This window comes from Podarcis vaucheri (assembly GCF_965113315.1).
Source record: "Podarcis vaucheri genome assembly, chromosome: 2".
NCBI classification, from domain to species: Eukaryota; Metazoa; Chordata; class Lepidosauria; order Squamata; family Lacertidae; genus Podarcis; species Podarcis vaucheri.
This window is the reverse complement of record NC_138760.1, coordinates 122,315,456-122,440,147: the sequence shown is the minus strand read 5'-3', so window position 1 is coordinate 122,440,147 and position 124,692 is coordinate 122,315,456. Positions and strand designations below refer to the sequence as shown.

Sequence of the window (124,692 nt, the reverse complement as noted above, 5' to 3'; positions counted from 1 at the left end):
CAGGACCAGTGAGGGGTGTGGCCTCGGAGAAGGGGTGTGGCCTTAGTGGCATTCCAAGGGTCATACAGGGAGACCTGGCTGGAAGGCCAAAGTTTGTCCCTGGCTCTGGGGTTCCACATCCCTGGCCACTGATCCTGCTAGCTAGGGATGATGGCAGTTGTAGCCCCAAAACAGCTGGAGACTCTAGTTGGGGAAACCCTGATTTAGATTCTCTGCTATCAGTGTACCCTCAAAATTTCACTGGGCTTCTTTCAATCTCAATCTCGTGTGTGTGTCTCCATCTTGATAGTTCTATTGTCCTCCAATTGCCCTTTCCTTCTTTCTAATCTTCTCCTATTTAGTACGCTCCAGAAGTTCTCAGACTACAACTCCCAGCATCCCTGATTACTGGCCATGCTGGCTGGGGATGATGGGAGTTGGAGACTAAACATAGGCTGTTTCCAAATCCACTACAGTGGTACCTCGGGTTAAGTACTTAATTCGTTCCGAAGGTCCGTTCTTAACCTGAAACTGTTCTTAACCTGAAGCACCACTTTAGCTAATGGGGCCTCCTGCTGCCGCCGTGCCACCAGAGCACGATTTCTGTTCTCATCCTGAAGCAAAGTTCTTAACCTGAGGTACTATTCCTGGGTTAGCGGAGTCTGTAACCTGAAGCGTATGTAACCTGAAGCATTTTTAACCCAAGGTACCAATGTATCGCTTTCTTAGCAACGTTGCTCTCTCCTGATTTCTCAAGGCTTGAAATATCATAGCACACCACTCCGGCGCCAATTGTTCTCCTGTTTACACTTCAGCTCATATTTGGGGCCTGCAGATGCATGGAATGTGCTAGAACACGAAATGCCTCTCCAGGGCAGCTGCCAGCTCTCGATTAATAATCAACAGAATATATTGCTAAAGTTTACCTATTTCCGTCTACCCAGACCACCTTTCAGGTCTAGGTCCCAGCAGGCAACTGAACAAACCAAATGTTAAAAATAATAATACTTAAGTTACCACTTTGCCATAACAGCCTTGCAAGAGGCGTTGACCATGAGACTAGCTCCCTCTCCCCCTGCCAACTCTGGCCAGGGATGAGTGAGGTAGCCGTGCACCAGAACCAGCGTGGCCCAGTGGTTAGTGCAGTGGTTCTCAAAAGGGTGTGGCACACCACACTGGTGTGGCAGGAAAGGGTGGCAAGTGTGGTGGGAATATTCAAGGGCAGTCAAAGAAACATTTAAACTTTTCATGGTAGTATAAAATATAAAGAACAGACTATAAAGAACACACAATGCTGTTTTTAATTGAGCAGAAAGGTGTTTTGAGTGACCAGTTTTGACATATTTTTATTCTGAAAGTGGGGGTTAGTCACTGAAAAGTTTGAGAACCACTGGATTAGAGTGTTTGACTCCAACTCCCATCACTCCCAGCCAGCAGAGCCCAATGGTTAGGGATGGCAGCTGTAGTATAGCAACATCTGGGCATAGGTGTCTACAGGGCGGCGATAATTTTATTTATTTATTGTGTCTATCTTGCCCAGAGGCTCAAGGAGGTGGTGTGCAGAGTTCTCCGCCTCCTCTAATCCCCACAATGACCCTGTGAGGTAGGCATGGTGGCTGCTCCTCCTTTACCACCACCTGAGGCAACTGACAGTGGCCCAGGGAAGCTCTGGCATGCTGAAGGTAAAAAGGTAAAGGGACCCCTGACCATTACCGTATTTTTCGCACCATAGGACGCACCGGACGATAGGACGCACTTTGTTTTAGAGGGGGGAGAACAAGAAAAAAAATTCTCCCCCTCTGCCCAGCGCCCCTTCAGTGAAGCGGCAGGAGGCGCTGCACAGAGAGGGGGAGAACTTTCCCCCTCTTGTTTTCCCGCTCTAAAACAAGGTGTCGTTTAAGGTGTGTTCAGGCGGCTACCTGGGAAGCCTGGAGAGTGGGGGGGGGTCGGTGTGCACTGACCCCTCTCGCTCTCCAGGCTTCAGGTTCCTTTCGACCTGCTCTTTGGGGCTGGCGGGGGGGGGAGCCCACCACCAGCCCCAAAGAGCAGGTCAGGGAGCAGCGGAAAGGCGCAGCGGAGAGGCTTCTGCCATAGCCACGCGTCACCTCTCCAGCCAGGAGAGGGTCACGGGGTGCTTCTTTAGCCCCGCGCGCGCTCTCCCGGCTGGAGAGGTGACATGGGGCTGTAGAGGCTCCTGCCATAGCCGCGCTTCAGCTCCCCAGCCGGGAGAGCGCGCGCGGGGCTAAAGCAGCCTCCCGCGACCCTCTCCCAGCTGGAGAGGTGACACGCAGCTGCGGAAGAAGCCTCTATAGCAGCGCGTCACCTCCCCAGCCAGGAGAGGGTCGCGGGGTGCTTCTTTAGCCCCGCGCGCGCTCTCCCGGCTGGAGAGGTGACATGGGGCTGTAGAGGCTCCTGCCATAGCCGCGCTTCAGCTCCCCAGCCGGGAGAGCGCGCGGGGGGCTAAAGCAGCCTCCCGCGACCCTCTCCCAGCCAGGAGAGGTGACACGCAGCTACGGAAGGAGCCTCTATAGCAGCGCGTCACCTCCCCAGCCGGGAGAGCGCGCGCGGGGCTAAAGCAGCCTCCCGCGACCCTCTCCCAGCTGGAGAGGTGACACGCAGCTATGGAAGGAGCCTCTATAGCAGTGCGTCACCTCCCCAGCCGGGAGAGCGCGCGCGGGGCTAAAGCAGCCTCCCGCGACCCTCTCCCAGCTGGAGAGGTGACACGCAGCTATGGAAGGAGCCTCTATAGCAGCGCGTCACCTCCCCAGCCGGGAGAGCGCGCGCGGGGCTAAAGCAGCCTCCCGCGACCCTCTCCCAGCTGGAGAGGTGACACGCAGCTACGGAAGGAGCCTCTATAGCAGCGCGTCACCTCCCCAGCCAGGAGAGGGTCGCGGGGTGCTTCTTTAGCCCCGCGCGCGCTCTCCCGGCTGGAGAGGTGACGTGGGGCTGTAGAGGCTCCTGCCATAGCCGCGCTTCAGCTCCCCAGCCGGGAGAGCGCGCGGGGGGCTAAAGCAGCCTCCCGCGACCCTCTCCCAGCTGGAGAGGTGACACGCAGCTACGGAAGGAGCCTCTATAGCAGCGCGTCACCTCCCCAGCCAGGAGAGGGTCGCGGGGTGCTTCTTTAGCCCCGCGCGCGCTCTCCCGGCTGGAGAGGTGACGTGGGGCTGTAGAGGCTCCTGCCATAGCCGCGCTTCAGCTCCCCAGCCGGGAGAGCGCGCGGGGGGCTAAAGCAGCCTCCCGCGACCCTCTCCCAGCTGGAGAGGTGACACGCAGCTACGGAAGGAGCCTCTATAGCAGCGCGTCACCTCCCCAGCCAGGAGAGGGTCGCGGGGTGCTTCTTTAGCCCCGCGCGCGCTCTCCCGGCTGGAGAGGTGACGTGGGGCTGTAGAGGCTCCTGCCATAGCTGCGCTTCAGCTCCCCAGCCGGGAGAGCGCGCGGGGGGCTAAAGCAGCCTCCCGCGACCCTCTCCCAGCTGGAGAGGTGACACGCAGCTACGGAAGAAGCCTCTATAGCAGCGCGTCACCTCCCCAGCCGGGAGAGAGCGCGCGGGGCTAAAGCAGCCTCCCGCGACCCTCTCCCAGCTGGAGAGGTGACACGCAGCTACGGAAGAAGCCTCTATAGCAGCGCGTCACCTCCCCAGCCGGGAGAGCGCGCGCGGGGCTAAAGCAGCCTCCCGCGACCCTCTCCCAGCTGGAGAGGTGACACGCAGCTACGGAAGAAGCCTCTATAGCAGCGCGTCACCTCCCCAGCCAGGAGAGGGTCGCGGGGTGCTTCTTTAGCCCCGCGTGCGCTCTCCCGGCTGGAGAGGTGACGTGGGGCTGTAGAGGCTCCTGCCATAGCCGCGCTTCACCTCTCCAGCCAGGAGAGGGTCGTGGGGCTACGTTGTCTTCGCTCCATAGGACGCACACACATTTCCCCTTCATTTTTGAAGGGGAAAAAGTGCGTCCTATAGAGCGAAAAATACGGTAGGTCCAGTCGTGGCCGACTCTGGGTTTGCGGCGCTCTGGGAGATGGTTCAAATCACCACTCGGCCATGAAGCTCTCTGGGTGACCGTGGGTCAGTCACTTCATCTCAGCCTAGCCCAGTGGTTTTCAACCAGTGTGCCGTGGCGCCCTGGAGTGCCTTGAATGATGCTCAGAGGTGCTGTGGGCAACACTGCCTCTGTCTCTCTTTCTTTCCCTCCTTCCTTGGATGCCCTCTGGAGTCTCTGCCTCCCAAAGGCTTGCACAGCTGTTTGTTGCAGCAGCCTGGCTACAAGCTCCCCAGGCGAATAGTGCCTCGGGCTGGTCAGGGGGTGCTTCCCAGGCCCCTGTAGGGCACTGTGAGAAGCCACCTCTCTTTAGGGGCAGGGCGGGCGCAGCTCAAAGACAAAAGGTGGCAGCTGTAGCTGCCCAGAGGACTCCCAAGGAGAGGGGAGAAGAGAGGAGGCTGAGGCAACACTCCACAAGGGAGGATTCAAAAAGGGGTGAGAGGCTGTCAGCTCTACAGGCAAGAGGTGACACAAATGGACTCCTGAGCCCCACAGGGGTGCCGCAGAAATATGTAATTGGTCAAGGGAGCCATGGACCCAAAAAGGTTGAAAACCTCTGGCTCCATGGTCAGACTGCCTCTGTGGCTGGGTGAGGCAGTCACCTCAGGTGACAGGCTGGGGGGCAGCTGGGAAAGGTGGCAGTCCAGCCCCACAAGTGTGCTGCTTGCTGCCTCCTATGTTTGTTGCCCTCTTTCTCCATCACCCCTTGTTCCTCTCCAACCTCTTTTTTTTCTCCCTTGCTCCCTTCAGCATAGGGACGTGGGTAGCGCTGTGGGTTAAACCACGGCACCTAGGACTCGCTGATCAGAAGCAGAAGGTCAGCGGTTTGAATCCCTGCGACGGGGTGAGCTCCCGTTGCTCAGTCCCTGCTCCTGCCAACCTAGCAGTTCGAAAGCACATCAAAGTGCAAGTAGATAAATAGGTACCGCTCCGGCAGGAAGGTAAACGGTGTTTCTGTGCGCTGCTCTGGTTCGCCAGAAGCGGCTTAGGCTGGCCACATGACCCGGAAGCTGTACACCGGCTCCCTTGGCCAATAAAGCGAGATGAGCGCCGCAACCCCAGAGTCGGCCACGACTGGACCTAATGGTCAGGGGTCCCTTTACCTTTTTACCTTCAGCATGCCAGGGCTTCCCTGGGCCACTGTCAGTTGCCTCAGGTGGTGGTAAAGGAGGAGCAGCCACCATGCCTACCTCACAGGGTCATTGTGGGGATTAGAGGAGGCGGAGAACTCTGCACACCACCTCCTCGAGCCTCTGGGCAAGATAGACACAATCAATAAATAAAATTATCGCCGCCCTGTAGACACCTATGCCCAGATGTTGCTGTACTACAGCTGCCATCCCTAACCATTGGGCTCTGCTGGCTGGGAGTGATGGGAGTTGGGAGTCCCAACGACACTTACAGGATACAACATGGGCTATCTCCGATCTAGGATATCCCCGTGTTTGCGTTTGCAGAACGATTTCTCTACAATATACCTGTTCCGGATCAGTCTCTTGTATTCCAGGTGTGATCAAAGTGAGCTTTAAAACAAGAAAAAGAAATATTGGAAAGGTTTCAGTAAACATGCTGGTGAAAAACCTGCAATGCTGTTGGACTCCAACTCCTGTGATTCCATAAGGACACTTCTGGGTCAGTGCAATGGCATCCTGGTCTCAGAGGCCAACCAGGGGCCTGTGGGAAACCTAAAGGCGGGACTAAGCCCCAAAGCCCTCTCTCTTGCTGTGGCTTCCAGCAACTGGTATTCAGAATCATTGCTACCTCTGACCATGGAGGCAGATCACAGCCAGTCCTGGCATGTAGCTGTCCTTCCTGTAATCTGTCCTGAATCTGTAAAGTGAGAATCACAGAATTCTAGAGTTGGAAGGGAGCCTGGGGGTCATTTAGTCCAACCCGCTGCAATGCAGGATTATACAGCTGTCCCATATGAGGATCAAACCTGCAAACTTGGTATTATCAGCACCAAAGTAACCAACTGAGCTATCCAGGACCAAGTTTTTCTTTGTTCACTTTCTTTCTTTTGTATATTATTTCATAGAATTTATATATTGTAGGGAGTGGGGTGGACACCTCATACCGCTTTACATTAAAAATAAAAATATCACTTAATTTATTTTTTTACAACCATAATGTAATACATACAGAAAAGTTAAAGCCACAATAGAATAAAGCACATTAACACTCATGCAAGCTTCCTATACATCAGTCTTATTTCCTGTCCATGGTCAGGATGAGAGCTGTAATCCAACACTCTCTCTCGATGGCCCTTGTGGTCTCTTCCAACTCTATGATTCTATGATTCTATGTTTCCCTGATCTAAGAAAATCCCACCCGCGTTTGATCGCTTTTGCATCCATTTCATGTATATAGGGGCCGGGCTGCCTTGTTCCTTTCCTGCTTTTATGCCATGAGGCACCCGGACTCTTAGGGGTTAAACTGATAGAGAGAGGCGTTTCCTAGACGGGCACTCTCCCCCACCCCCAAGGTGTGCTCAATTCTTTTTCCTGTTTCTCCTTGGCCAGGTGGGAGAGGCTCTTCTCTCTCCGTTCCGCTTACTTTTTCTCTCTTTTTTTTTGCCTTCTCAAATTTTTGGCCATTTTGGATTGCAACATCCGAGGGGCTGCAAGGGATCCTGCAAGTGGAACAATAGTAATAAAAAAAGGTGAGCGAAGAGGGGATTGTTTTGGGGAGAAAAGTTGTGAATTGGGAAGGAAAAGGCAGAGAAGTGTCTCCTGCAGGAAAGTCTAAGCAAAAGACGGTTGCTTAATGCGGAGCCGTGTGGTTCAGTGGTTAAGGGACTGAGCTACAACTGGGGCAGGCGGGGGACCTGGGTTCAAATCGTCACCCAGCCACGACGCTGCCTTGGTGAACTTGGGACACTATCTCAACCTACCCTTGACCGAAGAACGGTACACTCCTATCTGGGATGGTCGTCCTCTTCCACCGAGCGCGCAGCTTCGGGAGGGACGCACATGGAGCGGTGAGGGAGGAAGGGGACACCCGCCTAGCCAGCCAGATCAGCCGAATCAACCCTGGCGATCAATGGGGTGACAGATGTCGCAGCCAGATCGCCCTCATTCTTTTTAACTTGCCCCTATTCTTTTTAACTTCTATATAAACTCCTTAGTCGGAAAGATGGAGGAAGCAAGTATTCATTCCCCAAATCTAAATAATACACCAATCCCGGTCCTTTTGTACGCGGATGATGCGGCACTTATTTCCTTCTCTTGTGTGGGTTTAAGAAAACTTTTACGAGCTCTTACAGAGTATTGTGAAGTTGAACACCTAATAATAAATTACACCAAATCAAAAATTATGGTGTTCTCCAAGAGAAAACTCCGACATAAATGGAAAATTAATAACCAACCTATTGAGCAAGTAACATCCTTTAGATATCTTGGAATAATTTTTGATGAGAAGGGATCTTGGTGCCACCAGATTAAGAATTCCATTGTAAATGCGCAAAGATCCTCCAGAGCTATTATAAGATTCTTTTATAGAAAAGGAGGTCAATATGTCCCTGCTGCCTCCCAGGTCTTTGTTGCAAAAATACTTCCACAATTGACCTATGGCACCCAGATATTTAACTGTCAAAAACTCAAGTCCCTGGAATTTGTACAAACTAAATTTTATCGTTCCCTACTAGGGTTACCTACCTGTGTCCCTAACACTGTCGTTAGGCTGGAGGTTGGCCAACTCCCTATTAATGCCAGGATATGGATCTTGAAGATTCACTTCTGGCTAAAACTCATATTTTTCCCAGTGGGAGTGGCTCCATTGACTCTACTAGACCCGTTCCAGTCTAAATGGAGATTGTCGCTTTATGAAAAACTGAGGGGCCTGGGGCTTTCCTCACAAGAACTTATAGCCTCAGGCTTTGAAAAAGCTAAAATGATGGTGAGCCAGCGAATAGGAGATGTAGAGCTTCAGGACCATATGAGCAAGATAGATAAATATCCAGCTATCCAAGATTACGGAAAAGGGTTTAACCTAACCCCATATTTGATGGACCTACAAATCGCAAAATATAGGCGGGCGTTTACCCTTACTAGATTTGATGTATTGCCATCTGCCTTACTAAAGGGCAGATACGAAGGCACACCCTATGCTGAACGAGTTTGCCCATGTGGTCTGAAGGAGGTGGAAACGGCTTCACATGTGTTGTTACACTGCGACCTTTACGGGGATATCAGGTTACTGTTTATCTCCCCTATCGTTCAGAAATTTCCAGGTCGATCTGAATCTCAGCGGCTGAAAATCCTACTAGGAGACAAAAACCCAGAAGTAACATTGAAAGTGGCCAAGTTTTCTGCAGCCGCGATCAAGCGGAGGGCATTAGCTGTAAAAGAAGTAAAAGATATGACCCCTGGATAACCCCCCCTTTTTCTTTTTAAGCCCATACATATACTGTAGTGCATATACGAGTATGTATATGTGTGTGGGTGTGTGTGTATATGTGCATTGTTTTCATGTATAATTTTACAACTTTTAACTGACACCATTATTCCCTTCTAAATTATTTGCTGCTTTTTTTTTTCTTTTTTCTTTTTCCTTTCTTCTGGTCTGCGACCGTAATAAATTATTCATTCATTCACTATCTCAACCTAACCTTCCTTGTTAGCTTTTTTATTAAAAAATATGGATGTGGAAGTGATTGGTCGTATGCTGATTTGAACTTCCTGGATGAAATGTGAGATAACTGTAGAATAAGAATCCCAATCTCCTGCAAGTGTGTGCCACATAATTTTCGTTCTGCACATTAGATTCATAGAACTGTTGGAAGGGACTCCAAGGGCCATCTAGTCCAACCCCTTTGCAACGCAGCATTCAAACCTAAATAACCCCTGAAAAATGGCCATCCAACCTCTACAACAGTTACAAAAATGTACATCAGGCAAAACTTTAAAGCCTGCAGGAAAAAAAGAAAAGAAAGGAATTTTTCCAGGGTGGTCAGGGAAATAAACACTCCAAATAAGTACATCCGCAACTCGCATCAAGGACCAGGTGGCTGAGAAACCCATCTCAGCCTCCCAAGTGTGGAGGCGGAGCAATAGGCATCCTGGCTAGTAGCCCTTGAGAGCCTTTTCCTCCTTGAATCTGTCCACTCCTCTTTTAAAGCTGTCCAAGCTGGTGGGCATTACTGCCTCCTGTAGCAGTGAGTTCCATAGTTTATGCAATGGCAACGAATTGATCCTTTCATGCATGAGAAGTTAATCTCCGGAACTCCCTGCCTATTAATATCAGGCAGGTTCCTTCACTGAACTGTTTTAAGTGCCTTATAAATACCTACCGTATTTTTCGTTCTATAGGACGCACTTTTTCCTCTCCAAAAATTAAGGGGAAATGTGTCTGCATCTTATGGAGCGAATGCAGGCTCCTTGGCTACAGCGATAGCAACGCGAAGCCTCCGAAGCGCAGAGGGAGCGCTCTGCAGGCTTCAGGTTCCTTTCGCTGAAGCCAAGAGAGCAAGACTCTCCTGGCTTCAGCACAGAGGGAGAGCTGTGCAGCGCCCCTTCAGCCAAGCGGGAGGAGAAATGGAAGGGGCTCCGTTTCTCCTGCCACTTCGCTGAAGGGGTGCTGAGCAGAGAGGAAGAGAATTTTTTTTCCTTGTTCTCCCCCTCTAAAACAAGGTGCGTCCTATAGTCCAGTGCGTCCTATAGAGTGAAAAATACGGCAAGTCCACTCAGGCGTGTAAACCATATTGCATACACCGTATATACAGTGGTACCTCAGGTTAAGAACTTAATTCGTTCTGGAGGTCCGTTCTTAACCTGAAACTGTTCTTAACCTGAAGCACCACTTTAGCTAGTGGTGTCTCCCGCCGCCGCCGCACGATGTCTGTTCTCATCCTGAAGCAAAGTTCTTAACCCAAGGTACTATTTCTGGGTTAGTGGAGTCTGTAACCTGAAGTGTTTGTAACCTGAAGCCTCTGTAACCCAAGGTACCACTGTATGTTTGAAAACATATATATATGAAAACAAACATATCCCGTGCTCCGATTTATGGGAAGGGATCTTCTGGGCCAATATCTGACTTTCAACATGATCACATTCTATTGAATCAGACCTTTGGTCCATCTGGTCAACCCCAGGGATGGGGCGCCTGCAGGCGTCCCCAGATGCTGCTGGATTCTAAATCCCATCCTCTGTGATCGCTGCCCAGACCAGCTGGGCATTGGAGTCCCAACAACTTCTGGGAGCTCACAGCTCCTCCACTCGCGATCACAATGATTTTTGGCTGTTCTTGGAGTCAGCTTCGCTCTTATTAGTTCAGCAAATTTCTCACTTGCCTTGTTTACTCCTCTCCCGCTCTGCTTTGCTCCCTCCATGTTTTTGCTTTCTGGGATGGTTCATTGAACTCTGAGAATGCTTCTTGCTTGCCTGCAGGGAGGATAGAGAAGGGTGGGTGTGTGTAAATTTATCTTGCTGTACAAAGGTAAAGATTTTGCTCATTGCTTTGCTCATGTTTGCCTCTGGTCCCACCCACCTCTGACATGTGGCCCAGTAGGGAATGCAGCCTTCAGAATCCCCACCCCTGCGCTGATTTCCTGGTTCGGAAGGAGCATGTCCCAATGACTGCAGTAATGGGTGAGGGTGGGGGGGGGGGCTGTTGTCCTGCCTCTTGGGTCATCTAATCCAACTGCATGCAAAGCGTTTTCCTGAACTACTGAGCTGTGGTCTTTCCCCGCAGATGTGCAATGCTTGTGCACAGTTCATGCCTCTTCCCTTGAGGCCACAGGTGGGGGAACCAGTGCCCCTCCAGACATTGTTGGATTATTTCTATTTACCTAACAAAATTGACATGCCTTTTGACTGAAAAAACACCTCTAAGCCATTTACAAAAATATACTGTATGTCTGTAGAATGTATATCATTGGTCACCCTGGCTGAGGCTGTGGAACATGGACAGGGTTTTTTAATTTTTTTGTATTTTTTAACTGCAAGTTTTAAAACCATAAAGGCTGGTAATAACAACAACAACAATAATAATCCCCGCGACGGGGTGAGCTCCCGTTGCTCGGTCCCTGCTCCTGCCAACCTAGCAGTTTGAAAGCACGTCAAAGTGCAAGTAGATAAATAGGTACTGCTCTGGTGGGGAAGGTAAACGGCGTTTCCGTGCGCTGCTCTGGTTCGCCAGAAGCGGCTTAGTCCTGCTGGCCACAGGACCCAGAAGCTGTATGCTGGCTCCCTCGGCCAGTAATGCGAGATGAGTGCTGCAACCCCAGAGTCGTCCGCAACTGGACCTAATGGTCAGGGGTCCCTTTACCTTTACCTTCATACATACATACATACATACATACATACAACAGGAGGGCTACAAGCTCCCCCCATCTCTGATGTAACCAAACAAAGGAATTTCCTCTGTTCACAAGTATTGATGGTTGTTTGCTTTCCATTCTCCATTCTGCAGCCAGAATAACAATGGAAGACCAGAACTTGACAGGATCCTTCCAAAAGAAGAGATTGGAGGCAGGAGAGGAAGACCCCCAGGTTACCCCCATTGGGGCCTTGAGAGAGTTTCAGGCAGGGGCGACCCTGCGACAAATTAAGCCAGAGCCGGAGGAGCAGTGCTGGGATGCCCAATGGCAGCAGTTCCTGAAGACGATGAAGAGCCCTCAGTCAGGCTGGAGAACTCCGCAGATATCCAAGTTCACACCAGAGGAGGATTTGAAGGACTCCCAGGCCTCGGGGAAGGCCGTCGCCATGGGCAACCAGTGGCCTACAAGGGAGTGTGTGGCCCAAGCCCTGCCAGGCCTCCCGGGAGAAGTCCAGGAGGCCCATCAAACTCTGGACCTTTCCGTGAAAGTGAAGGAAGAGATTCTGGAGAAGCAAGCTCTCAGCTTGGAGATGCGCTGCCTACGCTTCCGCCATTTTGGCTACCGGGAGGCCGAAAGGCCCTGGGAGGTCTTGAGGCAGCTCTGGGAGCTCTGCTGCCAGTGGCTGACACCTGAGAGGCACACCAAGGAGCAGATCCTGGAGCTGGTGACCCTGGAGCAGTTCCTGACCATCCTGCCCCTGGAGATGCAGTGCTGGGTCCGGGAACGCAACCCGGAGACTTGTGCCCAGGCTTTGGCCCTGGCGGACGAGTTCTTGCTGAGGCTGCAAGAGGCGGAGCAAGTGGGGAGAAAGGTCTGAGATATTTTTGTAATTTCATAAACTATGAGGAGTGTATGCAGCTAAGTTGTACTCCAGGTCATGAACCTAAGTCGGTCGTGTCCATTGATGTCAATGGGTCTACTCTGAGTAAGGCTGACATTGGCTGCCACCCAAGGTTTCTCTTTGAGCCTGCTGACACCTCCGTCTTCTGTGTGGATGGTGCCATTTAACTTGCATAAGCGATTTCATCTCACCGGCTGCGTCTCTCTTCCTGTTTCAGCTCCCGGAGCCTTTTCATATAGTGACTGTTAAGTCCCCCAAATCAGAGGAGGATCCCTCAGATGCTGTGGAGCTGCTTTTCCCTGCGGAGGTGGCCCGGGAGAATGAGGAGCTTGCCAGGTTGCTGGGTGAGGATCCCCGTGTCCAAATCTCACTGTTGGATGGCCTCTGTGGGGATGATTCCTGCACTGGCACTGCAACTGCCTTTGCCGTCCTGGTGCCCTCCACATGTGGGACTACAGCTCCCATGGTGTGCAGGCCAGGATAATAATAATAATAATAATAATAATAATAATAATAATAATAATAATTTATTATTATTTATACCCCGCCCATCTGGCTGGGCCTCCGCAGCCACTCTGGGTGGCTTCCCACAAAATATTAAAATACATCAAACGTTAAAAGCTTCCCTAAACAGGGCTTCCTTCAAATTAGGGGGGAGTAGTGCTCCAGCAGACGAGGAAACCTGCGACCCTCCGCATGTTGCTGGGTGCCAAGGGTGCTGCCAGGGAATGTACCCAGCAGAGAGTTAGTTCTTTATTGTCCAAGCTGACACTTATAGTAGTTTCCATGGCTCCAAAAAAAAACCACACACACCAGCCTAGTGTCTAGACAGCTATTCCCAGACCTGTGCTTTATGGAGCAGACCACAATACCTCCACCAGTTTTTGTACCATTCCCCGACAGGCTTCACACATGCACCTGGAGACTTCCCCAGTTAGCAGAGCCAGTGATCAGGCATGATGGGAGTTGTAGTCTGGCCATGTCTTGAGGCCCGCACATTCCCCAGCGCTGCCACAGAGTAAGATGTGTGGTCTCCCAAAGATCTGTCTTTGACCCTGTGCTTTTAAACTAGATTATAAACAACCTGAAGTTTGCAAGGAGCCTTGACGTTTGGCCAGGTTTGCCAGTGGTACCAAATTATGGAGGGTGGTAAATATGGAAAAGTTGTGATGAGCCCCAAAAGGATCTCTCCAAAGTGGGCGAACGGCCAATGAAATGGCAAGTGCTGTTTGGTGTAAGTATGAAAGTGATGCATGTCGGGGCAAGAAATCCTAGCTTCACGTATGTGCTGTGTTAAGTTGTGGGTGAACATATCAGACAACAAAGCGATTCTTCAAACAGCTCTTCTTTATTCAGAGGCCAGAACTGAACTGAACTGAAGGGCTCAGTCAACCTGCTTATATAGAGCTCCAGTACCTCGTTACTGTAACAACTTTCTAAAACTATCCAGTCACTGAACGTCACTTTCGATCCCTTATTTGCATAACTATCTACAGTATCCCCCTGCTGGCCCAGGGTGAGTACATAACATGCTGAGTGGTCTGAGATTGTAGATACAGTGGTACCTTGGGTTACATACGCTTCAGGTTACATACGCTTCAGGTTACAGACTCCTCTAACCCAGAAATAGTACCTCGGGTTAAGAACTTTGCTTCAGGATGAGAACAGAAATCGTGCTCCAGCAGCGCAGCAGCAGCAGGAGGCCCCATTAGCTAAAGTGGTGCTTCAGGTTAAGAACAGTTTCAGGTTAAGTACAGACCTCCGGAACGAATTAAGTACTTAACCCGAGGTACCACAGTACTGAACAGGAGAAGGATCTTAGGTTCATTTTGTGGATAGATTGATGAAGATGTCCATCCAGTTTGCAGCAGCTTTGAAAAAAGGCAAATCCCATGTTGGGCAATCATTGGAAAGTTAGCAAATGTAAAACTGCCAGACTTATTAGAAACCTATAGCGCAACCATACTTTGAATACTGTGTATAGTTCTGATTGTCCTGTCTCAGAAAATAAATTGTAGAACTGGAAATGATCATTATTCTTCAATTTATTACCTGGCCTTCATCAGCAGGTCCCAGGGCTAGTTACCACTATTTAAACTTCAAAAGGAATAAAAGTTAAAGATTACCATCACAGGAATAGGGTCGGCTCTGAAAGCACATGTCTCGGGGTGTGAGAGGGCAGGGTAAAAATTCAACATTCTCCCCACAGATTCCTCAGATCGTTCTTTACCCCACAGGCAATGCAGAAACAAAGGCGAAGGAGGGAAATCTTCCATTGCAAAGATCGAAGCAAGCAGAATTCAACTCAATACCTTTGGGAAAAGCCAGAGAGGACGACTTGCTCCGTCATGACAATCGAGGCTGGCTTTTGACTCAACAGGGACTAGAAACATTCCAGCAATCAGTGCCTTGTGATGAAGTGGACACCATCGTATGTGACAGCCCTGTGAAACAGGGACTCGCTGAGGGCGAAAGAAGAAATCTGTGCGTGGACTGTGAAAATCTGTGCCATAGCTTCAACTTTCCCAAGAGTCAGAGGATGCAAATGGGAGAGGACCCCGACCACTGCAGTCTGTGCGGGAAAGCCTTGAGGAGCGGCCCCTCCCTCGCTGCGCGCAAGGGGGCTTTCCCCGGAGAGAAACCGTACCGGTGCTCTGAGTGCGGGAAGAGCTTTGGCTGGAAATCGTCGCTCACTTCACACAAAAGGATCCACACGGGGGAGAAGCCATACAGGTGCTCCGAGTGTGGGAAGAGCTTTGGGATTAGCTCCCAGCTGGTGAGGCACAAGAGAATCCACACAGGTGAGAGAAACTTTTCCATTGCCCCGGCTGCGCTAAGAGCTTCAGACAGGTAGCCTCTCTCTCCTGACACACGGGAGAACCGCCACCGGGGGGGGGGGAGAATGATCTGAAATATCATAGCTTGAATTGGTTTTATTCTGGATTGTTTTATTTGATGTGTTGTAAAGCACTTTGAGGCTTTTTCTTTGAAATATAAAGTGGTATAGAAATGAAATGAATAATAAGGATAATTTCATTGCCAAAAGTAAAAAATGGCACCTCGGCATTCCATTGTGGCGACCGTAGCCTAGGTTTAAGGAGACATTTGGCGATTAACTTACATATCTGAGTTTTTAATCCTGCCATGGAAGGATGCCATCAGCAGGGCTTCCTCTCCCACTAATAAGGCTGAAAGGGGCTGAAGCACAAGATGGCGGTTGTGGAGCCTTGGTTTCCGGTATTTTCTCTTGATTCTAATTATATTATCACTCCCCTCACTCTGGAAGAAATCCAGTTAACCGCTCCACCTGTTTCTTTGTTGTTAGATCATTTGGTTGCAATGCCGTCGCACAAGAAGAGGAAGATCGATTTGGAGTGCCGCATTTTCAATAAGAAATGGACACACGACTATTTCTTTGTGGAGCTGAAAGGCATGCCCGTGTGCCTCATTTGTGGTGAGGCCCTCTCCATCCTGAAGAAGGCCAACCTGCAGAGGCACTACAGGACGAAGCACATCCAGTACGAGGAGTTCCAAGGACAGCTGCGCGAGGAGAAGGTCAAGGCGCTGAAAATGGACCTGCACGCCCAGCAAGGCATCGCCCCGGAACCAAGGAAGGAAATGGACAGCGTGGAGCAAGCCAGCTTCGTGGTGAGCGAGCTGGTCTCCAAAAAGCTTCGCCCGCTCTCCAGAGGCGAGCTGGTGAAGGAGTGCATTGTGGCCACCGCCGCTCTCTTGGCCCCAGAGAAGCTGAAGCTCTTTGAGAGCGTGAGCTTCTCTCGCAGGAGGGGCCCAGCTCACAGCAAGAACTCGGCTCGGGGAATGGAGTGGTCTCTTGTAAGGGACCCCCGGGACCCCCGATTACCAGAGGTGAACTTGGACAGCCAGCTGCTAGCGGCCACATTGTTGATGCCGCCAGGCAAAAGTGAGCTTGAAAAAGAAACACAGCCACAAGTGTCACACTGAAAAGCTGCGGAGTTGAATGTTTATCATTATTTTATATATATTCACGTCTTTATTTTTTTCTTAAGTTTTTCATCATCATCTAACTGCGTTGCCCTACTACTCTGGGTGGCTTCCAACAAAATATTAGAAACACAAGAGCCCTCAAAGAGTAAAATCTTCAGCTGTGAAGTTATATAATTTTTACATTTTTTTATCTTGCAGATTATAGAAGATGAGTCCCCACTGCTTCTGTTTGGACCCCACTCCCCACAAAATAGATTTTTCCAATGGGTCACTGGCCTTTCATTTAACAAATAACGAAAGGTTCCCCACAGCAGAGTGTTTTAAGTGTAGGCTGGTGCCAAAGGTAGAGGCAAATGGTTGCAATGTATTAACCTATATTGCTTGGTTATATTCATTTTTTTCTTCTGTGACAGACCTTTAAGAAATCGACCTGGTGGTGAGGCAGAGATTGGGTGATCTTTCCTCTTTGAGGTACAGTTTGTTCCTTTGTACGTTCAAACATGAAAAATAAAAGCGAGCCAGCACGACAAAATGGTTACAGAATATTTACCTGGCGAAAGGCTGGCATCCTGTGGCCCCTTCAGATGTTGTTAGATTTCAACTCACGTCTTCCCTGGCCATTGGCCATCCTGGCTGGGACTCATGGGAGCTGGAGTCCAATGATCTCTGAAGGACCACAGGTTTCCTTGCGTCTAGGTCCACAAATGCCGGGGACAATTCAAATCCCTCCCCAGTCGTGAAGCTGATTGGGTGACTTAAAGCTGGTCACCATCTTTATGTGAAACCTCCCTCGCAGGGTTGCTGTGTGCGTGAAAGCAATATATCTTGCGGCGGCCTTGATGAGGGAAGTGTGGAACAGAATTGTACTTCCTAGGTAAAAAGACAGGAAATAGTTCTGAATCTGATTGGGAAAAAAGCATTCCTTGTCCCCATATAGCATATAGCAGGGCTGGGGCCCATGTGTTGTTGAACTCCAGTTGAAGTCCCAGCATCTGGTTCCTCAGCCCTCTGCACTCTCTCTCTGGAAACCTCCAGCTGCCAGGTGACAGGAACCAGCCAATGCCTTATAGTTCAGAAACAGACTGCCAGGAACTGGGATTGCAAGTTCCCAATCTGGGAAATTTAGGCAAGCATCAACATATTCGGTTTCCATGCTTATGAATGTTGATTTGGATCAGATCGTCTGAGGTGTGGAAATATTAGGGGAAATATCTGCTTGACACCACCTTGGGATAGTTTTGACAGCAATTAGGGGAACTGGGAATATTTCTAGGTCCATCAGGGTTGATGGACTAGCAAATAGCTAGAGAGGATTAAGGTGTGTGTTGGTGGGGTGGGGGTGGAATTAGGCCTTGTTTCTTGTGTGGCAGATAAGAGATTCCATAGTTCTTAAGGGTGAAAGTTTGCTGCCTGTCAAAATGATGCTTGAGCCCTTTTTTTTTCCTTTCAAAAAACCAAAACAAAACAGCCCAAACATGGCAGCTGGTCTAGTCAAGCAGGAAAATATAAGGTTCATTTGTGAAGTTACCTGTTTAGCTCCGAGCTTTGTTTACATCTGTCCTTTTTAGCAAACAAATCTACATAATTGTTGGTGGCTGTCAATGTTCTTGTCAAATAGAACTAATTAAAAGTTTTTACTGTTAAAAAAAGTTGTGAAAAATACTTACAGCTGAAGTTGCAAACACACTGATCCTGATCCCTGTACAGTCGTACCTTGGTTCTCGAATTTAATCCGTTCTGGGAGTCCGTTCGATTCCTGGAACCGTATGAGAACCAAGGCGCGGCTTCTGATTGACTGCAGGAGCTTCCTGCACTCAATCAGAAGCTGTGTCGGACATACGGCTTCTGAAACATTTGAGTTGCAAGGCGTTTGGCATTCAAGGTATGGCTGTATTACATATGCACTACAGTTGGGTTGAAACAGTTCTCTTTACACTTACCTGATTTGCACTTAATAATTTATCATAATAATTTATTATTTATACCCCACCCATCTGGCTGGGTTTCCCCAGCCACTCTGGGCAGCTTCCAACAAAATATTAAAATACAATAGTCTGTTAAACATTAAAGGCATCCTAAACAGGGCTGCCTTCAGATGTCTTCTAAAAGTCTGTTAGTTGTTTTTCTCTTTGACATCTGGTGGGAGGGTGTTCCACAGGGCGGGTGCCACTACCGAGAAGGCCCTCTGCCCGGTTTCCTGTAACTTGGCTTCTCACAGGGAGGGAATCACCAGAATGCCCTCAGCGTGGACCTCAGTGTTTGGGCAGAACAATGGGGGTGGAGATGCTCCTTCAGGTATACTGGACCAAGGCCGTTTAAGGCTTTCTAAAGGTCAGCACCAACACTTTGAATTGTGCTCAGAAACGTACTGGGAGCCAATGTAGATGTTTCAAGACTGGTGTTATGTGGTGCCAAGGGTGGAGAAATTCATACCTGGGGGGGCCAATTGCACATGTGGTCTGTGGTCCTCAGAATCCACCCCACCCCCTTCCATGGCTCTGCTTCGCACCTTAGCCAGCCGGGATGTGCCTTTAAACTCCTGACAATGCCTCCTCCTCGCCTGGATGGAGGGGAGAGAGTTGTGTGTGCATTTGTATCTCAGATATATCCTTCCCATACAAAGGCAAAACTGTTCAAACTATGGCACTACATCTTTTTTTGCTTTAAAAAGAAAGCATTGAAAGAAGGGTTGTTTTTAAGTTTTATTGCTTTATTTTTCACAACTTAATGCAAAGAAAAGAAGAAGAAGAAGAAGAAGAAGAAGAAGAAGAAGAGTAGTTTGGATTTGATATCCCGCCTTTCACTCTCTTTAAGGAGTCTCAAAGCGGCTAACATTTTCCTTTCCCTTCCTCCCCCACAACAAACACTCTGTGAGGTGAGTGAGGCTGAGAGACTTCAGAGAAGTGTGACTAGCCCAAGGTCACCCAGCAGCTGCATGTGGAGGAGCGGAGACACGAACCCGGTTCCCCAGATTACATGACTACCGCTCTTAACCACTACACCACACTGGCTCTCACTGAAGGGTTGTTTTTAAATTTTATTGCTTTATTTTTCACAACTTAATGCAAATAAAAGAACTTCCCCTTTTTCCAGCCAGTGTGGTGTAGTGGTTAAGAGTGGTAGTCTCGTAATCTGGGGAACCGGGTTCGCGTCTCTGCTCCTCCACATGCAGCTGCTGGGTGACCTTGGGCTAGTCACACTTTTCTGAAGTCTCTCAGCCTCACTCAACTCACAGAGTACAGTGGTACATACGCTTCAGGTTACAGACTCCGCTAACCCAGAAATAGTACCTCGGGTTAAGAACTTTGCTTCAGGATGAGAACAGAAATCGTGTGGCGGCGGCACAGTAGCAGCGGGAGGCCCCATTAGCCAAAGTGGTGCTTCAGGTTAAGAACAGTTTCAGGTTAAGAACGGACCTCTGGAACAAATTAAGTGCGTAACCAGAGGTACCACTGTATTTAACAACAAGTACTTGAAAGACCAAACCGCGATGCAGCCGTGCTCTTTTCCATCCCTTTCAAAGAATTGCAACAATCTGTTCCTCCAATTGGTTCTCCCTTCACTGCAGTCAACTGAAGGCAACCAGCTATGCCCTGGGGGCCCGATCTTTCTCACTGCCAATGAAAATGAATGAATAGAAGGAGAACCTATGCATGTGTCACCGACACAAAAACTTTGGATATGCACTCTGTAAATTGATGAAAGTTTACTCCCCCCCTCTAACCCCACTTCTCAACTCCCCAACCTTATACTGTATGCAACATTATAGTCTGTCTGTGTGTGAATTTTTATGATATCCAAAGTAGCAGAGTAGCTTAGAGCTAAGAAGCAAAATAGCTGTTCTAGGTGATAGTTCCTTTTTACAGACTACAATGTCCAGACTCTTGGTATTCAAAAGAACCTTACTTTCATAAACATATAACTGAGAAAAATATATTTACAATCTCATGCTTATTCAAACACGGGCATGTTCTCACTTGAATTGTCTTACAGTTTCTTACAAAAGGTTTTTACTTTCACCTCAGCAGTAATTCTGTTTTTGAACTTTTGAGCAGTAATTTTGATCAGCATTTAGTGATCTTCCCCTGTTTCACTTCAGACAGATCACACTGACACACAATAGTATCCTGAGACATCTCTCTCAGCAGCACTTCTCCCTCATGCACAGAGAGAGAAAAGAACAGAAAAGCAGTTAGAAACAACAGTTACTGGAATAACAGTCTCAACAGAATGGAATGCCTCCCTCATGTGACTAACACACATGAGGGCTACTGTCAAAGGAAACTCCATCTTAAAACATTCTCATTTATGGAAATTAAACCATCATCCTTAGCACTTTCCCCAGACTTAGAGAAACCAGCGAGCCTTAAAACTAGGAGAGCAAAAAGCTCAAAGACAGAGGGCACTTAGCGGCACCCATAGAGGAGATGATTATGATGATAGCTCCATTGATGTCAGTGGGCTTATTCTGAATAAAACAACCCATTGCTTTGTAGACCTCAGATCTCCAGAGGAGGAAATAAGGGGATTTGTGTCAGGGAACAGCTTCCAAACCCTGCTGCCAATGCATTCTCCTCCTAGCTACACTTGCTATTCGCAGTTCATTGTCTTCTGGATCAGTGCCTTAATCTTTTGTAGATTCTGTATATCAGAGCATAGCCATTGAGGTGTCCCCAGATGTTGGTGTCCAGTTCCCATCAGCTTCAGCCAGCAGGGATGACAGTCAAGGATGATGGAAGCTGTAATCTGGACCTCACCACCTGGACTCTGCTGCCGTATATCCTTCCCATTGAAACAACCGTGGAAATAAATTTTGGACGCCATAGATTTATCCTGGTCTGGTGCATGCAATGTCTTTTGTTTTGCAGCTGCGTGATTTGTGCTTGTATAGTGGTGGCCATTGGCTATAAACAATAAAATTTATAGATACAGTAGATTGAACTGCAAAAAATAAGTAATAAAATAATAAAACGATTATTTTAATATTTTTTTGGTCCTCACTCCCAAATGGTGTGTGTGCTTTTGGTTATATTGTGCTTTTGGTTATATTGGGGGTGGGGGGTGGAGAAGTATGAAGGCCAAAACCGCTCCCCTCCTCTGCTAAATGGATGCAGGAGACCAGAGGCAACGAATGAAAAAGCAGGGAAAGACAAACCCTCCAAGTGCCACTATTTTCCAGGGATGTCCCTGATTTAGAGAAGCCGTCCTGGTTTCTGATTTGATCCCAGAATGTCTCGCTTTTCCTTAGGGTCTCCCTATTTTCATTGAAGAAATGCTGGAGGGAATGGAGTTATCCAACCCACGGGCCCTCTGAAGGCAATCCTGTATAGGAAAGTTTTTTAGGAAGGAAGTCTAAACAGAGTTAAATTTGAGAAAATTAGGATAAGATTGTATATTCGTGTTGAAAAATTAATAAAAATTGTTTTTTTAAAAAAGGAAAGTTTTTTAATGTTTAATGTTTTATTATGTTTTTATACATGTTGGAAACTTCCCAGAGTGGCTGGGGCAACGTAATAAGATGTGTGGTGTATAAATAGGAAAATTATATTTATGGAATGGGATGTTCCTATTTTCATCAGAGAAATGTTGGAGGGTTTGGAAAGATCGGTTGCTGGAGCTAAGTGATTGCATGATCCCAACCAGCAGAGCTGGGAACTGGACTGCCTCCATTCGGGCTGCAGGCATAGCTGTCAACCCTCCCTTTTTTGCCGTAATTTCCCTTATTCCAGTGCCATTTTCCGCTGCTATCCCGGATTGTTAGGTATCCTGTAGACTGTCCCCGGGGCAGGTGAGGCTGCTGATCCCTTATTTTCAAATCTGAAAATTGACAGCTATGGCTGCAGGGTGGCATCGTCCCAGCTTTCTGAAAAGATTTGCTGATAAGGAAACCAGTGACTGCACATCGGATCACAAGGAGACTTATTTGTGCAACATTCTGGCTAGCATATAAGATGCCAGGTAGATTCCAATGATACAATAAATTTTGAGGGACACCGCAAGGGGGCGCATCCAGCCTCGCAGCCTCCCAGGGCCCAACCCACAGCCAGCGAGCTCCGATGCCCAGAGAGGCAGGAAACGGGGCCAGCCAGGGGGACTCGAGAGCGGCTGCACTTTCCTGTCCCCCGCCGGGGAGAGCGGAGGAGCAGCGGCCCGTGGCCTGGCGAGTTTCCCCGGAGAGGAGCCGGATTCCGGAGCAGGGACGGAGCGAGGAGTCCGAGGTGCAGGAGGCGGGGGGGGCAGGAGGGGGAGGAGGAGGAGAGCACGTGGGCCTGGCAGGATCAGGCCCCGAGTGGAGTCAGAGGCTGCAGGGCGCCCCCCCCCCAAGCGGGCAGGAAGGGGAAGGGGCGCAGCTGAGGGGCAGGGCATCTGCAGGAGGGCGCAGGGGCAAACATCTCTGGCTCAGGCTGGCACGGACCCTGCCGGAGACCCTGGGGAGCTGCTCCCTTCAGTCCTGGGCTCAAGGGGCAGAATGAGGGGTCCAAGGCAGCTGCTGCTCCGCGATGGACGATGCATATAGTCGCTCACGGATCAGCGGCCTACCTGGGGCTTTTGCCTCCCCTCTCCCTGTCCCTCAGCAGGGAGCCCCGTCCTCTTCCACGGTCCTCCCCACGGGGGAGAGGGAAGGGGAGGCGGGGGGGGGGAGGAAGAGCAGTGCAGCGGGGGGAGCTCTTACTGTGACACCCTTTGCAGACCACTACTCCTGCCCCCCTTCCTCTGCCAGTGCCATTGATAAACATATCGCCCTCCTTCGTGAATTGGTCAGATCGCCTTTGAAAGCTCTCTTTTCTCTTGTAGTAATGATGTCCATCAGATTCATTTAGCAAGGAAATGGCTTCTTTTGTCTTCCCCAAATCAAGGTACACTGTGCCTACACATGGAGGCTCTGTTGATCTGTCACGGCTAATAAAACAGCTAATAGATCTATTTCCCGGAGAAGGCACCTGATCTTTTCCTTTTTTTAAAAAAAAAAAATTATTAGAGTTTCAGATAATACAAAAACAAAAAAGAGTAAAAAGAAAAAAAAGAAAAAATTCAACCTTTACCATCCAGATTTTCTATAACCTTTTTCCAGAACTTCCCCTCGCCTCCCCTTCTTGTATTCCATGCCCAAATATTTGTTCAACAAGTTCTTATCCCTAAATTTTTACCTTACTTTGTTATTATATTTAATTCAATTTACATAACAACTTTAACTTATATACCTCAATCATTTATGCTTAAAAAACTTTTTCTAAGGTCGACCCAATTCCCCTTCCACGAATTCCCCATTTTTATACTAATAACAACACAAAAATAAAAAAAGAAAGTAAAAAAGTCCAACGCCCTTTGGATTTCCAGACCCCATCCTCCCTTCCCCGGATTCGATCCCCAGATCTTAGTCCATTAATATCTACTGTCAGCCTGGCAACCTCACGCCTGAGGCCCTTAAATCTCTCTCAGTCCCTCTCTGCCGGTTTCTTTGAAAGTCCTTTATATTTAACACCAAGTCTCGGAGGGGCACTATCCCTATAATGCCCATGTTCCTTCCAGCCAGGCCTCCATATTTAAAGGTGGAGCTCAAATCCTGTTTCTTAATCTTTTTAAGTCCAGATAGTCCAAAAGCTCCAACTTTCACCTTGATCAAATTAGTGGTCCATAAATCTTCAGATCCCCACAAAAGGAGATCTTTCCGTTCCTCATTTTTAAGTTCATACCAAATTTTCCTCATCCAGTCCTTATCTTCTTTTATATCCATCTTGACCGGCCTCCGACTCTCCTTTGCTTTCTGCAACATTGCAGCCCCTCCTTCCTGCTCCTCCTGTTCAGCAGATATCTCTTTCTCCACTTCCTCAATTTTCTCAAATTTCTTTTCTTGTTCAGCTGCCTGGGTTTTGTACCTCCAGTCCTTTTCCAGCTCCATAGATACATTTGCTGTTGACTTCAAAGTTATAGCGGCTGTAGACAAAACATGACCTTGCTCATGCAACTTTCGCAGCTTTCCCAAGAGAAAGGCAACCTCATCCAGGTCAGCTAGTATTTTCCGACCTATTTCCATTCTTGTAATGTCCCTGAACCCCCTCTAGAGGGATTCTGGTTGTTCAGTATTCCTTTCACTTTCAACCCAAAAGTCCAGTTAATTTATTTCAGATCTTCTTTGTTTTCAACAACTTGTAACTATATTGTATCTAATGTAACCGGCAAGAACATCAGAAACAAAGTTCTCTATTTTTTCCGACTTTGACAGCTGGTTTGACAGCTGTCTAAATCTTCTGTGTCTCCTCAGCAGGCTCCTCTCGTGGATCACTCCCGGTCCTGGGAGGGATGGCATTTTAACTCAAAAAAATAGCTCCTATCCTCCAGCACAATTACTTATAGAATCAATCTGTGGAATTAATAACTTTCATCCAATAAGGAAAAGGCTCTTCTCTCGACCTTAGTTGTCAAATCCTTGCTTTAAATCGTTTACAATGGGGGGGAGACGGACTTCCTCTTTGCACCTCCCCCGCTCGTGTCTAATCCAAAAAAAAATTTTAGTCCAATTTCCTAATTTACTCACGGGTTGTTGCTTTTAGTTTTAGTCCAAATTTTCAGAAGAAGAAGTCAGCGCTCTCCGACGAATGGCATGCGGCTTCACTCGGCAGGGGAAGCAGAAGACTCACAGCACCGCGCCGCTCCCCGTCCCCTGCTCCGCAGCCTTTAAAAAGGCTCCTTCGCGGGTCGGGGGGCGCAAACGGTGCCCGCCGAGTCACCAGGTTCACGGGCTTCTGCGCCCGTGGTTTTTGAGGGTCCCCGCATCGCCGGTGCGGCAGGACCTTACCCCCGCTGAGCAGATTCCCTCCGGAACTTGGAGAGAATCCGCCATTCGGCGATGGCGCCAACCCGGAAGTCCGGCACTGTGGGTAAACATGCCTACACATGGAGGCTCTGTTGATCTGTCACGGCTAATAAAACAGCTAATAGATCTATTTCCCGGAGAAGGCACCTGATCTTTTCCGAAGCTGTCAAAGCTAGTGACCTCTTGTGTCTGCGTGTAAATCAGTGAGACAGGCTTAAGCCTGTTTCATTAATTGTTTTATTTCCACCTTCCTCAGTAAGGCTGCAGAGTTTTCAGATGAAGGCTGAGGGCTGAAGTGGGTGACAGTTTGGAGAATGCAGAAGAAAGGAGGATTCTTAAGATGTGTGGCATATGGAAATGAATTAATGATAATAAAAACGTTGAAGACAGTATTGTTAAAGACTGAGGAAGGCGAAATTGAAATTAGCTATTCATGTTCAGATTATTACTCATTTCATTTCTATACTGCTTCATATTTCTAAATTTTTTAATAATAAATTTTATTAAAATTTTCACAATATCTCCAATCATACAATTTTCCAAATCACATATTTTGACTTTTTGAACCTCCCTCAGCTCCTCTGACAATCATCCGTAATTAAATTTCTACCTTCACATTCCTTAATTATAGTATCGCCTTCAAGTAAAATCTTTCTATCCTCGTTTACATTCTTGCAATATTCCTTATTTTTTTCACAAAGCTTCTTTTAAACACACTAGCGTTGTTTGTTCCTCACATACACTCTTCAAATATTCTCTGAATTTTCCGCAGTCCTCTAGGAACTTGTGGTCTCTTTGAAGTCTGATTTTTCCAGTTAATTTATCTAGTTCTGCGTAATCTGTTAGTTTTTTTCTCCATTCTTCCAAAATCGGTAATTCTTCTTGTTTCCATTTTTGGGCCATCAATGTTCTCGCTGCTATTATTGCGTACTGAAAGAGTTTACAGTCCCTCTTATTTATTTCATTTCTAGTTATTCCCAGTAGCAAGGTTTCTGGTTTCTTTACAAAGCTATATTTCAGCATTTTCTTTAACTCATTATATATCATTTCCCAGAACCCCTTCACTTTCTTACACTCCCACCACATATGAATAAAAGTACCCTCTTTCTCTTTACATTTCCAACATTTGTTACAGGTTTTATACATTTTTGCCAATTTAACTGGTGTTATATACCATCTGTATACCATTTTCATAACATTTTCTTTTAACATAGTACATGCTGTAAACTTCAGATTTTCATTCCATATTTTTTGCCAGTCTTCCATATCAATACTATACCCTAAATCTCTGGCCCAGTGAATCATTACAGATTTAACTTCCTCATCCATCGTGTGCCATTCCAATAATATTTTATACATTTTTGAGATTATCTTACAATCATTGTTAACAATTTCCGTTAAAATTTCGAATCTTTTTCTTTATACCCTTTTTCTTTCACATCCTTTTTAAACATATCATTTATCTGGTAGTAGTGCAGCCAATCAAATACATGTTCTTTTACTTGCTCGTATGGCTTCAATCTCCATTTCTCTCCTTCTTTTACCACTAAATCTCCGTAAGTAATCCAATTACTCCTCATATTAATTTTCTTGACTCCCATAACCTCTAATGGGGATAACCAATGTGGAACCCCCATTTCTAATAGATTTTTATATCTGTCCCATACTTCAATTAACGATTTCCAGAAGATATGGTTTTCAAACGATTTATAACCTTTTTTCTTCTCTTGCCATAGATACGCATGCCACCCAAATCTGTTATCTGCTTCATATTTTTAAGAAAGAAGAAGAAGAAGAGTTTGGATTTGATATCCCGCTTTATCACTACCTGAAGGAGTCTCAAAGCGGCTAACATTCTCCTTTCCCTTCCTCCCCCACAACAAACACTCTGTGAGGTGAGTGGGGCTGAAAGACTTCAAAGAAGTGTGACTGGCCCAAGGTCACCCAGCAGCTGCAGGTGGAGGAGCAGGGAATTGAACCCGGTTCCCCAGATTACGAGTCTACCACTCTTAACCACTACACCACACTGGCTCTAATTAGTAATTAGTAATTAGTAATTAGTAATTAGAGAGAAATCTCATTGCAGTTTGTGTCCATAGGATGTTGAGAACATTAACTCTGTAGATCCAGGAGTTCTCTCCTCCTGATAGTCTTAGATTTGATTGTTCTTTCCGATAGAACAGGAGGAACGAAACATTTATGGGCTTAAAGCTGCATTGATTCTGGAGGCCACATTCCAGTGAGCTTTGTGGCCAATGTATGCACATGCATGCACACACAGAAAAGATACGCAGACCATAAAGTCACATGCACACACTCACCAGAGGTGCTGCACACACTCACCAGACATGCCATCTAGCATACATACAAGTCTTGCAAACACAATCAGCATGTTTAGACATTCCAACCCCAGTCCTGGGGGGAGGAGAAATAAGAGCACCAGAAGACCCTTCTGAATTAGCAAGGAGATCTGTGGGGAAAAGACCCTTCTGATCGTTCTTTAGAAATCCTCTTTAAAGAGCAGCCAGAGGGATCATGTATTTTCCTTTTGCCCCATTTCAGCACTGTGCTGGTTTGTGGTGAAATTGGAGTTGAAAAGATCTCTCTAAGGGCCCCTTAGGCATCTTTCTCTCCAGGACAGACAGAGATCTTCATCCTATGATCAGATCAGGAGATGGAAACGGCAGGGACTAGCAGGACACACCCTGAGGCTTGGGAAGCCATATGCAGCCAATGCACTGCAAGTTAGAGTGTCTTCAGTCAAGAGAGTTTGTGACCATCAAATTTAAAATATTTTGGAGTGGGTTGTTTGATTTTGTTGGCCAATGTTCCTTTTGTCTGTTTGTTTGTTTCTTAGACTGTTCAGATACCATACATTTAAAGCATGTGGCTTCCCCCAGAGAACCACAGGACCTGTAGTTTATTGCTAGAGTTCTCAACACCCCTAACAAACTGCAGCTGGCAGGATTTCTTGGTTGAAGTCATGTACTTTAAGTGTTAGGTGGGTCTGTCGCAGCCTTAATCATATACAAAGATCTGTTGCTGCCTTTCCAACATGCTAGAAGTTGCAGCCAGGATCAGCATTCCCTGTCCACTGAACATGCTCAGTCCTCTCAATGGGTTGTTTTTGGATTTCCCTCCCTCTGCCTTGGTCCCCCCCCCAAATATTATTTGTACTTCCATAAACCTTGATGTTTCCCCCAGTCTTTGGATAACTTCCCCTTCTCCCTGGGAGGAGCCGTTTGGGTGACATAATGATTGTCATTCACAGCCTGAACATTAGAAATAGAAAGAGTAATAATATATTTCAAAAACTGGCAAATGGTTAAAAAATGTGCTTTTGTTTTTATTCTTGGGTTTTATTTTACTTTGTGTTTATTTCTTTTCCAGGAGGGTGACGTAAAAATGGAAGAGCAGGGACCCAGGAGACCCATTCAAAGGGAGAGACTGGAGTGCAAAGGAAAGAAACCTCCTGCCGGCCAAGTTGGGACCATCAGGGATCTTCTGCCTCGGGCAGATTTATGTCAGATTAAGCAGGAGGCAGAGGAGGGGCAGCCGCAGCAGCACTGGGAGGCCCAGAAGCAGGATTTCCTGAAGACGATGCAGCCCCCTCGTTCAGGGTGGGAAACCCCACAGGCTCCCAGTTCTCCCCACTCTGGGGATGGTGTCCTCTCCTTCAGGGGAGCTGCAGATGCCAGTTGGTGGCCCAGTGGGAGAGCAGGGGGGACAGACCAGACCCTGCTCCCAGACACTGAGGGGCTTCTGGGAAAGGTAAGTGCCCTCCTTCTTGTAAAGAAGCTGGTAAAGTGCGGTCTTGACTATGCTACCACTCAGTGGATTTGTAACTGGCTGACTGACCGAACCCAAAGGGTGCTCATCAATGGTTCCTCTTCATCCTGGAGAAGAGTGACTAGTGGGGTGCCACAGGGTTCTGTCTTGGGCCCGGTCTTATTCAACATCTTTATCAACGACTTGGAGGTTGGACTCAAGGGCATCCTGATCAAATTTGCAGATGACACCAAACTGGGAGGGGTGGCTAACACCCCAGAGGACAGGATCACACTTCAAAACGACCTTGACAGATTAGAGAACTGGGCCAAAACAAACAAGATGAATTTTAACAGGGAGAAATGTAAAGTATTGCACTTGGGCAAAAAAAATGAGAGGCACAAATACAAGATGGGTGACACCTGGCTTGAGAGCCGTACATGTGAAAAGGATCTAGGAGTCTTGGTTGACCACAAACTTGACATGAGCCAACAGTGTGACGCGGCAGCTAAAAAAGCCAATGCAATTCTGGGATGCATCAATTGGAGTATAGCATCTAGATCAAGGGAAGTAATAGTGCCACTGTATTCTGCTCTGGTCAGACCTCACCTGGAGTACTGTGTCCAGTTCTGGGCACCACAGTTCAAGAAGGACACGGACAAACTGGAACGTGTCCAGAGGAGGGCAACCAAAATGGTCAAAGGCCTGGAAACGATGCCTTATGAGGAACGGCTAAGGGAGCTGGGCATGTTTAGCCTGGAGAAGAGGAGGTTAAGGGGTGATATGATAGCCATGTTCAAATATATAAAAGGATGTCACCTAGAGGAGGGAGAAAGGTTGTTTTCTGCTGCTCCAGAGAAGCGGACACGGAGCAATGGATCCAAACTGCAGGAAAGAAGATTCCACCTAAACATTAGGAAGAACTTCCTGACAGTAAGAGCTGTTCGACAGTGGAATTTGCTGCCAAGGAGTGTGGTGGAGTCTCCTACTTTGGAGGTCTTTAAGCAGAGGCTTGACAACCATATGTCAGGAGTGCTCTGATGGTGTTTCCTGCTTGGCAGGGGGTTGGACTCGATGGCCCTTGTGGTCTCTTCCAACTCTATGATTCTATGATCCCTCTCACCTGGGTTTCCAGCACCTGGAGGTCACAGGTCCACTGCCTCTAGACATGGAGGTTCTGTTTAGCTACGGTGGTGGATATTCCTCCTCCCCTTCACTTTCTCTCTAATCCACTTTAAAAAGGTTTGCTAGACCAAACCTTCCATGGCAGGTTTGCGATCATATCTCCTGCTATTCTTACTTTACCTAAACAGCTGCAGGTGACTCCTTGAGTTTTATCAGAACAGAAGCTGTGTCAGAAGAGGTGACCTTCCACCAACCCCCGTTTTCCTCCTCTAAATTGCCTCCATTTCCAAAATGCTCTTTTCTCCCCACTGAGGTAAAAATCTTGGCACGTCTTGCAGCCTCAGCAATCCCATGTGTAGTCGCATTAAATAAGACTGGCCTACCTTGCAAGGTTGTTGCAAGATGTATTAAGATAATGGCCAGGTTCAGATGACTGAATCACAGCCTGAAAAGCTGGGTTAAAAATAGGAACAGTTTTTAATGCATTGCTGCAGCAGTTACGCTAAAACCTAAGTTGACCCAAGTTTAAAACAAAAAAATATAGCCGCCACCGCATTCTCCTGGCCCCCACAACCAGAATGCATCACTCCAGGAAGGACTCTCACCCAACCTTTAGTGAGAGAGGGGAAAAGAGAAGGACTCTAAATGGGTAGTTGCACAAATTTACCAGCTGTGTTCCTGCACTGACAGCAAGGCTAACAAACAGGGGAGCTGGGAATGTGCTGGTCCCATATCTCCCTGCATCTGCCTCCTGACCTAATTCTCCCAGCCTACCTCATGATTTGGCCGGCCCTGAGGGTGAACTGTGATGAAACCAGGCAATTTCTTATGAGCCATAACAAACAAACTTTCCATTTTGCCCAAACCAGGAAACTGCAGCTGCCAGCTTTGGAACAAGCTGGGATATTAAGCTAACTTCAAACTGTGCTTGGTGAAAACAGGAAACTCTGGCTGATCAGTGGCTTCGTGGTTTGACTGATCCCACTGATAGCAGTAAAAATAGGAAGCCCTGTTGCGTTCAAAAGGGTTGTTTGGACAGAGTCTCTGATCAGCATGCGTAGCACGACAGGCTTAAAAAGCTAAAGGACCCCTGACCATTAGGTCCAGTCATCACCGACTCTGGGGTTGTGGTATTCATCTCGCTTTATTGGCCGAGGGAGCCGGCATACACCTTCCGAGTCATGTGGCCAGCATGACTAAGCCACTTCTGGCAAACCATAGCAGCGCACGGGAACGCCGTTTACCTTCCTGCCGGAGTGGTACCTATTTATCAACTTGCAATTTGACGTGCTTTTGAACTGCTAGGTTGGCAGGAGCAGGGACCGAGCAACAGGAGCTCACCTCACCCGGTCGTGGGGAATCGAACCGCCAATCTTCTTATTGGCAAGTCCTAGGCTGTGTGGTTTAACCCACAGCGCCACCCGCGTCCCAGGACAGGCTTAGGAAGCTATTATTATTATTATTATTATTATTATTATTATTATTATTATTATTTGCATCCTGCCTATCTGACTGGGTTGCCTCAGCCCATCTGGGTAGCTTCCAACAAAATAAAAACCGTCAAAAATTTCCTTGTAAAAGGCTGCCTTCGGAAGTCTTCCATTTTGTAGAAATGGCCTTCGGTTTTAAATAATTGCTCTCTTTTGGAATCATGTGGTGTAAACATGTATGTTGTCCTCTAGGTCCAAACACACAGAGACTCACACATAGTAGGAACAAGCAGTGCTTTAAAGTGCTTATCTTGCAAACTTGCCATCTAGGTTGTTTACTCCTGACCAAAGTTCCTGTTTCCCAAAAGGACAGGAGGGGGAGCAGAGGAGGAAACGGATGGGTTTGAAGGCTCTTTCCACCAGCCGCCTCTCTCCCCTGAGGAACAAGAGCAAAGGGTGTTTGCAGGGCAGAAGAACAGAGGAGTCAGGGAGGACAGAGGGAGCAGTGGGCGGATCCACCGCCTCTCCCAGGGGGTCCAGATGTAAGCAAGGGGCTTCCTTCATCTCCATGCAAGGGCCACTCATGTATTCAGAGCAGTCCTTTGCAGATTAACTCTTAACTTCCAAGGGATCTACTCTCAGGCCACTAATGTACATACCATGCCAGCCTTAGGAAGGAAGGTGGGACAGGCAGGTGAAAGGAATTGCCAAAGGTGTTTGAAAATGGGTGGGGGCTCTTGGGAAGGGGGTGCCCAATTGGGGCTTCTTCAGGGGCAGCGGAATGTCTTGGGCAGGAGAATCCCTGCAGGGGCTCTCAGACTCCCTTGGCTTCTTCTTCTTCCCTCCCTCCCAGGAAGCTGCAACCTGCTCTGGATTCTGCACTCCTCAGGAAGCTGAAGCTGCAAAACTAGCTGAGACTGAACCTGCAACCCTGGCCAGGATGGAAGGAGGAAGATGGACGGTTGACCTGGTCAGGCTGTCTCCCGCATCCCTCCCCACAACATCTGAGCATTCCCTCCCAGGACCCTTGGAGAAATCTGGTGAGTTCCAGGGGAGAGGAGATGGGGACAGGGATAGATGGATGGTGGAGGGAGAAAGCGGAAAAGATGGAGAGGAGACAAATGGAAGGAGGTTCCTGACAGGAAGAAGGAAGGGGTGAGACCTTCTCCGGAGCAGCTCTGTTTCTTGAATCCTTTTCATAAAGTAGTGGGGGCAGATTTTCTTCCTCCAGGCTTTGAAATCTTAGGTGTTATTTCCATGGCAGGAATAATTGATGATAATGATGTTGCACACCAATCCTGAACAATGGGTGAAGGGGAATGGAAAGGTTTCCCATAATTATTTATAATTAATGTATTTAAATGGTTTCTGTTACCTTTATTTTTTATAGACAGAGTCAGAATGATACATTCCACCAGCATCAAAACACAATAAATGCATGCACCTCCCCAGTTTGGTGGGCTTAAGGGACAAAGGACCAGTTATCATGATACACGATTCCTGTGGCTGGAGGCTCTACACTTAGGATTGGGCATATAAAGTCCAATAGTGTCTGGTATTATAAGCAAATTGTGTAAACTTGCCAATCTTACAGACTGGGGTTGTTTGTGAGAGTGAGTGAGTGGGATAATAATTTTAGCGCCCCTTGGTTCTCCCGCACAGAGGCGAGACAACTCCAGTAGTAATTATCTCAGGTTTATTCCTCAAACTCACAAATCACTGTGGAGCTCAGTCTTTGGCCTGTTCATCCCAGCTTGCAGTTGCCGAGTCCTCCAGCAAAGAAGCCCCCACTTTCACTTTCTTTTCCCCTCTTCTTGCAGATTCTCTCGAGCCTACGATTTTTTGGACAGGCGATTCCTGGGGTCTCTGTGTCAGAGCTCAAACTGGAGCTAACAGTCTGTGCCCCACCCCACCCCGTCACCCCCTCTTCCTGCTCTTTGTTCTTTGCTCCTGCTGCAGCTTGGCTGCTCCTCCCCTGCTTCACATTCCAACTGAATCACATCTCTTGCGTTCTCAGGCTCTGTCAGCGGAGGCACGAGAGGCTTGAGATTCACGGAGCTGACACCCTGTAATTTTGTCCGTCCCTAAGCTTCCATGGAGATACTGTGGTACAACCTTGGTGCAAATTTGAAAATAAGTACACAAAGCCAACAAAGAGACTCAGAGGTTTATAGTGGCACCAGCTTTCCTGGTCAAGAGTCCACTTTGTCAGACTGCAGCCCACAAAAGCGTAGGCCATAATACATTTATCTGTCTTTAAGGGCTGCAAAAGATGAAAGCGTAGGCCATAATACATTTATCTGTCTTTAAGGGCTGCAAAAGATGAATAAACAGAAGCGTAGTTCATCTATGGAATCTATCCTACAGGAGACAGTGACGGCCTGCAACATGGATAGCTTGAAAAAAAGGAAAAGACTGACATCTCTGCTCTGCCCTCGCGGTCCTAGGCAATAACGCTTCTTGATACTAGTTTCTGGAAAGCACGGGAAGGCAGAGAAGACTCTTGTGCTCCAGTCCTGCTTGCCGGTTTCCCACAAGCATCTGGTTGGCCTCTGTGAGAAGAGGATGCTGGACTAGGTGGGCCTTTGCCTGATGCAGAAGGCTCTTCTTAGGTTCCAATATAGTGCAATATTTCTACAGTTACATGTAGCACTTAAGTTTTATTTATTTCACAAAGGAGATACTGTTACTTTAGTCTGTGATCATTCACTTGAGAAAGAGAAATAGAGATGTGTCTAATAAACCAGTTCCAGCATAGATCTGTATTATAAAATGAAGATGCCTTAGTAAGTGTGAATGGAGTGATCATGTATTGTTCTTGCCATTATCTTGCCATTATTAGCTTTCGTAAAATTTGGAACCTCGAGAGGATAGTGGAGAATGAAGGTGTTACAATGAGAGAAGGTGCAGACTGGGATTGACAGTTGTTCAGTTCCATTTTTGTCTTTCTTGAAAGTCTAACAGGATTCTCTTTCCTCCCAGACTCCCAAACAGGTGAGGAAGATGAAAGTCAGAATTCTATGGAGCCACCTGTGAATTTATGCGAAAGAACAAAGAAATTGAGGATACAACAACAAACTCACAAAGGAGAGAAACGATTTGAATGTACGGAATGTGGAAAGAGCTTCAGTCGAAGTGGAAAACTTAGAATACACCAACAAACTCACACAGGGGAGAAACCATTTAAATGTATTGAATGTGGAAAGAGCTTCAGTAGAAATGATGCACTAAGAATACACCAACGAACTCACACGGGGAAGAAACCTTTTAAATGTATTGAATGTGGGAAGAGTTTCAGCAAAAGTGGAACACTTAGAATACATCAACGAACTCATACGGGGGAGAAACCATTTAAATGTATTGAATGTGGAAAGTGCTTCAGTCAAAGTGGAGATCTTAGAATACATCAACGAACTCACGCAGGAGAAAAACCATTTAAATGTATTGAATGTGGAAAGAGCTTCAGTCATAACGGAGCACTTAAAGTACATGAACAAATTCACACGGGGGAGAAACCATTTAAATGTATTGAATGTGGAAAGAGCTTCAGTGAAAGTGGAGCATTTAGAATACATCAACGAACTCACACGGGGGAGAAACCATTTAAATGTGTGGACTGTGGAAAGAGCTTCAGTCAAAGTGGAGATCTTAGAATACATCAACGAACTCACACAGGAGAAAAACCATTTAAATGTATTGAATGTGGAAAGAGCTTCAGTCGTAGTGGAACACTTAGAAGACATCAACGAACTCACACGGGAGAGAAACGATTTAAATGTATTGAATGTGGAAAGAGCTTCATTGAAAATGGACACCTTAGAATACATCAACGAACTCACACAGGAGAAAAACCATTTAAATGTATGCAGTGTGGAAAGAGCTTCAGTCATAACGGATCACTTAAAGTACATGAACAAATTCACACGGGGGAGAAACCATTTAAATGTATTGAATGTGGAAAGAGCTTCGGTGAAAGTGGGAAACTTAGAAGACATCAACGAACTCACATGGAAGAGAAACCATTTAAATGTATTGAATGTGGAAAGAGCTTCAGTCAAAGTGGAGATCTTAGAATACATCAACGAACCCACACAGGAGAAAAACCATTTAAATGTATTGAATGTGGAAAGAGCTTCAGTCGTAGTGAAACACTTAGAAGACATCAACGAACTCACACGGGGGAGAAACCATTTAAATGTATTGAATGTGGAAATAGCTTCAGTCGTAGTGAAACACTTAGAATACATCAACAAACTCACATGGGAGAGAAACCATTTAAATGTATGCAGTGTGGAAAGAGCTTCAGTCATAACGGAGCACTTAAAGTACATGAACAAATTCACACGGGGAAGACACCATTTAAATGTATTGAATGTGGAAAGTGCTTCAGTCGATATGAAATCCTTAGAATACATCAAAGAACTCACACTGGGGAGAAACCATTTAAATGTATTGAACGTGGAAATAGCTTCAGTGAAAGTGGAGCATTTAGAATACATCAACGAACTCACACGGGGGAGAAACCATTTAAATGTGTGGACTGTGGAAAGAGCTTCGGTGAAAGTGGGAAACTTAGAAGACATCAGCGAAGTCATACAGGAGAGAAACCATTTAAATGTATTGAATGTGGAAAGAGCTTCAGTCAAAGTGGAGATCTTAGAATACATCAACGAACTCACACGGGGGAGAAACCATTTAAATGTGTGGACTGTGGAAAGAGCTTCAGTCAAAGTGGCACACTTAAAAGTCATCAGCGAAGTCATACAGGAGAGAAACCATTTAAATGTATGGAGTGCGGTAAGAGCTTCAGTCGTAGTGGAACACTTAGAAGACATCAACGAACTCACACGGGAGAGAAACGATTTAAATGTATTGAATGTGGAAAGAGCTTCATTGAAAATGGACACCTTAGAATACATCAACGAACTCACACAGGAGAAAAACCATTTAAATGTATGCAGTGTGGAAAGAGCTTCAGTCATAACGGAGCACTTAAAGTACATGAACAAATTCACACGGGGGAGAAACCATTTAAATGTATTGAATGTGGAAAGAGCTTCGGTGAAAGTGGGAAACTTAGAAGACATCAACGAACTCACATGGAAGAGAAACCATTTAAATGTATTGAATGTGGAAAGAGCTTCAGTCAAAGTGGAGATCTTAGAATACATCAACGAACTCACACAGGAGAAAAACCATTTAAATGTATTGAATGTGGAAAGAGCTTCATTCGTAGTGAAACAGTTAGAAGACATCAACGAACTCACACGGGGGAGAAACCATTTAAATGTATTGAATGTGGAAATAGCTTCAGTCGTAGTGAAACACTTAGAATACATCAACGAACTCACACGGGAGAGAAACCATTTCATAGAATCATAGAATCATAGAGTTGGAAGAGACCACAAGGGCCATCGAGTCCAACCCCCTGCCAAGCAGGAAACACCATCAGAGCACTCCTGACATATGGTTGTCAAGCCTCTGCTTAAAGACCTCCAAAGTAGGAGACTCCACCACACTCCTTGGCAGCAAATTCCACTGTCGAACAGCTCTTACTGTCAGGAAGTTCTTCCTAATGTTTAGGTGGAATCTTCTTTCTTGTAGTTTGGATCCATTGCTCCGTGTCCGCTTCTCTGGAGCAGCAGAAAACAACCTTTCTCCCTCCTCTATGTGACATCCTTTTATATATTTGAACATGGCTATCATATCACCCCTTAACCTCCTCTTCTCCAGGCTAAACATGCCCAGCTCCCTTAGCCGTTCCTCATAAGGCATCGTTTCCAGGCCTTTGACCATTTTGGTTGCCCTCCTCTGGACACGTTCCAGTTTGTCAGTGTCCTTCTTGAATTGTGGTGCCCAGAACTGGACACAGTACTCCAGGTGAGGTCTGACCAGAGCAGAATACAGTGGCACTATTACTTCCCTTGATCTAGATGCTATACGCCTATTGATGCAGCCCAGAATTGCATTGGCTTTTTTAGCTGCCGCGTCACACTGTTGGCTCATGTCAAGATTGTGGTCAACCAAGACTCCTAGATCCTTTTCACATGTACTGCTCTCAAGCCAGGTTTCCCCCATCTTGTATTTGTGCCTCTCATTTTTTTTTGCCCAAGTGCAATACTTTACATTTTTCCCTGTTAAAATTCATCTTGTTTGTTTTTGCCCAGTTCTCTAATTTGTCAAGGTCGTTTTGAAGTGTGATCCTGTCCTCTGGGGTGTTAGCCACCCCTCCCAGTTTGGTGTCATCTGCAAATTTGATCAGGATGCCCTTGAGTCCATCATCCAAGTCGTTGATAAAGATGTTGAATAAGACCGGGCCCAAGACAGAACCCTGTGGCACCCCACTAGTCACTCTTCTCCAGGATGAAGAGGAACCATTGATGAGCACCCTTTGGGTTCGGTCAGTCAGCCAGTTACAAATCCACTGAGTGGTAGCAGAGTCAAGACCGCATCTTACCAGCTTCTTTACAAGAATATCATGGGGCACCTTGTCAAATGCCTTGCTGAAATCAAGGTAGGCTACATCCACTGCATTCCCTTCATCTACCAGGCTTGTAATTCTGTCAAAAAACGAGATCAGGTTAGTCTGACATGACTTATTTTTCAGAAATCCATGCTGACTATTGGTAATCACAGCATTCCTTTCTAGGTGCTCACAGACTGTTTGCTTAATGATCTGCTCCAGAATCTTCCCTGGTATTGATGTCAGACTGACTGGGCGGTAATTATTTGGGTCCTCTCTTTTCCCCTTTTTGAAAATAGGGACCACATTTGCCCTCCTCCAGTCTGCCGGGACTTTGCCTGTTCTCCAGGAATTCTCAAAGATGACTGCCAGTGGTTCTGAGATCACATCTGCCAGTTCTTTTAATACTCTTGGATGCAGTTCACCTGGCCCTGGAGACTTGAATACATCTAAACTAGCCAAGTATTCTTGTACTATCTCCTTAGTTATTCTGGGCTGTGTTTCCTCTGCTGAATCATTTGTTCCAAATTCTTCAGGTCGGGCATTGTTTTCTTTATCGGAGAAGACTGAGGCAAAGAAGGCATTGAGGAGTTCAGCCCTTTCTGTGTCCCCTGTTTGCATTTCACCATCTTCTCCTCTGAGTGACCCCAGTGTTTCTTTGTTTTTCCTTTTGCTACGAACATACCCATAAAAGCCTTTTTTGTTGCTTTTAACCTCTCTAGCAAGCCTGAGTTCATTCTGTGCTTTAGCTTTTCTGACTTTGTGTCTACACGTGCTGGCTACTTGTTTGAATTCCTCTTTGGTGGTTTCCCCCCTTTTCCATTTTTTGTACACATCCTTTTTTAATCTTAACTCAGTTAAAAGTTCTTTAGATAGCCACCCTGGCTTCTTTAAGCACCTTCCATGTTTCCATCTCATTGGTATTGCCTGACGTTGTGCTTTTACTATCTCCCTCTTAACAAACTCCCAGCCATCATGAACTCCCCTTCCTTTTAGTATTACTGTCCATGGGATCTCACCCAGCACTTCCCTAAGTTTTATGAAGTCGGCTTTCTTAAAGTCAAGAAATTGAGTCCTAGAATGCTTGGCTGCTCCTTTCCGCTGTATAGTAAACTTCAGAAGAGCATGATCGCTCGCGCCTAATGATCCTTCCACTTCTACCCCACTAACCAGGTCATCAACATTGGTTAGGACCAGATCTAAAATGGATGTTCCTCTTGTTGCTTCTCCCACTTTCTGGACAATGAAGTTGTCTGCAAGGCCAGTGAGGAATCTGTTTGACCTTAAGCTCTTGGCTGAGTTTGACATCCAACAAATATCCGGGTAATTGAAGTCCCCCATTACTACTATCTCCTTTCCTTTTGCATGCTTGGCCATCTGTTCCAGGAAGGCATCATCTATGTCCTCCGTTTGGCTTGGGGATCTATAGTAAACTCCCACAATGAGATCTTTGTTATTCTTCTCTCCCTTAATTTTGACCCAAATGCTCTCACTTTGGCTTTGAGGTTCTAAATCTTGGATCTCTTCACAGGTATACACATCCCTGACATATAACGCCACTCCTCCTCCTTTCTTGTCTGGTCTGTTTCTCTGAAATAGATTGTATCCCCCCATTATTACATTCCAATCGTGGGACTTATCCCACCAGGTTTCATTGATGCCTATTATGTCATATTTAGTTTGCTGTACCAAGAGCTCAAGCTCATCTTGTTTATTTCCCATGCTTTGTGCATTAGTGTACAGACATTGAAGTCCATTAATCATTCCCCCGTGTCTCTTATTTAAGGATTTTTTCCTCCCACCACTAGGTCTGCGTGCTGTTTGCTCCATTTGGTCTATGACATTTGGAGAGAAACCATTTAAATGTATGGAGTGCGGTAAGAGCTTCAGTCAAAGTGGACACCTTAGAAGACATCAGCTAACTCTCACACAATGAAAACTACAGGTGTATTGAATGTGGAAAGGACTTCAGAGGGAGTGGAGACCTTAATATTCATTAGCAAATTCACACTAGGGAAATGATAGAAATGCATTGAGTTTTCCACTCAGGGTTCACTACTTACACCAAGAAACTCATAAAGGGGGAAATCAGATGTAAATGCATGGAATGATGTTTTAGTTTTTGTACTTAAATTTGTATACACATATGTATGTATTAAAGTAATGAAGGTCATATATACTAAATGTACAAAATAAGTGGCAACTTTTTGCTAGATAAACAGGGAGGGAGTGTGAATCTGGAATGCTCAAGGTGTGTGTTGAATCTGTTGAGTTTTCAGGTCTGCCTTTCACTGCCAAAATGATGGGCTGCCCTTGTCTTGTAGATCAGTATTCCAGGCGCTCATTACTTGAACTTTGCATAACCCATTGAAGACCTTTTTACTGATAGCATTTTCCAGCTGAATGAAAGGTCCCTGTGTTAAATGTTCATTTGGTATTGCTTTTGAAACTCATCTCCTTTTTTCTGTGCTCTTGTGTACCTGTTTATAGCTGTTTTTATTAAATATTTTCTGCATTGGCTTTTGACCTCTGGAAGGTGACCAGTGAGGGTGTTTTTTGTGTTCCTTAGTTCACAGAAATGTTTTAAAGGAATGTGGAAGAATTAGTGCTAGGGGAGGTTAGTGAAAGGGACTGAGGAGTGGGAGACTGATTTGTTGTGAATGTGGGAGGTGGAGAGGGAGAGAAGAGAGAGCTCCGTTATTTGGTCAGGGCTGTGGCTAAAGGCCTTGGTCCAGCTTTTCTGGGAATTGTAGTCTCAGGGTGTCCAATTGTAGTTGGCTGAGGAGGCTCAGAAACTTCTGAGAGGTTCCTCCCAGAACTACAGTTCTCCGAGTTCCTAGGAAGTGAAGATGGCTGTGAAGTCTCTGGACAGGGGTCAGCAACCTAAGGGCCACGGGCTGGTTCCGGCCCGAATGGGTTCTGGATCCGGCCCACGGAAGGTCCAGAAATCGCATCATGCTTCTGATTCATATAGTTTGGGCTGCACCATTCTTCTCTCTCTTTTTCTCTTCCTGATGGCGACGCTTCCTCCCTCCCTTCTGGCTTCTCCCTGCCCTGCGGAGGAAGGGGGCTAGCCTTTGATTGGTGCCAGCAGCATTGTTTCCCTCTGATTGGTTGCAGAGTTCTTTCCTCCTCCCTCCCTCCCTCCCTCCTAGAGCCGAGAGGAAAGGGCCTGGGCTTTGTTTGTGCCAGCATGGTTGCTCGACAGCCGCCATTTAAGGCAGCCCCTCTCCGGCCCTCAACTGGCTCACTGCTCCTGCCGCTGCAGCGAGTGGTTCCGTTCTGAGACACCCTCCCCGGGTTGTGGGGTGTATGAAGCCTTGTTTACCTGTTTTTAACTCTGCTACCGAAAGCGTCTCCCCCTCCAGGACAGGAGAGCGGAGAACACGCGTCTTGCAGAAGGAACCGCTCGCTGCATTCAGTAGCAGAGTTAAAAACAGGGAATCAAGGCTTCATACACCCCAGAACCCTGGGAGGGTCTCTCAGAACGGAACAGATATGCTGCGGTGCAGAACTGGGACCTTCAGAACTTTATTATTTTTTTGTTTAATCTTTGGATCGTGTAGTAACGAAAGAATGCGCACGCATACTCCGTCCCGCGGCGAGGTTTGAGGACAGTGATCTGGCCCTCGACTTTAAAAGGTTGCTGAGCCCTCTCTCTGGGGGTGCAAAAAAGAATTTGGAAGTGTTTGTTTTCATTCTTGGGGGCCATGCTATTTGGCAACCCTCTCTTTTTCAAGAGCTAACTTCAGGGCTATGAGAGCCTAAGGAAAAGCCTTTTGTTTGTTTTTAATAAAAAAAACCTTCAAAATGTGACAAATGTTTGTGGGGGCTCCACCTGTTGTTGCTGCTGCTGCTGAGGGGGCCCTGGATCTCACCCCCAAATGTCTGCCATGATGGTAGCAGGATGGGAGAAGTCAAGTGCCCAGAATCAAAAAGGAAAAGCATTTTCTGCATCTTTCTTGAACGAAATGGGTATGTCTGAAACCTCAGACAAAGCTCATGTTGACAGCATAGAAGCTGTTGTTCAGTAACCAATTAATGTCATATTTATCACTGCTGATAAATATGTCCTAAATAAACAACCATATATATTTGCCTTCTGGAAGGTGGGGCACGATGCTGAGGGAATCTGTATTATATCTGGAGGAGAGAAGGCGGAAGGGGGGGGAGCCCAGTGCACCCAGAAGACGCCAGTTGTTGGTTATAGTTGCATCTATACAAAGTGCATAGCCTTTGCCCCCTCCATAAAGAAATGGGGAGCAGACAAGAGCTGGAATAGCTGACCAGAAGGAAATGTAACCTGGGAACTTCATGTTGCTCCCCAGCTCCCTGACCCCAAGAAAAGACTACTCCTCCAGGGAGGCAGGTGAGCATCACAGCTAAACCCCACATTATGCTCTCCAGCAGCTAATCGCTCAGAACAGGGCTTTTTTCATTCAGTTCTTTGTGTTTGTGTGGGGGGGGGGCGTGGTTTTACCTTCCCTTCTTCCCTTGCAGTCATGACAGAAATGAAACCTCCACGCCAATGCTTTCAGCCCCAGAAGAGGAGCTCCCCTTGGTGTCAAGGAAGAGGTCCAAGGGAGCATCTGAAGCCCTGCCATTCCTTCTGTCCCTGGCCCCTTCCCCTCCTCTCTCTGCCATCCCAGGGCCACTCTTGACTCCACAGCAGGAGACTGGATCTGTCTGTGATGGTGAGATGTCCTGGCTGGTTGAAGGACCACTTCCTGTTTCCTGCAGCTCCATCCTGCCTTCTCATGCAAGGTGGAGTCATGAAGCAGGTGAAGGCTGAGGACACCTAAGGGTGACCCAAGGGGGGGGGGGGATTCTGCTTAACCTTTCCCCGTCTGCTCCTTCTCTGGATCAAAATCCCCACACAAAAAGGGCAGTGTGAGGGCACAATCAGTGTTATGGAGCTGCCCTGGAAATCATTGCTTTGTGACCGTAAGAGGCCCTTCTCAAAGAAACAAGCATCAAGAGAATTTAAGCTACAGAATTTAAAACAAACAGATAATTACAAAAAAAGAAAGCAGTCTGGCGCCACATTGCATAGGAGTTAGTTTAACACACTCTACCTGGGGCTGCCTTTGAAAAGAGCTCAGAAAGTTCAACTGGCTGAAAGAGCTGCAGACACACTGCTGACCAGGCCTGGCTATAGGCAGCACAGGACTCCCTTATTAGAACAGCTCCGTCTGCCTAATTGTCTGTTTCTGGACACAATGTGCTGGTTATCACCTATAAAGTCCTGCTTTGCCTAATTCAAAAATGCCATGTCCTGTATTGATAGTTATGTCCAGTATTTCAGATCTATCTCTCCCCCCCCCCCCGCCAAATTAGAGTCCTGCATTTAAACTCTGGGTAGCCAAGCACAGACAGACTGACAGATTCATGAGTATCTGGGTGCGTGCATGCATGTGTGACAAATTCCAGGGGGGGGCCATCCTGTGAGGCTGCGGGAGATTGGAATGGATTGTTTTGAAGTCACTTCAGTACTAGGTGGAAAAAGAAAACCAACTGTCCACCAACCCCCCTCCCTGCCCTGCCCTGGATTCACCACCCTGTTCCTTGTTTTACTGCCCTGTATTTTGCCTCACGCTTACTAAGCTAAATTTTGGCTTAGTTTTGGTTTAGCAAACCTGACTAACATGCCACTTTCAAACCTGAAAGCTTTTTTCCTCCTGTTTTGGTTTGGAAGTTGGAGGAAAGTCAGATTCATGATCTGCGACTGCTCATTTATTTGGACTTTTCAGCACTGTGGCCGCTGTCGCCCTTAAGCTCACGTCAGCAATGTCGAGGCAGCACGATGACCATGTATATACGCAATGGACAATCTTTACAGCATTCCTTCAAACCATAACAAGTACAAAATGAAATCTTTAGTCTCAAAGTCTCTGGAAATCTTTCAATGAAGTGAGGTACCAGACTTTGTAGGATGAAAGACAAGCTGTGAAGCTTTGTGTATTCAGCAAATATGATGTCCAACACTGAACAGTGATTCCGGATATTGACTACTGTTTTGTAGAATTCTTTGTCAGCGTGGTGGGAGGATATAGAATTGCTTCATAAACTGAAAATAAAGTTTTGCAGACGATGAGCTGCATGACATACCACTTTACAAAAATTATAAACTAGAATACAAACAGTAATGAAAAAGAGTACATACCCCATCTTATTTCGAAGGAATGTATGTAAATGAAAATACCAAATGCTATGGAACAGTGCACATGTAATACTGTTGTCACTGCTACTAACAATATTTTTTTGAAAAACATATAAAGCCAACTCCAGGTGGTGCTAATAACAAGGAGGTTGAGTTTAAAGGTACAGTGCAAAGTAACAATACTAATACAAGGAGGTTGGGATTAAAGGAGCAGTGTAAAGTTACAGACAAAATACTTTTTGAATGTTGTCTAGATTTCTACAATTGATTTAGGGTATTTTTGCACTGCTGAATCAGGAAATGGCATCCGTTTTTCTCCATCAGGTCAGGTTTACTGTAAACAATGGTGGGCATTGATAAAGGTAAGTTCACGTAAATTGCATGTTGCTTCACCATTTTTCAAACTTCAGGGCTTGAACTTCCGTTTCTTGGAACTCCAGGAATGCTCAGCGGCAGGGAGGTCTCTCTTCAGAGTCCAACAGTAGTCAGCCATCATGACTGCGTCCCAGCGACCCTGATACCTGGTCTCCATCTCTTTCATGTCCTGATGGAGTCTCTCCCCCTGCTCGTCACTCATTGAACCCAGGTTCTCAGGAAACCGGTCCATATGTGAAAATAGGTAGTGCATCTTGACGTTCATGTTGCAGCCCAGGTTTCTGAAAGCAGTCAGCATGTTGTTGACAAGTTCTGCGTAGTTTCTGGCCTTATTGTTGCCAAAAAAAGTTCATCACTACCAGAACAAATGCCTTCCACGCTTCCAGTTCCACTTTGTTCATTGAGTTTCCGAACTCTGGATCTCGGATGAGCTGATGGATCTGAGGACCGTCAAAGATGTCAGCTTTCAACTTCTCCATGGTCAATCCTGGAAAAGCCTGGCACAAGTAAGTGAAGCAGTCACCATCCTTGTCCAGAGCCTTGGTGAACTGCTTGATTAAGCCGAGCTTGATGTGCAGCGTTGGGAAGAGTATTCTGTCTCTGTCCACCAGAGGGTCATTGATGACGTTCCTTTCTTTGCAAGGCACCAATTCCTCCCGCACAGGCCGTGTAATGCTGAGCACGGTCCCTACTATCCCACATGCACAGAAAACATGGGTATTTGGTGAAGCCAGACTGTTGTCCCAACAAAAAGTTCACCATCTTCAGGTCAACACAAATAAACCACTTATGCTGATCATAACCAATTTTCTCCAGCACATACTTCACCGCTTCATAGTTCTCCTTCAGTGTATTCAAGTGAGCCAGGGGTATAGAGGCAAACTGGTTGCCATTGTGTAGCAGAACACATTTCAGTGATCGCTTGCTGCTGTCAATGAACAGTCTCCAATCTTTGGGTTCGTACTGTGGCACTCCAAGCTTGAGCAGAAGCTGTGCAATATCTGCACAGTACACCAAATCTTTCTCTTCCGAGAAAAAACTGAGGTACTCTTGATGCCTGTTGCGGAAGAAGCTGATGCGAGCACTGTCAGAGAGGAGGTTTTTTCCCTTCAATCTGGATGCCAACAGTTCAGCAGAGTCTTTTGACAAGCTGAAGTCGCGAACTAGATAATTCAGCTCCTTTTGGGAAAATAGATGTGGAGCATCATCTTCAATAACCACTTCTTCTTCATGTCCTTCAACACTGGAGGCATCTTCGTCACTAATGTCAGGAAGTTCTCCGAAGATAGGCACTGGAATTTCATCACAATGAGCTACAGGACGACGTGCGGATTGAAGATCAAGATACTTTGTGGGGCGGCTGCCCCATTAACTTAGTTTTGATCCCCCAACTTTATGCTTTGCCGCACCAATTTATGAAAGATTTTGAGGTTTTATGACTTCCAACTGATCCCTTTTCGACATAATCACCCAGAACTATCGGACCTGAATACTTCTTGTCATTAAAACAATCATTTCCAATCAAAACAATTATTCGACATGGCATTTTACCCCCACCAATTTTTTCTAAAATGCTCCACACAAGCATACATGTGAACAAAAACGTAAAAAAACGACATGTGGCCATAGCTCAAAAACCTGACCTGATTGAGCAAAACCAATGTGATTTTTGGATTCAGCGCATCAGATTTGTCCTAAATCAACTGAAAAAAACACAGACAACAAAACTGCTGTTGACCAGTGAAATGAAATTTGAAACAATTGAAGTCTAACTCAGAGTTGAGACCCCCTGGATAAATGGTTTGAAACATGAAAAGAAACCGTGTTTCTTGCTGCCGTAACTGTCGCTCATAATCTTTTCTGATGCTAATTGCCTTCTGATTCACCCATAAAACTGTAAATAATAGATCTGTATCTGAATGATTATGAGAAACAAAATGTTCTACCAGAGGTGCCTCCAAATTAGCATTATTAATACGTGATCGGTGTTCACCAATCCGAACCCCCACAGCTCGAGTGGTAGAGCCTATATACAATAAATTGCCAGCTGCTGCCTTTGCTGCCTTCGTGTGTTGTGATGGCAGCGGCAGAGGCAGCAACCCTCTCATTCCACTAACGAAAGGAACCTCTGAAGCCTGGTGCTGGCCTCCCTCCACCATCCCTCCACTTGGATACCCACTCACACACACAGAGAGAGACGCATGCACCCTCTTGCCTTCCCTCACGTTGCGCACTGCCCCCAAGCTCAACTTGCCCTCTTGATCAGGCTGCCGAGAGGGAGGGGAGGGTGGGCTTCTGCTGGGCCAGAGCCACTTCTCTTCTGGGCGACACTGCCCTCCACACCCTAATCCCTTTTCTGTTCCGAGCGGCTGTGTTGCAGGGCCCCCGGGTAACATATAAATACCCTCTATTTAAAACTTTTTCTTATCAGGCGATCATCGAAATTTTTATTTATAGACATATTACTGACATATTTTTTAGCTGCTTTTGGGGGGCCCTCCTCACCTATCCCCTAGTGGGGGCTTTCCTCGCTGTCCCCTAACTATGGCCCTGACCCCAATCACTGCAGCCTGTGTGGGAAAGCCTTGAGGAGCTCACTGTGTGCAAAAGGCCTTTCCCAGGAGAGAAGCTGTACTGGTGCTCCGAGGGCAGGAAGAGCTTTGGCTGGAAATCGTTGCTCACTTCACACAAAAGGATCCACATGGGGAAGAAGCCATGCAGGTGCTCTGAGTGCAGGAAGAGCTTGGGGGTCAGAACCCACACAGGTGAGAGAAACCTTCCCATTGCCCTGACTGCAGTTAGAGCTTCAGCCAGGTAGCCCCTCCTCTCCTGACACACGGGAGAACCCACACGAGAAGAGGGGGAGAAGAAGGACCTGAAATATTTTCCTTGAAGCTTGAATTGGTTTTTATTTTTTTATTTGTTTTATTTGATGTGTTGTGAAGCGCTTTGAGGCTTTTTCTTTAAAATATAAAGCGGTATAGAAATGAAATGAATAATAAGGATAATTTCATTGCCAAAAGTAAAAAATGGCACCTCGGCATTCCATTGTGGCGACCGTAGCCTAGGTTTAAGGTGCCATTTGACGATTAATTTACATATCTGAGTTTTTAATTCTGCCATGGAAGGATGCCATCAGCAGGGCTTCCTCTCCCACTAATAAGGCTGAAAGGGGCTGAAGCACAAGATGGCGGTTGTGGAGCCTTGGTTTCCAGTATTTTCTCTTGATTATAATTATATTATCACTCCCCTCACCCTGGAAGAAATCCAGTTAACCGCTCCACCTGTTTCTTTGTTGTTAGATCATTTGGTTGCAATGCCGTCGCACAAGAAGAGGAAGATAGATTTGGAGTGCCGCATTTTCAATAAGAAATGGACACACGACTATTTCTTTGTGGAGCTGAAAGGCATGCCCGTGTGTCTCATTTGTGGTGAGGCCCTCTCCGTCCTGAAGAAGGCCAACCTGCAGAGAGACTACAGGACGAAGCACATCCAGTACGAGGAGTTCCAAGGGCAGCTACGCGAGGAGAAGGTCAAGGCGCTGAAAATGGACCTGCACGCCCAGCAAGGCATCGCCCCGGAACCAAGGAAGGAAATGGACAGCGTGGAGCAAGCCAGCTTCGTGGTGAGCGAGCTGGTCTCCAAAAAGCTTTGCCCGCTCTCCAGAAGCGAGCTGGTGAAGGAGTGCATTGTGGCCACCGCCGCTCTCTTGGCCCCAGAGAAGCTGAAGCTCTTTGAGAGCGTGAGCTTCTCTCGCAGGAGGGGCCCAGCTCACAGCAAGAACTCGGCTCGGGGAATGGAGGCGTCTCTTGCAAGGGACCCCCGGGACCCCCGATTACCAGAGGTGAACTTGGACAGCCAGCTGCTAGCGGCTACATTGTTGATGCCGCCAGGCAAAAGTGAGCTTGAAAAAGAAACACAGCCACAAGTGTCACACTGAAAAGTTGCTGAGTTGAATGTTTATCATTATTTTATATATATTCACGTCTTTATTTTTTTCTTAAGTTCTTCATCATCAGAATTTTATCATTCGTACGCCACCCATCTAACTGCGTTGCCCTACTACTCTGGGTGGCTTCCAACAAAATATTAGAAACACAAGAGCCCTCAAAGAGTAAAATCTTCAGCTGTGAAGTTATATAATTTTTACATTTTTTTATTTTGCAGATTATAGAAGATGAGTCCCCACTGCTTCTGTTTGGACCCCACTCCCCACAAAATAGATTTTTCCAATGGGTCACTGGCCTTTCATTTAACAAATAACGAAAGGTTCCCCACAGCAGAGTGTTTTAAGTGTAGGCTGGTGCCAAAGGTAGAGGCAAATGGTTGCAATGTATTAACCTATATTGCTTGGTTATATTCATTTTTTTCTTCTGTAATGGACCTTTAAGAAATCGACCTGGTGGTGAGGCAGGGATTGGGTGATCTTTCCTCTTTGAGGCACAGTTTGTTCCTTTGTACGTTCAAACATGAAAAATAAAAGTGAGCCAGCACGACAAAATGGTTACAGAATATTTACCTGGCGAAAGGCTGGCATCCTGTGGCCCCTTCAGATGTTGTTAGATTTCAACTCACGTCTTCCCTGGCCATTGGCCATCCTGGCTGGGACTCATGGGAGCTGGAGTCCAATGATCTCTGAAGGACCACAGGTTTCCTTGCGTCTAGGTCCACAAATGCCGGGGACAATTCAAATCCCTCCCCAGTCGTGAAGCTGATTGGGTGACTTAAAGCTGGTCACCATCTTTATGCGAAACCTCCCTTGCAGGGTTGCTGTGTGCGTTAAAGCAATATATCTTGTGGTGGGCTTGATGAGGGGAGTGTGGAACAGAATTGTACTTCCTAGGTAAAAAGACAGGAAATAGTTCTGAATCTGATTGGGAAAAAAGCATTCCTTGTCTCCATATAGCATATAGCAGGGCAACAACCATGTGTTGTTGAACTCCAGTTGAAGTCCCAGCATCTGGTTCCTCAGCACTCTGCACTCTCTCTCTGGAAACCTCCAGCTGCCAGGTGACAGGAACCAGCCAATGCCTCCCAGTTCAGAAACAGACTGCCAGGAACTGGGATTGCAAGTTGCCAATCTGGGAAACTTAGGCAAGCATCAACATATTCGGTTTCCATGCTTATGAATGTTGATTTGGATCAGATCGTCTGAAGTGAGGAAATATTAGGGGAAATATCTGCTTGACACCACCTTGGGATAGTTTTGACAGCAATTAGGGGAACTTGGAATATTTCTGGGTCCATCAGGGTTGATGGACCAGCAAATAGCTAGCAAATAGTTTTTTTCCTTTCAAAAAACCAAAACAAAACAACCCAAACATGGCAGCTGGTCTAGTCAAGCAGGAAAATATAAGGTTCATTTGTGAAGTTACCTATTTAGCTCCAAGCTTTGTTTACATCGGTCCTTTTTAGCAAACAAATCCACATAATTGTTGGTGGCTGTCAGTGTTCTTGTCAAATAGAACTGATTAAAAGTTTTTACTGTTAAAAAAAGTTGTGAAAAATACTTTCAGCTGAAGTTGCAAACACACTGATCCTGATCCCTGTACAGTCGTACCTTGGTTCTTGAATTTAATCCATTCTGGGAGTCCGTTCGATTCCTGGAACCGTATGAGAACCAAGGCGCGGCTTCCGATTGACTGCAGGAGCTTCCTGCACTCAATCAGAAGCTGTGTCGGACATACGGCTTCTGAAACATTTGAGGAGCAAGGCGTTTGGCATTCAAGGTATGGCTGTATTACATATGCACTACAGTTGGGTTGAAACAGTTCTCTTTACACTTACCTGATTTGCACTTAATAATTTATAATAATAATTTATTATTTATACCCCGCCCATCTGGCTGGGTTTCCCCAGCCACTCTGGGCAGCTTCCAACAAAATATTAAAATACAATAGCCTGTTAAACATTAAAAGCATCCTAAACAGGGCTGCCTTCAGATGTCTTCTAAAAGTCTGTTAGTTGTTTTTCTCTTTGACATCTGGTGGGAGGGCGTTCCACAGGGCAGGTGCCACTACCGAGAAGGCCCTCTGCCTGGTTCCCTGTAACTTGGCTTCTCACAGGGAGGGAATCGCCAGAATGCCCTCAGCGTGGACCTCAGTGTTTGGGCAGAACAATGGGGGTGGAGATGCTCCTTCAGGTATACTGGACCGAGGCCTTTCTAAAGGTCAGCGCCAACACATTGAATTGTGCTCGGAAACGTACTGGGAGCCAATTGCACATGTGGTCTGTGGTCCTCAGAATCCACCCCACCCCCTTCCATGGCTCTGCTTCGCACCTTAGCCAGCCAGGATGTGCCTTTAAACTCCTGACAATGCCTCCTCCTCGCCTGGATGGAGGGGAGAGCATTGTGTGTGCATTTGTATCTCAGATATATCCTTCCCATACAAGGCAAAACTGTTCAAACTATGGCACTACATCTTTTTTTGCTTTAAAAAGAAAGCATTGAAAGAAGAATTTTTTTTTAATTTATTGCTTTATTTTTCACAACTTAATGCAAAGAAAAGAACTTCCCCTTTTTCCAGCCAGTGTGGTGTAGTGGTTAAGAGTGGTAGTCTCGTAATCTGGGGAACCGGGTTCGCGTCTCTGCTCCTCCACATGCAGCTGCTGGGTGACCTTGGGCTAGTCACACTTCTCTGGAGTCTCTCAGCCTCACTCAACTCACAGAGTACAGTGGTACATACGCTTCAGATTACAGACTCCGCTAACCCAGAAATAGTACCTCGGGTTAAGAACTTTGCTTCAGGATGAGAACAGAAATCATGTGGCGGCGGCACAGTAGCAGCGGGAGGCCCCATTAGCCAAAGTGGTGCTTCAGGTTAAGAACAGTTTCAGGTTAAGAACAGACCTCTGGAACAAATTAAGTACGTAACCAGAGGTACCACTGTATTTAACAACAAGTACTTGAAAGACCAAACCGCGATGTAGCCGTGCTCTTTTCCATCCCTTTCCAAGAATTGCAACAATCAGTTTCTCCAATTGGTTCTCCCTTCACTGCAGTCAACTGAAGGCAGCCAACTATGCCCTGGGGGCCCGATCTTTCTCACTGCCAATGAAAATGAATGAATAGAAGAAGAACCTATGCATGTCTCACCGACAGAAAAACTTTGGATATGCACTCTGTAAAATAATGAAAGTTTACTTCCCCTTCCCCCCCTCTATCCCCACTTCTCAACTCCCCAACCTTATACTGTATGCAACATTATAGTCTGTCTGTGTGTGAATTTTGATGATCTCCAAAGTAACAGAGTAGCTTATAGCTAAGAAGCAAAATAGCTGTTCTAGGTGATAGTTCCTTTTTACAGACTCTTGGTATTCAAAAGAACCTTACTTTCATAAACATATAACTGAGAAAAATATATTTACAATCTCATGCTTATTCAAACACGGGCATGTTCTCACTTGAATTGTCTTACAGTTTCTTACAAAAGGTTTTTACTTTCACCTCAGCAGTAATTCTGTTTTTGAACTTTTGAGCAGTAATTTTGATCAGCATTTCGTGCTCTTCCACTGTTTCACTTCAGACAGATCACACTGACACACAATAGTATCCTGAGACATCTCTCTCAGCAGCACTTCTCCCTCATGCACAGAGAGAGAAAAGAACAGAAAAGCAGTTAAAAACAACAGTTACTGGAATAACAGTCTCAACAGAATGGAATGCCTCCCTCATGTGACTAACACACATGAGGGCTACTGTCAAAGGAAACTCCATCTTAAAACATTCTCATTTATGGAAATTAAACCACCATCCTTAGCACTTTCCCCAGACTTAGAGAAACCAGCGAGCCTTAAAACTAGGAGAGCAAAAAGCTCAAAGATAGAGGGCACTTAGCAGCACCCATAGAGGAGATGATTATGATGTCAGTGACCTTATTCTGAATAAAACAACCCATTGCTTTGTAGACCTCAGATCTCCAGAGGAGGAAATAAGGGGATTTGTGTCAGGGAACAGCTTCCAAACCCTGCTGCCAATGCATTCTCCTCCTAGCTACACTTGCTATTCGCAGTTCATTGTCTTCTGGATCAGTGCCTTAATCTTTTGTAGATTCTGTATATCAGAGCATAGCCATTGAGGTGTCCCCAGATGTTGTTGTCCAGTTCCCATCAGCTTCAGCCAGCAGGGCAGACAGTCAAGGATGATGGAAGCTGTAATCTGGACCTCACCACCTGGACTCTGCTGCCCTATATCCTTCCCATTGAAACAACCGTGGAAATAAATTTTGGACGCTATAGATTTATCCTGGTCTGGTGCATGCAATGTCTTTTGTTTTGCAGCTGTGTGATTTGTGCTTGTATAGTGGTGGCCATTGGCTATAAACAATAAAATTTATAGATACAGTAGATTGAACTGCAAAAAAATAAGTAATAAAATAATAAAACTATTATTATTTTTTTGGTCCTCACTCCCAAATGGTGTGTGTGTTTTTTGGTTATATTGTGCTTTTGGTTATATTGGGGCTGGGGGGTGGAGAAGTATGAAGGCCAAAACCGCTCCCCTCCTCTGCTAAATGGATGCAGGAGACCAGAGGCAGCGAAAGAAAAAGCAGGGAAAGACAAACCCTCCAAGTGCCACTATTTTTCAGGGATGTCCCTGATTTAGAGAAGCCGTCCTGGTTTCTGATTTGATCCCAGAATGTCTCTCTTTTCCTTAGGGTCTCCCTATTTTCATTGAAGAAATGCTGGAGGGAATGGAGTTATCCAACCCACGGGCCCTCTGACAAGGCAATCCTGTATAGGAAAGTTTTTTAGGAAGGAAGTCTAAACAGAGCTAAATTTGAGAAAATTAGGATAAGATTGTATATTCATGTTGAAAAATTAATAAAAATTATTTTTTTAAAAGGAAAGTTTTTAAATGTTTAATGTTTTATTATGTTTTTATACATGTTGGAAACTTCCCAGAGTGGCTGGGGCAACGTAATAAGATGTGTGGTGTATAAATAGTAAAATTATAGTTATGGAATGGGATGTCCCTATTTTCATCAGATTGGGTCGGTTGCTGGAGCTAAGTGATTGCAGGATCCCAACCAGCAGAGCTGGGAACTGGACTGCCTCCTCCAGCTACGCATTCGGGCTGCAGGCATAGCTGTCAACCTTCCCTTTTTTTGCCGGAAATTCCCTTATTCCAGTGCAATTTCCCGCTGCTATCCCGGATTGTTAGGTATCCTGTAGACTGTCCCCGGGACAGGTGAGGCTGCGGATCCCTTATTCTCAAATCTGAATATTGACAGCTGTGGCTGCAGGGTGGCATCGTCCCAGCTTTCTGGAAATGTTTGCTGATGAGGAAACCAGTGACTGCACATCGGATCACAAGGAGACTTATTTGTGCGACATTCTGGATGGCATATAAGATGCCAGGTAGATTCCAATGATACAATAAATTTTGAGGGACAGCGCAAGGGGGCGCATCCAGCCTCGCAGCCTCCCAGGGCCCCACCCACAGCCAGCGAGCTCCGATGCTCAGAGAGGCAGGAAACGGGGCCAGCCAGGGGGACTCGAGAGCGGCTGCACTTTCCTGTCCCCCGCCGAGGAGAGCGGAGGAGCAGCGGCCCGTGGCCTGGCGAGTTTCCCCGGAGAGGAGCCGGATTCCGCAGCAGGGACGGAGCGAGGAGTCCGAGGTGCAGGAGGCGGGGGGGGGGGGCAGGAGGGGGAGGAGAGCAGGTGCGCCTGGCAGGATCAGGCCCCGAGTGGAGTCAGAGGCTGCAGGGCGCCCCCCCCCCCACCCGGGCAGGAAGGGGAAGGGGCGCAGCTGAGGGGCAGGGCATCTGCAGGAGGGCACAGGGGCAAACATCTCTGGCTCAGGCTGGCACGGACCCTGCCGGAGACCCTGGGGAGCTGCTCCCTTCAGTCCTGAGCTCAAGGGGCAGAATGAGGGGTCCAAGGCAGCTGCTGCTTCGCGATGGACGATGCATATAGTCGTCCGATGATCAGCTGCGTACCTGGGGCTTTTGCCGCCCCTCTCCCTGTCCCTCAGCAGGGAGCCCCGTCCTCTTCCACGGTCCTCCCCACGGCGGAGAGGGAAGGGGAGGCAGGGGGGAAAGTGCAGCAGGGGGGCCCCTCTCACTCTGCAGCCCCCTGACACCCTTTGCAGGCCACTACTCCTGCCCCCCCTTCCTCTGCCAGTGCCATTGATAAACCTATTGTCCTCCTTCGTGAATTGGTCGCCTTTTAAAGCTCTCTTTGCCACCACCATCACCGCATCTTGTGGCAATGATGTCCATCAGGTTCATTTAGCAAGGAAATGGCTTCTTTTGCCTGCCCCAAATCAAGGTACACTGTGTCTACACATGGAGGTTCTGTTGATCTGTCATGGCAATTAAAACAGCTGATAGATCTATACTCCAGAGAATGCATCTGATCTTTTCCCAAGCTGTCAAGTTAGTGACCTCTTGTGTCTGCGTGTAAATAAGTGAGACAGGCTTAAGCCTGGTTTCATTAATTGTTTTATTTCCACCTTCCTCAGTAAGGCAAATGAAGGCTGAGGGTTGAAGTGAGTGCCAGATTTGAGAAGGCAGAGGAAAGGAGGATTCTATGTTCAGATTATTCATGTTCAGATTATTACTCATTTCATTTCACTGCTGCTTCATATTTTTAAGGGGAAAAAATCTCAAAGCAATTAATGGAAAATCTCATTGCAGTTTGTGTCCATAGGATCTTGAGAACATTAACTCTGTAGATCCAGTTCTCTCCTCCTGATAGTCTCAGATTTGAATGTTCTTTCTGATAGAACAGGAGGAACGGAAGATTTATGGGCTTAAAGCTGCATTGATTCTGGAGGCCACATTCCAGCGAGCTTTGTGGCCAATGTATGCACATGCATGCGCACACAGAAAAGAGATGCAGACCATAAAGTCACATGCACACACGCCAGAGGTGCTGCACACACTCACCAGACATGCCATCTAGCATACATACAAGTCTTGCAAACACAATCAACATGTTTAGACCTTCCAACCCCAGTGCTGAGCTGGAGGAGAAATAAGAGCACAAGAAGACTCTGCTGAATTAGCAAGGAGATCTGTGGAAAAAAGACCCTTCAGATTGTTCTTTAGAAATCCTCTTTAAAGAGCAGCCAGAGGGATCATTTATTTCCAGATCAGGGCTTTTACCCCATTTCAGCACTGTGCTGCTTTGTGGTGAAATTGGAGTTTAAAAAATCTCTCCAAGGGCCCTTTAGGCATCTTTCTCTCCAGAACAGACAGAGATCTTCATCCTATGATCAGATCAGGAGATGGAAACAGCAGGGACTAGCAGGACACACCCTGAGGCTTGGCAAGCCATATGCAGCCAATGGACTGCAAGTTAGAGTGTCTTCAGTCAAGAGAGTTTATGACCATCAAATTTAAAATATTTTGGATATTCCTTTTGTCCTTTTTGTAATGGGAATAGGGGGTTGCTTGTGCGTAAGCCGCAACTGCTCCAGACTGCGTTGTCCGGCTAAACCTTTCACTGGCCGGACAGCCCTTATTCCGTGGCTGTCTTAATCACTGGCAGAATCCGTCAGTGGGCGTTTCCTGAACTTCTTCCGACATAATAGTTCCTTGACACCAAGTCTCCGCCTAGCCTCCCTGCGCAGAAGAGTGGGTGTGCCTAGCGGAGGTCCTGTGCTCTCCCCGCTGGTCTCGGTGGAAGAGTCTCTGAGCCCTCCCTCCGAAGACCTCTCAGGCTCCCTTTTCTTCCTGGCGTCACGGTGATTTCCTTTCCCAGAGGAAGTGCTCTCTCTCCCCCTGCTGGTCCCCTCTCCTGCGTCATTGGGGAGCCTTACCACCACTCTTGGCTCCGATGGCAGTTCCCTGACATCCACCTCCCCCCCAGGGCCCTCCTCACCCCCGGCCCGTTCCTTTGATGGTGATGCGGGAAACCCCTGGAAAGAGCTATCCCCTTCCTCAGATGATTCAAATATAGCTCTCCACCTGCTGCTGTCTCTTTCCGCTGCCCAATCTTCCCAGTCTGATTCCTCTCCCTCTGATACCTCCCCTCCCTCCTCTTCAGAGGTCGGATACCCCCTAAACTCTTCTTCTTCATCCGTGGTGCCAAACTGCTCCTCTCAGAATCTCTCTAGTGGTTTCGGCTTCCTTGGGAACCTGCGATGAAACTCCTCCCGAAGATACTCATCCCTGATGGTTTCTGCCGGAACCCACATGTTTTCCAACTCGGGCTCCCCCTCCCAAGCCACCAAATATTCCACCTGTCTCCCCCTCCACCTTGAATCGAGAATTTCCGCGGCTTGACTGCTGAGTTCCCTTTCCTCCACCTGTGGGTGGGTGGGGATCTCTCTCTCTCGCCCCGGAAATTCCCTTCCCTCCCGGTATGGAGAGAGTAAGGACCTGTGGAACACCGGGTGCAGTTTCATGTTAGTCGGCAAGTTGAGCCTAAAGGCCACAGGATTCACCTGCTGTGTTACCACGAAAGGTCTCAATCGCTTGGCCGTAATTTCTTACAACCTCCCTTGAACAGTAACCCTTGGGTTGACAACCACACCTGGTCCCCAACCCTTATGGTTTCCCCTTCTCTGCGGTGCTTATCTGCCTGCCTCTTGTACGCTTCCCTGACGTCTTTCACATGCTGCTCCTCGTTCTCCGAGTAGATTAGCACGTCATCTAGAAAGGCCACACAATTCTTGTAAAGTAGGGACCCCAACACGTGGTGCATGAAGGATTGAAAACCGGCGGAGCCCGATTGTAATCCGAAAGGCATAACCAAGTACTCAAATGCCCACAGAGGGGTGAACATGGTGGTTTTCCATTCATCCCCCTCCCTCATCCTAATCCAATTGTACGCCCCCCGAAGGTCCAGCTTGGTAAAAATTTTCCACTTCCTTACCCTGGTTAAAATGTCGTCTATCCTGGGCATTGGGAAGGTCACTGGTTCCGATACCAAATTTAACCCACAACTAGTCTAGGCTGTTTGGAGTCCACGACTAGTCTAGGCTGTTTGGAGTCCTTTTTGTCCACAAAGAACACTGGGCTGCCCCCCCCACCCTCGATTCTCTTATGAAACCTCTCTTCAGGTTCTTGTCAATAAACTCCCGCAACTCCTGCATCTCCCTGTCCGACATGGCATACAGCTTACCCACTGGCAGCTGAGCCCCTGGGACTAGGTTGATTTGAAAGTCAAAGGGCCTATGAGGGGGTAGTCTATCAGCCTCCTTCTCACTGAAGACATCCTCCTGAGGAGATTTCACCCCTCCCATATCCAAGAATCTCCTGAGGAGCCTGCTGATTCTACAGAGAGGAGGAGCAATGTTCTGCTTTCTACTTAGTCAGTGAGTGAGTCAGCCAGTGAGTGAGTCAGTCACTGTATCGGAGAGAGAGAGAGTGTTAGAGATCGTGTCTAGAGATAAGGTTGCTGCTAAGAGCAGCTGCAGACTCTCAGTGTAGCACTGATTTATGCTTAGATCTTTTAGCTCTGTATATAGTTTTGTATCATAGTTGTAGCTATAGAATAAAAAGAAGATATTCTACAGAGCTGCTCTCCGAGTGGTTTATACTCTGCAAGACTCTGCAAAATTCTGCTGCGCAACGACTGTATTATTGGTCAAGTGAATCCGGTGCTCTCAGCTCTAAGCTGTGAGTCCACAGCACGGTGACCTGTCCCTGTGAGAAAGGTGGTCGCTGGCAGTGCTACCCAGCTCACCTAGCCCAGTCGGGGTTGAGGTGCATGAGTCCAGTCGGTGCACTGGCTCAAAGGCGATGCTGACAACGGTTATGGGCCCAGTCGTCTGACCAGTCGTTGTTCCAGTTATCCCAGTCGTCCCAGTCGCCAGAGGTTTCTGTTGCTGATTGCTGGACGGCGGAACGGAGGCTGCATGCTGGACTGATTTGTGGTGCCTAGAAGCAGAGCTGTGTTGGAGCAGAGTGCTCAAGCTGCTGCTGTTGCTGTTGCTGCTGCTTGATTTATGGAGGTATGTTGCTGACTGCCAAAGAAAGAAGATAGCATCCCTGTTTGCCTGTTAATTGCGCTCTGAGTGGGAGAGAGAGTGGCTGAAGAAGTCCAAGGCTTTATCTGTGTTTGCACGAGGGAAGTGTCTTGCTCTAAGTAATAGCAGACATGGCCTGCGCACATTCTGGCCAGATGGCTCTGTCCTTTCCTCTCCTCACGCCTAAAAACTATGCAGTTTGGCAAGTTAAGATGAAAGCGCTTTTACGGAGGGAAAAGCTATTTCACACAATGGAAGATGACCCTCCAGATAAAGATGATGATGATTGGGCTGAGTGGCATGCTGCAGATATGAAAGCCCGAGGGACAATTGTTTTGAGTGTTTCAGACCACTTGCTGGTGAACTTAGAGGGTCAAGAGACTGCACAAGCTGTTTGGCATAAGTTGAGAGATATGCATCTGAGACAAAATGCTGGTTCCAGTGTGATTTTCTTCAAGAAGCTGTGCAGGTTGCAGTTGGAGAAAGGTGCTGATTTGCCTAGCCATCTATCTCAGTTAACACGTCTCAGACAGGACCTTGTTCAGCGAGACCTGGCTATTTCAGAGGCTATGTTTGCAATGCTGATGATAAATAGCCTAGATGATTCTTACGATGGAGTAGCTGCCCAGATTTCTACAATGCCTGCTGACCGGCTAACAGAAGATTATGTGTCTAGCGTGCTCTTGAATGAGTGGGATGTCAGACAGGCTGTTAGAGAAAGCCAGGACTGTGCTGCTAAAAATGTGCTTGAAAATGTGCCTGAGTCTTCATCAGGGGGAAGTGAAAGTGAAACTGCTGCTGTTAAAGCACTAAAGTTGAGGCAGTGCTTTTTGTGTGGAGCACAAGGCCATTTGAGTTTTCAGTGCTGCAAGAAATCTTCAAAGAAGAAGGGAAACTTCAGAGGCACAGGGGGAGGAGGACGAAATCCCCAAGCACCTGCTACTTCAAAGGCCTTGATCTCTCGCTGCTCCAGTCAACGTGGGCGGAGTTTCTTTGTGATCGACTCTGGCTGTACCAACCACGTAGCCAAAGATAAGGATCTCTTTGTTCAGCTTGAGAAGCAAGAGAAAGAAATTAATCAAGCAGATGGGACAGTTCTCACGAGTTTGGCTAAGGGAACTGTGTTCTTAAAGAGCCTGAATGCAACTATTAAGAATGTCCTGTATGCGCCTGATATTCAGGACAATTTGTTGAGTGTTTCCCAGCTTGATCTTCAGGGTTTTAAGGTGGTGTTTGCTAAATCTCGCTGTGAAATTCGTCGAGATGGCAAGCTCATTCTATATGCAAAATGTGTAAATGGTCTGTATCAATTGCCTTTTGTTTCAGGTACAGGTACTGTAGAAGCAACTGAGAAAGAGTGTTGCAATTTGTATGTTGATAAGAATGAAAAGTTGCATGACCAATGTATTCATTATTACCACCGTGTTTATGGCCATTTGAATTTCCAGGCTGTGGCAAAAATGCCTGATATGGTTCAGGGTATGAAGCTGAAAGAATGTCCCTACCACATGAAATGTGTTTCTTGTGCTGAGAGTAAGGCAAAGCAAGCTCCCAAAGGTACAGAGTCTGGGAGAGAGGCCAAGAAACCATACGAAGTCATTCATGCAGACTTAGTGGGGCCTCTAGCGCTCTCTAGAGGCAATTCAAGGTTTTTCATGGTTTTGATAGACTCCTATTCTAAATATGCATGGGTCTATGTGCTGCAGAAAAAGTCTGAAGCCTTTACCAAGTTTCGTCAGTTTTGTAAATGGCTCAGGAATGTACATAATGAGAATGTACGTTGTATTTTCACTGACAGGGGTGGAAAGTTTTGTTCATATGGCTATGGCTGCTCGGGGGGGTCTGGTTTGGGCACTTTTACTGGTTGCTGGCCTGGCTGCTGTGCCCTCTGATCGGCAGCCAAGCGCTGGCGTTTCCCTGCTCTTTATTATTCCCCTCCTCCTCACTACCAGCCACCCGCACCATTCCTTGCCATGCCTTTCTCTGAGGGCAGACCCTGGCAAAATGTCCTGGCTGTTGGCAGAGAAAACACTTCTTGGTCGTTTTCCCCTCCCTCTTGCGAACCTCGCTGGAGTTTGAAACCCCCCCGCGCGCGCCCCTCCAATCTCCATTGGCTCCGCTGGCTGGGAAGGTTGCTCTGGCATTTCAGGAATGCGGTTGTCATGCCAACGCTCTGCTCTCCCTTCCTGCTTCTCTAGAGCGCACGCTTCTTGGCGTACTCCAACAGCAAGCGCCATCTTAGTCAGCTGATCCATCGATTGCGGGCGGGGTGAGCGGGAAAGTTCGTCCTTTACCGAAGGGGCTAAGCCTTCCTCAAATAGCATCTGCACTGGTTCCGAATCCAGTTCCCACCCAAGTCTGTGGATCAGCATCGCAAAACGCGACCAGTACTCTCTAACTGATTGGCTCCCTTGTTTGCACGCCATCAGTTCCCTGCGAGTCACGCTCTGCTCCACTTGACTGGAAAACATGTGGTCCATGGCGCCCAAAAATTTCCTAAGGTCCTTTAAGGCAGCATTCTCCAATGCCATTAAGGGTCTGACCCATTCTCTGGCACCGTCTTGGCGATGCCCTATCACATAGGCTACCCTCACCCCATCGTCCACAAAGTCATCATACTGCAGGTCCAGCGCGTACTGCACCTCCGTCTTGAATGCATTATAATCTCTGGGATTGCCCCCAAATTTATGCACCAGTCCCGGTACCCTCCTTGCGATGGGGGTGGGTTTCCCCTGGGCATCCTGAGTCCGCCTTTCATCTAGCCGCGCCACTAGTAGAGCCAGCTGTTGCTCCAAATCTCTGTTTCTCTCCTCCAGAGTTGGTCCTCCCCGTGCTCCCACTCCGGCGCCTGCTCCTCCGGTCTGACTCATGCTGCATTCCCTGTCCACTGAACATGCTCAGCCCTCTCACTGGGTTGTTTTTGGATTTCCCTACCACTGCCTTGGTTCCCCCACCCCCAAATATTATTTGTACTTCCATAAACCTTGATGTTTCCCCCAGTCTTTGGATAACTTCCCCTCGTCCCTGGGTGGAGTTGTTTGGGTGACATAATGATTGTCATTCACATCCTGAACATTAGAAATAGAAAGAGTAATAATATATTTCAAAAACTGGCAAATGGTTAAAAATGTCCTTTTGTTTTTATTCTTGAGTTTTATTTTACTTTGTGTTTATTTCTTTTCCAGCAGGGTGGCGTAAAAATGGAAGAGCAGAGACCCAGGGAGAGGGAGAGACTGGAGTGCAAAGGAAAGAAACCTCCTGCCGGCCAAGTTGGGACCATCAGGGATCTCCTGCCTGGGGAAGATTTATGTCAGATTAAGCAGGAGCCAGAGGAGGGGCAGCCGCAGCAGCACTGGGAGGCCCAGAAGCAGGATTTCCTGAAGACGATGCAGCCCCCTCGTTCAGGGTGGGAAACCCCACAGGCTCCCAGTCCTCCCCACTCCGGGGATGGTGTCCTCTCCTTCAGGGGAGCTGCGGATGCCAGTCGGTGGCCCAGTGGGAGAGCAGGGGGGACAGACCAGACCCTGCTCCCAGACACTAAGGGGCTCCTGGGAAAGGTAAGTGCCCTCCTCTCACCTGGGTTTCCAGCACCTGGAGGTCACAGGTCCACTGCCTCTCGACATGGAGGTTCTGTTTAGCTTTGGTGGTGAATATTCCTCCTCCCTGCACTTTCTCTCTAATCCACTTTTAAAAGGCTTGCTAGACCAAACTTTCTTACACATGGGAGGTTTGCGATCATATCTCCTGATGTTGTTACTTTAATAAAGCAACCACAGGGGACTCGGAATTTCATCAGAGCAGAAGCTACGTCAGAAGAGGGGTCCTTCCACCAACCCCCTTTTTCCTCCTCTAAATTTCCTCCATTTCCAAAATGCTCTTTTTGCTCCCCACTGGGGTAGAAATCTTGGCACGTCTTGCAGCCCCAGCAATCCCATGTGTAGTCGCATTAAATAAGACTGGCCCATCTTGCAAGGTTGTTGCAAGATTTATTAAGATAATGGCCAGGTTCAGATGACTGAATCACAGCCTGAGAAGCTGGGTTAAAAATAGGAACAGTTTTTAATGCATTGCTGCAGCAAAGTTATGCTAAAGCCTAAGTTGACCCAAGTTTAAAACTAAAAACTCTAGCCGCCACCACCCCAGTCTTCTGGCCCCCACAGCCAGAATGCATCACTCCAGGAAGGACCCCCACCCAACCTTTAGTGAGAGAGGGGAAAAGAGAAGGACTCTGCATGGGTAGTTGCACAAATTTACCAGCTGTGGTCCTGCACTGGCAGCAAGGCTAACAAACAGAGGAGCTGGGAACGTGCTGGTCCCATATCTCCCTGCATCTGCCTCCTGACCCAATTGTCCCAGCTTACCTCATGATTGGGCCGGCCCTGAGGGTGAACTGTGATGAAACCAGGCAGTCTCTTATGAGCCATAACTAACAAACTTTCCATTTTGCCCAAACCAGGAAACTACAGCTGCCAGCTTTGGAACAAGCTGGGATATTAAGCTAACTTCAAACTGTGCTTGGTGAAAACAGGAAACTCTGGCTGATCAGTGGCTTCGTGGTTTGACTGTTCCCACTGATAGCAGTAGAAATAGGAAGTCCTGTTGCGTTCAAAGGTGTTGTTTGGACAGAGTCTCTGATCAGCATGCCTAGCAGGACAGGCTTAAAAAGGTAAAGGATCCCTGACCATTAGGTCTAGTTGTGAGCGACTCTGGGGTTGTGGCACTCATCTCGCTTTACTGGCCGAGGGAGCCGGCGTACACCTTCCGGGATATGTGGCCAGCATGACTAAGCCGCTTCTTGCGAACCAGAGCAGCGCACGGAAACACCGTTTACCTTCCCGCCGGAGGGGTGCCTATTTATCTACTTGCACTTTGATGTGCTTTCGAACTGCTAGGTTGGCAGGAGCAGGGACCGAGCAATGGGAGCTCACCCCGTCGCGGGGATTTGAACTGCCAGCCTTCTGATCGGCAAGTCCTAGGCTCTGTGGTTTAACTCACAGCGCCACTCGCATCCCAGTACAGGCTCTATTATTATTATTATTGTTGTTGTTGTTATTATTATTATTATTATTATTTGCATCCTCCCTATCTGACTGGGTTGCCTCAGCCCATCTGGGTAGCTTCCAAAAAAATAAAAACTATCAACAATTTCCTTGTAAAAGGCTGCCATCGGAAGTCTTCCATTTTGTAGAAATGGCCTTCAGTTTTAAAGAATTGCCCTCTTTAAGTAATCACGTGGTGTAAACATGTATGTTGTCCTCTTCGTCCAAACACACACAGACACACACATAATAGGAACAAGCAGTGCTTTAAAGTGCTTATCTTGTGAACTTGCCATCTAAGTTGTTTACTCCAGACCAAAGCTCCTGTTTCCCTAAAGGACAGGAGGGGGAGCAGAGGAGGAAACGGATGGTTTGAAGGCTCTTTCCCTCTGCCGCCTCTCTCCTCTGAGGAACAAGAGCAAAGGGTGTTTGCAGGGCAGGAGGACAGAGGAGGTGGGAGCGAGGGCAGAGGGAGCAGTGGGCGGATCCACCGCCTCTCCCAGGGGGTCCTGATGCAAGCAAGGGGCTTCCTTCTTCTCCATGCAAGGGCCACCCATGTATTCAGAGCAGTCCTTTGCAAATTAACTCTTAAGTTCTATGGAATCTACTCTCAGGCCACTAATGTGCATACCATGCCAGCCATAGGAAGGGAGATGGGACAAGCAGGTGAAAGGAATTGCCAAAGGTGTTTGAAAATGGGTGGGGGCTCTTGGGAAGGGGATACCCAATTGGGGCTTCTCCAGGGGCAGCAGAATGTCTTGGGCAGGAGAATCCCTGCAGGGGCTCTCAGACTCCCTTGGCTTCTTCTTCCCTTCCTCCCAGGAAGCTGCAACTTGCTCTGGATTCTGCGCTCCTCAGGAAGCTCAAGCTGCAAACCTAGCTGAGACTGAACCTGCAACCCTGGCCAGGATGGAAGGAGGAAGATGGACGGTTGACCTGGTCAGGCTGTCTCCCGCATCCCTCCCCACAACCTCTGAGCATTCCCTCCCAGGACCCTTGGAGAAATCTGGTGAGTTCCAAGGGAGAGGAGATGGGGACAGGGATAGAGGGATGGTGGCGGGAGAAAGAGGAAAAGATGGAGAGGAGACAAATGGAAGGTAGTTCCTTGACAGGAAGAAGGAAGGGGTGAGGCCTTCTCCAAAGGAGCTCTTTGTTTCTTGAATCCCTTTCATAAAGTAGTTGGGGCAGATTTTCTTCCTCCAGGCTTTGAAATCTTAGGGGTTATTTCCACGATGGGAATAATTGATGATAATGATGTTGCACACCAATCCTGAAAAATCGGTGAAGGGGGATGGAAATGCTTCCCATAATTATTTATAATTAATGTATTCAAATTGTTTCTGTTACTTTTATTTGTTGTAGACAGGGTCAGAGAGATACATTCCACCAGCATCAAAATACAATAAATGTAAGCACCTCCCCAGTTTGGTGGGCTTAGGCGACAAAGGACCCGTTATCATTATACACAATTCATGTGGCTGGAGGCTCTACACTTAGGATTGGACATATGAAGACCAACAGTGGTCAGTATTATTTACTCGGTTACTAATGATCGCCATAGAAGAAGAAGAAGCAAATTCTGTAAACTGGCCAATCTTACAGACTGGGATTGTGTGTTAGAGTGAGTGGGATAATAATTTATACCACCCTGTAATTTTGTCCGTCCCTAAGCTTACATGGAGATACTATGGTACAACCTTGGTACAAATTTCAAAATAAGTACACAAAGCCAACAAAGAGACTCAGACGTTTATATCACGTATCCTGCTCAAAATTTACAGGTACATGTAGCACTTATGGCATCACGTATCCTGCTCAAAATTCCACTTTGTCTGACTGCAGCCCACAAAAGCTTAGGCCATAATACATCTATCAGCCTTTAAGGGCTGCAAAAGATGAATAAACAGAAGCGTAGTTCATCTATGGAATCCATCCTACAGGAGACAGTGACGGCCAGCAACTTGGATAGCTTGAAGAAAAGGATAAGACTGACGTCTCTGCTCTGCCCTCGCTGTCCTAGGCAATAATGCTTCTTGATACTAGTTTCTGGAAAGCACAGGAAGGCAGAGAAGACTCTTGTGCTCCAGTCCTGCTTGCCGGTTTCCCACAGGCATCTGGTTGGCCTCTGTGAGAAGAGGATGCTGGACTAGGTGGGCCTTTGCCTGATCCAGAAGGCTCTTCTTAGGTTCCAATATAGTGCAATATTTTTACAGTTACATGTAGCACTTAAGTTTTATTTATTTCACAAGGGAAATACCGTTACTTTACCCTGAGATCATTTCTTCACTTTAGAAAGAAAAAATAGTCTAATAAGCCAATTCCACCATAGATCTGTATTATAAAACGATGGTGCTTTATTAAGTGTGAATGGAGTGATCATGTGTTGCTCCTGCCATTATCTCATCTGCTTTTCAAAAAATATGGAACCTAGAGAGGACAGTGGAGAATGAAGGTGTTACAATGAGAGAAGGTACAGATTGGGATTGACATGTGTTCAGTTCCCTTTTTGTCTTTCTTGAAAATCTAACAGGATTCTCTTTCCTCCCAGACTCCCAAACAGGTGAGGAAGATGAAAGTCAGAATTCTATGGAGCCACCTGTGAATTCATTGGGAAGAACAAAGAAACAGTTTAAATGTATGGAATGTGGGATGTGCTTTTATCACAGTGGAAGTCTGAGGATACATCAACAAACTCACAAAGGAGAGAAACTATTTGAATGTATGAAGTGTGGAATGAACTTTAGTCATAGTCAAGCACTTAGAATACATCAACGAACTCACACAAGGGAGAAACCATTTGAATGTATGGAATGTGGAAAGAGCTACAGCCGAAGTGGGGCACTTAGAAGACATGAACGATCTCACACGGGGGAGAAACCATTTAAATGCATGGATTGTGGAAAGAGCTTCAGTCGAAGTGATAGACTTAGAAAACATCAACGAATTCACATGGAGAAACCATTTAAATGTATTGAATGTAGAAAGAGCTTCAGTAAAGATGAAGCACTTAGAATACACCAACGAACTCACACGGGGGAGAAACCATTTCTATGTGTGGATTGTGGAAAGAGCTTCAGTCGAAGCAGATCTCTTAGAATACATCAACAAAGTCATACAGGGGAGAAACCATTTGAATGTATTGAATGTGGAAAAAGCTTCAGTGGAAGTCGATATCTTAGAATACATCAACGAACTCACACGGGGGAGAAACAATTTAAATGTATGGAGTGTGGTAAGAGCTTCAGTCAAAGTGGATATCTTAGAATACATCAACGAACTCATACGGGGGAGAAACCATTCGAATGTACTGAATGTGGAAAGAGCTTCAGTGAAAGTGGATCACTTAGAAGACACCAACGAACTCACACGGGGGAGAAACCATTTAAATGTATTGAATGTGGAAAGAGCTTCAGTCGCAGTGAATCACTTAGAATACATCAACGAATACACATGGATAAACCATTTAAATGTATTGAATGTAGAAAGAGCTTCAGTCAACATGGACACCTTAGAATACATCAGCGAACTCATACAGAGGAAAAACCATTTGAATGTATTGAATGTGGAAAAAGCTTCAGTAGGAATGGAACACTTAGAATACATCAACGAACTCACACGGGGGAGAAACCCTTTAAATGTATTGAATGTAGAAGGAGCTTCAGTGAAAGTGGATATCTTAGAATACACCAACGAACTCACACGGGGGAGAAACCATTTGAATGTGTGGATTGTGGAAAGAGCTTTAGTCGAAGTGGATATCTTAGAATACATCAACAAACTCACACAGGAGATAAACCATTTAAATGTATTGAATGTGGAAAAAGCTTCAGTGAAGGTGGGAAACTTAGAATACATCAACGAACTCACATAGGATAGAAGCCATTTAAATATATGGAGTGTGGAATGATCTTCAGTAAAAATGGACGCTTTAGAAGACATCAGCTAACTCATACACAATGAAAACTACAGGTGTATTGACTGTGGAAAGGGTTTCAGAGGGAGTGGAGACCTTAATATTCATGAATGAATTAATGATATAAATGTACAGTGGTGCCTCGCAAGACGAAATTAATCCGTTCCGTGAGGCTCTTCATACAGCGGTTTTTTCGTCTTGCGAAGCAAGCCCATTGATAGCTTAGCGGATTAGCGGCTTTTAGCGGATCAGCTGTTAAGCGGCTTATCAGCAGATTAGCTGATAAGCGGATTAGCGGCTTAGGGAAAGGGGGGAAAAAGGGGGGAAACCCGCAGGAACTCGCAAGACATTTCGTCTTGCGAAGCAAGCCCATAGGGAAATTCGTTTTGCGAAGCGCCTCCAAAACGGAAAACCCTTTTGTCTAGCGGGTTTTCCGTCTTGCGAGGCATTTGTCTTGCGGGGCACCACTGTATAGTGTTCAACTCAGGGTTCACTACTTACATCAAGAAACTCATAAAGGGGGAAATCAGTTGTAAACGCATGGAATGATGTTTTAGTGTTTGTACTTAAATTTGTATACACATATATATGTATTAAAGTAATGGAGGTCACACATATACTAAATGTACAAAGTAAGTGGCAACTTTTTGCTAGATAAACAGGTAGAGAGTGTGAATCTGCAATGCTCAAGGTGTGTGTTGAATCTATTGAGTTTTCAGGTCCGCCTTTCACTGCCAAAATGATGGTCTGCCCTTGTCTTGTAGATCAGCATTCCAGGCGCTCATTACTTGAAATTTGCATAATCTATTGAAGAGCTTTTTACTGATAGCATTTTCCAGCTGAATGAAAAGGTCTCTGTGTTAAATGTTCATTTGGGATTGCTTTTAAAACTCATCTCCTTTTTTCTGTGCTCTTGTGTACCTGCTTGGAGCTGTTTTTATTAAATATTATTCGTGTAGATTTATTGCTTTATTGTTCGGCGTCCAGCACGCTTCCCCCTGCGAGCCTCTGCAGGTCGTAAAGCAATTAGCAAAGTTGCACAGCGGTCATGTGTCGAAAGGGCAGTAAATCAGTCCCAAACATTTCTTCTGTCCTAAAGTCTCTTTATTGGGAGCAAAATAGCATATTTACAATCCATAACAGCCATCGGTCTGTAGCTGCATTTTTCTGCGTCCTTCTCTGTCAGCTTGCAGCGATGCAACAAACTGCTTTCTTTTCCACTCATCTCACAGCACTCCAAGCTGCTTTCGTCACCTCCTGGTGTACTTCCCTTGTACGCGCCTCCTCTCAGGCTCGAGGCACAGAAGGTTAACCCTTCACTACACCCAACACCCACTCTTGTCTCGTGCCTGAGGGGAGAATCGACCCTTGGTCGTCCCAAACCCAGACCTTCGCAAAACTCCCCATGTCTTTGGAAGGTGAGTGGCTTTGTGAACCCATCAGCTAGGTTCTTGGCAGAGGGACAATACTTCAGCGCAACTAATCCCTCCTAAACACTCTGGCACACATTCCGAAAGCGAATGTCCAAGTGTTTAGTTCTCTCCTTGAACTGACCTGACTCTGCCAAACGCAGGCATGGTTGGTTGTCCTCGAAAACACATATTGGTTGACAATCCACTTTGCAGAGTTCCTGCACTAAGCAAGCATAGAACTCTACTTCTCTGCATACCTCTGAAAGAGCACTGAACTCAGCCTCAGTGGATGAAAGCGCTATAAGACTTTGTTTCTTGGACCTCCATTCAACCACTGAGTTCCCAAACCTCACCACTAGGCCAGACACAGACTTGCGATCCTCAAGATTAGCCCAATCTGAGTCCACAAAGCAAGTCAGCTTGACTTCTCCTTGTGCTGGCAACCTAAGACAAAAGTGTTTGGTTTCCTGCAAATACCTCAGAACTCTCTTGCCACTGCTTTCCCAGCTGCATTTTGTGAGGGGTGGACTAAATCCCACAGCTGCTCCCCCACTAGCATCAGCTCCGCTTGAAAGCTCCACTGCAGCCAATTTTGGCTAGTCAGTTTCTGACATGACAGCTTAAACTCAAAGCCATGTCCATGGGGCTGAGCCATTGCCTCCCTTCCCTTCTGTTGGCCTTTTGCAAAAGGTACTCACTCTGCAGCCAAACCGGGCACTCCGGACGACGTGGCTCTCAGCTCCCTCTCCGTCAGCCTCCTCCGATCTGCCCTCTGCTCTCTTTGAAGCCTTGGCAATCGCTCAAGCTGACGTTCAGTCTTTTGAAGTCTTCCAAAGCCCTTTCTCACACGCTTCGTATCGACCCATAACCTATTCGTGTAGATTTATTGCTTTATTGTTCGGCGTCCAGCACGCTTCCCCCTGCGAGCCTCTGCAGGTCGTAAAGCAATTAGCAATTAGCAAAGTTGCACAGTGGTTGTGTGTCGAAAGGGCAGTAAATCAGTCCCAAACGTTTCTTCTGTCCTAAAGTCTCTTTATTGGGAGCAAAATAGCATATTTCCATCCATAACAGCCATCGGTCTGTAGCTGCATTTTTCTGCGTCCTTCTCTCTCAGCTTGCAGCGACGCAACAAACTGCTTTCGCTTTCCACTCAGTTCACAGCACTCCAAGCTGCTTTCGTCACCTCCTGGCGTACTTCCCTTGTATGCGCCTCCTCTCAGGCTCGAGGCACAGAAGGTTAACCCTTCACTACACCCAACAAATATTTTGTGCATTGACTTTTGACCTGTGGAAGGTGACCAGCGAGGGTGTGGTTTTTTGTGTTTCTTGGTTCACAGAAATGTTTTAAAGGAATGTGTGAAAGAATTAGGGTTAGGGGAGATTAGTGAAAGGGACTGAGGAGTGAAGTGAAGATGGCTGTCAAGTCTCTGGACAGAGGTCCGCAACCTAAGGCCCACGGGCTGGTTCCGGCCCAAATGGGTTCTGGATCCGGCCCGTGGATGTTCCAGAAATTGCCTCATGGTTCTGATTCATATAGTTCAGGCTACACCACTTTTTTCTCTCCCGTCTCCTGGCTTCTCCCCACCCTGCAGAGGAAGGGGGCTAGCCTTTGATTGGTGCCAGCATCATTGTTTCCCTCTGATTGGTTGCAGAGTTCTTTCCTCCTCCCTCCCTCCTCCTAGAGCCGAGAGGAAAGGGCCTGGGCTTTGTTTGTGCCAGCATGGTTGCTCGACGGCCGCCATTTAAGGCAGCCCCTCTCCTGCCCTCAACTGGCTCACTGCTCCTGCCACTACAGCCAGTGGTTCCGTTCTGAGACACCCTCCCAGGGTTCTGCGGTGTATGAAGCCTTGTTTCCCGGTTTTTAACTCCGCTACCGAAAGCGTCTTCCCCCTCCAGGACGGGAGAGCGGAGAACATGCATCTTGTGGAAGGAACCGCTCGCTGCATTCGGTAGCGGAGTTAAAAACAGGGAATCAAGGCTTCGCACACCCCAGAACCCTGGGAGGGTGTCTCAGAACGGAACGGATATGCTACGGCGCAGAACTGAGACCTTCGGAACTTTATTATTAGTTTTTGGTCCAATCTTTGGATCGTGTAGTAACGAGAGAGTGCGTATGCGCATGCTCCGTCCTGCAGCAAGGTTTGAGGACAGTGATCCGGCCCTCGATTTTAAAAGGTTGCTGATCCCTGTCTCTGGGTGTGCAAAAAAGAATTTGGAAGTGTTTGTTTTCATTCTTGGGGGCCATGATGTTTGGAAACCCTCTCTTTTTCAAGAGCTAACTTCAGGGCTATGAGAGGCTAAGGAAAAGCCCTTTGTTTGTTTTTAATTAAAAAAAACCTTCAAAATGTGACAAATGTTTGTGGGGGCTCCATCTGTTGCTGCTGCTGCTGCTGAGGAGTTCTCTGGATCTCAGCCCGAAATGTCTGCCTTGATGGTAGCAGGATGGGAGAAGTCAAGTGCCCAGAATCAAAAAGGAAAGTATTTCTTGCATCTTTCTTGAAGGAAATGGGTATTTCTGAAACCTCAGACAGAGTTCATGTTGGCAGCATTGAAGCTGTTGCTCGTTAACCAATTAATGTCATATTTATCACTGCTGATGAAAAGAGTCTACCCTTCAAAGAAACAAGTGGCATTTCCTACAACATAATGATGTCCTAAACAAACAATCAGACCCAGAAACTCCAGCAGCTGCAGAATGCCATGGCGAGGCTCCTTACGGGGTCCTTGCCATGGGATCACATGTATCAATACAATACGATATGATACGATAATCTTTATTGTCATTGTCCCATACAGAACAACCAAATTGAAAAAATCTACATCAGACATTCCAAAACCAACAAACCTGCTATGCCAGCCTGGTTAACCCACTAGAAACACTGATTCCCATAATTAAATACAATATACTCACATAGAGACTACCTTACACTGCGTTTAAAACCAAAATCGCATTTGGATAGAAACTGTTTTTCAGTTTCATCCAGTGCTTTACCAACAGCACTGGCTCCTGGTGGAGTACAGGGTCAGGTTTAAGGTGCTGGTTTTGACCTGTAAAGCCTATGCGGCCTAGGACCCACGTAACTACGGGACCACCTCTCCTGGTATGCCCCATGGAGGATTTTAAGGTCCACAAATGACAACACTTTGAAGGTCCCAAGTCACAAGGTGGTTAGATTGGTCTCAGCTAGGGCCAGGGCCTTTTCCGTACTGGCCCTGACTTGGTGGAACACTCTGTCACAAGGGACCAGGGCCCTGAAAAAGTGTCTCCACCCCCTTCGTTCTACTCGGACACTGAGGTCCAGTGCTGAGGGCCTTCTGGCGGTTCCCTCACTGCGAGAAGCCAAGTTTACAGGGAAACAGACAGAGGGCCTTCTCAGTAGTGGCGCCTTCCCTGTGGAACGCCCTCCCACCGGCTGAGAGCAACAACTACCAGACTTTTAGAAGACATCTGAAGGCAGCCCTGTTTAGGGAAGCTTTTAATGTTTGATGTATTACGGTATTTTAATATTTTGTTGGAAGCCGCCTAGAGTGGCTGGGGAAGCCCAGCCAGATGGGCGGGGTATAAATAATAAATTATGATGATGATGATGATTGGCATCTTTCTGCAGGGCCTGCAAGACAGAGCTGTTCCGCCTGGCCTTTGGTTTGGACTCAGTCTGACCCTTATGTTTCCCTCCCCTTATGGTTTTGATCTATGGGCTCCTTTTAAAATGAGGCTGCATTTTAAATTGTATTTCAACTTGTATTTTGAATTGGGTTTTTTCCCCTGTTATGTTTTTATTGTAATTTTACTGGTGTTAGCCTCCCGGGGACGGCGGGATATAAATAAAATGTATTATTGTTATATATTTGCCTTCTGGAAGGTGGGGCAAGATGCTGAGGGAATCTGTATTACATCTGGAGGAGAGAAGGGGGGGGAGGAGCTCAGTGCACCCAGAAGACGCCAGTTGTTGGTTGTAGTTGCGTCTATACAAAGTGCATAGCCTTTGCCCCTCCATAAAGAAATGGGGGGGTGAAGGCTGAGCACACCTAAGGGCGACACAGAGAGGGGGGTGGATTCTGCTGTATCTTTCTCCATCTGGATCAAAATCCACACACAATAGGGCAGTGTGAGGGCAGAATCAATGATGTTATGCAGCTGTGTTGAAAGGCATTGCTTCATGACCCTAAGAGCCCCTTCTCAAAAAACAAGCATTCAGAGAATTTAAACTACACACATACACACAAACACACGTTTATAACAGATAATTACCCCCCCCCCAAAAAAAGAGGCAGTCTGGTGCCACATTTGGTAGGGGTCACTGTAACACACTCTACATGGAGCTGCCTTTAAAAAGAGCTCAGAAACTTCAATGGCTCAAAGAGCTGCAGACACTTTGCTGACCAGGCCTGGCTATAGGCAGCATAGGACTCCCATATTAGAACAGCTCCATCTGCCTAATTGTCTGTTTCTGGACACAATGGGCTGGTTATCACCTATAAAGTCCTGCTTTGCCTAATACAAAATGCCATGTCCTGTATTGATAGTTTTGTCCAGTATTTCAGATCTCCCCCCCCCTCTCTGCCAAATTAGGGATTCTTTCCAAGCACCTGTGTTTGAAAGGGTGTGTGAATGTGAAAAGTCCTGCATTTAAACTCTGGGTAGCCAAGCACAGACAGACTGACAGATTCATGAGTATCTGGGTGTGTGCATGCATGTGTGACAAATTCCAGGCGGGGGGGCCATCCTGTGAGGCTGCAGGAGATTGGAATGGATTGTTTTGAAGTCACTTCAGTACCAGGTGGAAAGAGAAAACCAACTGTCCACCAACCCCCCTCCCTGCCCTGCCCTGGATTCACCACCCTGTTCCTTGTTTTACTGCCCTGTATTTTGCCTCACACTTACTAAGCTAAATTTTGGCTTAGTTTTGGTTTAGCAAACCTGACTAACATGCCACTTTCAAACCTGAAAGCTTTTTTCCTCCCGTTTTGGTTTGGAAGTTGGAGGAAAGTCAGATTCATGATCTGCGACTGCCCATTTATTTGGACTTTTCAGCACTGTGGCCGCTGTCGCCCCTAAGCTCACGCCAGCAATGTCTAGTCCAGTGTTTCCCAACCACTGTTCCGCGGCACACTAGTGTGCCGCGAGATGTTGCCTGGTGTGCCGCGGGAAAAATTAAAAAATGTGAAAGATTTTTTTTAAAAAAGTCAAATTTTCGATTGGGGCGCCGTCACTAGATGACCCCTGGGGTTCCCTCCCTCCCTCCCGCTCTGCGCCTCCCTCCTCCTCCTCCTCCTCCAGGGAGGCCCTTCCTGGCTCTCGGCCAAGGCTTGGCGGCTGCCACTCACTCACTCGCTCGCCCACCCGTCCCTCCATCCCTGCACCCGGCCTCTCCCCCTCCATCCCCGGCGTGGGGGCTGCCGGGATCCATAGTCCCCTCGCCCTTGGGCTCCGCGCCCGCGCGGGGTGCACGAACTACGTTTCCTGGCGGGCCGGGCGTTTTGTTTGAAGCGCTCTTCTCCCGGCCATGGAATGAGCGCAGCGGCGGCGGCCGGGCGGGCAGGGGCTCTTCCGCGCAGACCCCGCACAGCCTGCCTGCGCCCCCGCGGAGATCGGGCGGCAGGATGGAGCCCGGGGATCCCCGCGGAGGCGGAGCGGCGGAGGCGGAGGCTGCCCCCCAGGTAGGGTTGCGTCGGGGGGGTTCTATTTTTGCAATGCTGCATCCGCGCCGGAGGGGACGCATCGGACCGCGGGGAGACTCCTTGGCGGGCGTGCAAGGCAATGCATGCGTGCAGGCGTTGCATGGAGTGCAGTGCAATGCAATGGCAACGCGGTGCCCTGCATGCATGCATGCAACTTCCACCGGCGCTCCGGACTTGGCAGGTGAGGGGGGTCCCCAGTGGGCGGCAGAGAGAGCCGGGAGGGCGAAGGGGAGCCGGGGGGGAGCAGCGCTGCTCCCTGAGCCGAGCCCGGGGGGAAACTTCGGCGTCGTTGCGCCGGGTGTTGGAAGCGGAGGCTGGCGGGGGCCCCTCACCTGCAAAAGCTGGTCGCCTCTCATATATTTCGTGCATTGCATTCATTGCCCGCTTTCTCCTCCAAGGAGCTCCCGGGGGCGCGTGTGGTTCTCCCCGTGTTATCCTCGCAACAACAGCCCTGCGAGGTGGGTCAGGCGAGTGGCCCAAGGGAGCACCCAGGGATTGTCCTGGCCAGGTGGGGTGATTTGAACCCTGCTCTCTGCCCGGTCTTCGTCCTCATTTAGCCCCCACATGTGCATGACTGTGCATGACTGAGGTTTTCCCCCCTCGTCTTGGCTATGGTGTGAGTCTGTGCTGTTAATTAATGGGGTTCTGCCTTCGGAGAAGATGAGCCAGCCCTCAAGGAGGTGATTATGTAATTTGCTAGCAATTCATGTCCCTCCCGGCGTGACGCTGCGCGCTGACATCACGGGGCTGTAATGGTGGTGTGCCTCGAGATTTTTTTCATGAAACAAGTGTGCCTTTGCCCAAAAAAGGTTGGGAAATACTGGTCTAGTCGCACGATGACCATGTATATACGCAATGGACAATCTTTACAGCATTCCTTCAAAGCCTAACAAGTACAAAATGAAATCTTTAGTCTCAAAGTCTCTGGAAATCTTTCAATGAAGTGAGGTTGAAAGTAGGATGAAAGACAAGCTGTGAAGCTTGGTGTGTTCAGCAAATATGATGTCCAACACTGAACAGTGATTCCGGATATTGACTACTGTTTTGTAGAATTCTTCGTCAGCGTGGTGGGAGGATATAGAATTGCTTCATAAACTGAAAATAAAGTTTTGCAGACGATGAGCTGCATGACATACCACTTTACAAAAATTATAAACTAGAATACAAACAGTAATGAAAAAGAGTACATACCCCATCTTATTTCGAAGGAATGTATGTAAATGAAAATACCAAATGCTATGGAACAGTGCACATGTAATACTGTTGTCACTGCTACTAACAATATTTTTTTGAAAAGCATATAAAGCCAACTCCAGGTGGTGCTAATAACAAGGAGGTTGAGTTTAAAGGTACAGTGCAAAGTAACAATACAAATACAAGGAGTCTGGGATTAAAGGAGCAGTGTAAAGTTACAGACAAAATACTTTTTGAATGTTGTCTAGATTTCTACAACTGATTTAGGGTATTTTTGCACTGCTGAATCAGGAAATGGCATCCGTTTTTCTCCATCAGGTCAGGTTTACTGTAAACAATGGTGGGCATTGATAAAGGTAAGTTCACGTAAATTGCACGTTGCTTCACCATTTTTCAAACTTCAGGGCTTGAACTTCCGTTTCTTGGAACTCCAGGAATGCTCAGCGGCAGGGAGGTCTCTCTTCAGAGTCCAACAGTAGTCAGCCATCATGACTGCGTCCCAGCGACCCTGATACCTGGTCTCCATCTCTTTCATGTCCTGATGGAGTCTCTCCCCCTGCTCGTCACTCATTGAACCCAGGTTCTCAGGAAACCGGTCCATATGTGAAAATAGGTAGTGCATCTTGACGTTCATGTTGCAGCCCAGGTTTCTGAAAGCAGTCAGCATGTTGTTGACAAGTTCTGCGTAGTTTCTGGCCTTATTGCTGCCAAAAAAAGTTCATCACTACCAGAACAAATGCCTTCCACGCTTCCAGTTCCACTTTGTTCATTGAGTTTACGAACTCTGGATCTCGGATGAGCTGATGGATCTGAGGACCGTCAAAGATATCAGCTTTCAACTTCTCCATGGTCAATCCTGGAAAAGCCTGGCACAAGTAAGTGAAGCAGTCACCATCCTTGTCCAGAGCCTTGGTGAACTGCTTGATTAAGCCGAGCTTGATGTGCAGCGTTGGGAAGAGTATTCTGTCTCTGTCCACCAGAGGGTCATTGATGACGTTCCTTTCTTTGCAAGGCACCAATTCCTCCCGCACAGGCCGTGTAATGCTGAGCACGGTCCCTACTATCCCACATGCACAGAAAACATGGGTACTTGGTGAAGCCAGACTGTTGTCCCAACAAAAAGTTCACCATCTTCAGGTCAACACAAATAAACCACTTATGCTGATCATAACCAATTTTCTCCAGCACATACTTCACCGCTTCATAGTTCTCCTTCAGTGTATTCAAGTGAGCCAGGGGTATAGAGGCAAACTGGTTGCCATTGTGTAGCAGAACACATTTCAGTGATCGCTTGCTGCTGTCAATGAACAGTCTCCAATCTTTGGGTTCGTACTGTGGCACTCCAAGCTTGAGCAGAAGCTGTGCAATATCTGCACAGTACACCAAATCCTTCTCTTCCGAGAAAAAACAGGTACTCTTGATGCCTGTTGCGGAAGAAGCTGATGCGAGCACTGTCAGAGAGGAGGTTTTTTTCCTTCAATCTGGATGCCAACAGTTCGGCAGAGTCTTTTGACAAGCTGAAGTCGCGAACTAGATAATTCAGCTCCTTTTGGGAAAATAGATGTGGAGCATCATCTTCAATAACCACTGCTTCTTCATGTCCTTCAACACTGGAGGCATCTTCGTCACTAATGTCAGGAAGTTCTCCGAAGATAGGCACTGGAATTTCATCACAATGAGCTACAGGACGACGTGCGGATTGAAGATCAGGATACTTTGTGGGGCGGCTGCCCCATTAACTTAGTTTTGATCCCCCAACTTTATGCTTTGCCGCACCAATTTATGAAAGATTTTGAGGTTTTATGACTTCCAACTGATCCCTTTTCGACATAATCACCCAGAACTATCGGACCTGAATACTTCTTGTCATTAAAACAATCATTTCCAATCAAAACAATTATTCGACATGGCATTTTACCCCCACCAACTTCTTCTAAAATGCTCCACACAAGCATACATGTGAACAAAAACGTAAAAAAAATGACATGTGGCCATAGCTCAAAAACCTGACCTGATTGAGCAAAACCAATGTGATTTTTGGATTCAGCGCATCAGATTTGTCCTAAATCAACTGAAAAAAACACAGACAACAAAACTGCTGTTGACCAGTGAAATGAAATTTGAAACAAATTGAAGTCTAACTCAGAGTTGAGACCCCCTGGATAAATGGTTTGAAACATGAAAAGAAACCGTGTTTCTTGCTGCTGTAACTGTCGCTCATAATCTTTTCTGATGCTAATTGCCTTCTGATTCACCCATAAAACTGTAAATAATAGATCTGTATCTGAATGATTATGAGAAACAAAATGTTCTACCAGAGGTGCCTCCAAATTAGCATTATTAATACGTGATCGGTGTTCACCAATCCGAACCCCCACAGCTCGAGTGGTAGAGCCTATATACAATAAATTGCCAGCTGCTGCCTTTGCTGCCTTCGTGTGTTGTGATGGCAGCGGCAGAGGCAGCAACCCTCTCATTCCACTAACGAAAGGAACCTCTGAAGCCTGGTGCTGGCCTCCCTCCACCATCCCTCCACTTGGATACCCACTCACACACAGAGAGAGAGACGCATGCACCCTCTTGCCTTCCCTCACGTTGCGCACTGCCCCCAAGCTCAACTTGCCCTCTTGGTCAGGCTGCCGAGAGGGAGGGGAGGGTGGGCTTCTGCTGGGCCAGAGCCGCTTCTCTTCTGGGCGACACTGCCCTCCACACCCTAATCCCTTTTCTTTTCCGAGCGGCTGTGTTGCAGGGCCCCCGTGTAACATATAAATACCCTCTATTTAAAACTTTTTCTTATCAGGCGATCATCCAAATTTTTATTTATAGACATATTACTGACATATTTTTTAGCTGTTTTTGGGGGACCCTCCTCACCTGCGCCCCTAGTGGGGGCTTTCCTCGCTGTCCCCTAACTATGGCCCTGACCCCAATCACTGCAGCCTGTGTGGGAAAGCCTTGAGGAGCTCACTGTGTGCAAGGGGGCTTTCCCAGGAGAGAAGCTGTACTGGTGCTCCGAGGGCAGGAAGAGCTTTGGCTGGAAATCGCTCACTTCACACAAAAGGATCCACATGGGGAAGAAGCCATGCAGGTGCTCTGAGTGCAGGAAGAGCTTGGGGGTCAGAATCCACACAGGTGAGAGAAACCTTCCCATTGCCCTGACTGCAGTTAGAGCTTCAGCCAGGTAGCCCCTCTCTCCTGACACACGGGAGAACCCACACGAGAAGAGGGGGAGAAGAAGGATCTGAAATATTTTCCTTGAAGCTTGAATTGGTTTTTATTTTTTTATTTGTTTTATTTGATGTGTTGTGAAGCGCTTTGAGGCTTTTTCTTTAAAATATAAAGCGGTATAGAAATGAAATGAATAATAAGGATAATTTCATTGCCAAAAGTAAAAAATGGCACCTCAGCATTCCATTGTGGCGACCGTAGCCTAGGTTTAAGGAGACATTTGGCGATTAACTTACATATCTGAGTTTTTAATACTGCCATGGAAGGATGCCATCAGCAGGGCTTCCTCTCCCACTAATAAGGCTGAAAGGGGCTGAAGCACAAGATGGCGGTTGTGGAGCCTTCGTTTCCAGTATTTTCTCTTGATTCTAATTATATTATCAGTCCCCTCACTCTGGAAGAAATCCAGTTAACCGCTCCACCTGTTTCTTTGTTGTTAGATCATTTGGTTGCAATGCCATCGCACAAGAAGAGGAAGATCGATTTGGAGTGCCGCATTTTCAATAAGAAATGGACACACGACTATTTCTTTGTGGAGCTGAAAGGCATGCCCGTGTGCCTCATTTGTGGTGAGGCCCTCTCCATCCTGAAGAAGGCCAACCTGCAGAGGCACTACAGGACGAAGCACATCCAGTACGAGGAGTTCCAAGGGCAGCTGCGCGAGGAGAAGGTCAAGGCGCTGAAAATGGACCTGCACGCCCAGCAAGGCATCGCCCCGGAACCAAGGAAGGAAATGGACAGCGTGGAGCAAGCCAGCTTTGTGGTGAGCGAGCTGGTCTCCAAAAAGCTTCGCCCGCTCTCCAGAGGCGAGCTGGTGAAGGAGTGCATTGTGGCCACCGCCGCTCTCTTGGCCCCAGAGAAGCTGAAGCTCTTTGAGAGCCTGAGCTTCTCTCGCAGGAGGGGCCCAGCTCACAGCAAGAACTCGGCTCGGGGAATGGAGGGGTCTCTTGCAAGGGACCCCCGATTACCAGAGGTGAACTTGGAAAGCCAGCTGCTAGCGGCCACATTGTTGATGCCGCCAGGCAAAAGTGAGCTTGAAAAAGAAACACAGCCACAAGTGTCACACTGAAAAGCTGCGGAGTTGAATGTTTATCATTATTTTATATATATTCACTTCTTTATTTTTTTCTTAAGTTCTTCATCATCAGAATTTTATCATTTGTACGCCACCCATCTAACTGCGTTGCCCTACTACTCTGGGTGGTTTCCAACAAAATATTAGAAACACAAGAGCCCTCAAAGAGTAAAATCTTCAGCTGTGAAGTTATATAATTTTTACATTTTTTTATCTTGCAGATTATAGAAGATGAGTCCCCACTGCTTCTGTTTGGACCCCACTCCCCACAAAATAGATTTTTCCAATGGGTCACTGGCCTTTCATTTAACAAATAACGAAAGGTTCCCCACAGCAGAGTGTTTAAGTGTAGGCTGGTGCCAATGGTAGAGGCAAATGGTTGCAATGTATTAACCTATATTGCTTGGTTATATTCATTTTTTTTCTTCTGTGACGGACCTTTAAGAAATCGACCTGGTGGTGAGGCAGAGATTGGGTGATCTTTCCTCTTTGAGGCACAGTTTGTTCCTTTGTACGTTCAAACATGAAAAATAAAAGCGAGCCAGCACAACAAAATGGTTACAGAATATTTACCTGGCGAAAGGCTGGCATCCTGTGGCCCCTTCAGATGTTGTTAGATTTCAACTCACGTCTTCCCTGGCCATTGGCCATCCTGGCTGGGACTCATGGGAGCTGGAGTCCAATGATCTCTGAAGGACCACAGGTTTCCTTGCATCTAGGTCCACAAATGCCGGGGACAATTCAAATCCCTCCCCAGTTGTGAAGCTGATTGGGTGACTTAAAGCTGGTCACCATCTTTATGTGAAACCTCCCCCGCAGGGTTGCTGTGTGTGTGAAAGCAATATATCTTGCAGTGGCCTTGATGAGGGAAGTGTGGAACAGAAACGTACTTCCTAGGTAAAAAGACAGGAAATAGTTCTGAATCTGATTGGGGGGAAAGCATTCCTTGTCTCCATATAGCATATAGCAGGGCAATAACCATGTGTTGTTGAACTCCAGTTGAAGTCCCAGCATCTGGTTCCTCAGCCCTCTGCACTCTCTCTCTGGAAACCTCCAGCTGCCAGGTGACAGGAACCAGCCAATGCCTCCCAGTTCAGAAACAGACTGCCAGGAACTGGGATTGCAAGTTGCCAATCTGGGAAACTTAGGCAAGCATCAACATATTCGGTTTCCATGCTTATGAATGTTGATTTGGATCAGATCGTCTGAGGTAGAATCATAGAATCATAGAATCATAGAATCATAGAGTTGGAAGAGACCACAAGGGCCATCGAGTCCAACCCCCTGCCAAGCAGGAAACACCATCAGAGCACTCCTGACATATGGTTGTCAAGCCTCTGCTTAAAGACCTCCAAAGAAGGAGACTCCACCACACTCCTTGGCAGCAAATTCCACTGTCGAACAGCTCTTACTGTCAGGAAGTTCTTCCTAATGTTTAGGTGGAATCTTCTTTCTTGTAGTTTGGATCCATTGCTCCGTGTCCGCTTCTCTGGAGCAGCAGAAAACAACCTTTCTCCCTCCTCTATGTGACATCCTTTTATATATTTGAACATGGCTATCATATCACCCCTTAACCTCCTCTTCTCCAGGCTAAACATGCCCAGCTCCCTTAGCTGTTCCTCATAAGGCATCGTTTCCAGGCCTTTGACCATTTTGGTTGCCCTCCTCTGGACACGTTCCAGTTTGTCAGTGTCCTTCTTGAATTGTGGTGCCCAGAACTGGACACAGTACTCCAGGTGTGGTCTGACCAGAGCAGAATACAGTGGCACTATTACTTCCCTTGATCTAGATGCTATACGCCTATTGATGCAGCCCAGAATTGCATTGGCTTTTTTAGCTGCCGCGTCACACTGTTGGCTCATGTCAAGTTTGTGGTCAACCAAGACTCCTAGATCCTTTTCACATGTACTGCTCTCAAGCCAGGTGTCACCCATCTTGTATTTGTGCCTCTCATTTTTTTTTTGCCCAAGTGCAATACTTTACATTTCTCCCTGTTAAAATTCATCTTGTTTGTTTTTGCCCAGTTCTCTAATCTGTCAAGGTCGTTTTGAAGTGTGATCCTGTCCTCTGGGGTGTTAGCCACCCCTCCCAGTTTGGTGTCATCTGCAAATTTGATCAGGATGCCCTTGAGTCCATCATCCAAGTCGTTGATAAAGATGTTGAATAAGACCGGGCCCAAGACAGAACCCTGTGGCACCCCACTAGTCACTCTTCTCCAGGATGAAGAGGAACCATTGATGAGCACCCTTTGGGTTCGGTCAGTCAGCCAGTTACAAATCCACTGAGTGGTAGCAGAGTCAAGATCGCATTTTACCAGCTTCTTTACAAGAATATCATGGGGCACCTTGTCAAATGCCTTGCTGAAATCAAGGTAGGCTACATCCACTGCGTTCCCTTCATCTACCAGGCTTGTAATTCTGTCAAAAAATGAGATCAGGTTAGTCTGACATGACTTATTTTTCAGAAATCCATGCTGACTATTGGTGATCACAGCATTCCTTTCTAGGTGCTCACAGACTGTTTGCTTAATGATCTGCTCCAGAATCTTCCCTGGTATTGATGTCAGACTGACTGGGCGGTAATTATTTGGGTCCTCTCTTTCCCCCTTTTTGAAAATAGGGACAACATTTGCCCTCCTCCAGTCTGCCGGGACTTCGCCTGTTCTCCAGGAATTCTCAAAGATGACTGCCAGTGGTTCTGAGATCACATCTGCCAGTTCTTTTAATACTCTTGGATGCAGTTCATCTGGCCCTGGAGACTTGAATACATCTAAACTAGCCAAATATTCTTGTACTATCTCCTTAGTTATTCTGGGCTGTGTTTCCTTTGCTGAATCATTTGCTCCAAATTCCTCAGGCCGGGCATGTGAAGTTTATTGATCTGCCGTGACGTGCTAATTGGTTTACAACCCAACTTAGCTCTTAACAGCGGTCCAGCCCGCTTCCGTCAGCTGCGCGTTCTGCTTCCTTCAGTCACGGCCAGCAGAGTGAAACACAGCGTTGAAGCTGTCACGTTGCTCCAGACAGACACACAGAGCACTGGATTGTCTATTTACAGCTCTTTATTGCGACATTTCTCAGACACATCCAGGACTCCTCGCAGCCATGACAAAACTGCATCCTCCTCTCTCAACAACCGAGAAGAACAGACAGAAAACTCCTCCCAGCTTCGAAAGCTGACGTCAGAATGTTGAGGCATCATGGGAAACAACTTAACCTCTTAAGTTCCGACACCCACACCCCCTCTTGCGTCACATTCTGACAAGACCTGTGGACTTACCACATAACTCTCAGGTTCACACTGTGCGAAACTTACCCACGTACCTGTGGCCTGATACCTGTCAGGTGGAATACCCTTCGTTGTGCGACTTGACCGTCTGGGCACAAACTCAGATGTTTCCCTTGACCCACCATCACCAGCAGGTGTGTCCTCAGCATCCCGGGATTCCCCCTCTGACTTATAGCGACTTCGAATCTTCTCCCGCACACTCACCGGAGAACTAGGCTCACTCTTGGCCTCCCTTTTAACAACTTGTGGAGATGCCCCACCCTGCTCCCGATCTTGGTCAGTGACCTGATCGTCATCAGCAGACTCAGCCTCTCCTTCCTCCTCAGAATCTTCCTGCTCTGAATCAGAAAGACATTCTGATAGAACATCACGCCTGACAGGAGTCTTTGACCTTACATCCTGTTCGTAGAACTCAGCGTGTTTGCTGATCAGCAGCTTACTCTGATCACCTGAAGGGAATGCAAACTTCCATGCACGCGCTGCTGGCTCATACCCACAGAAGATCATTTTCCGGAACTTGGATCCATCTGGCCCTTGCAAAGCCTCAGGCACTGGCACAGATGCGTGTGACCCAAACGTGCGCAAAAAATGAATCTGGGGTTTCCTGCCATGCAACAAACCAAATGGTGTGTCACCTACCATTGAATTGTAGGTACGATTCCAGGTGAAGCTCACATACTTGATTGCCTCCAGCCAAAACTTTGGTGGCAAACCAGAATCTGTCAGCAACACCTTTGCAGCCCTGACCTGAGCTTCGCATCTCAGCTCTGATGCCCCCCTCTGATTGGGTGAAGTCACTGTGTGACGTATCCCTTTCTTGCGAAAGAACCTCTGCAAAGCAGATCCTGTAAACTGAGCATCTCTGTCACTTGTGACTGCTCGCACTTTGGTGGAGAACCTTAGTTCCACCTCCACAATCCAACCTTTGATCAGTTGTGCTGCATCTTCCTTGGATTTGAGACCATGTGTCCAGGTATTCTGCGTAAAGCTATCCTGCATCGTCAGCAGAAACCCGGCCCCTCCCAGACTTGGTTCCTTTACGGGACCCATCAGATCTATGTGAACCAGTTCAAAGGGTTTGGTGTGTACCCTCTCCATCTTTGGGTAGCTGCACCCTTTTACCTTTGCCTGTCTGCATGCTTCACAATTTGTGACGCATCCACATTCTACAATGTGACAACCTTTGGTGACCTCAGGCAGCGTCTGTAGTTCTTCTAAAGAACCATGAGCTGTCCTTGCATGCCAAACATGAGCACATGACACATGAGTGGGAACTGCAGCACGCAAGGCTTGTGCTTTTCCGACCTTCCCCTCACCCTCCAGAGACGTTTTAAGAATGAAGAGATCATTCTGCCCCTTTTTAACCTTGGCAAGTATCCTCCCTCCTTTGGAGATTGTGCAGGTATTTTCCTCAAAGCAAACCTTGAACCCCTTCTTTAACAAATAAGGCACAGACAAAAGACAGTGGTGTATCCCTGGGACGGTACAACACTCCAACTGCTCCTGCAAAACAGATATAAAAACAGTTGCAACGTTAGTTACACTTTGTTTCTGTCCATTTGCGAACAGCACAGATTTCTCAACCGGAATTGCTCTGCGATTCCGCATCTCGACAGCAGGGGTCTCTGGAATCAAATTGCAATTAGCTGCAGAGTCTATCACAAAACAAAACTCAGAGCCTTTCTCACAGCTGTCCTCCAACAATGCCATACTGGCTGTTATTTGATAAGTCTTCTCCTGGTCGTCATCACGTCCACCTGACTCAGTCCCACGCCTGGCTCCTTTCCCAGGCTGGCTGCCATGGAAACCCGACTGGTTCCCACGGGAGTTGACCTTGACAACATCCTGCCCTGCCTCCTTGCTCCGGTGGGGGCAATTGCGCCGCAGATGTTCTGTGGAATTACACACGTAGCAACGACGAACAGAAAAAGCCTGAACCGTGCATTCCGCTGGCCTGGCTCCGCCCTTACTGAAACAGCACTTCCCCTCGGCATACACAGTGGAAACTTTTCCAAGCAGGCTTTTGGGCTTCTCTGCCCCCTCGACACTTCCAACAGCACTCCGTGAGGCTGTAGATTCAGGGCTTCTGGCTGAGCTCTCGGCATCCTCCTGCTCCTGGCCTCCTGCTGAGCTTTGACACAAACCCCTCAGCACATTCCAGGCTTCACAGGCCGACTCAATGCCTTCCAAATACGGCAACAGCTTAGCGTGTACGCTTGCTTTCAACATGCAGATCTCAGCTCTTTCAGCTTTCTCTCTCTGCATTTTCTCCTCCAGAAAAGCAGACTGCAGCTTTCCTGCATCTCTGTCCACCAGCCCCGCAATTTCAGCAGGAGCCGGTCTGCCTGGGGACGGTTGTTTCTTCGACACCTCCCACAGGCCAGTTGCCCAAAACCAGGCCCTCACCCTTCTGACCCAGATTTCCCACGACTGGGTGGTGAGCTCTTCAAGCCTCTCAAACGGAGCTTCAAGCACCTCTTGGTCATCTGCCATCTTCCCCCGGGGCCCAGCGTACTCACGTAAACAAACAGCCGCTCTCCAGCTCCCGGTCTAGCAGATCTGCCTCTCACAACGTCAGGCAGGATTCCAAGCTGGCTTCAGCGTCACCGTCAGCTTGCCTTCAAACGTTAGGCACAGCTCTTGGCTTACTGCAGCATACAGCACAGCGTGTCTCACCCAGCTTGCTTGCCTCAGACACAGGCCTTCTCTCCCGTCAGCGTCACTACCTCCAAACGCGGACATCAAAGCATTCCGGCAGCCTCCAGCGACAGCTTTACAAGCGGTAATTTAGGGTCCATAACCTGTGAAGTTTATTGATCTGCCGTGACGTGCTAATTGGTTTACAACCCAACTTAGCTCTTAACAGCGGTCCGGCCCGCTTCCGTCAGCTGCGCGTTCTGCTTCCTTCAGTCACGGCCAGCAGAGTGAAACACAGCGTTGAAGCTGTCACGTTGCTCCAGACAGACACACAGAGCACTGGATTGTCTATTTACAGCTCTTTATTGCGACATTTCTCAGACACATCCAGGACTCCTCGCAGCCATGACAAAACTGCATCCTCCTCTCTCAACAACCGAGAAGAACAGACAGAAAACTCCTCCCAGCTTCGAAAGCTGACGTCAGAATGTTGAGGCATCATGGGAAACAACTTAACCTCTTAAGTTCCGACACCCACTCTCTTTATCGGAGAAGACTGAGGCAAAGAAGGCATTGAGGAGTTCAGCCCTAATAGTGGAACTATTAGGGGAAATATCTGCTTGACACCACCTTGGGATAGTTTTGACAGAATTAGGGGAGCTGGGAATATTTCTAGGTCCATCAGGGTTGATGGACCAGTAAATAGCTAGAGAGGATTAAGGTGTGTCTTGGTGGGGTGGAATTAGGCCTTGTTTCTTGTGTGGCAGATAAGAGATTCCATAGCGGACGCCGCGGCCACAGGAAGGAGCGCGAGGCAACTCGTCCGAGGAGCCTCGAACAGCGTGGGGGTCTTAGAGGGGTCACGAAGGCTCCGTGAACCCCTAAACCACAGGTGGAATATCCTGTTGGTCAAAACACCCAGCAAGGCTGCGTGTGCTCGCCTGTGTTGCCGGCGTTTAACAAGGCTGGAGCCGCAGCGAGAAGGGGAAGCATCAGACTCCATGCTGTGAAGCCTCAGGCTCCGAGTGAAAGCGGCGGACCTCCGACAACAGAGGAAAAGCTGGGAAATAGTCCTAAAAGCTTTGAAGTTCTAAAGCTTTGAAGAAAGCAGAGGAGGGAGAACATTGGAAAAACAATCAAAGTAAAAGCCAAATGAATTCTGAATGAAGTACCCAGCGGAGAAGTAATTAAAGACAAAAGAAGGAGGAATCCACTACTGGCGGTAAGATTGACAAAGGAGTAAAGCGAAAAGCTGGCAGACGTGAATGAAAGAGCAAGAAAGTAACCGCTAGCGAGGGGAAAGAATATCCTCGGTAACAAAGTACATTTTACAAAGTACAAAGTACAAAGAGTTGGAAGCAAGGTAATATTGAGGTTTTTTTTCCCTTTTTTGATAGAGAGACTCTTTACCAGGTTTGAGAGGAGGAAAGGAGGTTTCTGGGGCATTTGGTTGATGCTTTAACCGACAGGCTTTTTGAGGACATTATCGTTAACATCAACCTTCTTGTTTGAAGTGGGTGGAAGAAAGCCTGGGTCCTCCCCAGACCTTAATGTTGGTTTTATGTTAGTGACTTCCCTATGGGTTTAAAAAAGGGAGGAGGAAGCCATTTCGGGTCTTAACTTGGCTCTGTTATTCGCCATTTCAATTTGTTCTTGATCTATTATGCCTCTGCATGCATTTGAGATTTAAAGGGACATGCGCCAAAAGCCAAATAGGAGAATTTAAACCAGCATAAAGAACACTTCCCGAAGAACCTCCAAGTCTCCAGTAAAGGAAAATTTTTGGTGACGCCAGACTTCTATAATACCACCCTCTAAGAGGGTAAAGACTGTAAAAGGTAAAGACTGTAAAACTTTGTGTATAGTCTGACGCCTACTATCTGCTATTACACCCCAACGCCAGACCCGGTAACCTATTAACCCATTAGAGACTATCTGTGATCCTGTGCCTCATCCCTTTTTGAAAGACATTAGGACAGAGACCAGCTTCTGGGGGAGATTATCCCAGATCCAAGGACCCACCACAAAAAAGGCCCTGCTATATGTCTTATGGTTATGAATCCTGAGATCTGTGAGTAAATTGCAGCTCAGTAATATTCGGAGGGCTGCAGGTTGACCATCCTGGACTATGTCTCTCTATAAACCTGTCTATAAATCTGCTGCATCTATATAACTCCCCAAAAGACATTAGTGTGGTGGACCCTAAGACCCTTCAAGCCTACAAAATGACAAACGGTGCAAAAAAAGGGGTGGCAACACCAGCGGAAAGGAGGCCGTCAAGACAAGAGGATGCTAAGGAAAGCAAAGAAATTAAGGACTATAGTAGTCTGATGGCCGAAATAAGGAAAGAATTCAAAAATAATGAACAATATATTGAGAGAAAATTACTTGAGGTACAAGACACTTTGGATAAGAAATTGGAGGGAGTGGTGGGGGAATTGACAGGAAGGGTTAAAGATTTATCAGTAAGAACTAAGGTTCTGGAAGATTCAATGAAAAAGGTGCAAAAAGATACGAAAACTAGTAAGAAGGAGGTGGATAGAGTTAGAGTAGAAGTTAAAGAGATAGAAAGAGTGCAGGAAGAGTTGTTGGACAATATGGCCATGACGCAAATGAGGCAAAATCAAACCAACCTGAAACTGAGGGGGGTACCAGAGACCCCAAATGAGAATATTAGATCTAAAATGATAAAAGAGCTGGCAACTTGGTTAAATAAGAGTGAGGAGGAGGTAAACTGTCATCTAGTAAATATTTTTCGAATAAGATCAAAATTAGACAGAGCCAGAAAGAAAAAGCTGCCAGGTGATGTAATTGTCATGTTCAACACTTTGGAAATAAGAAATGAAATACTGCAACAGAACCACATAAAAAGGTTATATATTGAAGGAAACCGAATTATTATCTTTAAACAAATTCCTTTGAGATTTCTTCGAAGGAGAGAGGCATACAAAAATTTAACAAACCAATTGAAGAAGAATGGGATATTGTATAGATGGGAGTTTCCTGAAGGCATTTCATTCTACTTTAAGGGGAAAAGGTTTAAATTAAGCACCAGTGTTGAACTCCAAAAATTTGCGAGGAGATATGAGAAGGACCTGGGAAAAGTTGAAGGGGAGGCGGAAAGGGAGGAACGACAGAGAGGCGAGGAGGGTGAAGGGAGTGAAGAAGAAGAAAAAGAGGAGAGTTTAACAGGAGAAGGGGAAGAACAAGAGGAGGAAAGCAAGGAACAGTAGTTTCTATTTAATCTAGTTAAATTAGCTAGAATAGTTTAATAGATGGCTTTAAAAATAATAAGCTGGAATGTGAACGGTTTGAACAATAAAAATAAGAGGAATCAGATTGCGCATGTATTGCTGAAAAAGAATTGGGATCTAATTTGTCTTCAAGAAACGGATGTAATAAGAAAACACAAGAGGGTATTAAGTAATAAGAGATTGGGATTGGAATTTGTGACCTCCGACAAGGTTAAGAAAAGAGGGGTAGTAATTTATATAAAGGAAAAATATGATCCGCAATTACTGTACAAAGATGAACATGGGAGAGTAGTGGTGGTGCAGATGGTCTTTCATGGAGAAAAAATAGTTGTGGTTGGAATATATGCCCCGAATGAGAAAAAACCAGCTTTCTTTTTGGAATTAGATAATATACTAACGGAATGGATGGATCAGAAAATGATATTGATGGGAGATCTTAATGGGGTGGTGACGCCGAATACGGATAGATTAACAAAAAGACAAGATGGGAAAGAAGGTAAATTACCACGATCTTTCTTTGACATGGTAAATAATTTGGGATTGACGGATGCTTGGAGATTTAAAAATCCTACTGTAAAACAATTCACTTTTTTTTCAAATCCGAATCAGAGCTGGGGGAGGATAGACAGTATTTGGGTCTCGAGGGAATTGGTACAGAACTTAATTAAGTCTGAAATTTGGCCTCGAACTCTATCTGATCATAGTGCGGTTTCCATGGAGTTAAAAGGTAGAGAGGTTAAAACAGCCAGATGGAGAATGAATGAATATTTATTTAATGATCAAAAGATAGTAAATAAGGCTATAGAAACAATTGAAGAATACTTTAGGTGGAACTTAAATGGAGAAACTTCCATAGAGACGGTGTGGGATGCAGGAAAAGCGGTCATGAGGGGTTTTTTGATTCAGAAAAATAGCCAACTAAGAAAAGAAAAGGAAAAAAAGAAAGAGCAGATTTTAACACAGATTATGGAAAATGAAAGAAAATTAACTGTTAACCCTAGTGAAGAGAGTTTAAAACAGAACTTAAAAATATTACAAGCTAAATTTGCTACAATAATTAACCAAGAGATAGAGTGGAAAATTAAGAGGATGAATCAAAAGAACTTTGAGTCCGCAAATAAGATAGGGAAATATCTAGCGTGGCAGTTGAGAGAAAGGAAGAAGTTGAGTATGATCAGTAAAATAAAAGAAGGAGATATGATTATGGAAGAACCAAAAGAAATAAAAAGAATATTCCAAAGATATTATAAGGAATTATATAAAAGAGGAGAGGAAACAGAACAAGAAATAGATCAATTTTTGCAAAAACACCATCTGGAACAAATTGTAGAAGATGAAAGAGCAGCACTAGATGAGATAATAACACAGGAAGAGATAAAAAAGGCTATCAAAAAGATGAAAGCTGGGAAGGCGCCGGGACCGGACGGTCTTCCGGCCAAATATTATAAAATATTAACTAATCAAATATCACCAGTGCTGGGAGAGGTTATGAACAATATATTGAGAGAAGGAAAGATACCTAATACCTGGAAGGAAGCCTATGTTACCTTGATTCCTAAAAAAGAGGTGGACACTATGGAAGTAAAGAACTATAGGCCAATCTCATTATTAAATAATGATTATAAGCTATTTGCAGATATAATGGCGGAAAGATTAAAGAAGGTCTTGATTAATAAAATTCATGGTGACCAAACAGGATTTCTCCCAGGGAGACAATTACGGGATAATGTAAGGAATTTGATTGACATTATTGAATATTTGGACATGAAAATAGACAGAAAAGCTGCACTGGTTTTCATAGACGCCGAAAAGGCATTTGACAATGTTTCCTGGAACTTCCTAAAGAAGGTTTTGGAGAGGATGGGAATTGGTGAAAAATTTAGAAGAGGCATAGAAGCAATATACAAAGAACAGAAAGCAAAGCTGGTGATAAATAATAATACAACAGAATATTTTAACATTTATAAAGGGACCAGACAAGGTTGCCCCCTGTCCCCCTTATTATTTATTATAATTTTGGAAGTACTTAATAAGAGACTGAGGGAGGCAACAGAAGTGAAAGGAATTAGAGTAGGAAAGAAGGAATTCAAAATTAAAGCCTTCGCCGACGATATTGTTCTGACTTTGGAAGATCCACAAGATAGTGTAAAAGAAGCATTACAAAAAATTGAGGAATTTGGAGAGGTGGCAGGTTTTAAGGTAAATAAGAATAAAACTAAAATGCTGGTTAAAAATCTAACTAAGGAAGAAACGAAAGATCTAGAACAAAAAGTGGAAATCATGGTGGTGAAAAAAGTGAAATATTTGGGAGTGTGGATCACGGCAAAAAACATAAACCTATATAAAGATAATTATGAAGTTACATGGAAAAAAATAAAGAAAGATCTGGAAATATGGGGGAGGATGAAATTTTCCTTTTTAGGGAGGATAGCAGTGGTTAAAATGAATGTTTTGCCAAGGATGTTGTTTTTATTTCAAACTCTTCCAGTTATTAAAGGTTTAAAACAATGTAAAGAATGGCAGAGAACCCTGATGAAATTCATCTGGCAGAGGAAAAGACCAAGGATTAAAATGAAAATATTAACTGATAAAAAGGAAAGAGGAGGTTTTGCTCTCCCAGATTTGAGCCTATATTATGAAGCAGCGTGCCTACTTTGGCTAAAAGATTGGATAAAACTGGAGAACAGAGACCTATTGGATTTAGAAGGTTTCAATAATTGGTACGGGTGGCACGCATATCTCTGGTATGAGAAGGTGAAAGTCCACAGGGCTTTCTTAAATCATATTTTCAGGGGACCAATATATCAGGTCTGGGAAAGAAATAAGAACCTTCTTGAAAGAAAAACACCATGGTGGATCTCACCGGTAGAGGTCTTAACAATAAAAAAAACCAACATGGAAGGGAAGACAGCCACTTACGAAGATTTGGTAAGAAAATCAGAACAAGGGCTTAAACTTAAACCTTATGAGGAAATAAAGGATCAATTCACCGGTTGGTTACAATATCATCAGGTGAATGATATGTTAAAGCAAGATAAAAGAAAAATGGGCTTTGAGGACAAGAAATCAAAATTCAATATAGAGCATTTGCAGATGATCTGGTATTGACTTTGCAAGAGCCAAACACTAGTACGAAAAGGGTGCTAGAAATAATTCAACAATTCGGACAGGTAGCTGGATTTAAATTGAATAAACAAAAAACCAAAGTCTTAGGGAAAAACTTAACAGATATGGAGAAGAATAAGTTTCAAGAAGAGACAGGTTTAATGCTGGTTAAGAAGGTGAAATACCTAGGGGTGTATTTGACATCTAAAAATTTGAATTTGTACAAGGACAACTATGAAAAATGCTGGTCAGAAATCAAAAAAGATCTAGAAATATGGTCAAATTTGAAATTGTCAATGTTAGGCCGAATTGCAGTTATCAAGATGAATGTACTGCCTAGAATGTTATTTTTGTTTCAAACTTTGCAGATTATTGACAAGATGGACTGTTTCAAGAGGTGGCAGAAAGATATTGCGAAATTTGTCTGGCAGGGCAAAAAGCCCAGAATAAAATTTAAAATACTTACAGATGTAAAAGAAAGAGGGGGATTTGCCCTGCCGGACTTAAAGTTGTACTATGAAGCAGCAGCGTTCTGCTGGCTGAAAGAATGGATGCTCCTCGAGAATACAGATATCTTGGATTTAGAAGGTTTCAATAACGCATTTGGTTGGCATGCATATTTATGGTATGACAAAATTAAAGTGCATAGTACCTTCAAAAATCATATTGTTAGAAAAGCATTGTTTAATGTTTGGATGAGATATAAAGATTTGTTGGAAAACAAAACCCCTAGATGGTTGTCACCTTTAGAGGCTAAGGCACACAAGAAAGTCAATATGGAGGTCGGATGGCCAAAGTATTGTGAGATTTTGGAAAAGGATGGAGAGAAATTGAAATTAAAGAGCCATGAAAAACTAAAACCCAAAGTACAAGATTGGCTCCATTATTATCAAATAATGGAGGTTTATAAACAAGACAGGAAAATAGGCTTCCAGGTGGAAAAATCAAAATTAGAGACTGAATTGCTAGAACCCAATACTAAGAATTTGTCAAGAATGTATAACTTGCTGTTGAAATGGAATACACAAGATGAAACAGTTAAGTCAGCCATGATTAAGTGGGCACAGGATATCGGTCATAACATTATGTTTGCTGACTGGGAAAGGTTGTGGAACACCGGGATTAAATTTACGGCATGTAATGCCTTAAGAGAAAATATTATGAAAATGATCTATAGGTGGTACATGACCTCAGTCAAGCTTGCAAAAATTTATCATACGCCTGACAATAAATGTTGGAAATGTAAAGAAACTGAAGGTACTTTCTACCACCTTTGGTGGACATGCCCGAAGATTAAGGCTTTCTTGGGCATCGTCGGCCAACTGGTGCCAAAGAAAGATAGAACCTTTTTTATGTATGCGACAACAGCAGCAAGAATACTCATCGCAAAGTACTGGAAAACACAAGATCTACCCACCTTGGAAGAATGGCAGATGAAAGTGATGGACTATATGATTTTGGCAGAGATGACTGGCAGAATCCGCGACCAGGGGAAAGAGACGGCAGAAGAAGATTGGAAGAAATTTAAAATCTATCTTAAGGACTATTACAAACTTGATGAATGCTAAAATGTTAAGGTTATTTCAGAAAGAAAGGGTTGCAGTGATATAAGATTGGAATAAAGAGAAAATTAAGATGATAGAGGGCTGAAAGGATTATATATAAGTTGCTAAAAAGCTATGGACATGTGGATGCAGAAAGGGGAGGTATGGGGGAGTCTGAGGAAAGAGGTATATGAAAAAAATATTATGAAATAATATGTGTGTTTGTATGTCTTTTTATGTGTTTGTTTGTTATAAAACTTTGTAAAACCAATAAAAATCTTTTAAAAAAAAACAAAATTCAATATAGAAATAATAGAAGGTAAAAACAAAACATTGTCTAAATTATATGACATATTACTGGAATGGCATACAAAAGACGAGGAAGTCAAAGAGGCAATGATTAAATGGGCAATTGACTTCGGCTATAACATCGAGTTTGAAAAGTGGTTGAAATTGTGGAATAGAGATATTAAATTTACGGCCTGTACGAGTTTGAGAGAAAATGTTTGGAAAATGCTCTATAGATGGTATCTTACGCCGGCAAAATTAGCTAAAATCTATAGATCAGAAAATAAGACATGCTGGAAATGTGGTGAAGTGGAGGGAGACCTCTACCATATGTGGTGGCAATGCAACAAGGTGAAGGTTTTTTGGGAAGCAATTTATAATGAACTTAAAAAAGTTTTTAAATATACTTTTCCCAAAAGACCTGAGGCCTTTTTGCTGGGAATTATGGGTAAGGAAATAAAAAATGAAGATAAAAAAATATTTCTCTATGCCACCACAGCCGCAAGAATTATGCTGGCACAAAACTGGAAAACAGAAAATATACCTAACGTAAGTGACTGGCAGGTCAAAATGATTAACTATGCCGAGCTAGATAGACTAACAGGCAGAATACGAGACCAAGACGACCAGAAATTTCAAAAAAATTGGAGTAAATTTTGGAAATATATTGGAACGGATATATAGGAGGAACTGGCGGTATTAGAAAAACTTTATCAGCTAATAAGTATAAACTTTAATAAACTAATTACGCAATCCGGGATTTATTTGATACTTACCAAAAGGGTGAATGGAAGTCAAAGGCTAAGTAGAGCCTAATGCTTATATTATTTTTTTTGTATGATTGTATGCTTACTTTTTGTATAGCATGAAAATAGGATGAATAATTTATGTTAAAATGTCTATTTTTGTATCTGTTTGTCCTTTTTTTTTTCTTTCACAAATTCTGAATAAAAATTTACTTGCAAAAAAAAAATCATCAGTGCAAAAGCAAAAAAAAAAAAAAAAAGAGATTCCATAGTTCTTAAGGGTGAAAGTTTGCTGCCTGTCAAAATGATGCTTGAGCCTTTTTTTTTTCCTTTCAAAAAACCAAAACAAAACAACCCAAACATGGCAGCTGGTCTAGTCAAGCAGGAAAATATAAGGTTCATTTGTGAAGTTACCTGTTTAGCTCCGAGCTTTGTTTACATCGGTCCTTTTTAGCAAACAAATCCACATAATTGTTGGTGGCTGTCAGTGTTCTTGTCAAATAGAACTAATTAAAAGTTTTTACTGTTAAAAAAAGTTGTGAAAAATACTTTCAGCTGAAGTTGCAAACACACTGATCCTGATCCCTGTACAGTCGTACCTTGGTTCTCGAATTTAATCCGTTCTGGGAGTCCGTTCGATTCCTGGAACCGTATGAGAACCAAGGCGTGGCTTCCGATTGACTGCAGGAGCTTCCTGCACTCAATCAGAAGCTGTGTCGGACATACGGCTTCTGAAACATTTGAGTTGCAAGGCGTTTGGCATTCAAGGTACGGCTGTATTACATATGCACTACAGTTGGGTTGAAACAGTTCTCTTTACTCTTACCTGATTTGCACTTAATAATCTATCATAATAATTTATTATTTATACCCCACCCATCTGGCTGGGTTTCCCCAGCCACTCTGGGCAGCTTCCAACAAAATATTAAAATACAATAGTCTGTTAAACATTAAAGGCATCCTAAACAGGGCTGCCTTCAGATGTCTTCTAAAAGTCTGTTAGTTGTTTTTCTCTTTGACATGTGGTGGGAGGGCGTTCCACAGGGCAGGTGCCACTACCGAGAAGGCCCTCTGCCTGGTTCCCTGTAACTTGGCTTCTCACAGGGAGGGAATCACCAGAATGCCCTCAGCGTGGACCTCAGTGTTTGGGCAGAACAATGGGGGTGGAGATGCTCCTTCAGGTATACTGGACCGAGGCCTTTCTAAAGGTCAGCGCCAACACATTGAATTGTGCTCGGAAACGTACTGGGAGCCAATTGCACATGTGGTCTGTGGTCCTCAGAATCCACCCCACCCCCTTCCATGGCTCTGCTTCGCACCTTAGCCAGCCGGGATGTCCCTTTAAACTCCTGACAATGCCTCCTCCTCGCCTGGATGGAGGGGAGAGCGTTGTGTGTGCATTTGTATCTCAGATATATCCTTCCCATACAAGGCAAAACTGTTCAAACTATGGCACTACATCTTTTTTTGCTTTAAAAAGAAAGCATTGAAAGAAGGGTTGTTTTTAAAATTTATTGCTTTATTTTTCACAACTTAATGCAAAGAAAAGAACTTCCCCTTTTTCCAGCCAGTGTGGTGTAGTGGTTAAGAGTGGTAGTCTTGTAATCTGGTGAACCAGGTTTGTGTCTCCGCTCCTCCACATGCAGCTGCTGGGTGACCTTGGGCTAGTCACACTTTTCTGAAGTCTCTCAGCCTCACTCAACTCACAGAGTACAGTGGTACATACGCTTCAGGTTACATATGCTTCAGGTTACAGACTCTGCTAACCCAGAAATAGTACCTCGGGTTAAGAACTTTGCTTCAGGATGAGAACAGAAATCGTGTGGTGGTGGCACAGTAGCAGTGGGTGGCCCCATTAGCCAAAGTGGTGAAAACAGTTTCAGGTTAAGAACGGACCTCTGGAACAAATTAAGTACGTAACCAGAGGTACCACTGTATTTAACAACAAGTACTTGAAAGACCAAACCGCGATGTAGCCGTGCTCTTTTCCATCCCTTTCCAAGAATTGCAACAATCTGTTTCTCCAAATGGTTCTCCCTTCACTGCAGTCAACTGAAGGCAACCAACTATGCCCTGGGGCCCCGATCTTTCTCACTGCCAATGAAAATGAATGAATAGGAGAACCTATGCATGTGCCACCGACACAAAAACTTTGGATATGCACTCTGTAAAATGATGAAAGTTTACTTCCCCCTCCCCCCTCTAACCCCACTTCTCAACTCCCCAACCTTATACTGTATGCAACATTATAGTCTGTCTCTGTGTGAATTTTGATGATATCCAAAGTAGCAGAGTAGCTTAGAGCTAAGAAGCAAAATAGCTGTTCTAGGTGATAGTTCCTTTTTACAGACTACAATGTCCAGACTCTTGGTATTCAAAAGAACCTTACTTTCATAAACATATAACTGAGAAAAATATATTTACAATCTCATGCTTATTCAAACACGGGCATGTTCTCACTTGAATTGTCTTCCAGTTTCTTACAAAAGGTTTTTACTTTCACCTCAGCAGTAATTCTGTTTTTGAACTTTTGAGCAGTAATTTTGATCAGCATTTAGTGATCTTCCACTGTTTCACTTCAGACAGATCACACTGACACACAATAGTATCCTGAGACATCTCTCTCAGCAGCAATTCTCCCTCATGCACAGAGAGAGAAAAGAACAGAAAAGCAGTTAAAAACAACAGTTACTGGAATAACAGTCTCAACAGAATGGAATGCCTCCCTCATGTGACTAACACACATGAGGGCTACTGTCAAAGGAAACTCCATCTTAAAACATTCTCATTTATGGAAATTAAACCATCATCCTTAGCACTTTCCCCAGACTTAGAGAAACCAGCGAGCCTTAAAACTAGGAGAGCAAAAAGCTCAAAGAAGAAGAAGTCAGTGCTCTCCGACGAATGGCATGCGGCTTCGCTCGGCAGGGGAAGGAGAAGACTTACAGCACCGCGCCGCTCCCCATCCCCCGCTCCGCAGCCTTTAAAAAGGCTCCTTCGCGGGTCGGGGGGGCGCAAACGGTGCCCGCCGAGTCACCAGGTTCACGGGCTTCTGCGCCCGTGGTTTTTGAGGGTCCCCGCATCGCCGGTGCGGCAGGACCTTACCCCCGCTGAGCAGATTCCCTCCGGAACTCGGAGAGAATCCGCCATTCGGCGATGGCGCCAACCCGGAAGTCCGGCACTGTGGGTAAACATGCCTACACATGGAGGCTCTGTTGATCTGTCACGGCTAATAAAACAGCTAATAGATCTATTTCCCGGAGAAGGCACCTGATCTTTTCCGAAGCTGTCAAAGCTAGTGACCTCTTGTGTCTGCGTGTAAATCAGTGAGACAGGCTTAAACCTGTTTCATTAATTGTTTTATTTCCACCTTCCTCAGTAAGGCTGCAGAGTTTTCAGATGAAGGCTGAGGGTTGAAATGGGTGACAGTTTGGAGAATGCAGAAGAAAGGAGGATTCTTAAGATGTGTGGCATATGGAAATGAATTAATGATAATAAAAACGTTGAAGACAGTATTGTTAAAGACTGAGGAAGGCGAAATTGAAATTAGCTATTCATGTTCAGATTATTACTCATTTCATTTCTATACTGCTTCATATTTCTAAATTTTTTAATAATAAATTTTATTAAAATTTTCACAATATCTCCAATCATACAATTTTCCAAATCACATATTTTGACTTTTTGAACCTCCCTCAGCTCCTCTGACAATCATCCGTAATTAAATTTCTACCTTCACATTCCTTAATTATAGTATTGCCTTCAAGTAAAATCTTTCTATCCTCGTTTACATTCTTGCAATATTCCTTGTTTTTTTCACAAAGCTTCTTTTAAACACACTAGCGTTGTTTGTTCCTCACATACACTCTTCAAATATTCTCTGAATTTTCCGCAGTCCTCTAGGAACTTGTGGTCTCTTTGAAGTCTGATTTTTCCAATTAATTTATCTAGTTCTGCGTAATCTGTTAGTTTTTTTCTCCATTCTTCCAAAATCGGTAATTCTTCTTGTTTCCATTTTTGGGCCATCAATGTTCTCGCTGCTGTTATTGCATACTGAAAGAGTTTACAGTCCCTCTTATTTATTTCATTTCTAGTTATTCCCAGTAGGAAGGTTTCTGGTTTCTTTACAAAGCTAGTTTTCAGCATTTTCTTTAACTCATTATATATCATTTCCCAGAACCCCTTCACTTTCTTACACTCCCACCACATATGAATAAAAGTACCCTCTTTCTCTTTACATTTCCAACATTTGTTACAGGTTTTATACATTTTTGCCAATTTAACTGGTGTTATATACCATCTGTATACCATTTTCATATCCTTTTCTTTTAACATAGTATATGCTGTAAACTTCAGATTTTCATTCCATATTTTTTGCCAGTCTTCCATATCAATACTATACCCTAAATCTCTGGCCCAGTGAATCATTACAGATTTAACTTCCTCATCCATCGTGTGCCATTCCAATAATATTTTATACATTTTTGAGATTATCTTACAATCATTGTTAACAATTTCCGTTTGAAATTTCGAATCTTTTTCTTTATACCCTTTTTCTTTCACATCCTTTTTAAACATATCATTTATCTGGTAGTAGTGCAGCCAATCAAATACATGTTCTTTTACTTGCTCGTATGGCTTCAATCTCCATTTCTCTCCTTCTTTTACCACTAAATCTCCGTAAGTAATCCAATTACTCCTCATATTAATTTTCTTGACTCTCATAACCTCTAATGGGGATAACCAATGTGGAACCCCCATTTCTAATAGATTTTTATATCTGTCCCATACTTCAATTAACGATTTCCGGAAGATATGGTTTTCAAACGATTTATAACCTTTTTTCTTCTCTTGCCATAGATACACATGCCACCCAAATCTGTTATCTGCTTCATATTTTTAAGGAAAAAAATCTAATTAGTAATTAGAGAGAAATCTCATTGCAGTTTGTGTCCATAGGATGTTGAGAACATTAACTCTGTAGATCCAGGAGTTCTCTCCTCCTGATAGTCTTAGATTTGATTATTCTTTCCGATAGAACAGGAGGAACATTTACGGGCTTAAAGCTGCATTGATTCTGGAGGCCACATTCCAGTGAGCTTTGAGGCCAATGTATGCACATGCATGCGCACACAGAAAAGAGATGCAGACCATAAAGTCACATGCACACACTCACCAGAGGTGCTGCACACACTCACCAGACATGCCATCTAGCATACATACAAGTCTTGCAAACACAATCAGCATGTTTAGACCTTCCAACCCCAGTGCTGGGCTGGAGGAGAAATAAGAGCACCAGAAGACTCTGCTGAATTAGCAAGGAGATCTGTGGAAAAAAGACCCATCAGATTGTTCTTTAGAAATCCTCTTTAAAGAGCAGCCAGAGGGATCATTTATTTTCCTTTTGCCCCATTTCAGCACTGTGCTGGTTTGTGCTGAAATTGGAGTTGAAAAGATCTCTCTAAGGGCCCCTTAGGCATCTTTCTCTCCAGGACAGACAGAGATCTTCATCCTATGATCAGATCAGGAGATAGAAACGGCAGGGACTAGCAGGACACACCCTGAGGCTTGGCAAGCCATATGCAGCCAATGGACTGTAAGTTAGAATGTCTTCAGTCAAGAGAGTTTGTGACCATCAAATATAAAATATTTTGGAGTGGGTTGTTTGATTTTGTTGGCCAATGTTCCTTTTGTCTGTTTGTTTGTTTCTTAGACTGTTCGGATACCATACATTTAAAGCATGTGGCTTCCCCCTGAGAACCACAGGACCTGTAGTTTATTGCTAAAGTTCTCAACACCCTTAACAAACTGCAGCTCGCAGGATTTCTTGGGTGAAGCCATGTACTTTCAATGTTAGGTGGGTCTGTCGCAGCCTTAATCATATACAAAGATCTGTTGTTTCGTTTCCAACATGCTAGAAGTTGCAGCCAGGATCAGCATTCCCTGTCCACTGAACATGCTCAGTCCTCTCACTGGGTTGTTTTTGGATTTCCTTCCACTGCCTTGGTGCCCCCACCCCCAAATATTATTTGTACTTCCATAAACCTTGATGTTTCCCCCAGTCTTTGAATAACTTCCCCTCGTCCCTGGGTGGAGTCATTTGGGTGACATAATGATTGTCATTCACAGCCTGAACATCAGAAATAGAAAGAGTAATAATATATTTCAAAAACTGGCTAATGGTTAAAATGTGCTTTTGTTTTTATTCTTGGGTTTTATTTTACTTTGTGTTTACTTCTTTTCCAGCAGGGTGGCGTAAAAATGGAAGAGCCGGGACTCAGGAGACCCATTCAAAGGGAGAGACTGGAGTGGAAAGGAAAGAAACCTCCTGCCGGCCAAGTTGGGACCATCAGGGATCTTCTGCCTCGGGCAGATTTATGTCAGATTAAGCAGGAGCCAGAGGAGGGGCAGCCGCAGCAGCACTGGGAGGCCCAGAAGCAGGATTTCCTGAAGACGATGCAGCCCCCTCGTTCAGGGTGGGAAACCCCACAGGCTCCCAGTCCTCCCCACTCCGGGGATGGTGTCCTCTCCTTCAGGGGAGCTGCGGATGCCAGTCGGTGGCCCAGTGGGAGAGCAGGGGGGACAGACCAGACCCTGCTCCCAGACACTAAGGGGCTCCTGGGAAAGGTAAGTGCCCTCCTCTCACCTGGGTTTCCAGCACCTGGAGGTCACAGGTCCACTGCCTCTCAACATGGAGGTTCTGCTTAGCTTTGGTGGTGAATATTCCTCCTCCCTGCACTTCCTCTCTAATCCACTTTAAAAAGCCTTGCTAGACCAAACTTTCTTACACATGGGAGGTTTGCGATCATATCTCCTGATGTTGTTACTTTAATAAAGCAACCACAGGGGACTCAGAATTTCATCAAAGCAGAAGCTACGTCAGAAGAGGGGTCCTTCCACCAACCCCCTTTTTCCTCCTCTAAATTTCCTCCATTTCCAAAATGCTCTTTTTGCTCCCCACTGGGGTAGAAATCTTGGCACGTCTTGCAGCCTCAGCACTGCCATGTGCAGTTCAAATAGAATAACACTGGCCTACCTTGCAAGATTGTTCCAAGATTTATTAAGATAATGGCCAGGTTCAGATGACTGAATCACAGCCTGAGAAGCTGGGTTAAAAATAGGAACAGTTTTTAATGCATTGCTGCAGCAAAGTTATGCTAAAGCCTAAGTTGACCCAAGTTTAAAACTAAAAACTCTAGCCGCCACCACAGTCTCCTGGCCCCCATAGCCAGAATGCATCACTCCAGGAAGGACCCCCACCCAACCTTTAGTGAGAGAGGGCAAAAGAAAAGGACTCCGCATGGTTCCTCTTCATCCTGGAGAAGAGTGACTAGAGGGGTGCCACAGGGTTCTGTCTTGGGCCCGGTCTTATTCAACATCTTTATCAACGACTTGGATGATGGACTCAAGGGCATCCTGATCAAATTTGCAGATGACACCAAACTGGGAGGGGTGGCTAACACCCCAGAGGACAGGATCACACTTCAAAACGACCTTGACAAATTAGAGAACTGGGCAAAAACAAACAAGATGAATTTTAACAGGGAGATATGTAAAGTATTGCACTTGGGCAAAAAAAATGAGAGGCACAAATACAAGATGGGGGACACCTGGCTTGAGAGCAGTACATGTGAAAAGGATCTAGGAGTCTTGGTTGACCACAAACTTGACATGAGCCAACAGTGTGACGCGGCAGCTAAAAAAGCCAATGCAATTCTGGGCTGCATCAATAGGCGTATAGCATCTAGATCAAGGGAAGTAATAGTGCCACTGTATTCTGCTCTGGTCAGACCTCACCTGGAGTACTGTGTCCAGTTCTGGGCGCCACAGTTCAAGAAGGACACTGACAAACTGGAACGTGTCCAGAGGAGGGCAACCAAAATGGTCAAAGGCCTGGAAACGATGCCTTATGAGAAACGGCTAAGGGAGCTGGGCATGTTTAGCCTGGAGAAGAGGAGGTTAAGGGGTGATATGATACCCATGTTCAAATATATAAAAGGATGTCACATAGAGGAGGGAGAAAGGTTGTTTTCTGCTGCTCCAGAGAAGCGGACACGGAGCAATGGATCCAAACTGCAGGAAAGAAGATTCCACCTAAACATTAGGAAGAACTTCCTGACAGTAAGAGCTGTTCGACAGTGGAATTTGCTGCCAAGGATTGTGGTGGAGTCTCCTACTTTGGAGGTCTTTAAGCAGAGGCTTGACAACCATATGTCAGGAGTGCTCTGATGGTGTTTCCTGCTTGGCAGGGGGTTGGACTCGATGGCCCTTGTGGTCTCTTCCAACTCTATGATTCTATGATCCCTCTCACCTGGGTTTCCAGCACCTGGAGGTCACAGGTCCACTGCCTCTAGACATGGAGGTTCTGTTTAGCTACGGTGGTGGATATTCCTCCTCCCCTTCACTTTCTCTCTAATCCACTTTAAAAAGGTTTGCTAGACCAAACCTTACATGGCAGGTTTGCGATCATATCTCCTGCTATTCTTACTTTACCTAAACAGCTGCAGGTGACTCCTTGAGTTTTATCAGAACAGAAGCTGTGTCAGAAGAGGTGACCTTCCACCAACCCCCGTTTTCCTCCTCTAAATTGCCTCCATTTCCAAAATGCTCTTTTCTCCCCACTGAGGTAAAAATCTTGGCATGTCTTGCAGCCTCAGCAATCCCATGTGTAGTCGCATTAAATAAGACTGGCCTACCTTGCAAGGTTGTTGCAAGATCTATTAAGATAGTGGCCAGGTTCAGATGACTGAATCACAGCCTGAAAAGCTGGGTTAAAAATAGGAACAGTTTTTAATGCATTGCTGCAGCAAAGTTACACTAATACATTGCTGCAGCAAAGTTACACTAAAACCTAAGTTGACCCAAGAGTTACACGAATTTACCAGCTGTGGTCCTGCACTGACAGCAAGGCTAACAAACAGGGGAGCTGGGAATGTGCTTGTCCCATTTCTCCCTGCATCTGCCTCATGACCTAAGTTGACCCAAGAGTTACACGAATTTACCAGCTGTGGTCCTGCACTGACAGCAAGGCTAACAAACAGGGGAGCTGGGAATGTGCTTGTCCCATCTCTCCCTGCATCTGCCTCATGACCTAATTGTCCCAGCTTATCTCATGATTGGGCCAGCCCTGAGGGTGAACTGTGATGAAACCAGACAGTCTCTTATGAGCCATAACTAACAAACTATCCATTTTGCCCAAACCAGGAAACTACGGCTGCCAGCTTTGGAATAAGCTGGGATATTAAGCTAACTTCAAACTGTGCTTGGTCAAAACAGGAAACTCTGGTTGATCAGTGGCTTCGTGGTTTGACTGATCCCACTGATAGCATTAAAAATAGGAAGCCCTGTTGCATTTGAAGGGGTTGTATGGACAGAGTCTCTGATCAGCATGCCTAGCAGGACAGGCTTAAAAAGGTAAAGGGACCCCTGACCATTAGGTCCAGTTGTGACCGACTCTGGGGTTGCGGTGCTCATCTCAATTTATTGGCCGAGGGAGCCAGCGTACAGCTTCCGGTTCATGTGGCCAGCATGTCTAAGCCGCTTCTTGCGAACCAGAGCAGTGCATGGGAAGGCCCTTTACCTCCCTGCCGGAGCTGTACCTATTTATCTACTTGCACTTTGACGTTCTTTCGGATTGCTAGGTTGGCAGGAGCAGGGACCGAGCAACGGGAGCTCACCCTGTTGCAGGGATGCGAACTGCCGACCTTCTGATCGGCAAGTCCTAGGCTCTGTGGTTAACCCACAGTGCCACCCGCGTCCCAGGACAAGCTTAGGAAGCAATTATTATTATTATTATTATTATTATTATTATTATTATTATTATTTGCATCCTGGGTTGCCTCTGCCCATCTGGGTAGCTTCCAACAAAATAAAAACCATCAAAAATTTCCTTGTAAAAGGCTGCCTTCGGAAGTCTTCCATTTTGTAGAAATGGCCTTCAGTTTTAAAGAATTGCCCTCTTTAAGGAATCACGTGGTGTAAACATGTAAGTTGTCCTCTAGGTCCAAACACACACAGACACACACGCACACACATAGTAGGAGCAAGCAGTTCTCTGTAGTGCTTATCTTGTGAACTTGCCATCTAAGTAGTTTACTCCTGACCAAAGTTCCTATTTCCCAAAAGCAGAGGAGGGGGAGCAGTGGAGGAAACGGATGGGTTTGAAGGCTCTTTCTGCCTCTCTCACCTGAAGAACAAGAGCAAAGGGATTTTGCAGGGCAGGAGGGCAGCGGAGGCGGCAGCGAGGGCAGAGGGAGCAGTGGGCGGATTCACGGCCTCTCCCAGGGGGTCCAGATGCAAGCAAGAAGCTTCCTTCTTCTCCATGCAAGGGCCACCCATGTATTCAGAGCAGTCCTTTGCAGATTAACTCTTAAGTTCCAAGGGATCTACTCTCAGGCCACTAATGTGCATACCATGCCAGCCTTAGGAAGGGAGGTGGGACAGGCAGGTGAAAGAAATTGCCAAAGGTGTTTGAAAATGGGTGGAGGCTCTTGGGAAGGGGATGCCCGCTTGTGAATGAACTTTATTATTGTCACAGACCAGGATTAATAAAGCGTATAGATAAAATAGCAGTTAGGATTTTTTTAACCAATAATTGTTAGAGCAAATTAGGACATGGAAACGCATAGGATAAAACATCTAAATAAAATACAACATTAAACACGGATAATGGATGGATAAAAAAACTGATAATTAAAACAGATAAGAACTAAAAACAAAGAAAGACACACAGTTAAAACAACTGTAAGAGCATAAGAACTAAAAGACTTGCAGTTAAAACAACTATAAGAGACTGCAGAGTAGAAGCCTCTTAAATAGAGGACACTCACAACATTAGAAACTGCTGTGCAAATATGGTTAAAACAGACAATTAAAACAATGTTCAATGCTAAATTTAGAAACAATGTACTAACAATAAACTGTCCCAGGGAGTTGTCTCAGAGTCACCCATGGAACCGTGTTTGGGGCTTTTCATGTCGGACTATCTTGAGTTGGGCGATGGTCTGTGCCTACAGAAATGTACACAGAATCTGGCGACCATCCAGGTCATCTTCTGATCTTTGCCTAACAGCAAAAGGTCAAATTTTTGCTTTTGCGGGAGGTCGGCTAGCCTCACCAGTAGGGGATCCATGCTCTTACTACGTGCCTCTTCATAAAAGGGACATTTAAAGAATAAGTATTCTGGGCTTCCTATCTCTCCCAATGGACAGGTGCAAAGTCTCTGAGCATACGGGACCCTTCTAAAGGCTTCATCCAGGACCGGCGAGGGAAGAGCCGAGCTTCTGGCGAGTGTAAAGGCCCTTCTTGCATCCCTAGATACGAGAAAGAAGAGATATGCTGCCGGTGCAGCTATATCTCTCTCGATTTCTCCAATTCTATAGTCGGGGCACCTTGCACAGTCCTCCTGTCTCTCAGTGTCTAATATTCTTTGCCTGAATGTAGCTTTTGCCTGGCCCAAGCCCAGACTTAGAAGGGCTTGAGGGGCAAAACCCAATTTCCGGAGGGTGTTCAGGACTGCAGTCTGCCAGCCCGACTGGAATTGGTCACAGAGGATCAATGGGGCTATCCCTCGGGGGAGCAGGTTCAATGTCAGCCACTTGTAGATTGCTATTAGGCAGATGCTAGCCTCCACTCTCATCATCCCCATTTCCAATCTAACCCATGCGTTTGAGACACATCTGGGGACTTGGAGGAGAGCTCGAAGAAGTCTAGATTGAACTCTCTCAAGGGGGGAGAAAGCAGAGGAAGGTGGGCCCAAAAAGGAACCATAGAGGAGTTGTGCCAAAGTTTTGGCCTTGTATAATTTTAGAGCTGCGGGAATGAAGAAACCCCCTTGTGCTCTGAAGAATTTAAGGATACAATTAGCGGTTTTTTCCGCTAGGGGGTGCCCAATTGGGGCTTCTCCAGGGGCAGCAGAATGTCTTGGGCAGGAGAATCCCTGCAGGGGCTCTCAGACTCCCTTGGCTTCTTCTTCCCTCCCTCCCAGGAAGCTGCAACTTGCTCTGGATTCTGCGCTCCTCAGGAAGCTCAACCTGCAAACCTAGCTGAGACTGAACCTGCAACCCTGGCCAGGATGGAAGGAGGAAGATGGACGGTTGACCTGGTCAGGCTGTCTCCCGCATCCCTCCCCACAACCTCTGAGCATTCCCTCCCAGGACCCTTGGAGAAATCTGGTGAGTTCCAGGGGAGAGGAGATGGGGACAGGGATAGATGGAGAGAGAAAGAGGAAAAGATGGAGAGGAGACAAATGGAAGGAAGTTCCTGACAGGAAGAAGGAAGGGGTGAGGCCTTCTCCGAAGCAGCTCTTTGTTTCTTGAATCCTTTTCCTAAAGTAGAGGGGGCAGATTTTCTTCCTCCAGGCTTTGAAATCTTAGGTGTTATTTCCACGGCAAGAATGATTGATGATAATGATGTTGCACACCAATCCTGAAAAATGGGTGAAGGGGAATGGAAATGCTTCCCATAACTATTTATAATTAATAATTAATTGATTGCATGGAGCCCGGACAGCCCCGTGGTTTTCCACGGATCTGAGGGCAATGAAACAATCGTTGAGACGGCTAGAGCGCCGGTGGCGGATAACTCATTCTGAATCTGACTGGACACAGGTTAGAGCTCAACGTCGAGCCTACCAAGTGGCGATAGCGACGGCGAAGAAGAATTTCTTCACCGCCTCTATTGCATCTGCAGAAAACAGCAGCAGGAGACTTTTTCAGGTGGTTCACAATTTAGCGGAACCACCTGCAACATCGGGGCCCAGTACGGGCCACATGTTCTCCTGCAATGATTTTGCAAAGTTTTTTTGCAGATAAAATCGTTCAGATTCGGGAAAAAGTAGACTCCACCGTGGGAGCAGGCCGGGGCGGGAGAGTTCTAGAGTTCTGTCTAGTCAAGTTGAGTGGGATCAATTCCAATCTGTTACCTCCAAGGATGTGGACAGGCTGCTTGGACGAGTGAAACTAACCACCTGTCTCCTGGATCCTTGCCCATCCTGGCTTATAAAAGCTAGCCGGGAAGGACTGGGCGATGGGCTTTGTGGGGTGGTGAATGCTTCCCTCCGTGAGGGAGCCTTCCCAGACCCGCTGAAAGAGGCGGTTATTAAACCGCTTCTTAAAAAACCATCTTTAGATGCGGCCACGATGGCCAACTATCACCCAGTCTCAAATCTTCCATTCCTGGGCAAGGTGATTGAGCGAGCGGTTGCCGAACAACTCCAGGCACGCCTGGAAGAAGCGGACCATTTGGATCCCTTCCAGTCGGGATTCAGGCCTCATCATGGGACTGAAACTGCCTTGGTCGCACTGGTTGATGATCTCCGGCGGGCTAGGGACAAAGGTGAGAGCTGTTTCCTAGTTCTGCTGGATCTCTCAGCGGCGTTTGATACCATCGACCATAGCATCCTTCTGGACCGTCTTGAGGGGCTGGGAGCTGGGGGCACTGTCATACAGTGGTTCCACTCCTTCCTCCTGGGCCGTGTTCAGAAAGTGGTGGTGGGGGATGAGTGTTCAGACCCCTGGGCTCTCACTTGTGGGGTGCCTCAGGGTTCTGTCCTCTCCCCCATGCTTTTCAACATTTACATGCGGCCGCTGGGAGAGATCATCAGGAGGTTTGGGCTGGGTGTTCATCAGTATGCGGATGATACCCAGCTCTACCTCTCTTTCAAATCAGAACCAGTGAAGGCGGTGAAGGTCCTGTGTGAGTGTCTGGAGGCGGTTGGAGGATGGATGGCGGCTAACAGATTGAGGTTGAATCCTGACAAGACAGAAGTACTGTTTTTGGGGAACAGGAGGCGGGCAGGTGTGGAGGATTCCCTGGTCCTGAATGGGGTAACTGTGCCCCTGAAGGACCAGGTGCGCAGCCTGGGAGTAATTTTGGACTCACAGCTGTCCATCGAGGCACATGTTAAATCTGTGTCCAGGGCAGCTGTTTACCAGCTCCATCTGGTACGTAGGCTGAGACCCTATCTGCCTGCAGACTGTCTTGCCAGAGTGGTGCATGCTCTGGTTATCTCCCGCTTGGACTACTGCAATGCACTCTACGTGGGGCTACCTTTGAAGGTGACTCGGAAACTACAACTAATCCAGAATGCGGCAGCTAGACTGGTGACTGGGGGCGGCCGCCGAGACCATATAACACCGGTCTTGAAAGACCTGCATTGGCTCCCAGTACGTTTCCAAGCACAATTCAAAGTGTTGGTGCTGACCTTTAAAGCCCTAAACGGCCTCGGTCCAGTATACCTGAAGGAGCGTCTCCACCCCCATCATTCTGCCCGGACACTGAGGTCCAGCTCCGAGGGCCTTCTGGCGGTTCCCTCATTGCGAGAAGCAAAGCTACAGGGAACCAGGCAGAGGGCCTTCTCGGTAGTGGCGCCCGCCCTGTGGAACGCCCTTCCAGCAGATGTCAAAGCGATAAACAACTACCTGACATTCAGGAGACATCTTAAGGCAGCCCTGTTTAGGGAAGTTTTTAACGTTTGATATTTTATTGTATTTTTGTTTTCTGTGGAAGCCGCCCAGAGTGGCTGGGGAGGCCCAGCCAGATGGGTGGGGTATAAATAATAAATTATTATTATTATTATTATTATTATTATTATTATGCATTTAAATTGTTTCTGTTACTCTTATTTTTTATAGACAGGGTCAGAATGATACATTCCACCAGCACCAAAACACAATAAATGCATGCACCTTCCCAGTCTGGTGGGGTTCAGGGACAAAGGACCAGTTATCATGATACACGATTCCTGTGGCTGGAGGCTCTACACTTAGGATTGGGCATATAAAGTCAAAGAGCGGATGGTATTATAAGCAAATTGTGTAAACTTGCCAATCTTACAGACTGGGGTTGTGTGTGAGAGGGAGGGAGGGAGAGAGTGGGATTATAATTTATAGCGCCCCTGTGTAATGGCTTAGTTCTCCCGCACAGACGCGAGACAACTCCAGTAGTAATTATCTCACGTTTATTCCTCAAACTCACAAATCACTGTGGAGCTCAGTCTTCAGCCTGTTCATCCCAGCTTACAGTTGCCGAGTCCTCCAGCAAAGAAGCCCCCACTTTCGCTTTCTTTTCCCCTCTTCTCGCAGATTCTCTTGAGCCTACGATTTTTTGGACACGCTATTTCCAGGGTCTCTGTGTCAGAGCTCAAACCGGAGATAACAGTCTGTGCCCCCCCGTCACCCCCTCTTCCTGCTCTTTGTTCTTTGCTCCTGCTGCAGCTTGGCTGCTTCTCCTCTGCTTCACATTCCAACTGAATCACATCTCTTGCCTTCTCAGGCTCTGTCAGCGGAGGCACGAGAGGTTTGAGATTCACAGAGCTGACACCCTGTAATTTTGTCCGTTCCTAAGCTTCCATGGAGCTACTGTGGTACAACCTTGGTGCAAATTTCAAAATAAGTACACAAAGCCAACAAAGAGACTCAGAGGCTTATACTGGCACCAGCTTTCCTGGTCAAGAGTCCACTTTGTCAGACTGCAGCCCACAAAAGTTTAGGCCATAATACATTTATCAGCTTTTAAGGGCTGGAAAAGATGAATAAACAGAAGCGTAGTTCATCTATGGAATCCATCCTACAGGAGACAGTGATGGCCAGCAATATGGATAGCTTGAATAGAAGGATAAGACTGACGTCTCTGCTCTGCCCTCGCGGTCCTAGGCAATAATGCTTCTTGATACTAGTGTCTGGAAAGCACAGGAAGGCAGAGAAGACTCTTGTGCTCCAGTCCTGCTTGCCGGTTTCCCACAGGCATCTGGTTGGCCTCTGTGAGAAGAGGATGCTGGACTAGGTGGGCCTTTGCCTGATACAGAAGGCTCTTCTTAGGTTCCAATATAGTGCAATATTTTTACAGTTACATGTAGCACTTAAGTTTTACTGATTTCACAAGGGAAATACCCTTACTTGAGCCTGAGATCATTTCCTCACTTGAAAAAGAAAAATACAGAGATGTGTCTAATAAGCCAATTCCACCATAGATCTGTATTACAAAACGATGGTGCCTTATTAAGTTTGAATGGAGTGATCATGTATTGCTCTTGCCACTATCTCATCAGCTTTCGTAAAATTTGGAACATAGAGAGGATAGTGGAGAATGAAGGTGTTAAAATGAGAGAAGGTACAGATTGGGATTGACATGTGTTCAGTTCCCTTTTTGTCTTTCTTGAAAGTCTAACAGGATTCTCTTTCCTCCCAGACTCCCAAACAGGTGAGGAAGATGAAAGTCAGAATTCTATGGAGCCACATGTGAATTTATGGGGGAAAATAATGAAATTGAGGATACAACAAAAAAGTCACAAAGGAGAGAAACTATTTGAATGTACGGAATGTGGAAAGAGCTTCAGTCAAAATGATACACTTAGAAGACACCAACGAACTCACACAGGGGAGAAACCATTTAAATGTATTGAATGTGGAAAGAGCTTCTGTCAAAGTGGAACACTTAGAAGACACCAACAAACTCATACAGGGGAGAAACTATTTGAATGTACGGCATGTGGAAAGAGCTTCAGTAAAAGTGTAGCACTTAGAATACACCAAAGAATTCACACAGGGTAGAAACCATTTAAATGTATGGAGTGTGGTAAGAGCTTCAGTGATAGTGGAAGTCTTAGAATACACCAAAGAATTCACACAGGGGAGAAACCATTTGAATGTTTTGAGTGTGGAAAGAGCTTCAGTCGAAATGATACACTTAGAAAACACCAACGAACTCATACAGGGGAGAAACAATTTAAATGTATTGAATGTGGAAAGAGCTTCAGTGAAAGTGAAAAACTTAGAATACACCAAAGAATTCACACAGGGGAGAAACCATTTGAATGTTTTGAATGTAGAAAGAGCTTCAGTGAAAGTGGAAAACTTAGAAGACACCAACGAACTCACACAGGGGAGAAACCATTTGAATGTTTTGAGTGTAGAAAGAGCTTCAGTGAAAGTGGATCACTTAGAATACACCAACGAACTCACACAGGGGAGAAACCATTTATATGTATTGAATGTGGAAAGAGTTTTAGCATAAGCAGAGCACTTAGAATGCACCAACGAACTCATACAGGGGAGAAACCATTGAAATGTGTTGAATGTGGAAAGAGCTTCAGTCAAAGTGGATCACTTAGAAGACATCAACGAACTCACACGGGGGAGAAACCATTTAAATGTGTTGAATGTGGAAAGAGCTTCAGTGATAGCGGAAAACTTAGAGTACACCAACGAATTCACACGGGGGAGAAACCATTTAAATGTATTGAATGTGGAAAGAGCTTCAGTGAAAGTGGAGCACTTAGAAGACATCAACGAACTCACACAGAGGAAAAATCACAGATACTTTAATAAACCGTATAGGTGTTCTTTACCTTTCCTTCTATGCTTCCCTGCAGTACTGATAAAATCAAACCACGCCAATGCTTTCAGCCCCAGAAGAGGAGCTCTCCTTGGTGTCAGGGGAGGGGTCCAAGGGTGTATCTGAAGCCCTGCCATTCCTTCTGTCCCTGGCCCCTTCCCCTCCTCTCTCTGCCATCCCAGGGCCACTCTTGACTCCACAGCAGGAGACTGGATCTGTCTGTGATGGTGAGATGTCCTGGGTGGTTGAAGGACCACTTCCTGCTTCCTGGAGCTCCATCCTGCCTTCTTATGCAAGGTGGAGTCGTGAAGCAGGTGAAGGCTGAGCACACCTAAGGGTGGCGGGGTGGGGTGGGATTCTGCTTAACCTTTCCCTGTCTGCTCCTTTTCTGGATCCAAATCCCCACACAAAAAGGGGCAGTGTGAGGGCGCAATCAGTGTTATGGAGCTGCACTGAAAATCTTTTCTTTGTGACTGTAAGAGGCCCTTCTCAAAAAAACAAGCATCAAGAGTATTTAAGCTATAGAATTTAAAACAAACAGATAATTACAAAAAAAGAAAGCAGTCTGGTGCTACATTGCGTAGGAGTTACTTTAGCACACTGTACCTGCGGCTTCCTTTGAAAAGAGCTCAGAAACTTCAATGGCTCAAAGAGCTGCAGACACTTTGCTGACCAGGGATGGCTATAGGCAGCATAGGACTCCCATATTAGAACAGCTCCGTCTGCCTGATTGTCTGTTTCTGTACACAATCAATGTGTCCACAAGAAGAGGAAGATAGATTTGAGGAAGGCCAACCTGCAGAGGCACTACAAGTCGAAGCACATCCAGTACCAGGAGTTCCAAGGGCAGCTGCACCAGGAGAAGGTCAAAGCGCTGAAAACGGACCTGTTGGGTAACCTGTGGCCCCTCCAGATGATGTGAAATTGCAACTCACGTCTTCTTTAGCCATTGGCCACGCTGGCTGGGGCTCATGGGAGCTGGAGTCCAAGGATCTAGGTCCACAAATGCCAGGGACATTTCAAATCCCTCCTCAGTCGTGAAGCCAATTGGGCAACTTAAATCTGGTCACCATCTTTATGCGAAACCTCCCTCGCAGGGTTGCTGTGTGCGTGAAAGCAATATATCTTGTGGTGGGCTTCATGAGGGGAGTGTGGAACAGAAATGTAATTCATAGGTAAGAAGACAGGAAATAGTTCTGAATCTGACTGAAAATAAAGGATTCTTTGTCTCCAAATTGCATATAGCAAGCACCTGTGTTGTTGAACTCTAACTGAAGTTTCAGCATCTGGTTCCTCAGCACTCTGCACTCTCTCTCTGGAAACCTCCGGCTGTCAGGTGACAGGAACCAGCCAATGCCTCCCAGTTCAGAAACAGTCTGCCAAGAGCTGAGATTGGAAGTGGACAACCAAGGAAACTTAGGGGGTCATTTTCATTTCCATGCTTATGAATATTGATTTGAATCAATTCATCTGATGTGTTCAAAATAGTAGAGAAAATTTATGGTTGACACCACCTTGGGATAGTTTTGACAGGAATTCGGGGAACTAGGAATATTTTTAGTTCCATCAGGGTTGATGAATCAGCAAATAGCTAGAGAGGATTAAGGGGTGGGGGTGGGAATCAGGCCTTGTTTCTCATGTGACAGGTAACCGATTTCACAGTTCTTAAATGTGACCATTTGCGACACAAGATCTACCCACCAGGGAAGAATTGCAGATGAAGGTGATGGACTATATGGAACTGGCGGAAATGACTGGCAGGATCCGAGACCAGGGAGAAGAGTTGGTGGAAGAAGATTGGAAGAAATTTAAAGACTATTTACAGAAACATTGTAAAATTAATGAATGTTAGAAAGATATTGGAATGAACTTATGTGGTTTTAGCAGAAATGTTATAAAGGATTAGGAAAAAATAGACTGTTAATTGGTGAAACGAGGGAAAGTAAAGTTATATCATATTAAGATAAATTACAGGGCAAAAATTGGAAAAGATGGAAAGGATTTGCTGAAATAGTTAACCGAACTAGAATACAAAAAAGGGACGTGTGAGGAGGTCAAGAAAACAAGCTAACGAATGATAAGTTATGGGAAGATTCGATGTGTTATTTTTTTAATGGACTTTTTTCTGTTTTTGTATTTTCTTTTTTTTTCTTTTCCTATTATGATGTGTTGTTTTTGATGTTGTTTAATATGATGTTATTATTTTTTCTTTTTGTAACCTTTAAAACCTTAATAAATATTATTAAAAATAAATAAATAAATGTGACCATTTGCTGCCTCCCAAAATTATGCTTAAGCCTTTCCCCTCCCCCCAAAAAAACAACAACTCAAACATGGTAGCTGGTCTTGTCAAACGGGCCAATATAAGGTTCATTTGGCAAGTTTGTTGTTGTTTAGTCGTTTATTTGTGTCCGACTCTTCATGACCCCATGGACCAGAGCACGCCAGGCACTCCTGTCTTCTACTGCCTCCTGCAGCTTGGTCAAACTCATGTTCGTAGCTTTGAGGACACTGTCCAACCATCTCGTCCTCTGTCGTCCCCTTCTCCGTGTGCCCTCCATCTTTCCCAACATCAGGGGGGTCTTTTCCAGGGAGCCTTCTCTTCTCATGAGGTGGGCAAAGTATTGAAACCTCAGCTTCAGTATGTGTCTTTCCAGTGAGCACTCAGGGCTGATCTCCTTCAGAATGGATAGGTTTGATCTTCTTGCAGTCCATGGGACTCTCAAGAGTCTCCTCCAGCACCAGAATTCTTTTTTTTTAAAAAAATAACATTTATTAAAGTTTCAAAGAATTACAAAAATAAAAAGAAAACAGAAAAAAACAAAGTACAGAAAAATAAAAACAATTAAAAACAAATCAATTTTTACATGTCTTGTCTTTCATTTACTTGTTTCCCTGACCTCCTCACACCTCCCTTTTTTGTATTCTAGTTCAATTAGTTACTTCAGCAAATCCTTTCCATTTTTGCTTTTATCTTAATGATTTATCTTAATATATTGTAACTTTACATTCTCACCTATTCATGATCTGTTTTTTTAAAATGATATTTTATTAAGTTTTGAGAATAACAACAAACAGAAAAAGGAAAAACACATACACAAAAATATAAAATTATAAAATACAAAAAATACAAAAGTTTAACTTAGAAAAGAAAGAAAAAAGAAAAAGAAAGAAAAAAGCACATTAAAAAAACACCACAAAAATCCCTCTTTTTAATTCCTCATCTTTGATTCACTTATTTTCCTGACTTCCTCACGTCTCCCTTTTTTGTATCCCTTTTGAAAATTAGTTCGGCAAATTCATATCCAATTAATTTATCTATTATCAATCCAATCTTATTTTTTACCTTGTTGCTAGAACCCCTTCAGTTCATTTCAATGCCATTAACATTCAAAAATTTTACAATGTTTCTGTAAATAAATTTTAAATTTCCTTCAATCTTCTTCCACCAACTCTTCTCCCTGGTCTCGGATTCTGCCAGTCATTTCCGCCATTTCCATGTAGTCCATTACTTGCATCTGAATTTTACCTAAATCTATAACATTACTGCTAAAACCGCATAACGTCATTCCAGCATCCTTCTAACATTCCTTAATTTTACAATATTTCTGTAGATAGTCTTTAAATTTCTTCCAATCATCTTCTGCCGACTCTTCTCCCTGGTCTCGGATTCTGCCAGTCATTTCCACCAGTTCCATGTACTCCATCACCTTCATCTGCCATTCTTCCTGGGTGGGTAGATCTTGTGTCTTCCAATACTTTACGATAAGTATTCTTGCTGCTGTTGTAGCATACATTAAAAAATTTCTATCCTTCTTTAACACCAACTGGCCGACCATGCCCAGGAGAAAGGCCTCTGGTTTCTTCAGAAAGGTATATTTAAATACCTTTTTCATTTCATTATAGATCATCTCCCAGAAAGCCTTAATCCTTGGGCACGTCCACCAAAGGTGAAAGAATGTACCTTCAGTCTCTTTACATTTCCAACATTTATTGTCAGGCAAATGATATATTTTTGCGTGCCTAACTGGTGTCATGTACCACCTGTATATCATTTTCATAATATTCTCTCTTAAGGCATTAATAGAGCAACTATTACACGTGGATTTGGAGAAACCACTGAGGTTGGAGACAGACGCATCAGACAGAGCCATCAGGGCTGTTCTTTTGCAGTCAGGATTGGGCAAGCAAGAATGGAAACCGTGTGCCTTTTTCTTGAGGAAGCTGAGCAAGTCGGAACAAAACTACACCATGTACGACCGAGAACTGCTCGCAATCTACGCTGCCTTACGTCGGTGGCGCCATCTGCTGATAGGGGCGCAGCGCAAGATCCAGGTTTGTACAGATCACAAGAACTTGGAACACTGGAGGACAGCACGAGTTCTCAACCAGAGACAGATTCGCTGGGTGCAGGAATTCTCCAAGTTTTGTTTTGAAATCCGGTATGTGCCAGGAGAGCAAAACGTGAGAGCAGACGCTCTTTCGCGAAAACCAGAGTACTTCGAAGGAGAGGGGCCGCCAGAGACACGACACGTCATACCTGAGGACCGATGGGTGCGTGGGGGAACTAGTGGGCATGAGGGAACTGGCAGGGCTCACTAGGAACGATGAATTCGCCCGAACAAAAATCAGGGAACTCCAAAATGGGAGGGGAGCACCAGAGGGGTTTGAAGGAAGGGGTGTTGTACTATAGGGGGCGATGTACGTACCGGGGGAAGTTCTAAGAAGAAGGGTACTCAAACAACTACATGACACCCCCACAGCGGGACACTTTGAACAACGCAAAACTATGATGTTGGTGACCAGACAATTCTGGTGGCCAAAGGTGAGGGAAGATGTACGAGAATATGTACGAGGGTGCGACTGCTGCCAAAGGGCCAAAGGGGAACGCACGGTACCAGCGGGTTTACTGGAACCCTTACCCACACCAAACAAACCCTGGGAGGTGGTGTCTATTGATTTTATGACGGATTTGCCCAAATCAAGGGGAAAAACAGCAGTAATGGTAGTAAGTCGACTTGCTAACCAAAATGTGCCATTTCATAGCCTGCTCACACGCGGTGACGGCAGAAGAAACGGCACGGTTGTTTGTAGAGCACATTTTTAGGTTGCATGGCGCCCCCTTAAGGGTTCTCTCCGACCGAGGAAAACAATTTACTTCCCGGTTCTGGAGGAAGCTCATGAGTCTGCTGCAAGTCGAGGTGAGTTTCTCGACAGTGAGACACCCAGAAACCAATGGGCAAGCGGAAAGGGCAAACAGCATACTCCAGCAATACTTGCGCTGCTACGTAAGCGAGAGGCAGAATGATTGGGTAGAGAAACTAGCGTTAGCGGAATTTGCGTACAATAACACTGAACATGTGTCCACGGGAATGAGTCCGTTTATGGCCAACTATGGGTGTCATCCCAGGGCATTTCCGGGTAGCGAGGAACAAAGCTGGAGTGTGCCCGCTGCTGAACAGTTTGTGGAAGAAATGGAAGCTCTACACCAACAACTTAAGATGAACCTAGAGAGGGCCAAGGCGAATTACAAGAAGCAAGCAGATAAGCACCACAAGGAAGGGGAAACCATATGGGTGGGGGATCGAGTGTGGCTATCCACTCAAGGGTTACCCTTTAAAGGAGGGTGCAAGAAGTTGCAGCCTAGATGGCTGGGGCCATTTGAAGTTACACAACAGATAAATCCCGTGGCATTCAAGCTCAGGTTGCCCGACAGTATGAAAATACATCCTGTGTTCCACAGATCCTTGCTCTCACCACACAGAGAGGGGCGGGAGTTTGTGGGGCGGGAAGTAGAAGTCATGCCACAACCACAGGTAGAAGAAAGGGAACACCAAAGCTCGGCTGCGGAAATAGTTGATTCAAGGTGGAGAGGTCGGCAAGTGGAGTACTTGGTGGCGTGGGAAGGAGAGCCCTTGTCGGAAAACACGTGGGTGCCAGTGGAAGCAGTTGGTGACGAGCATATGGTGGAAGTGTTCCACCACCGGTTCCCGGATAAGCCCCAGCCCTTAGAGAGATTCTGGGAGGAACAATTTGGCACCACGGATGACGAGAGTTTTGAAGGGTTTTCAGAATCCGAGGAAGAATCGGACTGGGAGGGTCAGCCCATGGGTGGGAACCTTGGCAGGTGGGAAGAGGTTTCCGCACCCACGGAGGAGGAGGACAGCTCCTTCCGGGGTTTTCCTGTCTCACCGACCAGAGAAGAGGAAGAGATAGAGCCCACAGGTCGATCGGGGAGTGAAGGGGGCCCTGGGGGGGAGGTGGATGTCAGGGAACTGACATCAGAGACACGGGAGAAGGAGAGGGTCTCTGATTCTGCAGGTGAAGGTCCTAGCACAAGGGGGAGACTCAGCTTGGTGGAATGGGAAGGAAATACGCATAACACCAAGAGTCCAGGAGAGCAATGGGAAGAGGAGGTGGAAGGGCTCGGGATTCTTCCCTGGAAGTCAGTGAAGAGAGCCCAGGCACTCGGCTACCCACGCCCACCCTGCGCAGGAGACTCCCGCGCAATGAGAGGCGGAGACGATTGGGTGTCAAACAGCTTTTATGCTGGCAGAGGTTTAAGAAACGCCCACAGACAGATTCTGCCAGTGACTGAGGCAGCCACGCGGAGATGGGCTGTGCAGTCCGAAGGGTTTAACCAGGCAACCAAGCGCCCAAACGGGGTCGGCTTACGCACGAGTAACTCCAAACCATTACATTATCATACCACAAATATGCATGCCACCCAAATACATTATTGAAACCTTCTAAATCCAAAATGTCTGAGTTTTCAAGAAGAAGCCATTCTTTCAGCCAGCAAAAAGCAGCTGATTCATAGTAAAGTTTAAGGTCTGGCAGGGCAAATCCACCTCTTTCTTTTGCATCAGTTAGTATTTTAAATTTTATTCTGGGCTTCTTGCCCTGCCAGACAAATCTAGAAATATCTCTTTGCCACTTCTTGAAACAGTCAATTTTATCCAAAATTTGCAGTGTTTGAAACAAAAACAACATTCTTGGCAATACATTCATTTTTATCACAGCAATATGGCCTAGCAATGAAAGCTTCAGATTTGACCATATTTCTAAATCCTTTTTCACTTCCGTCCAGCATTTTTCATAATTATCTTTGAATAAATTCACATTCTTGGCAGTCATATTAACCCCCAGGTATTTCACTTTCTTAACCAATGTTAAACCTGTCTCCTTCTGAAACCTCTCCCTCTCAGTCACTGTTATTCTCTAAAACCTTAGTTTTTAACTTACTCAACTTGAATCCTGCAACCTGACCAAATTCTTGAATCAGTTCCAATACTCTTTTAGTACTAGATTCTGGCTCCTGTAATGTCAATACTAGATCACCAGCAAATGCTTTCAATTTGTACTGTTTGGCTCCGACTTGTATACCTTTAACCAATTGGTCCCTTCTAATCATATTTAAGAGAACCTCCAGGTCCGATATAAAAAGCAATAGGGAAATTGGGCAACCTTGTCGCGCTTTTTAATTTCGTGACTGCTGTCACCATCTGCAGTAATCATGGAGCCATCTGCAGTGATCATGGAGCCCAAGAAAGTAAAATCTCTCATTGCCTCCGTTTCTTCCCCTTCTATTTGCCAGGAGGTGATGGGACCAGTGGCCATCATCTTCGGTTTTTTGATGTTGAGCTTCAGACCATATTTTGCGGTCTCCTCTTTCACCCTCATTAAGAGGTTAATTCCTCCTCGCTTTCTGCCATCAAGGTTGTGTCATCTGCATATCTGAGGTTGTTGATATTTCTTCCGGCAATCTTAATTCTGGCTTGGGATTCATCCACTCCAGCCTTTCGGATGTTGAATTCCGCATAGAAGTTAAATAAGCGGGGAGCAATATACAGCCTTGTTGTACAGCCTTTCCCAATTTTGAACCAATCAGTTGTTCCATGTCCAGTTCTAACTGTAGCTTCTTGTCCCACATATAGATTTATGTTAAGGAAATTAGGGGGGGGCACATCTTTAAAGTTATTAAATGTTACAGATATTATGCCTGAATGTATCCTTTCAACTTGACAGCTCAGGGAAGTTACCATATTTTTTGCTCTATAAGACTCACTTTTTCCCTCCTAAAAAGTAAGGGGAAATGTGTGTGGGTCTTATGGAGTGAATGCAGGCTGCACAGCTATCACAGAAGCAAGAACAGCAAGAGGGATTGCTACTTTCACTGCGCAGCGATCCCTCTTGCTGTTCAGGCTTCTGAGATTCAGAATACTTTTTTTCTTGTTTTCCTCCTCCAAAAACTAGATGCGTCTTGTGGTCTGGTGCGTCTTATAGAGCGAAAAATACGGTACCTAGCTTTAAAAATAATATAAAATGAACACCTTTGCCAGTTTCCTCCATTCCAAAGCTATTTTCGCTTGAAAAAGGACTCCAGGAAGTATCCAGGGGTGAGAATTGCTGAGCTGGGCCAAGGAAAGCCTAATCCTATCACCAAACGTGCCAAGGGGCCAGACATGCAAAGGAAGTTCTATTGTACTTTGGGTGATGGGACTTCAGAGGTGTTTGCCTATGCTAATCTTATGCCTGAGTCTTGCCCTGACATGGGCATGCTTATGCTAATCTTTTATCAAGGACTTGTCTGGACATGTTTGCCAAGGTTAGACTGGTGTAACCCCTGTCTACCCCTCCGCTATTGTGACATGTCAGTGATGTAACAATCATATAGCAATGATGCTCTACGAACTGTATTCTGGGATATGGTGGGAAAGTTTTAAAAGTCTTTGTCACCCCATGCCTGGGGTCCAAAATTCCTCTTTGAACCTGTTGCGCAATAAACTTTGGTCTACAGTGATTTGCTCCAGTTGATGGCTGGACTCCTTCCTTTATTCCGCAAGGGACCCGCGGGCTCTTTCCAACGAGCTGGTTTGACTGAACAGCCTCACACCTAGATTTTTCCATAACACTCAGGAGACAGATGAGGTGATCAGGCACTCCCATTTCTTTAAGAACTTGTCATAGTTTGCTGTGGTCGACACAGTCAAAGGCATTTATGTAGTCAGAGAAGCAGAAGTAGATGTCTTTCTGGAACTCCCTAGCTTTCTCCATAATCCAGCATGTTTGCAATTTGTTCTCTGGTTCCTCTGCCCCTTCGAAATCCAGCTTGAACTTCTGGGAATTCTCAGTCCGCATACTGCTTAAGCCTGCCTTGTAGAATTTTAAGCATAACCTTGCTAGCGTGTGAAATGAGTGCAATTGCGCGGTAGTTGGAACATTCTTTGGCACTGCCCTTCATTGGGATTGGGATGTAGACTGACCTTCTCCAGTCCTCTGGCCACTGCTGAGTTTTCCAGAGTTGCTGGCATATTGAGTGTAGCACCTTAACAGCATCATCTTTTAAAATTTTGGTTCTCAAGGAAGAGGCAGCCCAGGAATACAAGGCAGGAATTTGCCTTGAATCTTGCTAACAAAATCCTTTCATAGCTTTTTGTGAGGGTTTTGTGGCTGCTAACCTTAAAGCCAGGATGAGCACTCAGAATTGGGCATCATTTCCTCTGTTATTAAAAATAAAATACTTGTTCTGCTTCTAAAGAAACCCTTTAGAATGCATTCTTATTCTTTTTTCATAAAAAAATTCAAACAGCTGTGCAAAGGTGCTCCTGTGCAATGCAATGTCAGAATAACAAAATAATGAAACATCTCACAAGAGCCTTGTTTTTTAAATTGTATTGTGGTGGCCATTGAACTGCAAAAATAAGTAATAAAATAATAAAACGATTTTTATATTTTTTTGGTCCTCCCTCCCAAATGGTGTGTGTGTTTTTGGTTATATTGGGGGTGGGGTGAGGAGTGGAGAAGTATGAAAGCCAAAAACGCTCCCCTCCTCTGCTAAATGGATGCAGGAGACCAGAGGCAGCGAAAGAAAAAGCAGGGAAATAGAAACCCTCCAAATGCCACTATTTTCCAGGGATGTCCCTGATTTAGAGAAGCTGTCCTGGTTTCTGATTTGATCCCAGAATATTCCGCTTTTCCTTAGGGTCTCCCTATTTTCATTGAAGAAATGCTGGAGGGAATGGAGTTATCCGACCCCCTGGCCCTCTGAGAAGGCAATCCTGTATAGGGACGTTTCAAAATGTTTCATGTTTTATTATGTTTTTTATATATGTTGGAAACTTCCCAGAGTGGCTGGGGCAACGTAATAAGATGTGCGGTATATAAATAGGAAAATTATATTTATGGAAAGGGATGTCCCTATTTTCATCAGAGAAATGTTGGAGGGTTTGGAAAGGTCGGTTGCTGGAGCTAAGTGATTGCATGATCCCAACCAGCAGAGCTGGGAACTGGACTGCCTCCTCCAGCTACCCATTCGGGCTGCAGGCATAGCTGTCAACCTTCCCTTTTTTGCCGGAATTTCCCTTATTCCAGTGCCATTTCCCGCTGCTATCCCGGATTGTTAGGTATCCTGTAGAGTAGACTGTCCCCGGGACAGGTGAGGCTGCTGATCCCTTATTTTCAAATCTGAAAGTTGACAGCTATGGCTGCAGGGTGGCGTCGTCCCAGCTTTCTGAAAAGATTTACTGATGAGGAAACCAGTGACTGCACATCGGATCACAAGGAGACTTATTTGTGCAACATTCTGGATATCCGAGAAGATGCCAGGTAGATTCCAATGATACAATAAATTTTGAGGGACAGCGCAAGGGGGCGCATCCAGCCTCGCAGCCTCCCAGGGCCCAACCCACAGCCAGCGAGGCAGGAAACGGGGCCAGCCAGGGGGACTCGAGAGCGGCTGCACTTTCCTGTCCCCCGCCGAGGAGAGCGGAGGAGCAGCGGCCCGTGGCCTGGCGAGTTTCCCCGGAGAGGAGCCGGATTCCGGAGCAGGGACGGAGCGAGGAGTCCGAGGTGCAGGAGGCGGGGGGGGGGGAGGAGGAGAGCAGGTGCGCCTGGCAGGATCAGGCCCCGAGTGGAGTCAGAGGCTGCAGGGCGCCCCCCCCACCCGGGCAGGAAGGGGAAGGGGCGCAGCTGAGGGGCAGGGCATCTGCAGGAGGGCGCAGGGGCAAACATCTCTGGCTCAGGCTGGCACGGACCCTGCCGGAGACCCTGGGGAGCTGCTCCCTTCAGTCCTGGGCTCAAGGGGCAGAATGAGGGGTCCAAGGCAGCTGCTGCTCCGCGATGGACGATGCATACAGTCGTCCGATGATCAGCGGCGTACCTGGGGCTTTTGCCTCCCCTCTCCCTGTCCCTCAGCAGGGAGCCCCGTCCTCTTCCACGGTCCTCCCCACGGGGGAGAGGGAAGGGAAGGCAGGAGGGGGAATGGAAGAGCAGTGCAACAGGGAGGTGTCGCTCTCACTCTGCAGCCTCCTGACACCCTTTGCAGGCCACTACTCCTGCCCCCCTTCCTCTGCCAGTGCCATTGATGAACCTATCACCCTCCTTCATGAATTGGTCGCCTTCTAAAGCACTCTTAGCCGCCACCACCATCACTGCATCTTGTGGCAATGATGTGCATCAGATTCATTTAGCAAGGAAATGGCTTCTTTTGCCTGCCCCAAATCAAGGTACACTGTGCCTACACATGGAGGCTCTGTTGATCTGTCACAGCTAATAAAACAGCTAATAGATCTATTTCCCGGAGAACGCATCTGATCTTTTCCCAAGCTGTCAAAGCTAGTGACCTCTTGTGTCTGCGTGTAAATAAGTGAGACTTATTTATTCATTAATTGTTTTATTTCCACCTTCCTCAGTAAGGCAGCAGAGTTTTCAGATGAAGGCTGACGGTTGAAGTGGGTGACAGTTTTGAGAATGCAGAGGAAAGAAGGATTCTTAAGAAGTGTGGCAAATTGAAATCAATTAAAGATAATAAAAACGTTGAAGACAGTATTGTTTAAGACTGAGGAAGGCGAAATTGAAATTAGCTATTCATTTTCATATTATTACTCATTTCATTTCTATACTGCTTCATATTTTTAAGGGAAAAAATCTCAAAGCAATTAAAGGGAAATCTCATTGCAGTTTGTGTCCATAGGATATTGAGAACATTGTAGATCCAGGAGTTCTCTCCTCCTGATAGTCTCAGATTTGATTGTTCTTTCTGATAGAGCAGGAGGAATGAAACGTTTATGGGCTTAAAGCTGCATTGATTCTGGAGGCCACATTCCAGTGAGCTTTGTGGCCAACGTATGCACATGCATGCGCACACAGAAAAGAGATGCCGACCATAAAGTCACATGCACACACGCCAGAGGTGCTGCACAAACTCACCAGACATGCCATCTAGCATACATACAAGTCTTGCAAACACAATCAGTATGTTTAGACCTTCCAACCCCAGTGCTGGGGGGAGGAGAAATAAGAGCACAAGAAGACCTTCTGAATTAGCAAGGAGATCTGTGGGAAAAAGACCCTTCAGATTGTTCTTTAGAAATCCTCTTTAAAGAGCAGCCAGAGGGATCATTTATTTTCCTTTTGCCCCATTTCAGCACTGTGCTGGTTTGTGCTGAAATTGGAGTTGAAAAGTTCTCTCTAAGGGCCCCTTAGGCATCTTTCTCTCCAGGACAGACAGAGATCTTCATCCTATGATGAGATCAGGAGATGGAAATGGCAGGGACTAGCAGGACACACCCTGAGGCTTGGCAAGCCATATGCAGCCAATGGACTGCAAGTTAGAATGTCTTCAGTAAAGAGTTTGTGACCATCAAATATAAAATATTTTGGAGTGGGTTGTTTGATTTTGTTGGTCAATATTCCTTTTGTCTGTTTGTTTCTTAGACTGTGCGGATACCATACATTTAAAGCACGTGGCTTCCCCCAGA

General features: G+C 46.0%; 5 protein-coding genes across 10 annotated transcripts in view; all 5 read left to right on the top strand.

The window, feature by feature from the left end:
- The first annotated feature begins 6,334 nt into the window (after positions 1-6,334).
- On the top strand, positions 6,335-49,148 carry LOC309524742 (uncharacterized protein). 2 transcript variants are annotated; one of them, XM_082209723.1, is made up of 5 exons: positions 6,335-6,672; positions 11,421-12,139; positions 12,387-12,513; positions 14,407-14,970; positions 47,574-49,148. In XM_082209723.1, exons 2-5 carry the CDS (start codon positions 11,432-11,434, stop codon positions 48,209-48,211), a joined length of 2,037 nt encoding a protein of 678 aa, XP_082065849.1. In that variant the 5' UTR covers positions 6,335-6,672; positions 11,421-11,431; the 3' UTR covers positions 48,212-49,148. The 2 variants fall into 2 exon arrangements, with proteins under 2 accessions (XP_082065849.1, XP_082065848.1); XM_082209722.1 differs by lacking the exon at positions 47,574-49,148 and adding an exon at positions 15,495-16,204 and having other exon boundaries at positions 6,340-6,672.
- Positions 22,246-36,774, top strand: LOC309524619 (uncharacterized protein). The gene is made up of 4 exons (XM_082209388.1): positions 22,246-22,353; positions 28,341-28,721; positions 32,127-32,313; positions 34,256-36,774. The coding sequence occupies exons 2-4, from the start codon at positions 28,356-28,358 to the stop codon at positions 36,661-36,663; spliced, it is 2,961 nt and encodes a 986-aa protein (XP_082065514.1). The 5' UTR covers positions 22,246-22,353; positions 28,341-28,355; the 3' UTR covers positions 36,664-36,774.
- LOC309525145 (uncharacterized protein) lies at positions 29,328-111,943 on the top strand. 3 transcript variants are annotated; one of them, XM_082210594.1, is made up of 3 exons: positions 29,328-31,102; positions 106,584-106,770; positions 110,786-111,943. In XM_082210594.1, the coding sequence occupies exon 3, from the start codon at positions 111,163-111,165 to the stop codon at positions 111,919-111,921; it is 759 nt and encodes a 252-aa protein (XP_082066720.1). In that variant the 5' UTR covers positions 29,328-31,102; positions 106,584-106,770; positions 110,786-111,162; the 3' UTR covers positions 111,922-111,943. The 3 variants fall into 3 exon arrangements, with proteins under 3 accessions (XP_082066720.1, XP_082066721.1, XP_082066719.1); XM_082210593.1 differs by lacking the exon at positions 29,328-31,102 and adding an exon at positions 97,798-101,224; XM_082210595.1 differs by lacking the exons at positions 29,328-31,102; positions 106,584-106,770 and adding an exon at positions 64,342-64,556.
- Positions 53,715-73,062, top strand: LOC309524741 (uncharacterized protein). Of its 3 annotated transcripts, XM_082209719.1 has the most exons (4): positions 53,715-53,891; positions 61,378-61,749; positions 64,054-64,240; positions 65,780-73,062. In XM_082209719.1, the coding sequence occupies exons 1-4, from the start codon at positions 53,730-53,732 to the stop codon at positions 67,105-67,107; spliced, it is 2,049 nt and encodes a 682-aa protein (XP_082065845.1). In that variant the 5' UTR covers positions 53,715-53,729; the 3' UTR covers positions 67,108-73,062. The 3 variants fall into 3 exon arrangements, with proteins under 3 accessions (XP_082065845.1, XP_082065846.1, XP_082065847.1); XM_082209720.1 differs by lacking the exon at positions 61,378-61,749; XM_082209721.1 differs by lacking the exons at positions 53,715-53,891; positions 61,378-61,749 and adding an exon at positions 53,979-58,177.
- A 10,696-nt stretch (positions 111,944-122,639) lies between the features above and the next one.
- The window catches only part of LOC309524664 (uncharacterized protein), an 11,328-nt gene continuing 9,275 nt past the window's right edge, over positions 122,640-124,692 (top strand). Inside the window, exon 1 of the mRNA XM_082209516.1 lies at positions 122,640-122,782. The gene's annotated coding sequence lies outside the window, so the exon portion shown is untranslated. The remainder of the gene's footprint in view (positions 122,783-124,692) is intronic.

What these genes read in the sequence shown, in the direction of transcription:
- LOC309524742 (XM_082209723.1), top strand. Translation starts at nt 11,432, where the DNA reads ATGGAAGACCAGAACTTGACAGGATCCTTCCAAAAGAAGAGATTGGAG. An exon ending in GGAGCTTGCCAGGTTGCTGG is followed by an intron (nt 12,514 to 14,406) that starts GTGAGGATCCCC and finishes TTTACCCCACAG; the next exon opens with GCAATGCAGAAACAAAGGCG. An exon ending in GCACAAGAGAATCCACACAG is followed by an intron (nt 14,971 to 47,573) that starts GTGAGAGAAACT and finishes CTTTGTTGTTAG; the next exon opens with ATCATTTGGTTGCAATGCCG.
- LOC309525145 (XM_082210593.1), top strand. Translation starts at nt 100,859, where the DNA reads ATGGAAGAGCCGGGACTCAGGAGACCCATTCAAAGGGAGAGACTGGAG. An exon ending in CTAAGGGGCTCCTGGGAAAG is followed by an intron (nt 101,225 to 106,583) that starts GTAAGTGCCCTC and finishes CCTCCCTCCCAG; the next exon opens with GAAGCTGCAACTTGCTCTGG. An exon ending in AGGACCCTTGGAGAAATCTG is followed by an intron (nt 106,771 to 110,785) that starts GTGAGTTCCAGG and finishes CTTTCCTCCCAG; the next exon opens with ACTCCCAAACAGGTGAGGAA.
- LOC309524741 (XM_082209719.1), top strand. Translation starts at nt 53,730, where the DNA reads ATGCTCAGAGAGGCAGGAAACGGGGCCAGCCAGGGGGACTCGAGAGCG. An exon ending in GACGGAGCGAGGAGTCCGAG is followed by an intron (nt 53,892 to 61,377) that starts GTGCAGGAGGCG and finishes TTTCTTTTCCAG; the next exon opens with CAGGGTGGCGTAAAAATGGA. An exon ending in AGGACCCTTGGAGAAATCTG is followed by an intron (nt 64,241 to 65,779) that starts GTGAGTTCCAAG and finishes CTTTCCTCCCAG; the next exon opens with ACTCCCAAACAGGTGAGGAA.
- LOC309524619 (XM_082209388.1), top strand. Translation starts at nt 28,356, where the DNA reads ATGGAAGAGCAGGGACCCAGGAGACCCATTCAAAGGGAGAGACTGGAG. An exon ending in CTGAGGGGCTTCTGGGAAAG is followed by an intron (nt 28,722 to 32,126) that starts GTAAGTGCCCTC and finishes CCTCCCTCCCAG; the next exon opens with GAAGCTGCAACCTGCTCTGG. An exon ending in AGGACCCTTGGAGAAATCTG is followed by an intron (nt 32,314 to 34,255) that starts GTGAGTTCCAGG and finishes CTTTCCTCCCAG; the next exon opens with ACTCCCAAACAGGTGAGGAA.